This window comes from Tachypleus tridentatus, chromosome 7, assembly GCF_004210375.1.
Source record: "Tachypleus tridentatus isolate NWPU-2018 chromosome 7, ASM421037v1, whole genome shotgun sequence".
Lineage (NCBI taxonomy): Eukaryota > Metazoa > Arthropoda > Merostomata > Xiphosura > Limulidae > Tachypleus > Tachypleus tridentatus.
Genome location: NC_134831.1, coordinates 172,022,972 through 172,144,867, shown reverse-complemented (window position 1 = coordinate 172,144,867; position 121,896 = coordinate 172,022,972). Strand labels below are relative to the sequence as shown.

Sequence of the window (121,896 nt, the reverse complement as noted above, 5' to 3'; positions counted from 1 at the left end):
ATATATATGTAAATACGTACACATCAAGTGCAACATCACGAAATAAATTTAAAACATTATAATACAGTAATATTTTCAGACTTTATATCCTCGTGAATTACGCTACAACTTGGCTCTTTGTACATACCTTGACGTACGACTTGTTCATTCCTTATATTTTGCCAAATACAGTTTAACTAGAGATTCTATTCTAGACGAATCTACAGTAGGCTACTGTTAGTATTTATATGTAGATCCGCTAGATGCCGCGCGTTGATTACGTAGAAACCATTCTGCTGAAGAGAGGGGGGGGATTTCCCGGACGTGTCAAATTAATAGACAAGAGACGAAGCCGGAACCTGTAAATTTTATCAGTCAGACCCTTGTATGTGAGTCACCTTGTATGCCACATATACACTTGGAAACAAAGGCGCAGTTTTTTTGTTGTCTTTGTTCTTTGGTTGGGCGTGAACAACAGACCACAGGCCGCCCCTTCTCCACACAAGACAATATTTACTAATCCCATACTTTATAGATAGTTGATTCCTTTCGAATTTTGAAACTTGCGTTACAAATGAAACTCTTTAAAATTGTGCGTTATGAAGAAACAAACAGTTTGGTGTTGTATTACCTTTAACACCAAAGTCGATAGTGAATTATCTATTTACAACGTTTTGCTACTAAAAGTGCGACTCGTCCAATATATCTGTAGAGGGCGCTATTGTCGTTTGTTTATCGCAATTTGATTGCTTTTGAATTTTGCCCAAAGTTACACAAGGGCTATCTGCACTAGCCGTCCCTAATTTAGAAGTGTTAGACAAGAGGAGGCAGCTATTCATCACTACTCTCCGCCAACTCTTGGGATACGATTTTTATCAAAGAATAGTGGGATTGACCGTACATTATAAGGCCCCCTCAGCTGAAAGGGCGAACATATTCGGTGTGACGGAGATTCGATACCGCGACATTCAAATTACGAGTGGATCGTCCTAACCATCTGGCGATGCCAGGCCTCGTTTCTAAGACTAAACCTAGCCTGTAAACTTCCACGAAGACAGATTCTCTGCTTCCTACTACGAGTCCACAGGTGCGTATGTGCGCACGTGCGTGTATATTGATAAAACGCTTGGACAGGCCAACGCTATCTAGTGAAAGGAACAGAATGTACAATATTGTTAGGCTAACCTTCAGAACAATGACACAATTAACCACTGCAGTAACGTTTTGCTCAAACGCACTCTTTTCAGAATCAAGCGTAACAACGCGTTTTGTGGAAAAGCTTGGACTGAGACACTTACAATTACAGAGTGAAAGAACTTCATTGTTTATATATTTATTTTTATTTACTTCAGAGTATAGGATAATAGCTCCACTTTCAAGGAAAGTTACTTCGGTCAACATCCAACTTTACATATATTTATTTTCATACTTATTAGTTGTTTGTTTTTGAATTTCGCGCAAAGTTACACAAGGGCTATCTGCGTTAACCACCCCTAATTTATCAGTGTAAGACTACAGAGAAGGAAGCTAGTCATCACCACCTACCTAACGTAAAGTTAGATAACTACAAAACGTTAAAACCTGTACCAAATACAGGGAAAAACATTAGTTTTATTATTATTAAGTTTCAATTATACTTCACGAAAAACATTAAGAACCAACATTCTATAATTAGTAGTGAAAATTTTGTTCGATGTAGCTCATCGATAAGTGTGGATACGATAGAAGTCAGGGTTAGATACTTGTCAGATGTAAAGCATAGCCGAAGATTTATTTACACTGCAAAATAAACAAAAAGATCGTTCTACGTGGAATGTTACAAAATGTTAATACAAGTACAAGAAAGTTACAAAACCGTGCAAGATAAAATAAAATATAAATTGTGAAATCGGGGCGAAATGAAACAGTTTTAATTTGATTATAATTGATGTATGAAGTGTCCCAAACTAAAATAAAAGAAACTTTGCTAATTTAATATGGTAAAAATTGTTACAAGCTGGAATTAATTCTTAATAACAATATTATATAGTATTATATAATAGCTCTTAAAAGTACTTGAAATACTTGAGTATACTTAAATAAAAACAAAATAGTTGCATGAAGTTTGTTCGTTTTTAAATTTCGCGCAAAGCTACAAGAGGGCTATCTGCGCTAGTCATTCCTAATTTAGCAGAGTGAGATTAAAGGGAAGGCAAGTAGTCATCACCACCCACTACCAACTCTTGGGCTACTCTTTTTACCAAGAAATAGTGGAATTGACCGTTACATTATAACGCTCCTACAGCTGAAAGGGCGAGCATGTTTGTTGTGACGGAGATTCGAACCCGCAATCTTTACACTATTAGAAAATCATAGAAAGAAGCTACCTACTTAGTACAAACTTTCACTTCTTTCTCTTATCCTTTCAAGAATTTTTGTTTGTTTGTAGCTAAGCATAACGGGCTATCTGCGCTGTGTCCATAACGTGTATCAAAACCAGGTTTTTAGCTATACAAGTATTCAGGCGTACCGCTGAGCCATCAGGAGGCGCATTTTAAAGTATAAAAAATTACTGCTTAGAACACTACAAACAGGTTCCAATAAATCATCTGTAGGAAATATAAAAACTGTATAAACCCTGCGTCATAAAACTGGACGCCGAGACAGGTAGAGTCATTTATAAACTTGAAAGCCTACAACGCTAATAACACGAGTCAAATTCCGGCAGTAAACACAGTACGGATAGCGTAACAACAAACGTACTCTTCCTAAACTCACTAGTTGGCTTCTGTTAGTTGTGTTACTACATATGAAACTTTTCTTCTGTCTATCTCACATCTCATCATTCTTCTTGCTTCAGTGTTACTACATGAAACTTTTCTTCTGTCTATCTCATTTTACTTTGAGCCTATTTCATTTTATTTTGAATGGGCAATCACTTTGGACTTATTGCAAAGGTTTTCTGGACTGGTCGTGGCCCACTAGTTAATGTACCCAAATTGTGGATTCAAGAGTTCCCATTCGCGTCCCGCTGCTACAAATAAAATAAACAAAAAAATCGCGTGGATGCGTTATAAGAGTAACGATTAAATATCATTATCAGATTAGAACAGCCCAAGGATTGGCAGCGACTTAAGTCTAGTCTTATGTGTTCAATATTAAGGACGGCTCGCGCAGATGGCCTTTATACAAGTTTGTGAGAATACCCAAAAGAAAGCAAACCATATTTATAAGTTACATCATCTCTGGCAACTTGTGATTTTTGTGTTCACACTTGATATCGAAGTATAGTAAGACTGGCAACCTTAAAGATAATATCTTATACGTCAACCACCCTATATAAGCCTTATCAAGTGCCGACAAGGCCTGTCGCCTAATACCAGGGCTCGACAAGCTGATTATGACAAATACAGTAGTGGTCTATGGATTTATTTTTTGGATAAGAATCCATAACGCAACATGATTTATATTATTATACATTTTAAACACTAAATATGTTGTTTTCTTTTTGTTATCATTAGAATTATTCTGCTTGAATTAAGTTTATTATTTTTCAATAGAATTGGCAAATCAGAGACAGTATTAATCGTGTTACTGTATAATGGCTCAGTATGGGGTCTGTCCACCAGCTCAATTCCCAGTTCGGTGAGCGTAACCATTTCAGCTACATTTTTTTTTCTTCTTCTATTGGAAAAAGTCGCCAACAATTATCATGTTTTCGTCACAACTTTTATAAGTTAGCTAATCTTATTTCTAGGCGCTTCGACATTTTTCTTTTTACGCTTTTAGTCTTCAAAATATATTATTTTACTTCTATCTAGATGAAAGTAAGCAACTTAGATACACAAGGTGCATTACACGATCACAAACTGTTCAAACTTACACGCGGTATACATTTTTGCTTCAAAGAAAGTGAATTTTTATGACTACGAACAATGATAAAAAACAAACCTTGGTACCAGTTAGTTACGTCATTATAGTCTCTCAGTTACCATTTTAAATATGATGTTTTACATTGACAGTGCGACTACGTTTACACTTCAATATGTGATCAGTTGTCGTTGTTAATTGCAAATAAAGAGTTTAGAATTTCAACAATTAAAATATTAATAAATTAGAACAGTGAAATACAAGTGGTTATGAAGCAGGAGGGACAACAATAAGGCGTCTTTGTTCAGTCATAAACTAAGACAAAAACATCAACCAAAACCACAATACGGTATTCGGACTTTTAAATAAGAAAAACAAAAAAAAATCCAAGAGAGGGCGTTATAACTATTAATTTGTTTGTTTTTGAATTTCATGCAAAGCTACGCGAGGGCTACCTGCACTAGCCATCCCTAATTTAACAGTGTAAGACTAGAAGGAAGGCAGCTAGTCATCATCACCCACCGTCAACTCTTGGGCTACTTTATTACTGACTAATAGTGGGATTGATCGCACATTATAACGCGCCCACGGCTGAAAAGGCGAGCATGTTTGGTGTAACGGGGTATAAGTATTGAAAACAGCTTCTTGAGAACGTAAATTTTTCTGAGTTAGTAGAACAATAATAGCTCAAAAACTGGAACTTTACATGAAAATTTAGTGCTTGAAGGTTAAAATAGAGATTACACAAAACGAATAAAATTAAATAGAAAATACAGAAAGACTTCTTTTTATCGGGGCAAAGAAAGGAAAAACAAGAGTGCATGGAAAACAATAAAATTTTCGTACAATATCAGTGCACGGCCTTGTTCACCACCTGGCATTTCGATGCAGGGGGCAGCACCTGTTCAACAGGGTGTCCTCGGTCAATCGTATCCTTGACTTGGAGGTAATATATTGCACTTACGTCAGTTTAGCTTGTCTGATTGTTTTTATTATTATTATTGTCAGTTACCCTGAATAAGGCCAAATTCCAGAAAACATTCTATTGTAAGTAAACGCTCCAGAAGAAGGAAGACCTTAATCCATAAAATTTACAAAATTATCTCATCTATTTCCATGAGTTTTATTTTCAGTTACCCCACATCCGATGGTTCAACGTTAAATCCATGGGATTATAGCGCTAAAATTCGAGTTCTGATACTCGTGGAGTGCAGATAACCAAAAACGTTAGAACATAAATGGACATAGATAGGAGTTGTGAATTCACATAAATAAACATTTGTGAAAGCAATACCCTCTGTTTTGTTGTATTCAACATTCTTATTAAAGTTAACTTCGTTTAAACCATTTTTTTTTAATTACTGCTCGTTATTAATAATACCTAGTAAAACGAATACTCCGTTAGAAACTATGTCGCCTTAGTTAAATGGGTTAATAACATTGTTTTGGTTTTTGTGTTATAACAAAGAACGAGAAATATTCAAACATTTTGCTCCTACAGTCACAAACTTGTGACTCGGTGATTACCTTGATATTGTCATAAAAGGAAACACTGTTATATTATTGTTAAGTTCTAATGAGGAGATATTTGAAATACCATTTTGATAAAAAAAATCAGAACCATTCCTCCATAGGCAGTGCTGCCCTCTGCCTGATGTTACGCAGCAGAAGGCTGAAAATAATTTAAACATTGTTTGTTTCAAAGACCGACGTTAAAAATTAAAATAAATCTTTCCTCTTTTTCCCCTAGTTGAATTTTCCTTGCTATGTACAGGGTGTTCGGAAAGTCACTGTGCAGTTATATATTTATTAACAGACAAAACTGCACAGTGACTTTCCGAACACCCTGTAATTGCACAGGTCACCTCTCAAAATAAATTTGATAACAGTAGGAGGTAAAAACATAATGGCTTTTGAAACATATGTTCTAACAAGCGCTATATAACTTTTCAGATCATAAATATTATTAGCTGAACGTAGAATAACTACATTTTTATTGGCCAGTATCCAAAATATTAGTTTATGAGGCTTGTACAAGTTTATAAATGTTACTCCCTATTGGTCTAATATAGCTCATTTGGAGGTTATGGTGCGAATATCATAGTGACCATGAACCCTCAATAACCTCGGGGGAATGCAACTTGAGATAACCATGACCTTTGACCTCAAAAGCCACAGCTGCAAAAATATTTGTCTACAGTATTCCCTGCTATCACTAAGGTGGACAAAAACAGATTCCACAAAGACTCCAGTGACTCTTGGGCTACTCTTTAACAACGAATAGTGGGATAGATTGTAACATAATACTCCCTCAACTGAAAGGACAAGCAAGTTCGAATCCTGGCTTTTAGGGCAATCGACTCGCAAAACCCTGCCCCTAAACATATAGACTGTGGATACTTTACATTGGAGAAAAATTTCAATAAGCATTCTACAAAAATAAAACAATATTCAAAATCATTTCCCTTGTATGTGAGTTCATGGTTCAAAATAAACACCATTTCGTTTTTTCATATTTTAAAATCGTAAACAGAGAAGATTACATAAATAGAAAAAAAAATTCTATTTGTTAAAAAATAAAAACAATGTTAAACACTCTTCACCTGAGCAAACATATTCATTACAATTTTCTGTAACAGTTGTCTTCGATATAGTTTTATTTTATCCCAAACGATCTACAGGTGACCTAAGTCCCTTCCCATCCATATATCTTATGTATCTGTGTGCTGTCCCTCATTCTCGCTGCATAATATTATGCGTACTTGTCACAATACGCTCTTCAAGTGTAAATTGACTTACATCGGCCATATTTCTCTGAAAAAAAGAAACAAATTTATAATACATGCGTAATTGAATATAACATATGGATGGGTACGGACTTACGGGCCACCCTGTAGTATGCTGTGTAAAATCTTCGTTCCATTGTTCAATCGTATCTACCTGACAATGAGGGTAAACCTAACAAAATGCATTATTTTAAATAATATTTTTAATCTTAAAACCACATTACTGGTTTTACCCGTTACAAAATTTTAATTAAAAAAAAACGTATTTACACGAGACGTTACAGATAAAGCTGTATGCACTAACCGATTATTTCGTGAAAGATTATCCAAACCCAAGGCTTAGTAATTTGTAATAATCTATCAGATAACGCCACACAAATGACACTTTTCAAATTGCTAACTACGTAATCTTAGGGTCACGGGTTCAAATCCCCGTCACACCAGTAATATTTCTTTCTAATTTGGCCCGGCATGGCCAAGCATGTTAAGACGTGCGACTCATAATCTGAGGGTTGTGGGTTTGCATCCCCGTCGCGTCAAACATGCTCGCCCTTTCAGCCGTGAGGGCGTTATAAGTTACAAACTATCCCACTATTCTTTGGGAAAAGAGTAGCCCAAAAGTTGGCGGTGGGTGATGATGACTAGCTGCCTTTCCTCTAGTCTTACACTACTAAATTAGGGAAGGCTAGCGCAAACAGCCCTCGAGTAGCTTTGTGCGAAATTCAAAACAGAAAGAAAGAAATAAGTACAAGCGCGTCGATGGGGAGGGAGGAAGGGGGGAAGAGAAAGCTGCTCATCAACCACGAATAGTTTAAAAACACCAAAACAGTGGCGGAAACAAAACTGGAGATTTTGATTAGTTGTGTACTTCTACCGTAACACATACTATTTTTATAAGATTCTGACAGGTCAATGACCTTTATAAGACTGAGGGAAAACGTGGTTAACTTTTACCAATAGCAGGCTATACTGTTGATAATAGAGACAAACCATCCACGACTCTGTACAAATCCTGTGCATGGAATTGTAGGAAATTGCGATGTACAGAAGACTGAGCAGTGAAGTCAGGATTTATTATTTTCCCGGAAATTATTATTATTTTAGCAGAACTAGTGTCCATTTGAACTCGCTAGGACAACAGGTATTTAAAACGAAGGGTGGGGTCGAACATTTGGCTCCATTTTAAAGGTTGACGATTGAAATTTTTTTGTTCAGTAGAATTGTTGTTTTGTTATACATCCGAAATGCTTTTTCGTAAAACCAAGTTTAATAATGCAATAGAATATTCGAAACTTCACGAATTTTTAATTTTCATAATCTTTATTTGTTTGTTTTTGAGCACGAAGCGACACAAGGAGCTATTCTATGCTGTGCATAAAAACTGTTTTTGTCTTTTCGCTGAGGCACTGCTACAGTTTTAATTGTCTTGATAATAACGTGTGGATTTTGAGAGGTTGAATGTCATTATAAAGTGAATTTGGCACAAAGGAACACCTGAAGGGAAGGCCGGACTAAGGGTTTTATCGGCCTTAGGCTTTAGTTATAGAGGCCTCCTCAAGACAGAACCTCTACAAGCAATACATTTATAGTCATAGCTTGAGGCCTCCGTAATTAGTGTGAGGCCTTAGGCTTCAGCCCGGTACGTTGTGTCCAGTCAGAAGACATTGTAATACACAGTTCTAGTCGTTTCCAGTAATTTACCCTTCCGAAATCAGCAGCCAGATATTTTTCATCAATAAACCGTACTTTAATAGCGGACTGTTTATTTGTTATCTACTTGACGTTTTCAGGTACACAACTTTAAAACTTCCATAACTGACTTAATATAGGTCTGTTATTTCGATAGTTCATTGAAAATAGTTGTGGTGTTTGCCTGATACACTAAATATAGGTCTGGCGTTTCGATAGCTAGAAAAGGATGTGTGTTTACATAATTTCAAGATCACGAGGGATATTTTGTGATTAGATTATATACTTTACAACATCCAGGTTTACGACGTTTATTCTCTTATGCGGTCATGCCTTGCAAACGTCAACACTAAGAACAGACGGATAAGTCAACAAGGAATATACGATAATCACGTAGTCTTCCTGACTTGGAAAACCCTCTATCGTAATATCACAAAAGGTCCTCGTTTTCAGGTACTAAAACACGAGCTAAATCGTGTACACAATCAACATAGTCTCGCGATCAATCGAAACGTTCCCCCTCGTATTGATTCATCTGTGCGTGGGCACCTACCCATAAAGCATCAACAATAGCGTTGTTGAAAGATTACAATACTGTAGGCCAGTAAACAAGTGTATTACAATACATAATATTAATAATTAGTTACTGCCAAGACGTTTAAGGATGCTTGTAATACTTAATCAACAACATTAAAAAACCTTCAAAATAACCGTATAATTCCCAGGTTGTCCTTAAAGTCAGTGACATGCGACATGATGCTACGAAGGGAATTCCAATCACGTCATTAATATAGTGCTTAGTCATCGATTTATGTCTGCCAAAAGTGTTAATTTCAGAGCCACTAAAATGTCACTTACCTAAATGTTGCGAGACTTTCCTTTTACCGAATTTTCCTTCTTATCCAAATACTCGTCTGTTTCACGCAAACAGTGCTGTATTTTGACTAGTGAACCAAACCTTCCAGTCTGTTCTTTCTAACGGCTGTATGTATTTGTATTAAATATTCAACAAAGACACTTCGTTCATTTGCCTTCGTTTCTCATAACCCTACTTCATCAACTGCACCACGTTCTATTGTAAAAACGATTCGCCCCAGAAAAGGTACTTAAACTACTGGTAAGCACGAGACAATGTTAAACAATGTGACCCATAAACCCATTTTTAAGTCCCACAGACGTTAGCTTTCTTTCCCATTTACCTTGGTACTACTTTCTAGTCGATTTTGTATTGGCGCACGTGACGTAAATCTGGTTCATTCCGTCTTGCGCTATATCAATAGGATAACATTTGGCAATCAAAATGATAAGTGGAATAGAAGACCGCCTCATTTAAAGTTAACTTCTAAAGAACGGAAATGTCGGTCACTTTTGAAAATAAAATATTCTTAACACGGAGCAATTTGTTCACGTAACAGAATAGGTTCTGTTTTTCGTCGTAAATACACAGGTGAAAAAGTGCGACGTTGGGTCGAAATTTGTTTCATTCCATAACGTGACGCAAGATTGAAAAATCACTGCAGAGATTAGTTAGTACGCTACCTTAATACAACCAGTCATGCCATTCATGACTACGACGCCCGAATTAGGGCGCTCAACTCGCAATCTGAAGGTCGCATCAAACATGTTCACTCTTTCAGCCGCGGGGGCGTTATAATGTTCGACCAATCCCACCATTCGTTGGTAAAAGAATAAGTAGCCCAAGAGTTGGCGGTGGGTGGTGATGACTAGCTGCCTTTCCCCGATGGATTGTTTGTTGTTTGTTTTGGAATTTCGCACAAAGCTACTCGAGGGCTATCTGTGCTAGCCGTCCCTAATTTAGCAGTGCAAGACTAGAGGGAAGGCAGCTAGTCATCACCCCCCACCGCCAACTCTTGGGCTACTCTTTTACCAACGAATAGTTGGATTGACCGTTACATTATACGCCCCCACGGCTGGGAGGGCGAGCATGTTTAGCGCGACGCGGGCGCGAACCTGCGACCCTCGGATTACGAGTCGCACGCCTTACGCGCTTGGCCATGCCAGGCCTCCCTGATGGATTAAAGACGGTTAGTACAGACAGTTCTCGTGTAGCTTTACACGAAATTCAAACAAACAATACGATGACCACCTTATACACATGGATCTGGTTACGACAGACATTGTACTGCTAATCTGGTCACGATTACCATTACATTAACAATCTCCTTACGGCATAACCGAAACCTCGTGAACCTCAGCACGTGCTAGAATTAACCGAGTGCAGATTTCATTTATTACATACTTAAACAAAATGTTCTCGGGGTCTTTCTAATTACCAAAACGACAAAGTGGGCTTTTGGTGTGACCTTCATTGGCCCCAAAAGTATCCCGAGATAAAAGTCACTTTACGTGTGGAAACAAGGAAAACATAAAAAGAAACTTCCAAAAAGCCCAAATTTACTTCTGTCGTCCAGTACGACATCATTTTGACCACGCATTTCAATCCCCCTCGAACTTCTGTTTATTTTGATACGACGTGAAGTACTACATGAATATGGTTATTGATTAAGGTTTAGTGTGAACGCTGAAATCTATTGATTTGATAAAATCGTAAAGGATGAAATGATTCCAGTTTTTATCAACAGTATATTTTACTTTTTTATAAATAATACATTAGAAAGTTAAAATGTGATACACAAGATTATCAAAATTTACTTTTAAAATCGTTTTTAGCACGCAACAGTCAACCTATCATTTTCGGGATAAAATACAAACGTGTTTGGATTTTTTTTTTTATGGTGACACAACTGAATTGAAATTAGTGTAAAAAAAATCCGTCTTTGTCTACGTATTTTAATGTCCAGCCGATCATTGCACTGTCTCTTTGTCATTGGTATTTGTTTACAAAAATTAACTTGGGCTGTCAGAGACGAAACGACGTGATTTTATCGATTCTCTTGTAACAGAGTTTATCCCCACGGTATTTCAAAGCTTGGACGCACAAGACACGAGCTTCAATGGACACCGATCCATCATTTTTGGATATTTTGCGACACGCTGTATCGCCTCGTCTTTAAAACTCACCACGTGCGGTAAGCTTTCAAAACTTGTTTGATCAGTAGAGCAGGACACTCCTCTGTCACTGACCAATCAGGGTTCAGGTATCATTCAATAACGATGGCGACCATCACTGTTAACGCGTGAAGGAGCAGAGTTTGTTGAACTTTGGACACAATGGTCCATTCCTTTGGATGATGAAAATAAAATACTCAGACAAAGGCAAATGGAACCAAGCGTGGGTGTTGGTGACTGCACCACTTGAGACAAGAAACAAGTAGGATATGAATACTGGATTTTGTCAAGGTTCAAATATTCCATTATGTTTTCGATCATTTGTTTTATATTTTATGTCATATTTTGCCTACAACTCTTCCCTCGCCTCTCTTTCACCAATTAAATAAAACTGCAGTCACATGGAATGTTAAAAGTAGCCTGGAAACTTAGTTTTTATACCGATCTTTCGTTGGGGTTTGGGAAACGGGGATTCCTGAAACAAATTGGGGGTTTGCTGCACAGCCTATAATAGGTATTAGTACTATTAAAACGCTTCATAAGATCATATTGTACAAAAATGTTGGTCTACCATCTAACGTGTATTTCATTTATTAACAAAATTAGTGAACTAGAAATTCATATGATTACAAAATTACATGAACTGAAGACAGTTCACACAAGAAATGTCTTCTTTGTTTTAGAGCGAAGCCACATCGGACAAGTCCACCGCGGAGAATTGAACCCATGATCTTAGCGTTGGATGGTCGTACGCTTACTGCTGTTTGAACGAGGGGAAAAACAAATGTTAACGCAATTTAACCACAGGGTTATCGTTCATCCGGGCTACAAGTCGTTTATCAATAATTGTAAAATAGTCGGGAACGTGGAAAGTCAGGTTCTACCGAAGACCTCTTAACCTCATACGTCAGTCTGTCTCTAATCGTTCTTTCGATCACATGACCTAGAAGGGTCAAGTGTATCCTAAACCTCTCCACCTCCCTCCTTCACTGTTGGTTTAATTCTTGTATGTCGTAGGTGAGCCCCGCATTGAATCTCTGATACTGTTGGATCCGGTAGCTTGTAAAACCCGTTAATACGTCATGCAACCGCTTCCAGCGCGCTGCAATTGTTCATTCGCGAACGCGAGTGGCCAATTTAAGTCCATGCTCACGGATGTACAATTTACAACATAAATTTTGTTTTCGTCTCTAATGACATATTTCTCAGTGTCGTTCGTTTTCACTTATGTTCGTTCTTTTGCTTTAGTTTAGTTAAAGATAAATTTTACCGTACTTTGACACTGTCAGTAAATAAAATTATAATGTTATTCTACAACCTAACGTTAGTCCTTTTCAAAATGTTTGAGAAGCTTGTAACACGTTCTTTAAAATTTCTACTAAATTATATTTGTTGAAATCATAACAGAAGTTTGTAGTTTGAGTAAATATTTTCTAAAGTATCTTAACTTTTCTTTCTTTACTTTCTTTTTTCGATCTTTATGCACAAGTTTTTAAAATTCCCAATTTTTTATTTATCTTTTAATAATAGATTTAACGTTTCAATTATACTAATTGTTTCTATTACGAGTTGTAACGCAGCATGATGTGACGCATTACCAATACACGCTTCGGTGCGCTTTTGTATCATCTACACTATAGTCTTGTAATGAAATACAAGTAATATACACGTTGAATTAACACGGTTATAAGTTAAGATTCTAGAAATGAACAGAGTGACTGCAGACGTTAATTTATATATGGTGGTCAAAACTCAAAAAACGCCCAGTTTCTAGCAAGAATGCCCTTTTGGCTATCGACTTACGAAACGTCAGATGACACCGTATATATTGCCTATCACTTATGAAATGTGAAATGACACAAACGCACATACTTTAAATAACCTTATTAACTTAGGCAGGTTATTACTCGAAATGGCATTAAGTTTTCACTGAACCCTTAAGTAATGCTAGTTCTGTCATAGAACTACAGCTTCTATACAAGAGGATGAGGGTGGGAGAATATTATTTTGTTTGAACTATTTGTACGGTTTTTGTCTTTGTAAACGAAACGAAATTTTAATAACTTATAACAAGGATAATATAAATCTTCCTACATTGAAACGGTATTTTTCTTCCAGAAAAAACAATGTCTTTCAGTACGATAAGCCTAAAAGCGCTTTACATGAGATGAGAACATTCAGTGGTTTTACAAAATGCACAAATTTTCGTGTTTTCGATAAGAATAGTTAGTGTTATTTTATTTTTGTATGCGCTACCTTAATTTTGTCAATAATAAAAATACTAATTCACTAAGTTAAAGAATCGAACACGTTTCCTTTTTTGGTATAACATTTCTTTTTTTTAGCAAAAAACAAAATTCCAATTTCTGACTTAAGACGATCTTACTGCCCGGACTATTACTGGGGACTTTAATTTTCCCTTTTTAACTATGATAGTGGTTAGAAATATAACTTACCCTTGTTAGGATCTCTAGGCAACAGTGAATCGACGAAAGAGGAGAGAATTCTTGCAACAATGGCGTTTGATTTATCTTTAACCAAGAGCGCATTTAAAATCCTTTATGGTGTGTTCGACAATTTGAGATAAATTTTATTCAGGTTAATCTTGTAATCTCATGGTTTCTTCCTTAAGTGGGGAAAACTGTCAGTATAGGTGCCATGACTCATCAGTTTCTATATTTCACAAAATCAAAACTATGTATATGGATACGTGAAATAAAGGAGAAATTTCCCCCAAAGGGTTTCCCCGATTTTTCCCTTCAAATACAATGTTGATATTAAAGAATATGGGGGAGTAAGACATTTTTATATACATATTTTCAGAACAGCTGGAATTATTCCAATGAAACAGTAGAAACCCATATTATTTTTCATACAAACAGGAATGTTTTATTTCAAATAGATCCCCCAATTCGCAGTATCCCAATCCTACGTAAACGGCCTCCCGCTTGTACAGCGGTAAGTCTACAGATTTACAACGTTAAAATCAGGGGTTTGATTCCTTTCGGTGGGCTTAGCAGATTGCCCGATGTGGCTTTGCTATAAAAAAAAACACACACACACATACCCTACGTGAACGTGAGAATTTAGGTCCAGGTTTGGTGTGTCCAACTGCGTATCGAGAGGTCCAAGATTCGAATCGAGATGTGCCTTAAACCTACTCCACATCTTCAGTTCCAGGGACGCTATAACCGATTATTCGGTTTGAATGTAGGCTGTGGGGGCTTCTGACCAAGTAACAGTGATATATTAGGGAAGACCACGTCTGTGAGCATGTGTCACATAAGTTGACCTCGACAGCATTGTCCACTAAGATTGGTTAGATTGCAACATTATTTTGTTGTATGTTATTTAACTTTTCTTCTGTGTCAGACAAGATGTGAAAAGTGTGTAGAAAAACGAACGTTCGTTTCTAATCTAATTTTTAAAACGTTATTAATTTAGTTTTAAAACAGTTTCGTTTAAAACGCTTTTCGTAACGATATTGAGACAGTTTGTCAAACAGTAAAAAGAGCAGAAAATGTCTGCAACAGTACAATATTTTACAACACTGTGCGAGTGTTCGTCCGTCTCTCGTTTACAGCGGCAGCTTACTGCGCTGCGTTGAAAAGCTGTACACGCAGGTAAAGCTCAACATTCGCTTTCAAAGTGATGGTAGAACGTACATGAATAATACTGATGCCAAATCTTATTTCACGAGTAGAATATTCTACATTAAGCTGTTGGGTAATTAACCACACTCTTAGTCACATTTCAAAATGTGACGCAAATTATTTAATAAAATTACAGATTTGTCGTATGTTATTGGTTAGTGGCTCTTAGCATGACTTAAATATTCAACAATTACTTTTCTTGGTGGGTGGTATAAGTAATTCAGAGCTTTGGCTGTGAGTGAAACCAAGAATGTAACAGAATTGACTTTTAAAAGTCCATGAAATAATTTAAACTGATAGATTTAACTTTAACGTTTCCCGTCACTGGGAACGGGTACTTTTACTTGTTAATGTATAAAATAAAGCAGCCTCTATCTGTCCGTAACAAAAGTTACCCAACTTTATCACCTATGACTCGTCATAAAATTTGAGGGTTATTGGGAATGATCCAAGACATTCAAAACCATGAAGACAATAAAAGAAACGCTGTGCCTGGTGTTTTTACTAGTATGTGTAATAAGGTTTTGGGGAAATTTACAGTTTCTTACACAAAGAGCATTTCGAAAATAAATTACGATTTAAAATGATAAGGGAACCAGTTGCAAGTATTTTTTCTTTTTGATACAAACAGACATATAGATGCAAAACCCGTAATTTTTGTAGAAAATGGAACTTCTACCAAGAGAAGAGTGAAAAAAGATAAAAAAAAAACCTGTATGAAAATATTCTGCGTGAAAGCATCTGATTCCAGTGCTAAAGACTACACATCAATTAACAGAAAGTCCCTCTGGTGAATAAAAAAGTTACTTAAAAGTCTGGTAACTAAGATGGGCGTGTTACTAAAGTAACACTAAAGTAACTTCTAAAGGTATACAACATTACAACAAATAATCAAGATAACATGTTGGATATGAGACGACTCTACCAAAATCTAGACACCAATTTGGTTCTTAAGTTAGAAGACTACCAGTACCTAGGCACCAACTTGGTTCTCAGGTGAGACGACTCGATCAAAAAGAATTACAAGAGGATATGAACCACAGATTAGTAAAATATATCAAAAGCTTTTAGACCCACCTCTGAGTGAAAACACAGTTAGCTAGCATAATGTAGAAGTTATCAACATAACCCATATTAAAGTGGATAACCCATATTAAAAGCATTAAAATAGCTGAGTGAAGTCCTGATGATAGACCACAGTCACAACAAATCCGATACCTCGACTCAAAACCCTGGATAGTATTTATACAGGTATGTGTAGCGGATTAGCAGGATAAATTTTTAATTAATTAGTAATTAGACGTCTTGTGAAACAACCTGTAGAATACGTGGCAAAAACTCTGTCGTTTGAGCTTACCACACAATTCTATTGATTATCTTCAGAAGTTATAACACCAGTCTTGTATAAGTTAGGTCACAGACAGAAGCAAGCCTTGCGTAAAAACAACCAGTTTATTTATTCTACGACCTTTGTATTCAAGGTTCTAATTTTTCCTGAAGGCAAGAGAGACCCATATTTCCAAAATGTAGGCGAGCGCTGTTAACTGACAAGAAAAGGGGGTGGTTATATGGTTAGGTATACATTATGTAACTCACTCTTCAAATAATACTAATATACTTTCGAAAGTATCGTCTACCAAGTAATACGACGCAGATACTCTAGTTGCTTTGCGCCATAAAACGCCAAACTCACCCACCACGTAATACTTAAACGAGATAGTTACTGTTATTACATTTATATATATATATAAAATCTTTGGTGTAGCAGTATGCTTAACAATCGCTTCTGCTAGGACTAGTTAAATTTTGCACACGGATTTCTTCCACGAGGCTTGTCAAATACAAAACTCCCGATTTTCGCAATTATGAAAAACAAGCACAGACACTGTGTACAAACGTGATTTAGAGCGGTCCGCCTTGCTGTTGAAACTCACATAGTGCTTTCTCTACCCATACCAGCCGTTTTTAGATATATATTTTTCCCTACAAGTAGGTTTTCTCGTTATCGTGGATTAGGCTTAAAGTTACGTAGCCTGTTTGTTATACAGTTTCTAAGGTAACTTAGGCCTAAAGATGTGTGATGAAATATATCCACGTATAAACGTGCATCATATACTACACGATCTCAGAAGTTTAAAAAAAAAAGTAACTAAAGAACGAAATTACGTCATTATAAAATGTAAGAAGCAACGTAATTTAAAACTGTAAAATGTAAAAATATTCCAAGCTATCAAACGGGTTTAATAGCAATGATTTTCTTAAATATGTCAAAGATAAATAATATGTTAGAAAAAGGTTAGGACCCTTAAAACTTTCTGATGGCAAGAGTACTGTTGAAGGGTGTGAAATAGTCAAGTTTTTAAATGTTCTCATATGAATACTTAAAGAATAATTTTCAATCCCAATAACGAACAGTAATCGAAAAATGAAACCTCAAAAGTTAAAATGAAACGTTAATATTTTCAGCCTTTCGACTCGCCTATTTAATCTTCATTGGCAATGTAAATTATTCTAAATCACAAGTCTAAATAGTCTGGAATATCCTCGCCCCTCCAGTCACGTGATTAACAAAGCCTACGAGTTTTCATAGTGTATTAGATCGAATCTGTTTCACTTCGTTTTTCGGGAACATAAAATACCACGGTCACATATTGGAAGCGACATTAACTTTTGCTTTGATGTTGACCTAATTTCACAAAACCTAATCGAGCTGTCCCTGACCGAATTAACTTTAGGTTTAAAGTTTAACCCTAGCTTTAACCACGCATTTAATGACAAGATAAAATAATGAATATCAGTTGCTGTTTTTAACTTTCCCGACAATTAGTTCTCCAAACTGGATGTGAATTCACGGCTTTTGTAAAACAGTTTCTAATCATTAATGTACAACAATATGTAACCAAAACTTAATATTTCATATAATAATATTAATTGTGTATTTTCCATAGGAACCGGTTGACTTTACGCAACATTTTGGTCAGTTTTTTTTTTTACGCTAGGTGTTATGATGGAAACAGCACGCAAGTTTAATCAGATATCTGGCTCTGTTATTATTAACACTGTTACGTCTAAAGTCCTTTAACTGTTACATTGTTGTCTACAGTTGTAACTGTTGTCACAGCTTTCCGTGTTGTGTTAGTGCTGCTACATACAAAGCTAACAACTGCCACATTGTTGTTACAGAAGCTCCGTTACAAATACGTCTGTGCTCTAAACCTGTAATATTGTTATACAGCAAGATTTTTTATCACATTGTGTTTAAATAAACTAACTGCGTTATTTGATTACGCGGATCCCACTTTTGGATTAATAAAATTTAGAAACGAACGAGATGGGTGATGAAGAAAACTATTACACGTCATTAACTGTGATATTTATATGACACAACAGACATATCTTAACAATAGCTGACTAAAATGAATACAACCGAATCTTCACAATATGCTTTTTGCTGTACAAAATCAGGGCTAGTTTCCAAAATTTACAAATGATATTTTGAGGAATGGTCATAACAAAACTTTCTTGTATATAACTTTGGTTTATGATTGTTAACCTCAAAATATTCGTTATATCTTTCCCTCGCCAGTTTCCTATTAAAGGTTATAGCAGTTATAACCCGAAGTAGAGAAAACGACTCTCAGAAATGGGTAAAATAAACTACAAAATATTAAATTACTAAACATTCCCATAACTTCCCAAATCAGTAGAACTATGATCATACTTACAGTTCTAGTTGTATGGCGATTTTGTCCTTCTACACGTCCAAAGAATAGGTATGTAAATACTATTTATTTGGCACTAAAGACAAAATTTTTCGACACGTTTTGAACCAAGTTAACGAACCAATAAGTGCGATAAAACAAATATCAGTGTCAAGTTTTCCTCGTATGAATTATAAAGAAAAACATAGAACTTTGGCAGTGATTACCACACACTATAACATCTGCAGGCGCAAAAAATCACCAAACCATACCCCTCGTTTCTCCACGAAAGGTTTCTGCGCATGTCCGGAGGAGGATCTATGTGGCCAGCCGTGTCTTATTGGTGTAAATAATAATCACAATAGTTGCAGTGTGGTAGTGTTTGAAAATGAACGAAAATCGCTCTAACAAAGAGATAAAAAATATCAATTAAGATTTACTGATTTTCTGTTCTACTTTAAAAGCGATTTAAAAAAAAATTAGCGGGAAAAACTTGATGCGTTGTTTTCTGGTATTGACATCCACCTTAAAGATCAAAGGCAGGTGGACCCCTTAAGACCGGAAAGGGCTAGTCATTCAAACTCACATTAAATAAGTATGGCGTTGTTTGTATGCGGGGCCGACACTACTCAAGAAGAAAAGAAATTCTGAACAGCCAAGGTCTCTGTTTGTATGAGGCGCTGATATTATACTTGTTATCACAAATAAAAATCTTATTGTAAAACATGGCGTCTTACGCTGTACAGCTGTTGGACATTTGATCGTTTCATGATCCTTGCCTCTTTTGTGTTCATCTTGGCCATTAAGTTTTCTGATTCTTTATAGTACTTGGACGTTGCCTCTGATATCCGAAATGGCGCAGAGAATCCACCTATCATGATGCATCCTCGGGCCTTAGTTATCTTCCTTCTCGTCTATATGGCTATATTATTGTCATGGTCATGTTGTTCTGGCATTAGCTTCTTCTACGTGGTACGTCATGTCCTCTGATTAGCTTTTCGAATTTGTCTCACCGGAAGTTGTTACTTTTTACATAGTTGACCTGTGTCCATTTCTCCCACTTGTTTATTCAATCTCTTTTCTCCTACATTTTTCAGTTGACCTCTAAAGATTTTTAAGATCTGAATACTTTTGGCTGAAAAGAGAGTGCCACCATCTGCTGGCCAGCGAGTTACCTTACTGTATCTGTGATGTAATGACATAAAAATTGTTTTTCAAACTACTAGTGTCCACTAGTCGGATTTAGCACAGATACAACTGGAGTATGACAATTACCTACTCAGACATACACATCTTTCTAAGTCATAAGCCTAAGTTTAGTTTTCATGTCGTTTCATTGATGTAAAAAAGCAGTTTCCATCCCTTCCTAGCCTGAAACCACCCCTTAAACTTTACCATTTTCACTCATGTACATTTTTCGTTCAATTTCTAAGAACACAAACATGGCAACATATACGTATATCAATAATAAATCCAATTCTCTCACCCCCTTATCGACCACCTTAAAATTTTAGCCTCCCGCAGCTACCAGTTTATTTGAATTATATACCAAGTTACCCTCTCGGAAATACTAGACTGCCCCCTATAGAAGAATACTAGAAGAATGCGAACCAAAGGTTCGGATACACTCATCGACTGAAAATTGAGCTAGAAGCCAAAAATATCAACGATGAGTTGATGACAGAATATTCACATCCTTTGCATTTTTCAGAATGATGACTAGACTGTTACACTAAAAAAAAAAAAAAATGTGTATCACCAAGAGATTTAGTGATCAGTCGACCAGCGGGGAATCCCCCTCTTTACAATGAGAAGATGGGACCGTCAACAAAGTTTCTTAACGTTTGTCAGCATTCTAAGTTTAGTATTACCGCATACAGTAAATTTTTGTCTGTGTGTTTGTTAATAATAAAGCTAAGTAACAGACTATTTGTGCTATGCTCAACTAGGGGTTTTAACTCTGAGTTTTAGCGTTACAAGCTCTCAAGATTATCGTTAAGGGGTGCTACTGTTAATAACCTCATAAATGTGCAACGGTGGTATTTACCAGTTTATTTAACTGACTGTACAAGTTATTTGAATAATAGATAATAAAACTGTACAATTTATTCTGTTAATAGATAAATAGAATAAAAACCCATAAAAAAGTGTTAAATTAAAACAAATAATGTATTATTAAATAATATTAACATCTGTAAATTATTTAAGTGAAATAGATAATAGTTACGATTCACTTCCTTAATATCTTTCACACACGAACAATTGTTGTTTATTTAAGCTGCGATACACATAATGCCTAGACCACTAACTACCACGACTGTTGAATTCTGATGAATCGTCGAATTTCATGAAAGCCGTCGTCAGTGTAAGCACTGGATGTAGCAGATGTAGTGTGGTTCACACATCACAACATGTTATATTTTGCTTTCACGGTATATTTTCGTGATGTTATTAAATTCTCCAGAAATTGTATAGTTTTAGTTTTCAAGTTTGTAAACTTTTAAGTTTAAATCAAAAACCAATTGTCCCGTTACGCCCTTCGTTTTTGAATGAACTCTAAATTACTCGAGAACACTAAATACGTCCCTGTTCCGGTGAACATCTAACACTAAAACCCGAGGTTTCAATCCTCTCGATGGACGGCGAGAAGATAGCCAGTTGTGCACTAAGGAAGGACCAACAATAAGAGTTTGTTTGTTTGTTTTTTGAATTTCGCGCAAACCTACACAAGGGCTATCTGCGCTAGCCGTCCCTAATTTAGTAGTGTAAGACTAGAGGGAAGGCAGCTAGTCATCACCACCCACCGCTAACCCTTGAGCTACTCTTTTACCAACGAATAGTGGGATTATAATATTTATAACGCCCCCACGGCTGAAAGAGCGAGCATGTTTGATGCGACGGGGATTCGAACCCGCGACCCTCAGATTACAAGTCGAACGCCTTGACCTACGTGGTCAAACTACAAAATTTGACAATGGACACTAGCCGTCCCCTATAATACAGAGTGTCCGAAAGGTCTAGAACCTTGGGTGACTTGCAGTTTTTTTGTTTTTTTTTAATTTTAGATACCTGACTGATTATGGCATGGGAAAAGCAGCACGGGAAGGCCGAGTTAATCCAAACTTGTTTCGAACCACAAGGACAGCGCGTGTAACACATTCTGTGAAATTCTTTGAGGTGTCTTTGGTTCCGAACTTTTGGGACACCCTGCAGAAGACAAAACTTCATCTACTGATTTAATTCACAATCATTCTGATTTACGCATAAGATCTGTAGTACTTGACACAGTATCTGTATTTAATAAAAAAACCAAATTAAGACTCTAACTAGTGTACACAGTGCCAGCATGGCCAGGTGATTACGGCGTTCGACTTGCCGTGGAGGTGTTACAATGTTACGGTCAATCCCAATATTCGTTGGTAAGAGAGTAGCCCAAGAGTTGACGGTGGGTGGTGATGACTAGTTGCCTTCCCTATAATCTTACATTGCTAAATCAGGGACGGTTAGCCCCTTTAGGTCTCGTATAGTTTTGCGCGAAATAAAAACAAACTAGTGTACGCGCTTGAGTTTAATTAACGATAAGTTTTTAGCGTACTTAAAACTGCCAATAAATAAACTGATAATGCTATTCTACTACCTAACGTTAGAACCTTTGATAAGCTTTTAATGTGTCGTTGTGTAAAACGTCGACAAAAATATATTCTTATCCACCTTTTGTTTGCATCATATTGAAAGGAGCACGAGCGCATGCGCATGAAGACAGTAATGCATGCACACATTTTCAGGAGGGACAAACGCTAAATATTGTTATAATAGATAAGTGAGAGTAGGTTAATTTATATGTATTCAATGTGTGTACAATGGAAAACAATTCTTTTTAATGTCGGAAGAACTCTAGAAGAAAAGGTGTAATCCGTCTACGTGTGTGTTTATACTTATGATACTAATAAATCACACAAGATAATATATATATATACACAAAGTCTGATAAAAAAAAGTTCTGAGACTTCTGTTACAAGTGCCAGTACAGAGACAGCGAGCTTCACTGAGTTGTGTACAAAGTACAACTGGTGATGTACCCCACGAACACGTCATTTCTCCAGACCTTATACTGTGTTGTGAATAAAGTGTTCAAAGACAGACGTATCTCTTGCCCCTGTCATAATAGGAGGAACAGAAATACTCGAAATGACAAGAACTGCCTTTGGTGATGACTGCTTAAGTAAGGCTGTCGTTTATCAATTGATAAAACACTTTCAAGATGGCCGGGAATCTGCTAAAGATGACCCAAGTTCTGAGCGACCGTCGACATTGTCCACTGACATTTCCTTTGGATCGCGTCTGGTAATTTTAACTGAAAAACTCTGTGTGCGTCTTCATCGTGACAACACACCTTCACACACCGCTGTGTCTGTTCAAGAAATTTTGGCAAAGAAAAAACACTCCTGTGGTACCACACCCTCCGTATTCTCCCGATCTTGCCCCGTGTGATTTTTTTCTGTTCCTAAAAATCAAATTTAAGTTGAAAGGAAAGAGTTTTGATGACATTCCAACTATCCATAATAATGTGAAAGCAGAACTTAGTCGCATAACAGTTGAAGACTTCCAGCATTGTTTCCAAAAATGGCAGGAACGTTTAACAAGTGTGTATCAGCTGAAGGAGATTACTTGAACGGGATAACATATAATACTGATGTATGTACATTATTCTTTGGATAAAAGTGAAGTTTTAGCACTTTTTGATCACACCTCGTAAATTACAAAAGCAAACGTACAGACGGGGGAACAAATTTTAATTGGTTGGGGGGGGGGAGATTGTGACCATTAAATTCAAAATTGAGAGGACGAATTTCTCTTATGATTATATTTCGGTCTCCGTTTTCCATTCAAAGGAAGACTTCGCTACTGGTCGAAAGTTAGGAGCACGTGTCTCACTGGTGTTGATAAGTTGACTGCTTTTAAAACGTAGCCTAACGAGAACGCTCGGTTCGCTGAATTTTTTGTTTGGTGCTTTATTATCTAGCGATACTTGTGATCTTGAAATTCTGTTAGGTTTAGCATTTTTTGTTTGTTTGTTGTTTTATTTTATACCGATTATGTTATGACTGGTGTGGTCGCCATACTTACTAATTTTAAACTTTTGCTTATTTCAATACTCAATACCTGGCCCGGCATGGCCAGGTGGGTAAAGGCGTTCGACTCGTAATCCGAGGGTCGCAGATTCGAGTCCCGGTCCCACCAAACGTGCTCGTCCCTCCCAGCCGTGGAAACATTATAATGCGACGGTCAATCTCACTATTCGTTGGCAAAAGAGTAGCCCAAGAGTTAGCGGTAGGTGGTGATGACTGGCTGCCTTCCCTCTGGTATTACACAACTAGATTAGGGACGACTAGCTCAGATAGCCCTTGGGTAGCTTTGCGCGAAATTAAAACAAACTAACAAACAATTATTAATTACATGAATGGTGGTATTAAATTTTAAATTTTATTGTGTGATATGTGTGTTGTTAAAGCCCTCTAAACCACATAGTGGTAGAACCATAAGTACGTTTATGTTTAAAAAGTTATATTAAAAAATCTATTTCATAAGTCAGCGATATAATGTGTACCCACCCTACTGGGAGTGGAAGATACTAAAAAGTCTGTAATTTGAAGATATCTTATCTGAATAACCTCGTGGTTTAGAACTATTATAAATTTAAAATATTTGTGTGTATGATACTTCTTCATAAATGGTCGCAATTTAAGTGGCGTAGATTTTATTTTGCACTTCAGAGACATAGAAATCGAACAACATTTTGACACTTGCTAAAACTACTAGATTTATACTGCGCAGTTTTGTTCTGTGGAACGTATCTTTACATCCGCAAAAAATAGCACGTGACTTTGCACTTTGACATAGTCTGTGTTCCCAGCTTTTCAACCTCCATTCTTCTTTGTTATCTTAACACAGTAAAAACAAAACAAAAACACAAATATAATCGTTTAATAACCTCTTCATTTACGTTTGGAAGCAAACACAAAGACAAAGGAACATCCAAGTTTGTTTGTTTGTTTTTTGAATTTCGCACAAAGCTACTCGAGGGCTATCTGTGCTAGCCGTCCCTAATTTAGCAGTGTAAGACTAGAGGGAAGGCAGCTGGTCATCACCACCCACCGCCAACTCTTGAGCTACTCTTTTACCAACGAATAGTGGGATTGACCGTCACTTTATAACGCCCCCACGGCTGAAAAGGCGAGCATGTTTGGCGCGACGGGGATGCGAACCCGCGACCCTCAGATTACGAGTCGCACGCCTTAACACGCTTGGCCATGCCGGGCCATACTTATCCTTATAAAAGAGAGAGAGAGAGAGAGATGTTTTGTGTTAGTGTGGCAAGTTACATGATCAGAAGATGTAATTTAGGCTGAGCCCGGTTGTGGCCTAATGGGTAGCATCTCGGATGGTGAATCCAAGAATCCTTCGTTCGTATTCCTTTGTCGTTAAATTGTTCTTCAAAGTTTGGGGCTTTGGGTACGTTACAAGAGTGATCGTTTGATGAGAGTTGCCTAAAACATTAACAGTGGGCGTGGATAGCCTGATGTTTGAAGGCGTTGGTTAGACTTGGGAAGTAAATGTTACAGTAAAACGCCCACAACAACCGCCCTTGTGTAAGATCCTGCTACACGCGTTTAGTATGTAAGGAAGAAAGCCTAGGCTATCACATGGAAATAGACACAGAAATACACTATAAGTACACTCGTAAATACGTTTCAGGTGAACTTAAAACTAAACTGTAGGTATACACTGCACGTTTGCTCAGAAATACACTGGATTATTTACTTAGAAGCTTAATAAAGTTGTGTTAGAATACAGTTGTTGTATTTCTGGCTCATTCTTTTTTAATTTATTATTAAAAATCCAACATTCCTTTTCAGGTAGTTCAAATATTTATATTAATCTGGATTTTGTTCTCGAAGATTTTCATAATTATTTTGATCGATTCAACGCATGCTAATTAAAACACTTTTTTACTATACCTCGTTAAATACTGCTCTTACAAGAGTAGAAGCACACGTCCTTGGTTAACACATTTTTTGTTTCAGATTTCAGTAGTTGTATCACACTGCATAAGAACAACAACAAATGCTGTCGTTTGGATGTTCCTGGGCCCGGCATGGCCAAGCGTGTTAAGGCGTGCGACTCGTAATCTGAGGGTCGCGGGTTCGCATCCCTGTCGCGCCAAACATGCTCGCCTTTTCAGCCGTGGGGGCGTTATAAAGTGACGGTCAATCCCACTATTCGTTGGTAAAAGAGTAGCCCAAGAGTTGGCGGTGGGTGGTGATGACCAGCTGCCTTCCCTCTAGTCTTACACTGCTAAATTAGGGACGGCTAGCACAGATAGCCCTCGAGTAGTTTTGTGCCAAATTCAAAAACAAGGATAAGTATTTCCACTTTCTGAAGGGTCTGTTTCGGGGGTTTCCCCTTTTAAGTCGTGGAATTACAACTGAGGAAATTCCCCTTCCAACATCACCAGAAATACGAGTCCCAGACAAAGTAATTTCACAACAAAAGTTGAGAAGAGTATATAATTGTATGTCACCTATACTACATCTGCCAAGGACGTCAGAAACACTGATTCCAGACAAAGGAATTTTAAGAACTTGTGCGTTAAAGCTAAAAAAAACACAAAAAAACAAAAAGGTCAACACTCGCGGGGGAATGCATTATGTCTATCATTTGGTACAAACATGGCCAATTCTGACCTCAGAAAAAAAAGTAAGAAAAGCAGTTTATGTTACTCCTTAAGACTTGTAAGAAAGCATCTTTGTATCAAATTTCACATAATTTGTTCAAAATATGGCCGACTGATTGACCAAAACGAATCCAACTTTTTTTGCACGTCATCTTGTTTGGGCGTATGAACATTTATATTTGCGTAAATTTTCATCTTGATTGCTTCGAATACAACTGCAAAGAAGCCCCAAATCTACATTTTTGAGTTTGTTTGATCTGTGACCCAATAAAGTCCTTTTAAAGGCATAATTCAACAACACCAAAAGAGATATCCGTTTGTATTGGACCAAGGTACAATCCCACCAAACATTAAGTGAATCCACTGAGAAATACAAGAATGGTGATCAATTGAAAAGCGTTTGGAAGAAGAAATAATAGAAACCAATGGAGAATACGAGGGTTCATCAGGACTAGATACGAGTAGACTCGGCGATGTTTACATCATCAGTTTTGAACAACGACTATTATGTTGGAATTAGATTAAGTAAATGAATTAAAATAAACATATTTGAATGATCTACAACTGAAAATTAGGGCAAAAATTACTAAACATATTTATTTTACCATGAATGACTCAGACAGGCGTTACACGTCTCCCCACCAATGGCACAGCAGAATATCTGAGGACTAACGACGCTAAAAACAGGGTTTTGATACCTCTGGTGGGAAGAGCACAAATACTTCTTTCTGTAGCTTTGTTCCTAACTACAAAAAGACGTTACATCAATAAACAAGTTCATATAGCTCAATTCCAAATATGTCAGAGTTAAACAGTATGATTACCGAGTGTACACAGTTTCTACACATACTTTATACTATTTAACAATATAAATAGCCTGGTGCAGACTTTATGTTTACACATATAGTTTAACACTTAAAAACGCTCTAGACGGACTGACTTTGCAGATAAAATTTGCCCTCTCGTTTATTTCACGTTAAGTTTTATAATTTACAATACGAACAGATTAGCGCGTGTTTGGGAAATGATTTCAGCCAATAAGAAAGCCGGTTTAGAATACAGCAACTAAAGTACATTGTTCTACAATGTAATGCCACCCTACTTTATAAATTAATATTGTACAGAGATCCGTGAAATTCTTAGATCGAAACTAGCTGGTCATTGGTTAGAAATCGTTGGTTGAGACTATTTTAAATAAGTGCAAGGCAAAGCGTGACCTAGTTAGTGGCTACCATGCCGAATCGTGTTTTTTGAGGGTGCATGGCTCGTGTCCCGTTGATTAAAAATTGTTGCAAGTTAAGGCCATGAATTCACTGTGTGTGTGATGTACAAGTCCCACTGTTCGATTAGGCCCGGTGTGGCCAGCTGGTTAAGGCACTCAACTCGTAATCTCAGGGTCGCAAGTTCGAATCCCCGTCACGCCAAACACGCTCGCCCTTTTAGTCGTTGGGACATTATAATGTGACGGTCAATTTCACTATTCGTTAGTAAAAGAGTAGCTCAAGAGTTGGCGGTGGATGGTGATGACTAGCTGCCTTCTCTCTAGTCTTACACTGTTAAATTAAGGAAGGCTAGCGCAGATAGCCCTCGTGTAGCTTTGCGCGAATTTCAAAACAAACAAACCCTGTTCGATTAGAATAGCCCAAGATTTGGCGGTGAGTGTTGTTGACGAGCTGCCCTTGCTGTCTAGTCTATCACTTTTAGAAATGGCTAACGCAGATAGCCTTCGGGTATCTCTAGGCAAAATTCAATAAACAAAGAAATTATTAAAATCTGAGGTATAAATATTGGTTTATTAAGTTACTGATAGTAATTGTTCCTCGTGTTTCTTATACTTTTCCCACTTCATTTATTTTATTGATACAATTAAAGCAAAGTTTCTCAATGGTCAGAAACAAAACCTAAACCTAAGTTTGTAATTAAATATAGCATTGTGTGTTATTTAGAAATAGCTCAATCCAAACGTGTAGTTTTTGTCTTTTATTTAAGGTATTTAACGAAAGGTATGCTTGAACCATAATCTATAAACAAGAGGTTTCAGGTAATTTTCCTCAACATGTGGCTGGCTCTTCGAGTAAACAAAATAAACAATTAGATAAGTTATGTTGTCGGTATTTCAGTTGTTAAGCTTGTTGCTACGTTTTATAGAATGTTATAAAATTTCTTATCAGCTCCTGGAACAGAAAAAAAAAATTGATTATATGTATGTTATAAGGTGTGTATATAAAAGTATTGTTTTGGTAATGTTAAGACATATCCACTCATGCGTGCTAACGAAAACAAAAACAAACAAATGCACTATTTAACGTAGAGCGAAACTGTGTAGGAAGCACAAAGTGGTACTAACATTTCTAAATGTTTGTTTTTCTGCCGCTTCGCTGTTTGTAAACAAGTTTCAAATTACAAGTGATATGTTTGGCTTTTGATGAGAGACTTAATTAAGTCATTATTAGCAGCCATCATCAACGTTTAGAGTAATTATGTGATATTTTTTAAAGAGACAACAGTAAAATATTTTTACGTATAATTTTGATAAAAAAAAGTGTATACAAAGTCACCTCATGACTAAATGTATTATTCACTGGTTATTTTAGTTATTATTCATTTTATTTCGCAATATTCAGTTTGTTAAGTAACTGTTCCATTTTCAGTCACCGCTGGACAGCGATAAGTTTGCTTCTTCTTTATGGGTGTTTGGTTATGTTGGAAATTTTTATACCCAGGAGGGTCAGGTGCAAAAGACCTCTTCCTCCATCACTAACTTTCATTCTCAGCTACTTAGTATGTTATAGTTGTAGTGCTTGTGGGCCAGAGTAACCCACAGTACTCCGGCTCTTTTCGGTGCAATGTCCATATATTGTCTAGATTTTTTTGATTTATTTTTAAATTCTATTTATAGAAAGATATTTATAACCTATGAATATTATACTAATTCTAAACGTCTAGTGCATGGTGACCAGCTTGATTTATATTTCTTAAATATATATTTATAGGAGAGAGGTACTTGGGACTATGGTCATCATGTACGTGATCTGTCGAGATCACACAATAAATTATTCTGATGCTAATTTTTATTAAAATAATTTAGTGTATTATGCAAAAGTCTATATGTTTGGAATTTCACGCCGCAAAGCTCACGAGGACTGTCTGCACTAGTCGTCCCTAATTTAATAGTGTAACACTAGAGGAAAGGCAGCTAGTCATTACCACCAACGGCAAATTCTTGAACTACTCTTTTTCAACGAACAGTGGGACTGACCGTCAGTTTATACCGCATCCACGGCTGAAAGGGCGAGCATGTTTGGTGTGACGGAGATTCCAACCCACGACTCTCAGATTACGGCTTGAGGGCCCTAACCACTTGGCCATGCCAGGCGTATACGGATTTACAATGATAAAATTAGAGGTTTGATTCCCCTTGGTGAACACAGCAGATAGCCCGATGTGGCTCTGCTATAAGAACACACACACACACACACACACACACACACACACGCTTCATTTTAAAATTCAAACACCATTTTATTCCCATTTGTATATTTAGGGCATAAGAGTTAATTTGATTTAGTAAGGGTCCTATTCCCCTAGTATGTTTTCTTAATAGAGTATTTAAAATCTTGTGATATATATGTTTACCAAATTAGTTTTTCATTATTACGTAATCATTCCCCCCTTTCCGGTGATTCAGTGGTAAGCTAATGAATTTACAGCAATAAATTACGGGATTACGGGATTCGATTCCTGCGTTGAACAGAGCTGTAAAAATAAACTATTTTCTCTGCGCTATTATGTGTACAATATTGTTTTCACGAAAGCAATTTATAAAAAATAAAATAAAAATAGTCAATAATCTAGCGGCCCGTCATGGCCGGGATGGTTAAGGCACTCGATTCGTTATCCGATGGTAGCGGGTTCGAATCCCGGTCGCACCAAACATGCTCGCCCTTTCAGCTGTCGGGGCATTACAAAGTTACGGTCAATCCCACTATTCGTTGGTAAAAGAATAGCCCAAGGGTTGGCGGTGGGTGATGATGACTAGCTGCCTTCCCTCTAGTCTTTCACTGCTAAATTAATGACGACTAGCGCAGATAACCCTCGTGTAGGTTTGCACGAAATTCAAAACAAACGAACCAATAATCTAGTATTTGACGTTGACTGACATATTTCATTATTCTTCATTTTTATTTTGTCTAACACACATGTTAAGAGTTGCGTGAACACACAAAAACGCATCCAAATTTGAAAGTAGGCCTCGTTCATGGGTTATTAACCCTAACTGGCAATTCACGTTGAAATCTCAGTAGTTTGCACAGTTTATAGTCAAATAATGTATTTATGTACTAAGTTATTGCATAACATTCTCCTTTAAAGAATAAAAGCACTTTATTTCTTTTAACTTTATCTTGGTCGCCCCAACCCCTCTAAAAAAAACAACAACTGGATTATGGGTAAAATATCAGGTCATCCCATAAGTAATGTCCGAAAATTTAATACAGAAAGTGCATCATCATTTCTGTCTTTGTAGAAGGCTTTAATGACTAAAATATGTAGTAGGGCGTGTATAAAAATGTTCAGACAAATAAAAGAAACTAACCAAACTCCACTTTTTCAGATCATTAATCAAATAAACCATTATGAAGATGGATGTGTCTGAGGAGCACATTAGGCATATATTGCTTTACGAGTTTAAAAAAAGTAATAGTGCAGCAGAAACTACACGAAACATTCAAGGTGTTTATGGTGCAGAGTCTCTGAATGAAGGAAAATGTCGAAGGTGGTTTCAGAAGTTCAGATCAGGTAACTACAGCTTAAGTGATGTGCCACGTTCAGGTCATTCTGTTAAGTTTAATGATGACTTACTGCTGGCTGCACTTGATGAAGATTGTGCTGTAACAGTTAAAGAGCTAGCACCGAAGCTTAATTCAACCCATTCAACAGTTCACCGTCATCTGCAACAGCTTGGAAAAGTATCAAAACTTGGAAAATGGGTCCCCCATGATTTGACAGAAGCCAACCTTGGAGCAAGAGTGGACATTTGCACTTCTCTGCACTCTCGTAAACGTAATCCACCTTTTTTCGACAGGTTAGTGACAGGAGATGAATGGATATTATAAAAATGTTAAGTGTCACGGACAATGGCTCAGTGCAGGTAAACTGCTCCAAATGGACCTTCATCCTAGAAAAGTCTTGTTAAGTGTTTGGCGGGATACTGTTGGTGTGATCCACTTTGAGTTGCTGCCAATCAATGTAACGATTACATCACTTTTATTGTCAACAATTAGAGCGTTTGAATGTTGCGCTGAAAGAAAAGATGCCTGCTTTGATCAATCATAAAGGTGTTGTGTTACACCAGGATAATGCACGGCCCCATACAACAAGGGTCACATCTGCAAAGACTGAAGAGCTAGACTGGGGAAAACTTCTACATCTTCCTTATTCTCCAGATCTAGCCCCATCTGATTATCATCTATTCCGAAGTTTGCAAAGCTATGTTGATGGAATAGAGCTTGGAACACGTGCAGATGTCAAAACTACCCTCTCGACATTATTTTCCTCAAAACCCTAAGAATTTTATAGAAGTGACATTCAGAAGCTTGTGAATTGTTGGCAGGAAGCAATTAATAATAATAGAATATACACTATTGATTAAATAACATTAAAAGCGTTTGAAATCCTTTCTGTTTTTCTGAACCTGAATTCGGACATTACTTAAGGGATGACGTAATACTTCTAGAGTGTGTTCTGTGAGCTGAAGCATAGAGTAATTTTCCTGTTAACGGAAACAGCAATGAAACAAAAAATATTAAATGTCGCGTGGTGACCTTAAGCTGAGAGTTCAAGGTCATACCAATACAAACCGAAAATTAATGTTAGAATGGCTGTATTATTTGAGAAATAGCATTAATTTCCTCAGACTAAGATCACCATCCTCTTACAACAGTCGGAAAAGTGGTTGATGTAAGTAACATTGATGCTGACCCCAACCTGAGAGGTCGAGGTCATGACAGTATAATCGAAGAACTAATTGATTTGAGTGATGATGCAACTGTTAAGGCATCGAGTCCATAACAAAACAAAACACACAAAACGTTAAAAAACTTGGTTTACGAATATGGTTATCTTAAAACTATTCTGAGCGTTTCTCATTCAATTTTCCTGCAAAAGTACAGATTAGCTATCGCTCGTGAAAATTTCGAAAAAGCACGAAGTGGAAGACAAGTCAGGTTATCCTTCTAACACGTTTGGTCACTTCCTACACATGAAGGCAAAAAGAAATAACCTGTTGTATAAGAAAAACATCTCTGTCTGTGAACGCCATTTATAGGTAACCTCCCATGTTTTTACTGATAGCAGAGAGCATTCGGAGCATTTTCTCTATATTGAGGCCTAGCAAGAATTGTTAAGAAAATGCTCTCGATATATATATGTATATATACTGGATTTAAATAAAAAATGAAGACATTGATCGATATAACCCAGAGTTGTTTGTCTGATGTGTTGACGTTACAGGTTCTTGCGAGGTGCTGACTCAATAATTATCACCTACCGCCCCAAGGATCGAGTTTAACTACATAAGAAAACAAACGAGCAGTTCGAGTTTGGCAACCGTATGAATTTTTACCACGTGAAATCAACTTTAGACGAAAGTGACGCGAAAATCAGGGGTTCGATTCCCCTCGGTGGGCTGAGCAGATAGCCCGATGTGGCTTTGCTATAAGAAAAACACAAACACACAAACACACGAAAGTGACGTTCAAAGCCAAGCGTAGCAAGGGTAGAAACATGAGTGGATAAACAACTAAAACGAGGGGGTATTAAATGGTATAGCTCAGTCTAGTAAATAACATAACATAAATATCTTAAATATAAGCGATTACAATGCTATTAGTATAAAAGTGTATATGGGCCATCTTCAATCGCACAGCGGTACGTCTAAGAGTTTATATCGTTCGATACCCGTCGTGAGCACGACACAGATAAAGTCCCATAAGCAGGTTTGTGCTAACTAGTAAAACAAGGATGTTTGGGTTTCACTGATTGTGATACGTTATGAACTTCAAAACGTGGCTAAAAATCGCATGACAAAAAGTAAAATAGCTTCTTAACGTTTAAAAAAAATAGGTATTCATTCCTGGAGTTTTAGTTCCTGATAGAAAAAAAATCGACAGCGGATGAAAACAAAATACAGTGTTACTAAAATAGAAACAGAGCCTTGGATTGTTGATTCAAGATTAAGGTTATATTAAAGGCGACAACAAAAATCGCATTTGTGTCTTAAATATCAGTAAAAACGACATTAAAGACAATAAATACGACCTTTTTATTTTAAAGATTACAGAGAACCTGGCAGTGCCAAATGGTTAGGGCACTCGAATCGGAATCTGAAGGTTACGTGTTCGAATCTCCGTCACGCCAAATATGCTCGCTCTTTCAGACCGTGAGGGCGTTATAAGGTGAAGGTAAATCCCACTATTCGTTGGTAAAAGAGTAGCCCAATAGTTGGCGGTGGGTGGTGATGACTAGCTGCCTTTCCTCTAGTCTTTCACTGCTAAATTAGGGACGACTAGCTCAGATAGTCCTCGTGTAGCCACGAACCAAAAATACCAGAAACGCATCTGAGAGGCAGTGGTAAATGTTAAAATGTTCGGTAAACGCGGTTTTATTCTTTTAACAGCCACCGAGATATAAGAAACTCACCAGAAATCTGTTTCGGTGATCAGTGTTCGGTCAATAGGTAATGAAGAGCGAGTTGTTTTTTTATGTTTTAGACAGTTCTTGACCTTTAAACTTTAGTTATTCTTTGTTATAAAGTATTTATAAAATTAACAAACACTATAATTTGGAAAACGTCATAGCAAGTTGCAGGAGTAGATGAAATTCTATATAAATACACACACTAAGTAATATATATATAAACACTAACTTCTTAGATATGGCTTTATCAGGGCTCTCTTCTCACGTGCTGGTTTGGGAAATTAGAAAGCGACAGAAGCAATTTGTGTATAACTTACGGTTCAATCACTGTCAGTTGTTCGTGAGCTCTGTTTTCTTCTGTCTCTCCTTTTATACAGACACGAAGTGAAACTGCGAATTGCTTTGTTCTACTGGAGCTAGTTCTGGACTACTGGTGTCTTTACTCGTTTAGGTACCGTTTCACGAAACGTTTTGAATTAAAACAGCTATCATTAAAACTATCATGCTGTTAATAATATTCTGACTACAGCTCTCTCGTTAAATGCTTCGTAAAGAAAAATATAACACCTCTTTATCGTTTTTGAATTTGTACTAACGTTACCGACTGGAACCGCTAAGTTCGCTTTGTTACAGAATGTACACCTCAAGGTCCTAGATACCACTGTCTCAGCGTCTTAACAACGTTTGGTTTTTCTGAACTTCCCACACGCTTAAGACGACAGGAGACTAGTTTCTCTTGGCCAATCATAAGCATTGCTCTGCTGACGTAATTCAGTCGACGTTGAACATCAGCAAAAGTAAACTTTGTAAAGTTGTTTACTTTTTTTTTCTTGAGAGTTGTTAAAATAAAATAATGTTTTAACTTATAATCAACAGTGAGCACCGTGTTGTTAAACAAACAAAAAATAAATTTTAGGCCTGAGTAAAAGATATTTCAACTTCTTTTTTCGTTCCGAGGATGCTAATAAATAAAAATCGCACATGTTATATCGTCTCAGGCATTTTTGTTATTTAAAAGACGTATATATATATATCTTTAGATTTTAGTTTTGAAATCAAGGATTTAAGGGAAGATGGAAGTGTTACCTCAAGTCACACTGTTTGTTTTGCTATATTTTCAACGCTCTGCTGCTAAAATTAATTCTAAATTAATTGTTGGTGTAGATTAGCAAGTCGTGAACTTAAATCATCGAGATAATTTTCACATCGATAATCTATTGGATAATCACATGTTTAATGTACTGGATAATCGCGAAGATAAACTATTGGATCATCCAATGGACAATAATATGGATGATTGCATGGATAGTATAATGGATAATCAAATGGATAATAATATGGATGATTAAATGGATAATAATATAAATGGTTACATGGATAATCAAATGGATAATATTATAAATTGTTACATGGATAATATAATGGATAATAATATGGATGATTACATAGATACTATAATGGATAATTACAAAGATAAACTACTGGGTAATCAAATGGATAATAATATGAATGATTACATAGATAGTATAATGGATAATTACAAAGATAAACTACTGAATATCAAATGGGTAATAATATGGATGATTACGTGGATAATCTGATAGGTATAATATAACAGACCGTGTAGTTTTGTGTTGCAAAGCTCTCAGTGACAATAGCGTTACTACAGAACAAGGTATTTATGTACTAAACAAGTAATAATAATTTATTCCCTTAGTAAAAACCTCACCAACTTACTGTACGAAAGTGACGCAGGAAGTGCTTTTGAAATTTTTACGACCCTCATACATTGTACCGCATGTCGAAGAGTCTGGGGTTCGAGACCTTATGCCATTGAACTCATTCCACATATTTAGATGTAGGCACGTAATAAAGGTAACTGTTTAAACAGTAAAAAAACTAGAGAAAGCTTTGTAGCGGCAGGTGCTGTCGCATGTCTTTCTTCCCTTTAGTGACCTGGCCGATTAGCCCACATGTGTATAAGGTGCCGTTCAGGTCGAACACTTCCGTTCCTTTCCGAGACATTTATGGAAAAAGGTTAATAAACGTTAGTATGACTGATATCAATTAAATGTTTCTATCTAACACAGTTATTCAAGGGAATCCAGTTCTGCTGATATTTAGAAGTATGTATGTTTTACTTTGTTTTGCATTATTTCTCATTTTGTAGATGTCACAGCAACATACAGTATAGATTACAATGAACTTTTATACATAGCCAAACGGTAGAGTACGCTGTAAACATAAATACAATAATAATTGTTGTTGTTTTTTTAGTGCAAAACCACATCACAGACTATTTGAACTCTAGCTACTGCGGGAATCGAACCCCAGATTATTGCGTTATACGTTCCTAAACTTAGAGCTCACCAGGGGGACAGAAAATAATAACTCATAGTATATTATATTAAAAAAACCCAAAAAACTGTACCCTAATGTAAACTTATTGTAACGTACATAAAACTGATGGGTAATATAAGTAGCGTTTCTAACACCGAAGAGTATTGACATTGACGTGATAGGCCTCGTCGGCACTGAATATATCAGATATACGCTTTTCTTTACTTACTCAGAGTTTTTTTTTTTATAATTACGGAAGATGAACTCCACACCGTCGGAATTCATAGACAATTCAGAGTAAGTCTTGTATCTGCTCAGTTTAGTGCAACATTAACAGGACATTACAGGTTCGATCTCTACTTCTTAACGACAGTGGGGATATAGATAATTCAAGGAAATACATTATGGTAGCACTGACTCTGAAAGCTGAGCAACTTTACATGGTGAGGAAACACATCTTATAACCCACTAGTTGTTTTGTTGTTGTTGTTGTTTTTTGAATTTTGCGCAAAGCTACACGAGAGCTATCTGTGCTAGCCGTCCCTAATTTTGCAGTGTAAGACTAGATGGAAGGTACCTAGTCATCACCACCCACCGACAACTTTTGAGCTACTTTTTTACCAGCGAATAGTGGGTTGACCGTGGCATATAACGCCTCCACGGCTGAAATGGCGAGCATGTACAAGTTGAACACAAAACAAAAATACGATGTCACATCTCCGAAAGTACATTTTCTGTGATACATATTATATTCCTAAGGAATAAGTAATATAAACTGTTTTAACACATAACTTTACTTCTTACTGATAAAAACCTGTAAAAATTGATTCACATGTGAACATCCTCATAGCTTGAATTAAAAACTTTGCAAATATTCTGCAACGTTAACGTCTATGAGCAATTAATTTTAATTATTGCCTTTGCTAGTGGCAATTGGACTCATAACAAGATAATTGATAAAGATTTTTGAATTAAAAATTAGCCTATGAAATAGTATAATATTAATATGTGTGCTAAATTATATTCTGTTACTGGTTTTAACGGTGAAGGCCTGGCGTGGCCAAGTGGTTAAGACACTCGACTCGTAATCCAAGGGTTGCGGGTTTGAATCTCCGTCACACTAAGCATGCTTGCCCTTTCAGTCGTAAGGGCATTATAATGTGGCTATCAATCCCACTATTCGTTGGTAAAAGAGTAGCCCAAGAGTTGGCGGTGGGTGGTGATGACTAGCTGCCTTCCCTCTAGTCTTACACTGCTAAATTAGGGACGGCTAGCACAGATAGCCCTCGAGTAGCTTTGTGCGAAATTCCAAAAAAACAAACAAACAATTTAACGGTGAAGTGGAAACGGAATGAAAAGAAGCTAGTCTTTTATTTTTAATTACGTACTACGGGTTAATCGGTAGATATTTTAAACAAAAATTAATTATTCGTGTAGTAAAGAGGTTAAACTTTCGATTTAGGCAAAATTTGATAAATATGATTTTTCTAATATTGAGGACACACTTTAATGGTCGGTGGTACTTGAAATACTATTCACGCTTAATAACTATGATAAGTTATTTGTCGCTCGTGAAATTCGTAAACTTTATGCAACAAATGTTAGACCTAAGAACTTCAAATTTATATATAAGCCGATCGTGAATTCGTAAACTTTATGCTATATAAAAAGAAGTACATACACATGTTTGTTCAAATGGGGTCCCTTTCTATAGGACTAAAACAGAGATCAAAGTTCTAATAATATTTGACTACGAGAGTGAAAACGAAACAAAACAACTTTTAGAAGTATTTATGTAGGACTGCTCACAAAAGTGATATTGCACACCAGTGTCTCATACCCGAATTTTGACTTCGAGATTACAGGTTAGATGGAACAAAGAGAAAACAGAAAATGTGAACCAACAATTCCAGCTTCTTAACTGGCGAACATTGTGATTGCTAAGCCTTATCCTTACGTTTTATCTCTACCATCTCAATGTTTTCATCAAAGAAAACTAGGCCCAGCTAAGATGTAGAACCTGCAACTTGATAGATAGGAAAAAGCTACGAACCGTAAAATTATGCTTTATATATTAACTGATATAATCTGTACTACACGCTTGTCTTCTCCATTTAATATCTACCACGCCCTCTTGCGAGTGATAAACAGTACCTTTATATGTGTCAGTGGCTATCCTATACAAAAAGACCTTATTAACCACAGTTTCCTTTCATTTCTTACATCTGAATTTTTTCACCTCTACCTCCTCACCTCATGTACTATCGATCTATTCACTGTAGCACAGCATACCCGGAAGCGGGTGATACGAAGATCTAAATTTAAGAGTTATTAGTGGGATGTGTTGTGAATTTCAACTAACGAAACATGATAATAAAAGTTGAAACGTTTCTCATAGATTTGATGAGCACAGGGACAAAACAGAGTTATTCTCAGCTTTGAGAATATTCAAAGAAGACATAACATGTATCACAGTAATTCATATAGTTCGATTTGTGTGTATTATTATAGAATATGCAAGTTATAGGAACCAACTGAGTAGTAGATAGAACATAGTTATTCTAACTGCAAGCATAACGAATACAAACCTTCACAAAAACGTTTTTTTTTAATTTCGCGCAAAGCTACACGAGGGCTATCTGCGCTAGCCGTCCCTAATTCAGCAGTGTAAGACTAGAGGGAAAGCAGCTAGTCATCACCACCCACTTCCAACTTTTGGGCTACCATTTTACCAACGAATAGTGGGATTGGCCGTAACCTTATAGTGCCCCCACGGCTGAAAGGGCAAGCATGTTTGGTGCAACGGGGATTCGAACCCGCGAACCTCAAATTACGAGTCGAACACCTTAACCCATCTGGTTATGCCGGGCCCACAGAAACTAGAAGATATGTCCAAGTGCAAATATAACAAATTCGAAACTTGTCAAAAACCAAAAGATCTGCTCCAACAACAAATATAACAAACACAATTCTGTCCACAAACCAGAAATAAATCGGAAGAGCTATCTTAAGTGCAAACATAAAGAACAGAGATCTTCTCAGAAATCAGAGATAAATCTGAAACTTCCAGAGATTAAAATGTTTTCTTCATATCACTCCTGAAAATGGCGAAAATTAGAACAAGGAATAGATATACAGAAAATATAGAATTATCCCTGGTTTATACTGAAAAAAGAACTACTGGCTTAGTACGAACAGCATATAGTTATCCTTGACTTATCTTGTATAATCCAGAAAGGTTCCTGGTTTATCTTTAACAACCTATAATAAATCCCAAATTTATTCAAAACAGCTAGAAATCTCGCTGTTTTATCTTGAATAGCCTATAATAATATCTGATTTATTCTGAGCAGCCCAGAAGGATCATTGATTTATATTTAATAGCCCAAAAGTATCTCTGGTTTACCCTGAATAACCATACAGAATCCCTGGTTTATTCTAAACAGCTAGTCTGGTTCCACCCACTCTTATGAAAGAAAGACGACGCGAACCAGGACAATATGTATAAATATAACAGTGGTGTCTGCTTTATGTCCGTGTAACTGCTTCGCATGATATAGATGGATCTTTATCAAAATTGGTATGGAGGTTAATTAGGTTCATTAGGATATAAAGAAATTTTCCATTTGACTTTTACGTTTCTCAGTTTTTATGGAAGTTTTGCACCCACTACTTCGCCATCTTTGATCAATCTTCACTATATTTGACATTAATGTTTGTTGGGTCCGTGTGGAGATATATGGAAACTTGTGGTTTTACATTTTGTTTTGTTTTTGATGGGCCTTTTTGAGGTTTTTATACTCACATATAAGGGGAGCAACTTCTCATGTCCTAATATAACCTTTCGTTAATTGTGAATTAGGTTCCGTCCAGAGAACAGGTACTCCAACTAGTTCTCAATAGATTAAATATTTTTATTATGTTACAGATGTTTTAAACTATTCCATTCTTGTTAACGACAAGAAAAGAAGAAACAATAGATATATGTTTGTACATAGATATATAAGACCTCTATAGAAGGTACTACTTCAGTGTTTTGTAAATTTTGAAATGAACACACGAAAAAAAAAAAAACACTTTTAGTTTACCAGCTGCCTGTTTGCCCTCTGTTCCTCCAAGGAACAGCAGTATGTATACTGATTTGTAAGCGAAAATTAGGAGTTCGATTCTTCTCGGTGGACATAGCAGCTAGCTCAAGGTGAGTTTGTTATTAAAGATACACACACTCAGCCCTCTAGTGGCAAAATATTACTAAAATAGCAATCTGTCTGTAGAACTCCCTTTCTGTAGTAGTTGTGGTATAATTTTCTGAGTGGAAGTTTTAAAAATATTTAGTTTCTATCTTTGCAACTACTACATACTTTACCCACTTATATTTTCTGAACTTTCACCGTCAGATGGCGTCATCAGTCCGACCACGAGACAGTATTAGCAGTGCGAGATGCCTCTACTCTTAGAGGCGAGTTAATTCATTTTTTTCTTTAAAGTGTGATACGTGGAACTGGTAAGGTTTTTGTATGTGCTTTGTGTTGCATATATAAGGTAGATTCTCTCTTCCCCCAACGTACACATACGTCATGGAATATCCCTTTTAACGAAATGGTTATAGGTCAAGGTATACAAGTTACTTTGACAGTAATACGTTCTATTAACTAGATTCCGAATTACTGAGCACTTGGTGACAAAGTATAGATAAAAGAGGTATTGAAAAAAACAACAAAATATTAAGTAATTTATCTGTTATCATAATCACGTGACATCACATTCCCTTCCCTCTTTATGCACTTGGCAAAGCTAATTTACTTAACAACTTAATTATTAACAAATTTTCATTCATGAAGTAATAACCTTCGGAAGATGTTGAAGTGAGACCCTGTTTTACAAAACGCAAAACAGCACACTGTATTATGGCATAAACAGTGTACCTTCTCTCTTCCCTACGTAAATACAGTTTTTTTTTATTAATACACTTTTTAATGAGCTTCATAAAGGAAATCAGAGAATAAATTCCGTTACGTCTAGAACAGAACGTCCGTATAATATATATACCTCATTATTCATCAGTTGTGTTCTTCTATCGTTCAGAAATTGATTGTAAAATTGTTTTCATGTGTAAATTAATTCAAGTTGTATAGAAATATGAACTGTAGCTGTTACTCCTGTACAGTCAACTCCAAAATAAAACACCTGAATTATTTTTAAACATTCTACGATAATAGCAGAATATCAAACTTTGGTGGGTTTTCTCTTTTTATCGATTGGAACGTGTCCACTGGTCTGCTTGTCTGGCTAATAACTGAAAACTTTCTGACGTCGAAAACTGTCCATCATTTACTCCTATTATTTTGTGTCTGATTACAGAAACGATCGTTTAGTTCTGTTAATGCCTGACTGCAGAAACTACCGTTTGGTTCTGTTACTGTTTGACTACAGAAACTGTCGTTTGGTTCTGTTAATTTTTGTAGTCAAACACTATCATTTAGTATTGTTGGTGTATAGTTACCGAAACTACAGTTTGGTTCTCTTAGTGTCTGACTACAAAAACTGTCATTTGGTTCTGCTAGTGTCTGACTACAGAAACTATAGTTTGGTTCTGTTATTGTTTGACTACAGGAACTACCGTTTGGTGCTGTTAGCGACTGACTACAGGAACTATCGTTTGGTTCTGTTAGTGTATGACTGCATAACCTGTCATTTCGTTCTGTTAGTGTCTGACTACAGACACTATCATTTGATTTTAACAACGGACTCTGGCTAACTAATATTTTCTTGTGTTTTAGTTTAACAAGCTGCGATTGTTCTTTCTTTCTTTTTTTCCCTTGCATTTTTGGCTTTTCAAGTCAGTGTTCTTCTTTGGAATTTCCATGTATAATATATTTCACCATATAATGAAATATTGGATACCAGAAACCTTTTGTTTTTATTTGACAAGCGCAAGGTCACCATTATTTCATCACGATGACTCTGCAAATATGGAAAAATAACCACAGTCAGAAGAAATCTCACGATTCCTAAACACCATGTGACAGAGTCTACGAGTGGTTGTGTATGCTAGGTACTTGGTTCGGATTTGGAGTTAATATGTAAAGAAACATTCAACGAATACGAGATATTTCATCATCCATTTTAATAACGTTAATGAAGTGATGAAAAATTTACGAACTTGTACCTATTAAAAGCTATGCACGCAGGGAACCCTCAACATTCACTTTTGAAATGTCAAGAGAACAGACATGAATTGTGTTAATGCCAAATTTTATTTCACGAGCAGGATATTTTATTCTACATTAAACTTTTAGGAATTAGCGACACTGTCATTTACGTTTCAAAATGTGACGTAACTTAAATAATAAAGATATAGATTTGTTGTATGTAATTGTTAAACATTTCAGTCAAATTAAAAACTTTGATACTGATGGTTGTGGTGTTCCTGATGCTAGTGTTTGGTAAGTAGAAGATATATCTGAGTTACTGTTTGGTAGGTAGAACATATATCTGAATCTGCTAGTGGTGGTGAAAGCTGTATTAATCTCAGTTTTATGGTCAAGCAAATATAACATTATCTTAAGAATACTGAATAATGTAATTAATTATCTTCCTGTTGATGATTATGACGTTTTTAATGATAATAATAAAAACGTAGGCTCCTAACATTGTCAGTGCAAGTGATGATCGAATAACCTTTTCTTTGCTCAGAAGGCACGTTCGCCTTGGCATCATTTTGAAGGTTAGGTTACAGTTTCACTCGTATCTCTGTGGTCTCTAATAAAATGAAGTGTAACATTCGAAACAAATAAAGAAAAGTAAAACTATGTTTTGTGGGAAAACTCTCATATGTTTATTCTCACGACAACACTGAAAATAGGTTGAGAAATAAGTATAGAGAATCATTTGATATAATGTCACAAATATCACTTCATATCTGCATTCTTAGAATCTCTCTCGTGATCTCGTTTTAGAAATGTTTGTTTATTTGTAAACAAGAACAAAAGTACACAATGAGCCATCTGTGCTCTGTCCACCACGGGTATCGAACATCGTTCATAGCAGCATAAGACTGCAGACATACCGCTGTACCACTGGGTGTGTGTGTAAGGGAATGGTAACTTTTGTTTTGTCTTCTGTAACCTTTGGCGCTTCAGCAGTGTTTATTCCAGGGTTATTGAAAGCCCTTGAACACAATTCTGCATTTCCTTTGTATGTGAAGGAAATCATGCAACCAAACAGAGCCATACACATAAATTTAAATTTGAATGTTGCATAGGAATAATAAACATTACACTTACCAAAATGACTGAGCCCGTAGGAATAGGGATATTAGGAGATCCCAGGTTCCGGCTTTCCCCTCCCCTCCTTTGCGCACGAAATATGACGGTCATATCACTCATGCGTGTCAATAATAACTTCCTGACCCCACATCCCCACCTTTCTCGCCAGAATTAAATGTAGACTAATAAAGCCATACGTGTAATAAAACGACAACAACAAAGAAACAAACTAGAAACCAGTTATTCGAGTCAAACCTTAGGCAGGTGGCGATCCTATTCAACAAGTTACAAGATTTATCTTTGCAATCTTCTAATTTTGCCAGCACTTGAGCTACGTGGTTCAGAACCACTAGTTCCTGCATCCTCGTCTCGAAGCCAAGAAGTGAACGGTAAACGGTGGAAAACAAGAATAACGGTAGAATAGAGTTAAGCCTAACTTCTGCACTTTAGGCTAAACTTGCAACGGCTACAAACACACTTTACTCTCTTGTTGTAGGGAGATTATCATTGTGCTGAGCCTTTTCTTCAAACACACCTTACTCTCTTACTATAAGGAGATTATCATTGTGCTGAGCCTTTTCTTCAAACACACCTTACTCTCTTACTATAAGGAGATTATCATTGTGCTGAGCCTTTTCTTCAAACACACCTTACTCTCTTATTATAAGGAGATTATCATTGTGCTGAGCCTTTTCTTCAAACACACCTTACTCTCTTATTATAAGGAGATTATCATTGTGCTGAGCCTTTTCTTCAAACACACCTTACTCTCTTATTATAAGGAGATTATCATTGTGCTGAGCCTTTTCTTCAAACACACCTTACTCTCTTACTATAAGGAGATTATCATTGTGCTGAGCCTTTTCTTCAAACACACCTTACTCTCTTACTATAAGGAGATTATCATTGTGCTGAGCCTTTTCTTCAAACACACCTTACTCTCTTATTATAAGGAGATTGTCATTGTGCTGAGCCCTTTCTTCAAACACACCTTACTCTCTTATTATAAGGAGATTATCATTGTGCTGAGCCTTTTCTTCAAACACACCTTACTCTCTTACTATAAGGAGATTATCATTGTGCTGAGCCTTTTCTTCAAACACACCTTACTCTCTTACTATAAGGAGATTATCATTGTGCTGAGCCTTTTCTTCAAACACACCTTACTCTCTTATTATAAGGAGATTATCATTGTGCTGAGCCTTTTCTTCAAACACACCTTACTCTCTTACTATAAGGAGATTATCATTGTGCTGAGCCTTTTCTTCAAACACACCTTACTCTCTTACTATAAGGAGATTATCATTGTGCTGAGCCTTTTCTTCAAACACACCTTACTCTCTTATTATAAGGAGATTATCATTGTGCTGAGCCTTTTCTTCAAACACACCTTACTCTCTTATTATAAGGAGATTATCATTGTGCTGAGCCTTTTCTTCAAACACACCTTACTCTCTTATTATAAGGAGATTGTCATTGTGCTGAGCCCTTTCTTCAAACACACCTTACTCTCTTATTATAGAGGATGTTAACACTGTGCTAAGCCTTCTCTTCAGACATACCAGGATCGCTGAGAGCCGTTGTGGGCCGTGGGGAAATATTGGAATCTACCTCCTTCCGTATACACACTTTCTTAAAATTATCTGAAATGATGCAGTATAAAGCTCAAATAATGTCTGTTTAAATGTTGTTCAGACACTTTGGGGACACCTTCATTACCCTCTAGTGACAATAGTCCCTGTGAAACTTTTCTGTTCTCTTGGTGGATCAACATACACTCAGAAACGTTGTCCACTTCGAGATTCTAGGAATCGAAATAAGCATCCCAAACAATACATATGTACGTTGTTTTTTTTTGAAAAAGAAATATAAACCATAGACCTTCGGACGCGCAGCTTGGCATATTAACCTTTAGGCCACGCCCGGCCCCAAGAATCGAGTGAGGTAAAGATGGTTCTTCACAGAGATTTCTTATAAAATAATTTCCATACTTCATATTTCATATTGGAAAAGAAAATACGGAAAGTATGATTTAAATAGATCTGATATTAATTCAATGAGTCACAGTAACATCGAAAGACAGAATACATTGGGGACACAAATTAATTCTACTGACAATGGTGTGATGACGAATCAATCTCACAGACTATCACAAAACTACTAAGAGGACTATCTGCGCTATACCCACAGCGAGGAATCAAATTTAGGATTTAAGCATCGTATTGTTTAGTGTTGTTTTTCTGAATTGTTTGTTTTGTTTTTGAATTTCGCACAAAGCTACTCGAGGGCTATCTGTGCTAGCCGTTCCTAATTAGCAGTGTAATACTAGAGGGAAGGCAGCTAGTCATCACCACCCACCGCCAACTCTTGGGCTACTATTTTACCAACGAATAGTGGGATTGACCGTCACATTATAACGCCCCCACAGCTGAGAGGGCGAGCATGTTTGGCGCGACGTGGGCGCGAACCCGCGACTCTCGGATTACGAGTCGCACGCCTTACGCCCTTGGCCATGCCAGGCCTGTTTTTCTGAATTGCGCGCAAAGCTACTCGAGGGCTATCTGCCATAGCCATCCCTAATTTAGCAGCGTAAGACTAGAGGGAAGGCACCTAGTCATCACCACTCACCGCGAACTATTGGGCTATTCTTTTACCAACGAATAGTGAAATTGACCATAACATTATAATGCCCCTACGGCTGAAAGGGCGAGCATGTTTGATGTGACGGGGATTCGAATCCGTGACCCTCGGATTAGGAGTCGAGTACCTTAACCACCTAGCCATACCGGGTCCTTTAAGCATCGTAATTCCCGAAACTTACCGTGGGACAGCTGTCAATTGATATTCAAACACGTGTCTAAACCGCAGATATCGAAAACCCCAGAAGCGACGCTCACTCAGTAGAGGACGTTGTTGTTGCATTTTAAGAAAGTGTCTCAAAAATTAATATGGAATTTACGATAATCAAATTTAAAGAGAAAATACTTTGTGCAAACTCATAAAAACAATAATAGTAATGTAATATCATAAAACATAAAATAAAAATATAATAACTGTTAAATAATTAACAAAACATAAAACCCGCCCAGATTTGACAGGCCGAGCTTGTCATTCTCAAATGTTTTCAGACTTATAAAGCTAAAAGTCAAGTTTCGTTATCAACTGTGGGCAGAGCACAGATAGCCTGTCTGTTAGGTAGCTGTCTTATAAAGCTAAAAGTCAAGTTTCGTTATCAACTGTGGGCAGAGCACATGTAGCGATCTTATAAAGCTAAACAGTCAAGTTTCGTTATCAACTGTGGGCAGAGCACAGATAGCCTGTTCTGTAGCTGTCTTATAAAGCTAAAAGTCAAGTTTCGTTATCAACTGTGGGCAGAGCACAGATAGCCTGTCTGTTAGGTAGCTGTCTTATAAAGCTAAAAGTCAAGTTTCGTTATCAACTGTGGGCAGAGCACATGTAGCGATCTTATAAAGCTAAAAGTCAAGTTTCGTTATCAACTGTGGGCAGAGCACAGATAGCCTGTTCTGTAGCTGTCTTATAAAGCTAAAAGTCAAGTTTCGTTATCAACTGTGGGCAGAGCACAGATAGCCTGTCTGTTAGGTAGCTGTCTTATAAAGCTAAAGTCAAGTTTCGTTATCAACTGTGGGCAGAGCACATGTAGCGATCTTATAAAGCTAAAAGTCAAGTTTCGTTATCAACTGTGGGCAGAGCACAGATAGCCTGTTCTGTAGCTGTCTTATAAAGCTAAAGTCAGGTTTCGTTATCAACTGTGGGCAGAGCACAGATAGCCTGTCTTATAAAGCTAAAGTCAAGTAGGTAGCTGTCTTATAAAGCTAAAAGTCAAGTTTCGTTATCAACTGTGGGCAGAGCACAGATAGCCTGTTCTGTAGCTGTCTTATAAAGCTAAAAGTCAAGTTTCGTTATCAACTGTGGGCAGAGCACAGATAGCCTGTTATGTAGCTGTCTTATAAAGCTAAAAGTCAAGTATGGGCAGAGCACAGATAGCCTGTTATGTAGCTGTCTTATAAAGCTAAAAGTCAAGTATCGTTATCAACTGTGGGCAGAGCACAGATAGCCTGTTATGTAGCTGTCTTATAAAGCTAAAAGTCAAGTATCGTTATCAACTGTGGGCAGAGCACAGATAGCCTGTTATGTAGCTGTCTTATAAAGCTAAAAGTCAAGTATCGTTATCAACTGTGGGCAGAGCACATGTAGCGATCTTATAAAGCTAAAAGTCAGGTTTCGTTATCAACTGTGGGCAGAGCACAGATAGCCTGTTATGTAGCTATTATAAAGCTTATAAAGCTAGAACAGTCCTGTTATGTAGCTGTCTTATAAAGCTAAAAGTCAAGTATCGTTATCAACTGTGGGCAGAGCACAGATAGCCTGTCTGTTAGGTAGCTGTCTTATAAAGCTAAAAGTCAAGTTTCGTTATCAACTGTGGGCAGAGCACATGTAGCGATCTTATAAAGCTAAAAGTCAGGTTTCGTTATCAACTGTGGGCAGAGCGCAGATAGCCTGTTATGTAGCTGTCTTATAAAGCTAAAAGTCAAGTATGGGCAGAGCACAGATAGCCTGTTATGTAGCTGTCTTATAAAGCTAAAAGTCAAGTATCGTTATCAACTGTGGGCAGAGCACACGTAATGGTCTTATAAAGCTAAAAGTCAGGTTTCGTTATCAACTGTGGGCAGAGCACAGATAGCCTGTTATGTAGCTGTCTTATAAAGCTAAAAGTCAAGTATCGTTATCAACTGTGGGCAGAGCACAGATAGCCTGTTATTTAGCTGTCTTATGAAGCTAAAAGTCAAGTTTCGTTATCAACTGTGGGCAGAGCACAGATAGCCCGTTATGTAGTTCTATACTGAAAACAACCAAACAAATTTTATAATAGAGAAAAAATATTCTGAATCGTATACGGACATTTAAGCTCAACCCCATGAAGAACACCTTTTTCTGTGATAACTGACATATCTGAACTGATTTTAAATATATGGTTTATGACTTGGAAACAGTTTGGCTTCTCAAATCTTGTAGTTATTTTTAATGTTTTTTATTATTTAATATTTCCTTCATTATTATGCGAATGTAGATTGCCACTTTTATAGAAATATTTCAGCTTGTAAGTAACTAAACACTATATATCTAACGTTGCACTGCTCTGACTGTGACGACATATTACGAAATACCCTATTGGTGACTCAGATATGAAACACTTCACATAGGTACTCTTATATCTGTTTTGTTCATTAAATCTTGTCGTATTTGCTATCTCATTCTACTTCAAAGTTAAGCCTTATCTTCTATTTGTTAATATGAGAGGAAAATTAAAATTAAACACATTCACGGATTTTCGATATCATTAAACAGGCTAAAGATATTCACATGTTATGGTTTGTTTGTTTGCTTATATTAATAGTTAGGCACAAAGCTACACATTAGGCTATCTGTGCCAAGTCCACTACGGATAATCGATACCCGATTTTTAGCGTTATAATTCTCTATTTTCATTGCTGAGCCACTGGAGGGCGCATTTGTCAGTAAAGACAGATCGTCACGTGAACGAGTGGATGTTCCTCCTCCTCCTCTGTATCATGTTAGGAACATACAAAAACCAATAAATAAGTACGTAAAGGCAGGTTTCTCAAAATTGCTAATTTCAACCGCTAGGGTGAGGTTTCCACCATTTGTGCTTTTTTTTTTTTGTAGTTGCCCATCTCATTGTCAGTTTTCTTCATTCTCACAAAACAAACACACAGAAAAGTCGATTTAAAAAAAAAAATCTTATCAAAATCCCAGAGCTATATATCATTGTTATACATATTGGATACCTTTTACCTTTATCATACATAATGGATACCTTTTACCTTTATCATTGTGAAAGGGAAATTTCGCCGAGTACGTGACTTGAGAACAGATTTCAGGAGGCACTAATGTACTGGTACTTTTTGTTTGTCTCTATAGTTCAGAACAAAACACAGGTCACGTGAAGTGAAACGTCAACCTTCGTTTCTTGTTCTACATGCTCTCACTGGGACAGTCTTAGAGTGATGTTTTTCAAGTCTAATGAAACGTTTTTACGTTCAAAGTATGTAGTTTATCCGAATTCGATAAAGTATAATGAAAGTGAAAAAGTATGTAAGATACCGTACGTAAAAATACGGTAGTTCAAAAATTGCTACGGACTGCATGTACACATTGTTGTTTCACTGGCAGTTGGTTGGAAAATAAATGTAAAACCTTCAATACACTATTAGGCTTAACGAAAACTCATTACTTAGTATTAATGTCTCTGAAAGCTGACAGGTGGTGGGTGAGTTAGTACGAGTATTATTTACTTGTTGCTAACTACGACTTTGTACAACTTGCTGTGCCACTGCCAAGACCAAATTTACGAATTCTAGTGCTATAAACCCTCAAACTTACTGCCGAACTACCAGAGGGCGGTTCTTTGACGGGGAGGGAGTAAATTGAATGTAAGAAACAGGGAAATGAAATTGTAATTATATTATATTTAGTTTTTTTTTTAAATTTTATTTTCATTAATTGTACCACGACTATACAGAGGAATACACTGCGGGGAATAAGACTCCATTTCGAATATATTTTTAAAAACAGTATGTGTAGCGATCGCGTATTTTATATTAAAAAATATTTTAACGTAAAAAGTTAGTTATTAATTATATAGCTTTTTATTGGTTTTATAACAAAGTCATGGTAGGTTATCTGCTGTATTCACGGTGGGGAATCGAACTCCGGATTATAAAGGAACTTAAGAAGAACAAAATCGAGATTTGATAGGGTAGCCTTGTATTAGGCTCTGGAAGAGGGAGAAGCTACCTTTTCTCGTCATTATCATGGTAAAAGAATGTGTGTGTGTGTTTTTCGTAAAGGGCTATCTGCTCAGCCCACCGAGGGGAATCGAACCCCTGATTTTAGCGTTGTAAATTCGAACCCGCGACCCTCGGATTACGAGTCGAGTACCTTAACCACCTGGCCATGCCAAACCTACCTCTACAATTTTAAGGTGTATGGTTTTATAGTGGCTTCATATTAGAAAAAGGCCCGTAATTCGAGGTTCGCGGGTTCAAATCCCCGTCATACCAAACACGCTCGCCCTTTATGCCATGTGGGCGTTATACGTGACGGTCAATCCCACTATTTGTTAATAAAAGAGTAGCCCAAGAGTTAGCGGTGGGTGGTGATGACTAGCTGCCTTCCCTCTAGTCTTACACTGCTGAATTAGGGACAGCTAACGCAAAAAATCCTCGTGTAGCTTTGCGTGAAATTGAAACCAAATCTATTAGAAAATCAGCAATTATTACACAAAGCTATGATTCAGATTATGGAACAATCTAAATATTTTCAGTAATGGAGTTCAAGAATTGTGAAAAACGATTAACAAAAGTTTCCATGTACAATCAAAATGGTAATATGGTAAATAGTCAATATATCGCAGTAAAGATTTTGATGAATTAACACCTTTTTGGTGCGAGCAAGAAGTTATATTAGGTATAAAATTATACTTTTTAAATATAGTGTTTCTTAGATTAATATTTTCTGATTTCACATCAATCAAAGTGTTGAGGCTACTTGCTATTTTTATTTTATTAAAAACAAGTGACATGAGAGTGTTCATTCTTTTTAAAATAGGTCATCCTGAGTGTTTTAGTTGTTCCAAATTCACACCAATCGCAGTTGATACTGGTTTAGCAATCAAAACACGAAAGGCATTTTTCGCATTTGTAATTTAACATCATTTCTACATTTTGCACGAAAACTTTAGATTTTTGATTTGGTTTAGAATCATTTGTTACGTTTCTATAACAAATAGACGACAAACATTCATTACGTTTACATATAACAACAATTGCTTACTGTTATTCTTTTAAACCTTACCATATAACTAGTTTCTGTTTTTTTTTCACCTGTATATTGAAATAAAGAAAATAAAAATGATACGCTATCCAGCAAGACAATATAACAAAATAAAAAAACAAACAATAACACGAAATAGTTAGTTTTCTCGCTAATAGGTAGCAGTTGGATAAATTGGGTCTATCTATGGATGACATAGTGGTATCCACAGATCAGCTCATCCCACCATGGCTAATTACCATCCCCAAATGTGACCTTTCTTTAAGTCATCTGAAGAAGACATACTATTGATTGAAAGTATCACCTTCTATTTGCCTAACATCTTTGAAACTATCCTTCCATTCTCATTTATACAGATGATTCAGAATCAGATGACTCTTTAGGGTCTCCCATTGTTTCCCATGATTCGGTTGCTGCACACAAGATCAACTCTTCAATTTGTGTGTTCACTGCCGAATTGCATGCCATTTCTCTTGCCCTGGATCACATAGAAGCTAAGCAGTACACACTATGGACTATTTATACCGATTCTCTTAGCTCTCTGCTTTCCCTGCAATCACTTCACATCAGTTCTCACCCTATTCTCGCTGATATTCAAAACCGAGTAGCCCATTTCTCTTTAACATCTACTTCTATCTAGTTCTTCTGGATACCAGGCCATGTTGGTATTCATGGGAACAACCTCACTGACACTGCTGGCACTTTCACTGCTGTGCCTGTTCCATACATGGATTATGGTCCTGTATTCAAGGTTCTGATATGTGCCTGTTGGCAGTTGACTTGGAGTGAGCAACGTGAAAACAAGCTTTTCCAAATACAATCCTTTATTGGACTTTGAGCATCTTGTTTCCACAAGACTCGGAAAGAGGACGTTGTCCTCAGTAGACTATGCATTGGTCACAGTTTTTTAACTCAACATTTTCTTTTATCTGTAACTGTTGCACTCTTGTGTTGTCTGTGACACTCAGGTCACAATAAGTCACATTTTACTGTCTTGCCATCGTTACGATTCAATGATGGCATAATTTCAGACATGTTTTGTCTCAAGGTTTACCATTAATGTTAGACAATGTCATCGATGTCATCCTGAACTTCATTGACTAATATTTTTCTTAAAGTAGAGGACACAGCAATATGTTGAAACTAGTTTTCATCTCCAAATTTTTTAATAGTGTATAATTTATTTTAAATATTTTTTATTTGCATTAATTTCACAATGTTCTCAGTAATTCCAGTTGGTGAAAGAATTGATGTCCATGTATTAAGATCTTAGATTTCTGATATTATATATGTTATGACTGTAGCAAGGTATTAGTAACATCCTAAGAAGGCTGATTGGATGTAACAGTTGTTGACTTTCTTTTGTTTGAAGGTTTTAAAATAGTGTACTGTAATGGAAATTAAAAATAACAGAAATCACTGTGGTTATATTGTTTTCAGTGCATGTAGGTTAGTGATGACAAGAAATGTTGGTCCAGTCAGGACAAGAGATGGATACAATCAACATGGTAAATTAGTTTGTGTATCAGTACATGTAATCTAGTATAGCCAAAACTTGTTGCCTAGTATAGCCAAAATTTGTTATCTAGTATAGCCAAAACTTGTAATCTACAGGGTGTTTGGAAAGTCACTGTGAACTTATATATTTACTAACAGACATGTTTCAATATAGAATACAGGAGGTAAATATGAATGACAATTATAAACAATGTTGAAAGTGACCCCCGTTGGCATCAATACAGGCCTGGATCCTTCTTATTTTGTTTCTAAACACAGCTATCAGTTGCTGGCTTGAAATAGACTGATAAAATATGATTACAAAACTGCACAGTGACTTTCTGAACACCCTGTAGTATAGCCAAAACTTGTAAAGAAACATTAGCTTTTTCTCTTATGTTGTCAAAATAACAATGTAATTATCTGTTCAGATATTTGTGACAAACATTTCTATTATCCATTAAATTGAATATTTTTGCTGTTGTTATTAAAAAAACCAACTGTGAAGTGTTTCTTGCATTTTAATTAGATTTTTATGAGTTTTTACTTCTAGTCGTTTTACTTTTGCCAATGTTTCATATTAGGTAGACTACTTCTGACTTGTGTAAAACTTTAATGTTTTGTTTTTAGCATGAATTTCACATTTAAAGTTAGTTGTTTATGTTATACAGTTCACATTCTTTTCACACAGGTTGTTGCTGTGTCAGTTACTTCACTATCAGTTGTAAATGCAAACATTAACAGCTATGAACAAAGAGTTCCACCCTGTCTTCAACTACCACATAGACAAAATGATCCAACTCTTTATTTTATGTGTTAGATGTTGCTTGTGACAATTATATGAAAGTTTCATTTTGGGCCTTATGAAGTAATTTTAATGTCAGAATTTTATTAATAAGATTGAATAGTTTTTCAACTGATTTATCTTGGAACAGAGGTAAATTTTAATACAGAAGAGCTGTGAACAAAAATTATTTTTGTGGTAAGACTAAACCAGAAATTTTCTTTACTATCAAGAGCAGAATCCTTTGTCTCTCATTAGCAGTTAACGATGGAGCTGTTAACTAGTTAGTTTATCAGTAGACAACCTTTTGTGTGGCTTTGTGCTAAAATGTGAACCAAACAATTTTATATATTTGTCCATGTTATGATGTGAATCTTTAATGTCACTTCCATCTTAAAATTAAGGTTAACACTTGATTAAGTCCTTAAATTTTAACTCCAAAATTAATAGGTCCAGAAAATTATACACTGGCTCTTCACATATGGTGTGTTTGTTTTCATGATAAGAACTTATTGACTGTTTTTATAATTCTAAATACAACATGAGGTACAATAATTGATATGCTAATACATTTTTAACTAAACACACCAACTGCATGTGTACAAACACTAGTTCTTTTACTTGAGGTATAATAATTCCTATTCAGTGTTTCTTACTGGAACAGTGTAGGGGTAAGCACCAATTAGATCTTTATTTACAAAGTTCAAGTAATATTATACCAATTTTCATTGTAAAAGGCCTGGCATCTTCTTATACACTTACCGTAATAGGACTTAACATTTTTAAACAGGTGTTCCCATAAAAACTTCACAAAATATCTACTTTGTGTGATGTCACGTATGTTGGATCTGTAGTAAGCCAGGAATTTGCCCGAAGATCTTGGTGATTTTTTTTAATACTAAAGTTTCTGCACGTGCGTGTGTGTGTGTATATATTAAACAATACAATATGATGTATTTATAAGTTTTATTTGTTTTTGATAATATTGCTTGTATTTTTGTACAAATATAAAAAAAAACAATCTACTAACAGTTACATCTGTTAAGATAAAAAACATAATTAAAATTAAACTTCAAAACTATTCTTACTGTCTGTTAGCTAAAACATTGTAGAATTAACTTACATGTTTCTCACTTAACAGAAGAGCTTTAAAACAAAGAAACTACTATTTAAAACAAGTCATTTTTCACCTTCTAAGATCAAGTTTACTGTTTATACCATGAAACTTAGCAGAAGTAAAAACCAATTCTAATTGTTAAACTTTTCTACAAACATTATATATGTTGTGTAAAAGTTAATTAATGGAATAAATAGTCTTGTGTTATTGAAACTAAAATTTCTTTTTTTAACCTCATAACTACTGTGTACATTTTATGATTTTGTATCATAAATGTTCAAAGAAAGGTTTCAGTCATCTTTAACCAGATTTATTTTTAAAAAATGTAATTAAACTTAAAAAATAACCATTAAACATTATTTGAATAACTGAGTTTTAGTACATAGCCACAGTTAACAATGTACACCTAACAAACCTAACAAAAGGGCTTTTAAGTGATACAAGTTTTGTTAATATAGAGATAAGTATATATTTCCCATGTACTGGTTACGATATTCCATCTATTATTGTCATGAATTCTTGGTCATTCCAAGTCTGGAAATAAAAATAGATTTATTCATAAATTAATCATTTGTATTCAATTTCATCTTTAACAAATTCTTCCTTCCTAATCTACAGTATTTATCTTAATTAAGATGTCACCTTTAACAGCTATACACATTTATTGCACTTCAACATAATAGTTCAGGTCCAGTTTGATTAATGTTAGTACATCAACCTATTACAATGTTTAAACTGTGAACAACAGTTGCAGAGAGTTTGTAAAGACTGTATTACAGGTGTATCACTAAGAATTTTTCCACTTGTTACTTACCCTAGGAAAGACTTAATGTTATTATCTAACAAACTGAATAACCAATCATATCATTCAGTTACTACAGCTCACATTAAACTGTTTTATCTGGTAAACCCAACAAAATAAACTATAAGACTTTCCAACCATTTCTGTGTATGTAGAGATAATATAATAATGTAACATTAGAATTTTTATCAATGTTATGGTAACTGAAAAACTTTAAAATTTTTTATTAAATCTGCATCAGTTTACTAGCCTTTAATTATTATAAAATAGAAGGTAAATTGAAATTGAGAAATCTCTCACATTAAATTACATGTTAGATTATTTATACATACACAAAACATTGGACATCCTGAAGTAAAAGTGATAACACAAGGAGTTCTAATAAATACTGTTGGGATCAAATTGTTTAGAATATTACTATTAATTCAGGGTGGTACAAGAGCAACAGGTTTCTTATATGTATAAAAATAATGTTTAGACAGTAGTGTGTTCATCCATGTAACACAGTCAACGTAATGTTACCAGATAATTCAGACTTATTGAGAAATGCCTCTGATGCTGGTCTTTAAGGATTGTACAAAAAACAGATTTATTAAGTATTGTACTCCTATTATTTTTGAATCACAACTTCTCAGGCTATGTGAAATGGCAGATTTTCATATGGAAATATGAAACTATTTTTAATGGTAGAAGAGAAACATTACTGTAAATCTGTTAGAATAATGTTGCATATTGTGTGGTTCATTTCAGCCTCACTTTAATTTTATTATTTCAGAAACTAAGTCATATTTATATTGGTTTTGTAACCAAGGATAAAATTGATATCCGTGTAATTTTCTTTTACAAGTTCAAGCTTGGTCACAATGCAGTCATAGCAGCTCAGTATCAATCATGCATTTGGTGATGGCACAGCTAATGAGCACATAACACAGTGTTGGTTTAGGAAATTTCACTTTGGTGACACAAACCTTCAAAATGAGCCTCGAGGTTGCCCAGACAGTTATTAAGAAGGAAAAATTGAAAGCCTTAGTTGAATCAGATACCTGTTGAACTGAGAAAACTTGCTGACAAACTTAAAGTTAATTATTCAACAGTTTTCTGACATCTTGAAGTAATTGGTAAGGTGAAAAAGATGAGTACCTCGTGAAACAACTGAAAACCATCAAATGAGTTGAAATATGTTCCTCATTCCTTACTTGTAACACAAACAAACTCATTTTTCTATAAAATTGTCACCTGTGGTGAAAAATGGACTGTTTATGACAATGAATGATGATCCAGACAGTGGGTTGAATATAAAGGATTACCAAAACCAGATCTTCACCCTTAGAAGCTTATGGTCAGTGTTTGGTGGTCATCAGCAGGTTGTAGTCCATTATTCATTCTTAAACCCAAGAGAAATAATGACAGCAAAGAAATGTTGTTGTGAACTTGAAATTCTGCATCAAAAGTTGTCACGAAAACATCCAGCAATAGTCTTGCAGTGGATTCTTACCACTTCATGACAATGTTTGACCTTATGTCTTGTGCATGACTGTCCAAAAACTAAACAAATTTCAGTACGAAACTTTATCTTGTCCACGATATTCACCAGATCTTTCCCCTACAGATTATCACCTTTTTTAACATTTGGACATTTCTGAAAGGAATAAATGGTTGCAAACCAAAGGTCAATTGAAAGTGCCTTTAAAGATTTAATTGCACTAAAGGATATCCAGTTCTTTATAAAGATAGTATTTATTAACTTTCAACTAATTGGCAGAAGTTTGGGTTTAAAGGAGCTTATTTTGATTAAATAAATTAAAGAACAAAAAGATATACTTGTTTCACATCTTCATTTAAAAATCCAACATTTCATATGCAACAGCCTGATACAAGCTAAAAACTTAAGTAACTTATTTCCTAGACAAGGAGTCGACCTTACCTTATCTGATAATGTACAGATTTAGCTAATTAGAAAAATTATATGAAAGATGTAGTAAGGTATTTCAACACTTAAATATTTACTTTTTTACTATCATTGTACTAAAGATAAAATATTTCAGTAACTTAACTGACAATAAGACACAGTCTGTTGTGTTTGTGGTAAACTGTTTAAATACAGTTACCTTGACTATAACTTAACAGTGATTATTCAGTGTGTTTTTCACAGCTTTCAAAAATAAAATATAATATTCCTTTTGTAATAATATAAAGGATACTAAAGTTGTAGATAATCAGTTGATGTACATAATTTATTGTTATTGCCAAGATATGTTGACACAAAATAGGTTGGTTGTAACAGCTACAGCAAGTTACCACTAGAAAAATGTCTTTTTCAGTTGCAGTACCAGCTTAAAGCTGCTCTATTATAGGCTTAGTCCTTCCCTTCATAGAACATGTATACATTTTGTATATTTACTCTGTAGTTCATAACCCAGTCATTAAAACTTTTATCAAATATTTCACTCACATGAAATCATGAAAGGTAGTTGTTCCAAACTTCAATAAATCAGTGATAAACAACAGTGCTGGGGTTCCTCTACAGATGTTCAGGGGTCCTGTAGAATGCAAGAGTTCACATATTACAATTACTATGTGAATACATCATATTTCTTTGTTACTGTGGTGTGTTTCATAATGACACAACACTATATTGTTCTAAATTAGTAACTAGATTAGATATAAACTTTAAATATTTGAGACAGCACACTTCTCTTTATGTGTGCTCCAGTAATCATTCATGTATGTGTGTCTGCAGGTATATACCTGCATTAAACATATGTATTCTGTCTATAATTACTGATATCATATTGTAGTGATGTTTTTTTAATGAATGTTGTGTCAGAAGAGTTTTGTGGATACACAGAGGTTGAGGACCACCAGTTTACAGTATCATCTTAGTCATGGTATAGAAACTAGATCTACAACTTCTGAATCAAAATATATATATTCTAAGGACAAAGAAAACTGAAATTTTACTGTTTCAAACAAAAGTCCATTATGATACTTGTATAGGTATGAAGTAATGAAGAAACCAAGTACAGTATCATGATTAAAGTTTGAACAGTTTTCCAAATTCATGGTACATATATCAACCGATAGCTCATATTCAGAAGCTGTTACTAATGTTAAGATTGCATCTTTTAAACTAGTTAGTGTATTACCTAGTGTAGGTACATGTATTTAACAAAATCTTCACTAAGAAACATTAAAGCAACCAGGATGTAAAATGCCACTCCCTCTGCACATTTTTGTGTTAAAGAGGTTCAAGAGGTGTGTGTAAATAAAATATACATTGAAGACAAAAAAAAAAAACTTTAAAAGTAAACTTATCAAACGAACTTTAATTCTGTAACTTAAAATCAGGAAATCATGTCACATAAATATTCAAGATATCTTTCATTGTAAAACTTAAAGGCCTGTTGTTAAACAAAATGCCAATTAAAAGTATGTCCTTATGAAAATAACTGGTCAACATCTAAGACCATATGGTTTCCCCATTCATGTTATTGCCAACAACCATTTCTCTGTTGGTAACTTCAAAATCTAAGGATTAAAATATTACATTCACAAGGAATTTTACTTTGTAGTTGGCTTTTCTGATCCAGAAGGCATGGTCCATTCTCAAGTATTTCTTTAGTTATGACCAATGAAAGTACAAATATTGTATGGATTAAATAATTCATGAGGAACTTCACATGAGATAATCTAATCTTTCTGCCAACTTTTTTTCCTATCTGTGAAATTATCAGACTGTGAGCTACTGATGAGGCTGCAGTGTCTACACATTAAACACATTTTGTTTCAGCTTTCTTGTTGTCAGTTAGATTTTGTTTTCTACTTAACAACTCTATTACAAAAGTTAGAACACAGACACAGAAAAATGAGATTCTACACCTATTCCAGAGTTCTGAAAAACTTGATTGTAAATGCAAATTGGTTTCCATTGCCATGTTATTCTTAACCACCTGCAAACAATGGATAATTATTACCACAGTTGCATACATCAAAGCAAATGACTTATCAACAAAGTTTTTCTATACAATTCACCTCAGTTTTGGCTCCTGAATGAAGAATTGGAGATACAGTATCACCATAAAACACTAATTATACAGCTTATTTCTGTGAATGCCAGCCTTTAAAACCATTTCTCCTCGCTCGACTACAACTACCTTATTAATCTGATTGGTCACTTTAACATTAAATTACTGCCAAATTGAACAAGCCAAGTTGTAAAACTAAAACTCTTTGCTTAATACAACCTTGAATAATACACAAACAGGAATATTTTAAACTTTGGTGAAGTAAAACTAAAGGGTTGAACTCATAGTTATCTCATAAACTAAACCTCACAGTCTACATATTTCAGTTAGATTACTCACAAGTATTTTCTAATGTACAGAAGAAACCAATCAGTTCAAATGGAAATTACACAGATAGCCAATACCTATTGTCCTTCAGTGGCTCAGTGGTATGTCTGCAGACTTACAATGCTAAAATCCAGGTGCTGGGCAGAGCACAGATAGCCCATTCTGTAGCTCTGTGCTTAATTCAAAACAACACCTATTATGTGGTAACGTAAAATAGGAGAAAAAGAAAACTACAGTGGTTTGGGCATATAATAATAAAACCAGACATCTTTGTAAGTACCATCCAGTATGGGGGTCTGAAAAGAAAAAAACAAGACCAAAAACAAACTTTGTGACCAACAAAAAAGAAAAACCAAGACATTGGTGATAGAATGCATGGAAAGGTGACAGAGAATCGGAAAACCTGGATAGTTATAACAGCTAAATCAAAGGTGCTCCAAATATTGCAACAATTGTGGACTTGACTTGGATTACTTTGAATGTATCAATCACAACATCACTGCATGATGTCACATCCAGGACAAATCACAGCAAGAGTTATTCTTTCAAACCAATGCATTAATAGGTAATTAAATACTTAAAAACACAGAACAGTAATTAAAACTTGTGTTCACCTTTTCAGTAAAACCAAACAATATTCCATCCCTATATGGACCACAAGATATTAGGCACACTGTTTCATTTATCTACCACAATAAAAGAACATCTTTAAATAAACATTCTGTCTTCTTGATAAACACAGTAGTAGTACAATAACAACTTCTGAAAAAAATTTACGATACAAAATATGATATGTTTCCTTAACCCTAGCTTAGCTGATAGAACCATCATGAGGTGATTGTAAATACCACAGACTTTTGTGTGATGTTCACCTCTTCACAGTTTAATATTTACACATAAAATGTTACCAGGTATTAAAATAAAGTGTGTCAAATGTTCTTATGATGGTTGTTAATTATTTTCACTGTAAAGGCCAAACTGATCATATTTTACTGGCATGTGAAATGTACAGTTGTCTTGATTTTTGTTTTTCCTTTGCTTTTCTTCTATATAAATCAACTACCTTGAACCAGACTGCTTTTTATTACAATAACAAATATTTTAATATTAATGCTTTGTTATCCTGTGAAGAAACAATTTAATCAAACTCTAGAAAAATTACAACAAAATGTTAACCATTGTTACTAAGCAAAGCAAGACACAAAAAGTAAATTAATGTCTTGAAAAATCTAGAACATCTGTACAGGTGATAAAAAGTTTCAACTGAAGAAACTAAAGAAGGATATAAAAAGGGATATCACTATAAAAAGATATTCTCGAGTGAACTGATTTCCTCCAAGACAGAATAACTGAAAATATTAACACAAACTAAATTCTTTGACCCTGACAGAGTTTGATAAAGAATGAGGCTGATCAAAATAAAACTATATACATATATATAAAACTAACACAGACCCTAAGGTATTACTTATATAGATGCAAGATAGTGCCTTTACCAGAAACATCTATTATACTTTAACTTGAAGCAACTGTTCAACCTGATAAATATGACACTGTATGGAAAAAAACCCAATGCTATGTATTACAAAGAAGCTTGTACTACCAACATGGCTATCATTCCTACTGTAACATAAAGGAAACTTCAGCCTCAAGGTATCACCTGATCTGCCAGTGAAGGTCTTTTGCAATTTTCATTTACCAGGTATGACCTTGTAGAAATATTTCCCATAAGACAATGGTGGTATCTTGGGTAAATTACACAGAATAATTGGCAGTTAGAGTAAAATGAACCTTTTTGATCAATATTCTTTGTGAAAATTGTAAATAAATGAATAAATGAAAATTTTGAAGAAAAAATTCATATCTAATTAAGAGTATCAAACACAGTTTGTCTACATTCTACAAAATTTTTAAATTTCACAACAGAATCATAAAAGTATGTTCATAATCCATTACAGATAGTTCTAGATCTGACCTGATCTCACTTCAGACTTAAATGTCAAAACTCATTGTCTGTGAATTAACACACTCATCAACACATTCCAGCATCGGTATTATAAAAACGTGTGCCTTTAATCCATCATTTTAGTACCATCAGTAAAATTAGATATTGTACTGCTTACACAGTAGTACGTAACATACATAAAATCAAGACAAGGATGGCACTAAAAGTACATCAAAATACAAAAGGTGTTTATTTATCTGCTATAAACATTCAACAACAATTATAATAGCTCTAAGTGATTATTCCAATAAACAGTTAGATCTGCTGTAGTAATAAAACTTATTATTGACTTCACTTTGTGTTTTCTTGAATTTCTTTTCTTCAAAGATGTTTTTTTTTTGCCATTATTTAATTTTATCAAACTGAGATATTTTAATGTCTTGGAACTATGAGTTGTTATTCAAATATGTGTCTTCTTTCAGTTCCCAAAAAAATTTTTAGTATTGTATTTAACTATTTTTTTCCATAAGCAGGCCAATCCTATATACCCACCTTAAGTAAGAACACTACTCTTACAGCCATACCACACCTAACCATACTAGTAGCCTCCACTGTACTACTGCCAATTATGGTGAACTTGTTCAAATTTGTTAATAATCTACTTCTACCTAAAACAATGCTATAAATATTTGGTTATGGTTATAAGTAACACAGACTTATCTGTTAATTTTTAAATGTAGATCAAAAACACTTAAATCTTTGCTATACTCTAATCAAAAAACTATATTAATTTTAAAAGAATCCAATTAGAAAGTCTGATACATAATACTAACAGTATGACCATCTTTAAAAAAATGTTCAAAAGGTTAGTCCAGTGTATTGGAGAAGGAATGTTGACTATAATTCCAAACTTACTCTGTGCATTTGTTTCTACCTCTCTCGTTGTTGGATACTGAACCACTATAGAGCACATGTTAACTGTTCTACAAATAAATCAAAGAAAGTTCTTTAAACTACAGAATGAGAATTTTGATGTATTTACAGAAAATTATCTACAGTGTTCTCTATATAATACTGAAAATAGTCTGTGAATACAAGTAGTATCCCATAAATATCATGCAAAAAGCTTTAAAACTTTTTAGTTAGAAAATGGACAATCCAAACTTAACACAAACCATCATTATGTGGCTGCTTTAGGCAGAGCATTGTTATTTCAAAGATGTCCTGTCGAACATACTGTTAGATTGTGTCCGGGCCCCCTGCTAGTACAGTGGTAAGTCTACAGATTTACAACGCTAAAATCAGGGGTTCGATTCCCCTCGGTGGGCTCAGCAGATAACCTGATGTGGCTTTGCTATAAGAAAAATGCAAGATTGTGTCTGTAATACAGAGGTGTCAGTTAATCTTGAACAATGTCCATTTTATAGTGAGCAATAAGAATATAAGGCTTCAACTGACAGCAGAGTTTGTGGATACTTGTATGAAAAGTATCTGATAAAATTGACAGGCATTTATATACAAATGAAACATTACAGCACACTAAACACTTGTTGCCTGAAGAATAACATTCAGCACATCTGGTTAACATCATCCATACTGAGGAACCTATATGTAACTTTTGTATTTAGAATTAAAGCTTGGATAAGTAAACTAGTCCAAAAACTGTGACATTTTTCATGAGTTCAGTTATTTAAGAATTTCAACTCAGAAAAGGTGCATATTAAAAGAGAATTACTTTTAACAACAATGTATAAATCTTAATTTTACTTTTTTGACTCACTTTCATAAAACAATATTGATATGATGTGTCTGTGAAAGTCACAAAAAACAACAACTAATGTTTAATAACTGGAAATAAAAAAAGCACTTGAAATGCAACACTGCATTGTATAAAGATGACAATATTATTTTCACCTCTCTAAGTTAGTTATACCTATACACTGCACAGGCAGATATCATTGGTAAATAATGAGCTATCTGTATTCTCTAACTCTACATAAAACAAAGAACCATCAAGTTCTTCAAGACCATCTTTATACACCCGCCCTTTAAATATAACCTTTATTTTTCAGTAAATCATAGATTTCCATCTTAAGCTATCTATAAATGCCAATTTCTACTAGTGCCAATGGCAGCTTATTCCATAATCCAAATTACCATTTTAAAAACATTAACTGTGTTAACTGGAACCTAGCATGCCTTCTTTCCCAAATCTTAAATTGTGACACACTGAATAATTACCTTCAGAATATATCACATATACTGATTTCCAGTTCAGAAATTATTCAAATTAAGTTACTCAGATTATTTGCCAACACAAGTCAAATTTTATATGGTTAAATAATGTTTATTGTTATCTATAAGCAATTATTACACATTTGTAAGTATACCACATTTTTCTAGTTCAATCCATGCAAATAGTTAACACAAGTATTGACACAATCTGCTACTTTAGGTTTATTTTTTCACATTTAACAAAAAGACCAGTCAATATTGGATGGTTGCCAGTATTTACACCAAATCATTGAGATTTGTTGTAATCTCTTCCCCAGTTCCTTTGGAATTCTGTAAATGTCAAAACAAGAACATATCACCTGTTTATACACAGTATTTAATGACACAGGCTTACAATGGTTTGCCTTGAGATGTTTACATGGTTTACAGTAATACCTGTACATTGAATTTAAAAATGATATCCATTTTTCTCTATCATGTACAGATTTGTCACAAAGTGTCACATGTACTCCTACATCAATGAAACATTTTCATTGAAGTCAGGCCAAAATTGGTTAGGCTTCAAATATTAACATCCACTAGCTATAGATTTTTCTGAACTAATTTTGACGTGAGAGTCTCATTGTTTTAGAACCCACAAGAAACGCTACACTAGTATGTAAACGTCTAACAGACCACATGACATGTTATTCTAAACAGTATTCGTTTGTATGTAAATTTAACATTATTTTTTCTTTTCAACATTACTTGTTAACTGCTATGGCAACAAGAGGTTGTCAAATGACCCAAACATATTCAAAAGAAACTAAATTACTAAAAACAAAGAGACCATAAAGTACCATTAAAAGCTACAATTACTCTTAATATACCACATTATGTAACTTTTAAAATAGCACCAATATTTGCATTTTACCTATTGAAAGCGTAAACTTCGATTGAATAACCAGCTATTATAATGGCATTCATGTTTCTTCATCAAAAGTTCTCCAATTTATTTAACACATTGGTTCCCACACGACCTTGGGGATAACACAGTTTATATATTTTTGAACCATATTTATGTGCCTTCCCGGTTTATATTGACGAAACAAAAGGCGACCTCGTCATGCCACCATAGTTTTATCTACCGCAGTGCATTCACCTGGAATATTAGTTCGTGTCAACTTTTTTCAAGAATCTCAAGTAACCTTCTAATTTTTCCTAAACGATCTCTCCCAGTTGTTTGATTATCTGCAAAATGAACAAAACGCAGGAATGCTTGAAATCTATTTCTTGTTATTATTCGTGGTATGCAAGAATTCCTGTAGAAGAGATCTTTCTGCCAGCAGTATGCAATCTTTTGGTATCTCACAAGTTCCACGTACATAATAATTCCAATAAACTTTATTTCTTCACAATTAGTATCTTTCCACATGCTTATCTTCGTGTTACCAGCTGCCTTAATTTGGTGATAATTGAGATTTGTTTGCTGAACTATAAGATTATAAATTTGATCATTGACCATAAACTCAAACACGTCGAAAGGTGTTACTATAGCATTTGTAGATGATTCATAACTTGGAGAAATAAATGAAAAAGTTTTTTTAGATGGAACTGTTTCCTGGCGCCATCTATAAGATGGAGTGTGCTGCTAGGCATTACCATCAGTTTCAGTTTCAGACTCTGCATTTTCAAAACCCTCAGATGTGAGGACTTTTTCATCTTGTGAGTTGGAAGTTCTGCTCCTAGAAGGTTCATAATCTGAATCTTCATAATATTTATTTTCAGTTTCTGAATTTTCCTCAATTTGTGAAGAATCTAATCTTGATTTTCCTTTTTTTTTCAGAAGAATTAAAAAAAATTACTGGTACATCAGATTGGAGACCGGCATTGCCAGGTGGTTAAGGCGCTCTACTCGTAATCCGAGGGTCGCGGGTTTGAATCCCCGTCTCACCAAACATGCTCGCCCTCCCAGCCGTGGGGGGTGTATAATGTGACGGTCAATCCCACTATTCGTTGGTAAAAGAGTAGCACAAGAGTTGGCGGTGGGTGGTGATGACTAGCTGCCTTCCCTCTAGTCTTACACTGCTAAATTAGGGACGGCTAGCGCAGATAATCTTTGAGTAGATTTGCGCGAAATTCAAAACAAACAAACAAACATCAGATTGGTTGAAACTCATATTTCAATATGTCTTATAGAAAAAAATATCTGAAAAAAAAAAAATTGTTATATATAGATTCAGATGCCAAAAATTTTATGTTTCTGAAATTCTAGCACAACCCACGGATTAATCATGTGGGACAGTAAGAATGAATGCGTTCTTGAGCCCCAAGCCACCCATCCGAGGTTCATGGGTCAAAAACAACCTTTACGACGTCTTTGACTCATACCTAATACAATATAAAAATTTGACACTCTTCCTAAACAAATTAATTGTAAAATGACAAGTGGGACCGTGGAAAGTATCGGCAAAATGGGCTTGGGAACCAATGTATTAAACGACTGTTACAAAATGTTCTTTCAACAAAACAGCACACAGTGTTCTTTGTTTTTGACCAATACGTATGCTACAGCTTTCCTTATATAACACAGCTGAAATTTAATTCACAGTTGAAATTATGTAATTGTCACTTTTCGCCATCTTCTCAAGCACGTGTTTACATTTCAGTATTACAATTACTAAATGGAATATAATAGAAAAAAAAAGTTAATTTTCTCACGAATATTTTATAAAACACACACACGCACGCACATATAATTATATACATTCAATACCCTGTACTTTTCTAACTAAAAATATAAATTTAATGTGAAAGATTTAATTTACCTAAATATTATTATTTTAGAAAGAACTACAATTTTTCAACGATAACAATGAAGACAGTTAACAAACGTTTCAGGCACAAGTTTCGAACATTTCGGAAGACATCATTTCTTTTTATCCCACTATTCGTTGGTAAAAAAGCAGCCCAAGAGTTGGCGGTGGGTGGTGATGACTAGCTGCCTTTCCTCTAGTCTTACACTGCTAAATTAGGGATGGCTAGCGCAGATAGCCCTCGAGTAGCTTTGCGCAAAATTAAAAAACAACAACAAACAAACATTTCTTCTTTAGTGAAATCTAATAAATGTAGGTAATTAAGTTATAAATGACACTTTAATTGTATTTATTAAATATCTTTCTAGCATTACGTTCTTACAAATGCTTATTGAAGTTGACAAAAATAACATTGTTATCACTATTTTAAATTATAATAAACAATTAATAATATGATGTAGTGAGATTCACAATACTAGATGGCAGTAAATGGTCTTTGATTTTATTAAAATTATGATTTTCGTTAAGAGATGGCAATAGTGCTGTTTTGATTTAATATATAGTTATCTGTTTAATAGAGAATACTAAAAGTAAACCTTTTTATTTTTTTCTCTTGCAGATATTCTGTGGTTAAATAGTCACCAATACGGCAATTATTATGAACAATATTTATTTAAAATACCTTACGTAAATAATAATATGCAGATCTAACATTAACTTAATCGAATTATTTTGCATTTATTTTCAATAGATTTTAACATTTATATAAATACCAATAAACAGATATAGAGCCCCCGCTAGTACAGCGGTATGTCTTCGGATTTATAACGCTAAAATAAGCGGTTTGATTCCCCTCAGTGGGCCCAGCAGATAGCCCGATGTAGTTTTGCTGTAAAAAAAAACACAACGACAGACATAGTTTTAACTCCAGGGAGGTCCGGCATGGCCAGGTGGATAAAGGCGTTCGAGTCGTAATCCGAGGGTCTCGGCTTCGAATCTCTGTCACACCAAACATGCTCGCCCTTTCAGCTATGGAGGCCTTATAATGCGATGGTCAATCTCACTATTTTTCGGTAAAAGAGTAGCCCAAGAGTTGGTGGTGGGTGGTGACGACTACTTGCCTTCCCTTTAATTTCCCTGTTGTGGGAAATAACATAGAAGTGGCTGTTTTGTATTTACGGTACTTGTAAGAACATTATTATTATGACTTTGTTATTGTGTTCTTTCAGTGAAATTACTTTTTTTTTTAACTTTAGAACATAGTAATTCATCACTGTACAAAATCATCAACAGAAAACGTTCTGGACAAGCAAAAATTTTTATTCTCCAAAAAACAACAAACAAACAAAAACAGAACAATCCTGTAGATCTTTCTCCAAAGCAACAGTCGCTCTGTGGATTTTTGTGCACAAAACAACGACATTATTACTACTTCAATCTCTTACCTAATTCCAAACATCGACCATATCACTGTGGCTTGGTTTGTTTTAAATTTCACGCAAAGCTACACGAGGGCTATATGCGCTAGCCGTTCCTAATTTAGCAGTCTAAGACTAGAGGGACGGCAGCTAGTCATCACCAACCACCACAATTCTTGGACTACTCTTTTACCAATAGTGGGATTGACCGTCACATAATAATGTCCCCATGGCTGAAAGGGCGAGCATGTTTGGTGTGACGGGGAGTCACTGTGGCCAATTTTTATCTAGAATCAAACTAAGTCTATGGTTAGATATTATATGAGCAATATTGACCAGTAGGTCACTTACATTATTCTTTTAAACTAGTATTATACAGTAAAGACAAATTACTGAAAGTAAAATAGACAGACCTAGATTATAATATATACAGAAAAGAGCCAGTCTTTAAACCCAGTAAATTCTAGAAAAGTCTGGTCCAATTCAGTATGAATGGGTGTATACCTTTCCTTTCCATGAATCAACTCATCTACAATAAACAGAAATATATACACAAACCCGGATACGAAATTTTGTCAAATGAGATATCATTCAAAGAAAAACAGTTTGTGTACAGTATTGTGCAAAACTGTTAGAACAAAGTCAGAAACTAGATTTTAGTCTACTTTCAAGGAACAATGGAAGATAAGTCACAGATGAAACATCAAAATGTTATTAATATTTATATTTAGTACAATAGAAACTCAGTGGAAGTGCTTGAATTGAGCAAACAGTTAATATTTTGTGTGACCTACGTTTGCTTTAATAACTATAGACAGTCTTTCAGGCATTGTTGCAACATATTTAATCAAAGTGTGCTTTGGGATTTTACTTCAAGTGTCTCTAATGTGTTACTATAAAGTTTCTTTAGAAGTAAAGTTTGATTTCTCTAGTTTTGATTTATCAAATTCCAGATCTGCTGAACTGGGTTAAGGTCGGGGTTTTATTGTATCATTTGAATGACTCCAGTAGCTTCTTTCTTAACTACGTAATTTCTGTATAGATTAGACGAATGTTTGAGGTCATTATTTCCTTGGTAGTAGATTCCTTTACCAATAATACTCAAACCACTGGGTAAACCATGATGGATCAGTGTCTCATGGTACTTGTGCTGGCCCATTATTCCATCTATTTTACAAATATTTCCTGTTTCTTCAACAGTAAAACACCACCAAACCATCACACTGCCTCTTCCATGCTTCACTGTAGGTGCTATGCATTGAGGTAAGTATCTTTCACCTTTCTTTCACTGGATGCACTATAACGCTTTGAACAAAATATTTCAAACTTAGACTTACCAGTCCATAACACCCTCTTCCAAACATAAATAGTCTACTTTTATTACTTTTTACCAAAGTTAAGTCTCTTAACAATATTTGGAGATCGAAGTGAAGGTTTTTAATTGCTACACAACCAAATATTTCATTCTTGTTGAGAGTTCTTGATACTGTAGATCTGGACAGTTTTCTGTCTTTTGGTACACGGTTGTTTATCTCATGCTTGAGATCAGTAGCAGTCTCCGTTCTGTCCAGATAGTTCAATGAACGAAGATATTTAACATCAGTATCATTGAGTTTAGGTGTTCTGCCTCTTCCTTTTCTATTTTCAAATTTATCTGTCTTGGTCTCACGATCTATGTTGTACTTGACAGTGTTTAGGGAACATTTCAAGTTGGCAGAAATTTGTCAGAAAGTCCAACATGCATCATGTGAAGCTTTCATACGAGCTCTCTGCTCTACTGACAATTCTTTATATTTTGTTGTCCGTGGCGTCACTAGAAAACTTAAAATATTGTGATAAAGATTGTTTTTAATCAAACTTATTTGTGGAGTGCTATTAAACTGATTTCTTCTAGTATCTACATTTACCATATGTTCCTTGCTAGCTTCTTTGTATGTAGTTAAGACACTGGATAAGGTACCATGAAAGTTATTCCAGACCTTAAATTTCATTAGTATGTTCATTCAAGCAGAACCCTTATGACATATTCTTGGTACAAGTGTATAGGAATTCTGAATGATGATAAGTTTTCTCACTCTGTCTCATTCAGTTGTTAACACGGATCAGTGAACCATTACTATAATGTTGAAAATTACATTCTGTAATGGTATGGAAGAATTACCCACATTAAAATGATAATATATTCTGTTGTCCTAACAGTTTTACATAGTACTGAAAATATCTCACATTAATCACATAACGAAACTAAAACTTTAAAAGTTGTATTAATTTACAACTATAGTCCTTTTAGTATAAACATTTTATATTTTTACGAACTCACAATATATTCTTTATTCATTAAAGTTCACACATACAACTTTATATCACAAAATGTAATGTCAACATTACCTTAATTCTATTAACTCAGTGATACCATTAAACACCTAAAGCAGAAATGTTTACCACAAGAAAGAAAGGTTCGTTACCTGAAAAAGCTGAAAAAGGAAAAGTATATTTCTAGGAAAAATATAAAAGAAAAGGTCTTTCATGAAAAGATAAAAAGGAAAGACACCTTTTCAGCAAAATTAAAATGAAGATATATTTTTTGGAAAGCCTAAAAGCAGAAGTACGTCGCAGTTTGTGGAAAAGCTAAAGAACTTCAGGTACATTTCTGGAAAAAAAAATATGGTTATGTTTCATGGAAACATAGAAAACAGATGTACATTTCCTGGAAAAAAATCGAAGATCTCTGTCTTCTTCATTAAGTGTCAAACTGTATCGTGCTAATATTCCATTAAAAACCTAATTAAAAAACTCTACCACATTACTATATCTTCATTCTTATACACACCTTAACTCAACTCCTCACTATTCTTCATTAAGTGTTAAACTGTATCGTGCTAACATTCCATTAAAAACCTAATTAAAAAACTCTACCACATTACTATATCTTCATTCTTATACACACCATAACTCAACTTCTCACCCTTCTTCATTCAGTGTTAAACTGTATCGTGCTAACATTCCATTAAAAACCTAATTAAAAAACTCTACCACATTACTATATCTTCATTCTTATACACACCTTAACTCAACTCCTCACTATTCTTCATTAAGTGTTAAACTGTATCGTGCTAACATTCCATTAAAAACCTAATTAAAAAACTCTACCACATTACTATATCTTCATTCTTATACACACCATAACTCAACTTCTCACCCTTCTTCATTCAGTGTTAAACTGTATCGTGCTAACATTCCATTAAAAACCTAATTAAAAAACTCTACCACATTACTATATCTTCATTCTTATACACACCTTAACTCAACTCCTCACCCTTCTTCATTATGTGTTAAACGGTATCGTGCTAACATTCCATTTAAAACCTAATTAAAAAACTCTACCACATTACTATATCTTCATTCTTATACACACCATAACTCAACTCCTCACCCTTCTTCATTAAGTGTCAAACTGTATCGTGCTAACATTCCATTAAAAACCTAATTAAAAAACTCTACCACATTACTATATCTTCATTCTTATACACACCATAACTCAACTCCTCACCCTTCTTCATTATGTGTCAAACTGTATCGTGCTAACATTCCATTAAAAACCTAATTAAAAAACTCTACCACATTACTATATCTTCATTCTTATACACACCATAACTCAACTCCTCACCTTTCTTCATTAAGTGTTAAACAGTATTATGTTACCTGTCTTTTATAAACCTGTCAGTTCCAGAAGGTAAGATTCACCATTCTTTAAACACAAAATGTCACCTTACATTATTTTCTTGTCACAAATTATTCTGAACTTTCAGAAGGCTAGGTTACATTAAATTTGGCTGAATTAGCTTTCCTTATGTAACCTCAGGGTAATAAAATATACAATTAACAGTTAAAACAAAGTTCACACTTTGATAGGTGGCTTTTTTATATTTTTGATTTGTATATAATATTTATAGTACTTAAGTTGATTTTATCATTAATTAAACAGTAGAATGTCCTTCTAGCAAGGACTGAAGAACTTAATCTAAATGGAAGTAAAATGTTAGAAACTAGCAGAGAGATATAGTGCTCACTGAGGTCTTGAAATCTTGATTGGTTGGAACAATAAACTGTGAATATTCTATTCAGTTGGAAGACTGATGTGCAGTAAGAACGAATTATTTTATAATTATCGGGTTTTCAGAATAGACATAAGGGACCACAGATTTACGTTTTTACTTATATAATAGATAATAGACTATATATTTGCGTTTTTACTTATAAAACTTACAAAGCTAAGCATTAACAATTAAAGCATACATGATGTAGTTAGAGTCTGGGATGTTAGAACCAATAGCCGAAAATTTTGAAGTTGGAAAAAACTGGAGAGGCCGGAGAAAATCATTTTCAGTGAACAGGTATCTAATAAATATACCTGTCTTGTATCCTGACCTGATATATCTTGATGTATACATCACTATACATAAATATAACATCGACAGTAGTTAGAGTGGGCTGAGCTTGTGATGTTAGTAACCATGAAGTATAAACATATATATAACATAGACAGTAGGTAGAGTGGGCTGAGCTTGTAATGTTAGTAACCATGAAGTATATACATGTATATAACATCGACAGTAGGTAGAGTGGGCTGAGCTTGTAATGTTAGTAACCATGAAGTATAAACATATATATAACATAGACAGTAGGTAGAGTGGGCTGAGCTTGTGATGTTAGTAACCATGAAGTATATACATATATATAACATCGACAATAGGTAGAGTGGGCTGAGCTTGTAATGTTAGTAACCATGAAGTATATACATATATATAACATCGACAGTAGGTAGAGTGGGCTGGGCTTGTAATGTTAGTAACCATGAAGTATATACATGTATATAACATCGACAGTAGGTAGAGTGGGCTGAGCTTGTAATGTTAGTAACCATGAAGTATAAACATATATATAACATAGACAGTAGGTAGAGTGGGCTGAGCTTGTGATGTTAGTAACCATGAAGTATATACATATATATAACATCGACAATAGGTAGAGTGGGCTGAGCTTGTAATGTTAGTAACCATGAAGTATATACATATATATAACATCGACAGTAGGTAGAGTGGGCTGAGCTTGTAATGTTAGTAACCATGAAGTATATACATGTATATAACATCAACAGTAGGTAGAGTGGGCTGAGCTTGTGATGCTAGTAACCATGAAGTATATACATATATATAACATCGACAGTAGGTAGAGTGGGCTGAGCTTGTAATGTTAGTAACCATGAAGTATATACGTATATATAACATCGACAGTAAGTTGAGTGGGCTGAGCTTGTAATGTTAGTAACCATGAAGTACATACATATATATAACATCGACAGTAGGTAGAGTGGGCTGAGCTTGTAATGTTAGTAACCATGAAGTATATACATATATATAACATCGACAGTAGGTAGAGTGGGCTGAGCTTGTAATGTTAGTAACCATGAAGTATATACGTATATATAACATCGACAGTAGGTAGAGTGGGCTGAGCTTGTGATGCTAGTAACCATGAAGTATATACGTATATATAACATCGACAGTAGGTAGAGTGGGCTGAGCTTGTAATGTTAGTAACCATGAAGTATATACATATATATAACATCGACAGTAGGTAGAGTGGGCTGAGCTTGTGATGCTAGTAACCATGAAGTATATACATATATATAACATCGACAGTAGGTAGAGTGGGCTGAGCTTGTAATGTTAGTAACCATGAAGTATATACATATATATAACATCGACAGTAGGTAGAGTGGGCTGAGCTTGTAATGTTAGTAACCATGAAGTATATACGTATATATAACATCGACAGTAAGTTGAGTGGGCTGAGCTTGTAATGTTAGTAACCATGAAGTATATACATATATATAACATCAACAGTAGGTAGAGTGGGCTGGGCTTGTAATGTTAGTAACCATGAAGTATATACATATATATAACATCGACAGTAGGTAGAGTGGGCTGAGCTTGTAATGTTAGTAACCATGAAGTATATACGTATATATAACATCCACAGTAGGTAGAGTGGGCTGAGCTTGTAATGTTAGTAACCATGAAGTATATACGTATATATAACATCGACAGTAGGTAGAGTGGGCTGAGCTTGTGATGTTAGTAACCATGAAGTATATACGTATATATAACATCGACAGTAGGTAGAGTGGGCTGAGCTTGTGATGCTAGTAACCATGAAGTATATACGTATATATAACATCGACAGTAGGTAGAGTGGGCTGAGCTTGTAATGTTAGTAACCATGAAGTATATACATATATATAACATCGACAGTAGGTAGAGTGGGCTGAGCTTGTGATGCTAGTAACCATGAAGTATATACATATATATAACATCGACAGTAGGTAGAGTGGGCTGAGCTTGTAATGTTAGTAACCATGAAGTATATACATATATATAACATCGACAGTAGGTAGAGTGGGCTGAGCTTGTAATGTTAGTAACCATGAAGTATATACGTATATATAACATCGACAGTAGGTAGAGTGGGCTGAGCTTGTGATGTTAGTAACCATGAAGTATATACGTATATATAACATCGACAGTAGGTAGAGTGGGCTGAGCTTGTAATGTTAGTAACCATGAAGTATATACGTATATATAACATCGACAGTAAGTTGAGTGGGCTGAGCTTGTAATGTTAGTAACCATGAAGTATATACATATATATAACATCCACAGTAAGTAGAGTGGGCTGAGCTTGTGATGTTAGTAACCATAAAGTATATACATATATGTAAGATCAACAGTAGGTAGAGTAAGCTGAGCTTGTAATGTTAGTAACCATGAAGTATATACATGTATATAACATCAACAGTAGGTAGAGTAGGCTGAACTTGTAAAGTTTATAACAATGAATTAAGTATGACCTATAATGTAGATGTATGTCTGAGCATTCTTAGTTTTTGTGTTTTTGTGAGTGCTATTTAAGGTTTGAGGGGTGGAAGGGTTTTTTCGACAGTAAGTATCGGTTTTCCGGATTAGTGTAATTGGTCAGTCTCTGTTCTAGTTTTGTCGCTCTATTGTGAAGGTGCTGTGGACTTTTCTATTAATAACTTGACCTGTAGCAGGGTACATCATTGTCCTTTCTGAAGTTGGGTCTGACATGAGATAGTTAATTCTGCTACTGGACTTCTTTGTAATTTCACTGAAATGTTTGGGCCAGAATAAACTGAAAGTAAAGGTTAGGCCCAGGAATTTCACAGGGATAGTTAAGTTTAACGAAGTGTGACTTAATTGTAATTTAAGGTTTAGACTAATTTTTAGACTAATTAACTTGTTTACGGAATGTAGTTGCTTGAGATTTGGCGGGACTGAGGACAAAGTCCCATTTATTGCAATACTTAGAGAATGTGTTATTGTGGATCCTGGAAGTGGTGGTGTGTGGGTTACTTAAAGGGATTCATATGGTAGTGTTGTATACATACTGGGAGGTGGGTATGTACGTTGGAGGGGAGCAGCATGTAGTTCACAAAGATATTGTAGAGTGTTAAGGGTAATACCGATCCTTGAGGGACGGTTAAAGTGAAACGGTGAGTCAGTGGTTCGTTGATTTTGGCTTTGGCTGTGGGGAAGTAGTATATCGATACAGAACTTAAAATTAATTAATTAATGTAAAAAATTATCACATAGCATGGTAGGACCTTTAACTTTATCTATAATGTTACAAAATCATTCTTTAAAATGTTTGCATGTAACTCACCAGATTACTGCTATCTATGATAAATAGAACATTTTAACTTGAGTAAACCTCAAAAAGGTTTCGTATGTTGTTAGGACATTCGTGCTGCCATCTAATGTTAACTTCAGTATCGTGGACACAAGCAACCCAAAACAAAACACCTTTCACCAAGTTTAATAATTTATAGTTCCATCCTGTTTCAAGTTCTGTAAATGAACTAGTCTAATGTGTCTTTGGTAACATATATATTGTGAAACATAAAATGACTTATTATTTTCCTCTACGGCTACGATGTATAAAGTTTTAGCTTCTCTCGTCATAGATTGTTATTGATTTCTGAGAGAAATGATAACATTATTGAGTAAACTTTAATTTAAATATTTTACCAGAAAAAAGTGAATAATAATATTGTCGCCACTGTTATTTGGATGATCTATTATTTCCATCACTTTTAAAGAAATAAGTTTATGATCTTCAGTAATATTCTAGAACAGAGTGTGATATTCACGTTGTGGCCACAGTTGGAATCTGGCTGAAGTGTTGTTCTTTTAAATTAACCAATCAACTAGATTGTTTGATAAAGAAACTGTGAGAAAATTAAGTACACGAAAAAGTGAAAACAAAAGAAACACTCGTCTGTGTTAGGGAGCTAAACTCAGAATCTGCTGGTGTGGGTTCAGAACTCCGTCTCTGAACATGCTCGCCCTTTCATAGGGTCATTATAGTGTGACGGTCAATTCCTCTATTCGATAGTAAAAGAGGAGTGGCAATGACTGTGGTTGGTCAGCTGCTTTCCGTCTGGCATCATTGTAAAATCAGGAAACTCTTATGCACGTAGATCTCTTGTAGATTTTTGTATAATTTGGAAACGAAATGGACAAACATCATTATGAATTAATTTAACAATAATATCAACATTTTCTTCATATAAATAGTACTTTGATATAATTATATAAATTAACTTTAGCAAAGATTTATATGATTAGGGTTTCTGCAGCTAATAGCATTCCTGTGCGATAAGCAGGGGCGTAGATCCTGGGGGGATGGGGTATACACCCCCTTCATTTTAGGTGGAAGGTATGGTGTATACAATCATCCCCCTTACAGTTTGGTCTGTTGAATTGTTTTATTGCATCACAGGCCTACAAATTGTGTGTTTGTTCTTGTGATTCTCGTGTTCTTACCAATCGAATTACATAATTAGGCCATAATTAATTTTTCAGTAGCCGAAACGTACATCTTTAATATAGGCGTGCTTCTAAGCTCTTCAGGCCTGGCATGGCCAAGCGCGTAAGGCGTGCGACTCGTAATCCGAGGGTCGCGGGTTCGCGCCCGCGTCGCGCTAAACATGCTCGCCCTCCCAGCCGTGGGGGTGTATAATGTGACGGTCAATCCCACTATTCGTTGGTAAAAGAGTAGCCCAAGAGTTGGCGGTGGGTGGTGATGACTAGCTGCCTTCCCTCTAGTCTTACACTGCTAAATTAGGGACGGCTAGCACAGATAGCCCTCGAGTAGCTTTGTGCGAAATTCCAAAAACAAACAAAAAAACTAAGCTCTTCGATCTAAGCGATAGTTCGTAACTATCAGTCAGTAAGCCTAAGTATACATGCAAGTATCGTGGCAAGAAGATTACTCTGTGACTGCATGTTTACAGCTTTCAGGTTCACGTAATCAGAGATTACCAATTTGCAAATCGAACAGTCCATATAAGTGGTGGTAAAAATCATCCCCTCCCAATCGGGTGTAAAAAATCTACGCCCCTGGCGATAAGGAAAGGATGAATAATAAAACACGATCTTACATAAGAGAAAACGTCAGAAAGTACTCAGCACCATCTATTGCATTAAAAATAACTAATATTGATTAATCTAATTACTCGTTCTGAAATAAAGTAAAGCAGAAATGGTATTAACATAATAAAAATAATTAAGAATTGTTCAAACGTTTAAGTTCTAATATGAAAGAATGTAACAACATTTTCACTAAATCTTTCATAGCTAACAGATGGCGCCATAATAATGATCAAAAGTAAAATTATATACATTTGCTCTTCAAAATAACTTCGTCAGGCACGTGGTTTATGATCAAAATACCGAAAAGAAATATAAAGTATATTTTTATCCTGTGTACTAAGAAGTTAATAGCAAGTTCTATAAGTTACACTGCATTTTGTGTTTTATTTGTATATGTATTTATTTTCATCTCCTAGGTGATTGACTACACTGTCGCCATCTGCAGGACTGTATGTCTGAATTACAAGCTCGTTTACTGCACTGTGGAAAAAGGTTAACTGTTGCAATATGTACTGATTACATCAAATAGTTTCAATGTTAGACTTCACTGTTATAATATGTGTTGATTACATCAAATAGTTTCAATGTTAGACTTCACTGTTATAATATGTGTTGATTACACTAACTAGTGTCGATGTTAGAGTTTAATATTACAATATGCACTGATTACACCAAGTAGTGTCGATATTAGAGTCTACTCTTACAATATGCACTGATTACATCAAATAGTGTCCATGTTAGTATTTAAGTGTTACAATATCTACTGATTACACTAAGTATGTGTTTTCTTATAGCAAAGCCACATCGGGCTATCTGCTGAGCCCACCGAGGGGAATCGAACCCTCATTTTAACGTTGTAAATCCGTAGACATACCGCTGTAATAGCGGGGGGCAATTACATTAAGTAGTGTCAGTGTTAGAGATCACTGGAACAATCTAATACAACAGTATAATGTGGATTTTGTTTACTTACTGGTGATTGGTGCATTCGTTTATCATTTGTAATTAATAAAAATCAGTAGCTTCTAGTGATTGGGTATATTACGAGTCGAGAGGAGGAGACTGCGTTTATCAGCACTGCTGAACTACTAAGGCACAAAAATAACAAATTGTGAAGAATGTTAGGTTATGGCACCATTCTTCATAAATTCTGATAATGTCCTCATATACCTCAGCCGGAAAGCCACACCCACCCCTACAAAACACTTCAATTCAATGGAAACCTTAACAAAGAAACGCAGACTTAGAAGCAAGACCAATGTAGTCATATTTAATGAAGGTATAAAATTATTGTAAAGAATGATAACAGTGTGCAGAGACGTCTAGTGAGTGTTTAATGTACTTACAAAGGATGATGAGTAATAGATAAAGACGTCTAGTGAGTGTTTAACGTATTTACAGAGAACAACTGGCAGTAAACACAGACTTCTAGTAAGCTTATTATGTACTTAGGACTAACAAAAAAAAAAAAAAAAACGGTTAGCAGTTGACAGAGATGTCCAGTATGTATATTATATACTTATAAAGGACGATTAAATTGTTAGTTTTTAATAAGGTTTGGAAATCAGAAATGTAGAAAAATAATAGGTTTTACATTCTCAAAAGCTATGTGATCGTAATAAGGTATAGGATTATTGAATAGATGTTATCTATAGTACTTCATATAGTGGGACAGCAATAAGTCTATGAACTTACAACGCTAAAATCTAAGGTTCGATTTCCTGAGGTGGACACTGCAGATAGCTCAATGTGGCTTTCCTATCAAAAACAAACAAAAGAATGGTGTGTATGACTGAAACATACGGAAATATGTTATATTATTAACTATATAAAATCATTTAATATATATAATTAGCATAATAGAGTAATCCACACAATAAAAATATAATAAATACTACTAATGTATGGGATTCAAATAATTTTAACAAACACTCGAAATTATATTATTATCATTGTACTGTGTTTTCGTTACTGTTTTACAAGTGTACTAATTTTATGCATTAATTACGCAAATTTGACATAAACTATTTAATGAATTTCGTTTGAGGTTTAACATTTCGTAATGTTTTGTTCTTTTTTGTTAGACAAGAAAATTTTGTGCGACTTATGTTCGATAATGTGTGATTATGGCATTTATTTTAGCGCAAAGATATCTCCTCTGTACACACGGGGAGTCGAACTAAGGATTTTAAATATAGGTTGAAAACATATGAAATACCCAAGTATGCAAAATATTAAATTAGCCCATTAAATAGGCGAAAAAGTGAACTTGTATCTTGCAAAATGTAAAAAAAGAAGACAATAATACTTTGAGAAAAGTTTGATATTACAAAAAGCATATGACGTAAGAAATCTTTCATTGTCTAATATTATAAACATAGGCCTCGCTGGACAACTAGAGGGATATATTTTATATTTGAAGGACAACCCGATACGCATGGTAATCCGCTCGGTCAACCATGACATAAAGAATCTAGTCAAGATGAAGGGGAAAGTGTGAAATGTAGCCACTGTCTTCTTGAAGCTGAACAACGTGCTAGCAGAGTTGAACACTTCTGTCCTAAAAGTAACTACTAAGAGGATCATCGGCCCTGCTAACAATGAGCCCCAAAGTGGTGAGTACAATAAGAGCTAACAGCGTTCCAAGACCGAACAATTTTAACACTAAAAATAACTGTGATGTGGATTATTAGTGAAAGATACAAGTTGTTTCTACGTGTGTAAGTGTTTACTTTACGACATCTGTCTTTTTCGAATTGTTGCATCTCGTATATACTTATTTTTATAAGTTGTGTAACTATAACAATAGATACAGACTTTATATCGTTAACAAACAATCCTTTGACCTGTTTGTTGTTGTGTATATATATAATCGATACAGAATCTATATTGTTAGCACACAATTTTTTGACCTGATTATTACTGTGTATATATCAATATATACAAAATATATGTTGTTAACACATAATCATTTGACCAGATGTTTATCTGTGAAACAGCTTTAACAACGACTGCCATCATCCAGAACTTACATAAGAGATGCAAGATAAAATGAGCATCTGAAATGAGATTCAAGCTAAGCGATAGTTAGTACGTAGTTATAATTGGTAATTAGGCTTAGGTGATTGTTTAGGTTGCTAACAATCGTGAAGCAGACCTACAGGACAATAATGGAGTAATGTTTTGGTACTGGAACATTACAGTACTGAGTAATGTCGTAGTATAGTAATAATATGTCAACAGGAGATAATGCCCCTATATTGCAATATAATAATGAATATTGTCAATGTATAGTAACACAACAATAATAAGAATATTCCCGAATTGTAATATAATGATAACAATGACTGTTTCCCCAAGATTTTTATATAATAATAGCAAGACATGATTCGGTAATGTAATTTAAAAATGTAATTAATACGGGTAATAACATTCCCATTTTCTAATATAACAATTTAGTAACACTATAGCAACGCAAATGAATTTTTTATACAGAGTAAGTCCTTTTGTTGAAACTTTCATTATTTGTAAGTAACTCTTGCGTTTGTCAACCGTACAAAGACTTGGAAGGACTGGATCCATCCTGGAATGTACAAAACATTTCATTCTCAGGTGTTTGTTAGGCCAATCAAATGCCGTCATTGAATCGGACGAAGGCATTGAACCTTAGATTGTTTTAGGTTTCGTGTAAGCTTAAAACTTCCACTGTCACACAGATAAAGTCGTAACCCTTATCAGTTACCAGGGTCTTGAAAAACGAACACGTGTTGAACATCTTGTGGACAATGTGCAGGTAGACTTTTAACCCTAGCATTATTCATTACATAAACTATTCATTGTCAATGAATCAAGTTGTATTCTTCTAAACTTTTCTTATATTAATCACTATATTTTATATGAAATATATTTTCTGCACTTAATTTCTTTCAAAACTTAAGCCTTTTTCGTGTAATTATAGTTGATTTACTGTCGTCTAATAGAAGGGGCTTGCTTATCTCTGGTTGTATGGTATTTCCATAGCGAAGGTGAAATGTCTGAATAAAAATGGGTTAGTAGCACGCAAAAAGAGTTTCTAATTCTTAAGCCAGTCACTATGGAAATCTAGGTCAAAAAACATCAGTATAGTCAAAGATTTTTTTATAATCGGGTATTTACTGTTTTATCCAAGCAGACACGCATCACAGTTTACGATAATCGGGGTTGTTTCTTTTAATAGTAAGTTCAGTTCTTATCACAAAAGCCCACCACAATTATAGTTGGCAACTCCCGTTAACTTAATAGAGAACTGTATTTATACAATAATTATCTGAAAATGAGGCTTAGCACTGACGCCCATAATTTTTCCATACTTTTTTGAATTATGAACTGCTCGTCAATTTGAAATGGAATACTTTGATGTTTTTTGAGGTCGATACACTGGCTGGAATTATTGCCTGTACAAATATTGTAGTTTTCGCTGTTTAGACCGTTCATGCTTGTATGATTTAAAAAACAAATGGAATTTGAATTGCTTTTTGTACGTGTGCGTGGCTTAAGAAATACATTAAGACAAAACTGTTTTACTGGTGGATTAGCAATAAGATTAAGGACTTGTATTATCAAAATCAAAGCCAATTTTGTAACTTTCCGCTTAAACAAATAATGCTTCCACCCTCCCAGTGGCAAAGCAGTGTCGTTGAAGGCTTATGACACTACAATTAGAGGTTCGATCTCTGCAGTAGGCATAACACAGGTAGCTCAACATGCAGTTTTGTGCTAAACAAACAAACTGACAATGCCCACAGTCCCCGATGGCTCAGCAGTAACGCTGAGGGTTATAATGGTAATATGTTAGGGCTCGATTCCTGCAGTAGAAACAACAAAACCAGTTAAATGTGCAGTTCAGTGCATAACAAACGAACGAATGATGCGTTTAAAATGGGACTTTCTGATTGGTCGATGAAACATTAAAACACCTTTGTCGCAACCTTGAAATCTTCTACGTTTCGGAGTTTAAAATTTGCATGCATGTGAAGTACATATTTTCTTCTTTCTTATGTTTATTTTTATTCAGAAAATCTTCCGTAAAACTCTGTAGCGACTAAATTTAAAGAATCGAAGGAAGATATATATTGAAATACAGTATAGAGTTAGTATGGTCGGCCATGGAAGTTTTGTTTCTTTTTTATTATTCTTTAAGAAATGAGGGATCATAATGTGTTGTAAGAAAGTTCTACCATCATAATGTGTTGTAAGAAATTTCTACCATCATAATGTGTTGTAAGAAAGTTCTACCATCATAATGCGTTGTAAGAAAGTTCTACCATCATAATGCGTTGTAAGAAAGTTCTACCATCATAATGCGTTGCAAGAAAGTTCTACCATCATAATGCGTTGTAAGAAAGTTCTACCACCATAATGCGTTGTAAGAAAGTTCTACCATCATAATGTGTTGTAAGAAAGTTCTACCATTATAATGCGTTGTAAGAAATCATGTGAAAATCTGAAGAAACACCACAAAATAATTCCCTCAAATTTGTAATGGTTCGTATTCTTAATTAACTTCAACTTTACACATCTTTCTGTAATAATTACTGTTTTTTAATGCATTTGAACATTACTTGTTAGCTGATAATCATTCGATTAACATACAGTTAATATACCATAACATACCCTGACTCCAGGAGTTGGACGAAACTGAAACCCACTAGTGTTTGTCTACAGATACCAGACGACATTGACTACATAATTAAATAGATAGTAACGCGTTGTGTCATTTATACAATATTTGTCTCCTTATCCCAAAAAACAACAAACACCATCTCAGTAATTTTGAACTTCATACAATAATGAACCTTAAATGATTAGGTGAGAAAACTATAGTTTTGAACTATTTACGACTATATTTTGAACACTAGCACCTCTACATGAAACTACAGTTTTGAACGGTAGCATCTCTACTTAGAACTATAGTTTAAACATGATCACCCCTATTTAAAACTATAGTTTTAAACATTAGCGCCCCTTCGTACAACTAGTTTTGAATACTAGCACCCCTATTTAAAACTATACATTTGAACATTAGCATCCCTTCTTAAAATTGTGCTTTTGAACTTTAGCACCCCTGCTTAAGTTGGTTATATACTGAACCAAACAGTCTCTGGCAATATTTTCAGTGGGGTGGAAGAGCACCAGGGAAGTCCTATTTTTCATTTTTATACTATTAGGTCATAATACTTACGTTAATAAATAAATAAATATTCGTAACCACAGACCCCTTCTGTGGATCAGCTGTAATTCTAAATGCTTGTAACGCTAAAAACAGGGGTTAAATACTTGTTGCACGTACAACACAGAGAGCCAGACCGTTGTGGAGCTTTGTGCTTGACCATAAACATAGAAGAAACATAATTCCAACAATGAATAGGTGGCGCTATATTTCATAACTTATAATATAAGCAATTCCTGTTTAAATAGGCCTAACTTTCCGAGCTTGAAGGACTTAAATCTTGCAGTTCAAAAGAACGAGATGAATCAGGAAATAACCCACCTCAAAGTTTCTTGTGTGAAATAAATTTAGGTTTACGAAGTGTACATTTATATTAGTTAAATTTTTTTTTTTTCCTGAGAAGGAACATTATTAACTGTAGTTTCTTATGGCACACGCGAGATTTCGGAATAGGATGCCAGTCCATCGCAGGATGACCTACAAAAGACTTCTGGTATGGGATGTTAGCTGGCTGGACTGAAGCACGTTTTGGATTAAGAGTTCTGCTTAAAGACACAACTATTAGAAGTGTGCAAGGTTTCGAATCTGCAACTTTTTGTTTAGAGCTTCAAAGTGATGACCCTTCAGCTGTGCTGCCTCAAAAATATTATTGAAATAAATGCACTAATATTTAAATTTTCATTTTTGAAACGTTACATTGGAAGATCATACGTATAAAAACGATTATTTCTGCGTGTATATACAGACATACATACAAATAAATAAATTGTAAGCTTGCAAAAAAGTGTAATAATACGTCCTACTTCTATCAGATTTAATGTGCCTTTAGAAATTCAGAGAACATTAAAGTTTGAATGACTATAGATGCGGGTGTTATAGGCTATGTTTTGTCTTACAGATACTTCTCTGTGTGGTTGGGTGCCTAACTACTGTGATCTGTCAGCAACACACCGCTGACCATTCCTCTCCTGTAAAGGACACACATGACTCTAAAGAGGAAGAAGTACCAGTCGCCAGAGCCTTACAATTATCGCATGACATTGGTGAGGGTAAAGATAGTTCGTTTCGGCATGAGGAACGGCTGCCCAATGGAGGAGTAAAGGGGTCCTTTGGCTATCGCGATGAAAATGGAGATCTTATTGTACGTTTTTATTTGGCGGATGATAATGGTTACCGGATAGTGAAGGACGAACGCTATCCGTCATCACCTATAGCTGGGGACGGATACTATGACAAAGAAAACGGAAAAGGCTTTTACGATAGAAACCAAGCATCTCAGATACCAGATTCAAGAAATTCAGATAATACCAGACCAGATTACAGAAATTATCCCAAAGACTTCTATGACCAAAATGCAAGACCAGATTCTAGAAATTATCCCAAAGACTTCTTTGACCAAAATGCAAGACCAGATTCCAGAAATTATCCAAAAGAGATCTTTGACCAAAATGTCAGACCATATTCCAGAAATTATCCAAAATATTTCTTTGGTCGAAACGTCAGACCACATTCTAAAGGCTATCCAGAAAACGTCTTTGACCAAAATGGCAGACCAAATTCCAGAAATTATCCCGAAAACTTGTTTAACCGAAACGCCAGACCAGATTATAGAAATTACCCAGATAACAACGGAGTGAATTCGAGCTTGATTGGCTTTTATCCTCTCCAGGTTAAATCCAGGCTTAGTGATAATTTACAGTATCCACATCCAGTGGATCGACAAAGGATTGGTGATAGACCATTTTCAATCTCAGGGATCACCCGATATGGAAATGGATTCTTCTACGATCCGTATAATTCCTTCTCACCAGTGAAAACCCTTCTACCTAATATTCAACAGCCGCACGATGGATATGGTGGATTTGAAAATAACTACCATCCTTTTGATGCCAATTATAACAGAGTTGTACCGTTTCGAGGTATTCAAAGGCAACCTGATCCTATTGACTACAGCAGAAATTATTTTGGAAATTTTAGGAGAGGTAACCCAGCTAGCTATACTATTGATGATACACAAAATGACAACGTTGACGCTATTAAACGGCATAACCAGGTCTTCAACAGAGATTTTAGTGGAGTGGACCAGCACTTCCCAAATCAGCGTTTTCTGACAAGAGACAACCCATTAACACTTACAGATGAAGGTCCAAATCCGCCACAACGTATCCATACAGCCGAAATAACGGGAGTTAGATTAGTTCCTGGTGGTATAGTTCCCCTGTATAATATACCTATAGAACCAAAACCTAAACCTTATCAACCCTTTACAACTTATCCTTCTTCCCAAGAAGATGGAAAGTTAAATCAACATCCACAAATTTTTTTGACGTCTTTTTCTCGCCCTTATCCACAATCTGAAACAGACAAGGCTTTGTTATTGACTAATCAGCAACCAAGTGACGAATCTGTTTTTTCAGAGCAATTTGTGGTAAACAGTGATAATGGTTATAAAATAAACCAGGAAGACCCAGATTTTCAGACTAGAAGTGAAGTTTTACAGTCCAGTTTGAAACCATTCTATTCTAAGGACTTCTCTCAGTTCCAGACACATAATAACGTTATTCAAAAATATACAATTCCTGGTTTCCATACCGCCCAGTATTTTGTTCGCCCTCGTTTTGGGTTTAGTAACATCTACGGAACCACCCTCTAATATAGCTTTGGCAATCAGTAATGTGGTTACGGTTGCTGACTATTGCACATATTTAACAGTTACACGTGCTCTGAACCTTCTTCTTAAATTTAAAAACGTTTTGTTATCCTTCAAAACATTTTAAATCTTCTATTCACTAAAGAATAAATCGGAATAAAAACAACAGCTTTTGATAACATGTTGTACTGAAATTGTTGGTTAAAATTTCCTTATTTATTAGCTAAAAGTTAGTTTAATTCTTCTTTGTTTAATTAATTTAAAGATATATTTTAATTTGTTGTAATTAATTTTCACGGATAAGAAATATTTGCTTATCTGAAATCAATTCTTTTGTGAAAGACTTTGATCTACATTTTCAAATACAACAACAAATCAATTGGGTAAGATTTCAGGTCCCTCAGTGGGTCAGCGGTAAGTCTACAGGCTTTCAACGGTAAAATCTGGGTTCTAATACCTCAGATTTGGTGAATGTTTGCCTACAGTAAGTCAGTAATAAACTTAGAGATTTAAAACGATAAAATCCGGATTCTGATTCTTCAATTTGAATTAATGCAGGTTAAACCAATATTTAATGTTTAACATAAGAACACCACTCAACGAAACGGTTTATTATGCTTATTTCACTGTCTTAGTATTGTATACAAATCGAAGAACAAAACCTGCATAGTAGTTTTAATACTATGTTGAAACAACATAATGAACCAGCAGAAACAGTAAACCTAACTGTGAGAATTATTTTATCGGTTTGTTGTTAAGCGCGGCGATTGAACTCTGAATTTTTTACCTTATTAGCTCCTATGAGAGCACTCAGAAGCTACTATTTGAAATTTGCTTTGACCTCAGATTGGAGGTTAATGTTAGAAAAAAACATCGTTGATCTACATTTAACAGACTGGTGGATTTCCAGGGCATTAATATCTTTACATGTTACTTTTAAACATTTTCATGTATTTTATGAAAATGGGCAAATTATTCGACTTTTTAGACTTTAATTTCTTTACGTGTTTCCTTTTTTCCCCTAATTTTCGATTTGTGTAACAGACGCACGCAGCATTCGATTATTACTTGTAATTTTGCTTAATTATATAATAAAGACTTGTTTATAGGAAATATAACCGACATTGTGTATTTATTTGTTGAACAAACAGTAAGGCTGGAATGAGGATTGGAAGGTCTAAGGCTCGAGCCACTAAATACGCTCTATAGTTTCAGTAATAAATGTTTTGTTTTTGAATTTCGCACAAAGCTACTGGAGGGCTATCTGTGCTAGCCGTTCCTAATTTTGCAGTGTAAGACTAGAGGTAAGGCAGCTAGTCATCACCACCCACCGCCAACTCTTGGGCTACTCTTTTACCAACGAATAGTGGGATTGACCGTACCGTTATAACGTCCCCATGGTTGAAAGGGCAAGCATGTTTGGTGCGACGTGGATTCGAGCCCACGGCTCTTGGATTACGAGGTTATAAATATACAATAGCTGTTTATTCATTAAGCTAACCCGCCATTGGCTAAGACTAGTTACATGATAGGTGGCGCTGCTTAAGACTAGTTAGCCTTCTTTCGATCAGCATCTTTAAACGTATTCTAACTGTTGCTTAAGATGTCTTTTACATTGTAACTACTAAAATAAGAAAATCTGTGGTTTATTTGTTAAATGTTAATCACATTAAAAATATTTTACACATGCGAGAGTTGATAATGAAAACTCTCTATGCGTTTCTAACAGTTCTTTAAAAGTTCATGTCCGTCTCTATGATCCCAAATTTTATCAACGTCCGCAAACTGCATAATTTATCAGTTCTGCCTGAAGAAGAGAACCGTTGTTTCTCGAAGCGCGAGATACAGTTATATTTATATTTGTAGCTAGTTAATTAATTAGTCTAAAAAAATCGCAATGTTTGTTATTTGATTCACAGATGTCACGTGACCAGCGGAACTTACCCCAACAGTTGATGGTTACTGTGCAAAGATTCACTTAAGTTTTCATAATTTATCTGGGTTACGTCTGTAGACATCCAACCTGTCTACGTATAACCAGTTTGTACAAGTTTGCGTCCGCACGCGAAGCTTGTGGTACCACCCTCTATTGATACCATTGGTTTTAAATTACAGTGGTCATCGGGCTAAACTTACACTGAGATACAAAGGTCATAAACAGATTCGAAGTGCAATGTTTGAACAAAAAATAATGTAGATTAGATTTAGATTGTAAAGGGGAACCGAATGGAATGTTGCTTCTCTTGTTGAAAGAAAAAACAAAAATATATCTCTGATTGTGAGTTAATTTCATGAGTTTTTTATTTTTTAAAGCTCAAACACTGGGTATGATAGTCAATAATTTAACAGCTTAAAATGTGTTATATATAGATTCTAAATACATTTTTAACATTGATCTATTTTTTTCCTAAAATATGATTATGAATATAAACACAACTTTGCGACTTATTATATAGAAATGTTCACCAAACATTTTCATTCTCATTCAATCTTTCATATTTCCACTTTTATTACTCAAATTACGCAATGAAAGCTTTGACTTTAAAATAAAGAATCACCACTAGGTGTCTAATTTGAAGATAAAATATTTATTTCAAAAAATAATATTTTCATAAGATTAAAGTCGCTAAACATGCAGTCCTAAAATTCGGGGCTCGATCATCCGTAGTGGACACAACAGATAGCTCAATGTGGCTTTGCTCTGAAACAAACAAAGCTAAACTTATAACAGCGAGTAATTTTAAAGTTAATAAAATATCCAACAATAAACTAAAAATATAATATCAATTATTAATAAGTAGAAAATTAAAATGGGAACTATGATTTAATCAAATTAATGAATATTTACGTAGCTTTTAAAATCCGACTTATGCGCTAATATATTGTTAACAATATTCTATTCTTTATTCACATAACATTGTAAGGTATTTCTTTGTTTTCATGCTAAATGAGTATATAAAAGATCACCAGATGTCGCACACCTAAACATTCAAATATAGGATTTTCTTTTTTACTCTTTAGTTTTTCAAAATTTCGCACAAAGCTACACGAGGGCTATCTACGCTGGCTGTCCCTAATTGAACAGGGTATGGCTAGAAGGAAGGTAGCTGTCATCACTATACACCACCAACTCTTGAGCTACTCTTTTATAAACTAATAGTGGAAATGACCTTCACATTATATTAATCCCACAAGCATGTTTGCTTACTAGCTGTTTTTTTTAATTATAATATACACGAGTTATTGATTTCAATCATATCTACTTAACAATGATACACTGCATTTGGATGCATATAAGACAGGTTTGCTGTTTTCAGGTTTCTAAACAAGTGTTCTCGTACAACTGTATTAGAAACAATACCGTTACAGAATCAAAACAAAAACTTTAAGTAAAGCGTTGTATAATGTGTTTTGAGTAAGATAGAAGAACTAGTTTAAGTGAAAGTCCTTTAAAACAGGTTGAAGTCTGAATTCGAGGGACGACGAAATAGTGTTCATGTACCCCAGTATTGCAAAAAAGGTAGATAACTATGTACTCCAGTATTGTGAAAAGGTAGATAACTATGTACTCCAGTATTGTGAAAAGGTAGATAACTATGTACTGCAGTATTGTGAAAAGGTAGATAACTATGTACTCCAGTATTGTGAAATAGGTAGGTAACTATGTACTCCAGTATTGTGAAAAGGTAGATAACTATGTACTCCAGTATTGTGAAAAGGTAGATAACTATGTACTGCAGTATTGTGAAAAGGTAGATAACTATGTACTCCAGTATTGTGAAATAGGTAGATAACTATGTACTCCAGTATTGTGAAAAGGTAGATAACTATGTACTCCAGTATTGTGAAAAGGTAGATAACTATGTACTCCAGTATTGTGAAATAGGTAGGTAACTATGTACTCCAGTATTGTGAAAAGGTAGATAACTATGTACCCCAATATTGTGAAATAGGTAGGTAACTATGTACCTCAATTTTTGAAACGGTAAGTAACTATGTGCCTCAATATCGTGAAATATGTAGGTAACTATGTACCTCAATATCGTGAAATATGTAGGTAACTACGTACTCCAATATTCTGAAATAGGCAGGTAACTACGTACTTCAATGTTGTGAAAAAGGTAGATAACTATGTACCTCAATATTGCGGAAAGGTAGGAACTACATACCTCAGTATTGTGAAAAAGGTAGGTAAGTAGCACTACATAAACTGTTTTTCTAGGATGTTCAAGTAATTTGCACAAGAAGAATGTGTATTTACATCTAACTTGAACAACAACAAAAACAGTTTGAAAAATCGTACATCATTAGGAAGAGAAAGGTAAAAAAATGTTTGTTTTTGAATTTCGCGCAAACTTACATGAGGACTGTCTGCGCTAGCCGTCCCTAATTTAGCAGTGTAAAACTAGAGGGAAGGCAGATAGTCATCACCACCCACCGCCAAATCTTGGGCTACTCTTTTACCAACGAATAATGGGATTGACTGCCACCTAATAACGCCCCCACGGCTGAAAGGGTGAGCATGTTTGGTGCTACCAGGACTCGAACCAGCGATCCCCAGATTACGAGTCGAGTGCCTTAACCATGTGGCCATGTCTGAAAAACCAACAACCTCTAATAGTTGTATATAATTAGTTGATTTTTACAAACAAATGTTTTGTTACTTCTTGTCAGTTGCGGTCTTGGAGGACAGATCCCCAGACATCTACGCAAATATTGTGTGCATATGTTTAGATGTAGATGTAACCTTAAAGAAACGAATATAATTGAATAACTGTTTGGTTTACGATACGAAGTTATTTTATTTGAACTGATAACGTTATAAAATGACGTCATTATCTGGTTTTGGGTTTTAATTTATTAACTCACTTGTGAAGAGTGAATAGCGAAAAGCTTAGTGAAAGATACGATTGTAGCACCACTATGCGTTTAACAGCAGGAACAAGACGACGAGAAGTCTTAGTAACGAAAATCACTGTTCCTTCCTGAAGATTAACCTTGAAGTCTTCTCAACTTACAATTACTACAATTTATTTTTGTATTAAAGAAAAATCGTCTGGTTAGGAAACATAATATCACCACTAGCAAAAAGTACCTTGGCCTCCTACAGGAAAAACTTGTCATAACTACGCGTTTCTTTTGTATTTTCAAGGATTTTTGCAGCGCCCTCGTTGCCTAATAACGAGAATAGAAGTGTAACTTCGTTAGGATTGATTTTTTATACTATTATTATTTATAATAACCGATCGAAGTTGAAAAGTGTTAGTAATCGTATAAGAACATTTTGTTCTCTCTACTTTGATCTTCTGGCTGAATAAGTCAGGGAATCTTTGATTTCATCCAGCAACTTGAAGGACGAGTGCGCTTCTTATAAAATCACGTGAGCACGTGGACTGATACCATAAAAATAATCCAAAAACAGCCGAACCTGTTGTAAAAATATTCACGTAAAAAGAAAAATAAATACCACGTTGGTATACAATTTGTGTGTGTGTCTTACTTATAGCAAAGCCACATAGAGCTATCTGCTCAGCCCACCGAGGGGAATCGAACCCCTGATTTTAGTGTTGGAAATCCGGAGACATACCGTTGTACGAGCGGGGGTTACAATTTTTGTTTTGTAATAATTTGTGTATGTGTTTTCTTATAGCAAGGCCACATCAGGCTACCTGCTGTATATTAATTTGAACGTGTGCTTTAAATATCTATCTGCCTAACTATGTGTAAAATATATATATATATATATTCTACAGCAAAACATTTACATTAAACTACCCTACAATATTTATTTTAAATATAAGTATGTTCCCCGATGGGTCAGCAACAAGTTGAAGGACGTACAACGCTAAAATTCGGGGTTTAGCACCCTGCGGTGTATGGAGCAAAGATAGCCCGTTGTGCAGCTTTCCGCTAAAACAACAATAATTTAGTCTCTAACGCTCTTGCCTGCTCGCGTGCTGACCTTTGACTTTACAACACACCTTATTCTAAACACAAGATTCAACTTCCGCTGTCCTTGTTCATCGTGACTGACGGATGATATCATAAAACCTATTTAACTATTAATCTTTGACAGATGAACTTGAACTCACAATTAGATAACGTAAACAAAACCAAAATGCACACTTAGAGTTTGTAAACATACATATGTGTATATTCTTATTTTCATGGCTGCTTCTTTATTTCTATTTTTAAAGGTAAGTTATTTGTCCCTTGCTTACAGTATTTGTAATTAAAATAGGAAATAAAACTTGTTTTGTCTCTTTTTGAATTTCGCGCCAAGCTATTCAAGCGCCATCTGCGCTAGGCGTCCTCAATTTAGCAGTGTAAGACTAGAGGGAAGACAGCTAGTCATCACCACCCACCGCCAACTCTTGGGCTACTCTTTTTACCAACGAATAGTGGGATTGACCGTAACATTATAACACCCCCACGGCTGTGAGGGCGAGCATGTTTTGGTGCGACCGGGATTCGAACTCGCAACTCTCAGATTACGAGTCAAGCGCCTTAACCCACCTCACCATGCAGGGTCAGAAAAAAAGCAAAAACGTCTACATTAGCTATATTAGCGCACCCTGGCGAGCCTAGTCTTTTCTGTTATACTATTTGACAACAGTATATTTATATATTTTAATATAATTTAAGAAGTATATCTTTTAAATATTAGGGCTAATTCTTATTTGAAAAACTGGTGTCTGTGAATTTATATTTATTTTTAAAATTTATTGTAATGTACTCCAGTAGTGTTTGTTAGTGAACAACACCCGCCGCCAGCTCTCCATCTGCTCTGGTCTTACGGCCATCATTCTTAAAATTCATCAAAGGCAAGGTTTTGAGGCTACGGATCGTGAACCTTGAATCATCAAATTCACAGTCCGAACACGTTAACTACTCGGTCACTAGCGGCACATGTCTCTATAGTCTGCCAGGGTTGTTTGTCTTAATTGACAAAAGTCAATTACTGAGTTATTTTCGTTTGATGGAATACTGGGATTTCTAATGTACCTGTAACCTTTAAGAGCAGAGAGTGCTTTTTTTTCTGGCAACAGGTCGTGAACCAAAAATTCTCAAATTCAACTTGAGCAGGTTAACCCTAGGTCATGTCTCACCACCAGGAAGCAACTTCATGGAAGGTGAAGACGTTAATTTATTCAAAAGATAAATGTGGTGCAATACAAGACTAGGCTTAAGTGTGTGTCAGTCTAAATTCATGTAAAGTTTATTACTATTCTATATTCGGGTTAACTTGGTTTCATTGTTGTTAACCACAAAGATAAACAATGAACTTTCATTGCTTTGCCCACAAGAGGTATCAAAACCTGCCTTTTTAGCGTCGTGAACCACTAGGGTCAGGTGAAGTTGAAAGAATGTACGAATCTTGAATCAAGGGAGACGTGGCTGTATAAATAAGTTAATATTATTTTACTTCATTAGATGACGCCACCAGTACTGATTTATGCCAGCACCACACAATGCTTAATTATTCTTTACACGATGCAAAAAACAACACTTCTATCAGTTGTGCAACAGAACTAACCGCGAATTAGTTTAAGTTTAACATTACTAAAATTACCTTACAATATAAGTTTTCACTTACTTATGTACTTTGTGGTCCTCACAGGGATCGAACCCATAATTTAAGTATTGAATTAATTTACTGTTGTACACTGCTGGCCAAAATCTTAAGGCCAATGAACATAAAGAAAAAATATGCATTTTGCGTTGATAGACTCAACCACTTATTTGAGTAGAACTTCGAAAGATTAAAATAAGAAAAGGGGGAAAAAAAAAAACGTTTTTAGCATTTAATATAGAAAGTGTAAACACTATGAAGTTAGCTATAATACTAGCTGGTCAACAGTTTAAGACCCTACCAAAAATAAGTCCCAAACAGGGTAGGAAATGCCCAACAAGAGGTCTCAGTAGTGAGTTGCACGGCCGTCATTGCGAATAACTTCAAACATTCGCTTTGGCATGGTCGATAAAAGCGTTTGCAAAAGGCTGGCTGGAATGTTATTCTAAATGTTGAAGATGGCTTCACGAAGATCATGCACTGTTTGGAATTAACGTCCATTTCTATAGACTTCCCTTGCCATCCACCCCCAAACATTTTCAATGGGGTTCAGTTCTGGCGAACATGCTGGATAGTCCAAACGAATCACGTTATTCGCCATGAAAAAGTCCTTTGTACTGCGGGCATTGTAGATTATAGCGTTGTCCTGCTGAAATATCCAGTCATTTCCACACAAGCGAAAACCTTCAATCGATATGGATGCTCTTTCCAATGTGTTAATGTAGCCAGCTGCTGTTTGACGCCCCTGTATAACCTTAAGCTCCATTGTTCCATGGAAGGAGAAAGCACCCCAGATCATGATGGAACCTCCTCCACTGTGTAGTGTAGAAAATGTCTCCGGTGTGGTATCCTTATCGTGCCAGTAACGTTGGAAGCCATCTGGACCATCCAGGTTAATTTTTTTCTCATCAGAGAACAAAACCTTTGTCCGCTTTTCTACGTCCCATGTTTGGTGCTTCTCAACGAAGTGTAACCGAGCTGTTTCGTGATGTGGAAGGAGGCGTGGCCTTGAAGACGTTTACGGTTTTAAAGCCTTTCTCTCGTAGATGCCGTCTTATTATTCTTGAGCTGCATTCTGCATCCGTAAGAATGCTTAATCTGGTTCGACGGTCGGCTGGTGTCTTGCCGGACAACCCGTCGAATCCTCCTGCTAAACGCCGGCGAAATTTTCTTGGGCCGACCACTTGAAATTCTCGTTCTGTATCCCTCAGAGTCTTTCAAAACATTCACAACAGCAGTTTTACTACTCCCAATCTCACCAGCGATGGCACGTTGAGAGAGATCTTACTTTTGCAGCTCGACAATTCTGCCACATTCAAACTCTGTCAACTTTTTAGCCATTGCCATGTTTGTTACCCAATGTAACACAGGAGATGTCATTTGGAGATATTGAGAACGCTTATGCTTGAACACAAATGACGAAATTTCGTTACGTGTTTACCGATTAACGCTTCGTTTCATCATGGTCTTAAACTTTTGACCAGCTAGTATTTAGGCTAATTTCATAGTGTTCACATTTTCCCTATTAAATGCAGAAAAGGTTTTATTTTTATTTTCTCTTTTTTCATCTTTCGAAGCTCTACTCAAATAAGTGGTTGAGTCTAACAACGCAACGCAAAATTCCTATTTTTCTTTATGTTCATTGGCCTTAAGATTTTGGCCAGCAGTGTGAAAAACTACTTGTGAAAAAACATATTCTGTGTGGAGGCTCTGTCTAGCATTAATCTATAGTTGTAACATCAATGTTAAAAGTGTTTAGGTATATTTTAATAAACACATGTTGAATAATGAAGAAAACAACGCAATGTTATAATGGTGCCTGAGCATAGTCTAGAGCAGGGAAAGGCAACTTATTTTTCATAATGGCTACAATTGTGGCTAATGAAAACAACATTGGTCACACCATTCAAAAAAGAAATTGAAAGATGTTAGTTTAATCAAAATAACTGCATTTCAACTGACCTTCAATGAGCATCTTAGTTTTACCTCTAAATTTATGTCAGTAAGCGGAGACCTGTATTTAGACTTAAGAAAATCTAGCGTAAAAAATGTTGACTCACACACCTATGTGGATCCAAACAAGGAAAATAAATTTTAAATTGCTATCTTTAAATTTAGAAAACTCTCATTAATCAGAATAGTGAGCCACATATCTCTGATAGAACATTTTTGTTTACTTTCTGTAGGGTAAGCATCTCGTCTTCAAATCCTCACTTTTCCAAAGACAAAAAAGATATAACTTCCTTACTGAAGTTTTCTAAGACAAACTGAAATGAGTCATACAAAAATTCAAATATCAATTTCAAATTTTTGAGATAGATTTTTGATCCAGTTTACATAGAGATCATCTTTAGCATCAGAGAAATCACAGTCCTTATCATTTTCTAAAAAAACTATTCAACTTTGCAAAATGTGTCAAATTATACTTTTGTAATTGTTTCACAAGGAGGTTTAGCTTTAATTGAAATTCATAAATAGACTGTGATAGCTCACTTACCATTTTACCTCTTCTCTGAAGCTTCGCATTTAAATTATTCAAGTGAGCCATCATGTCGCACAGAAAGTTCAAATCACACCACCATGACAAAGTTTCAGTTCTAGGGAAATGTTCAATCTTACTTTTTTGAGGAAATAAGGAAGTTAATCGTTCCAAGACTTTTCCTCTACTTAACCATTTTACATTTACAAAATCAATAAGAAAATCAAAAGTACAGTCACTGCTTTTCTTCGAAGACTTAACAAACTGTCGATGGATGAGAGAGCTTCCACTTCTAATATAATTCACAACTTTTACAGAATGTCCATCAAAATTTTCAATTAATCACTTTTAGACATCTGAGCACATAAATTTTCCTGATGCAAAATGCAATGGAAAGATGGCAGCGTGGACTTCACATTATTTTCAATTAAATGTTACTTCAAAAGAAAAACAAATCTTAATTTCTCCCCAGTAATGACAGGAGCACCGTCTGTTGTGACAGAAACCAGTTTTTTTAAAATTCAGATTGAATTTTTGACATTTCATGAATTTTTTAAAGATGTTTTTTCCACATGTTCAATCTCGTAATCCACAAAGACCAAATATTTCTTCCCTCACTTGAAGATCTGAAGTATCGAACCCAAAATATCAACTGCACAGTGTCACTAACATCTGTTGACTCATCAAATGCTAAAGAAAAATACAAACAGTCTTTTAGTTGTTCAAGCAACTGATTTTCTATGTCTTTACTAACTCTAACATTCTGTGGACAATTGTTCTTTGACTTAATTGCAAAGTATTTATCTTTTGAAGAATATAATCTTTTATTTTTGAATCATAATTCTCCAAAAGAGTTTCAATGACTACAATTAACATTTCTTTTACTAATTCAGCATCAAAAAATAATTTCTTTTTTTTGACCTAGAATCCAAGCTACTTTATAGCTAGCTTACATAACTAGTTCTATCTATGATAAAAACCTTTTTGGGCCTCCATTTTGTTCATGAATTTGTGCTTTGAGATGGTTAATTTCATTCATACGATTTTTGTTATCAATTGGATATTTTACATGAAATTCGTTGTGAAAACTGTTAAAGTGTTGCTTAAGGTTGTATATTTTACTATTCCTAAAAACTTTCTTACACAAAAGACACACTGGTTTATTATTTACTTCAATCACTGTAAGTTTCAACTTCCAACTTTCATTAAATTCTTGTTTCACGTTTTTCCAGTCACATGACATTCTGTTTTCAGCAGTAATGCCAGAATCAATTACTTTGTCTTTATTTTCTGAGTGTTCACCATCATATGGATTTTTTCGCTTTCGAATTATCCACTTATCCATATTATGGGATTAAAACAAAATATATTTAAACACTTGAACGTTCCACAATAGAAATATGTTTGCAAGCGCATGCAAAACAACGCACACTTGATAACAAACATCAAAACCAGACTGACGTTACAAAATGGGCGGAGTCTGTGGCCGTGTTGAAGCACGCGACATTAGCAATGACGTGAGGCAGTGCAGTTTCTGATTACCAAATTTGTGATTAAAAAAATAAATGATGGAAATTTGATTCCTAAACTCGAGCTGGTCACAACTGTTCTATTCTTGTCACATGTGGCCAGTGAACATAGAGTTGCCCACTCCTGGTTTAGAGGTTAGAGTATCAAACGGGAGGGGTTAGGGAGGGGGCGAGAATCTTGGGTCCGAAGCGTGGAGCTATCAAAGATCCACTTTCACTAATTAGCATTGATCACCGTTATTAAATTAAGGTTAGCCGCGTCACGTGTAGCTGTTTCCGATTGGTTGCTTTCCCTTTGTTCTGCAGCAATCAATTACAGACGGCTAAGCCTATACTCTAAAGGTTTACCACCTGACCTCTGTAAAAAATAAAAAAATAAATAAAAAAAAATTACATTTAAAGTGACGAGTGTCCTTTTACGAATGTGACCTTCTATGACTACTACTATAGTATCTACTGTAACATTTTTTTCCACAAATTCATTTTTCTATTAAGTCCAAAACAAGCTTCTCTTGTTTGTTTGTTATTGAGCACAAAGTTACATACACAGTGCTGTATCTAACACGGGTATCAAAACCCGTTTTTTGCATTATAAACCTTCAGACTTATCATTGAGTCACTTGGGAAGAGGAGGGCAGCGGGTCTTCCTGTGTTAAAATTCATAGAGTAGTCACCGATGGAAATGACATTACGTGTTTATTAGACATTCGGCTGTTGGATATAACCCTGCCTCAAGCTTAGCCGTTCGTTGTGGATTTATGACGTCATCTGACACTAAGTTCTTCAGATAAATATTCTCATTCATAACTCTAAACAGCCCAAACTCGCCCATTTTCTTGTTTTCGCGGTCAGTTTAGGTTGATATATGTATTTCTTAAGTCAGCACCTAACGCCATGTTAAACATTTATAACCACTTTTTTATACAGACGATGATGGAGGAAAATTTAAGAGATTATAAATGTCCCTATTACTAAAAGAAGTGTTGGAAAGCTGTAAAATAATTATTTCACCGGGGATCAAATCCAAATCTGGGATCTGATTTTCAGACATATTCTTATAGCACTAAATACTCTCCATATTGGCCAGGATTCAGATCGAAGGAACTGAGGTACGAGACATTATTCTTTTGAAAGAGTGTATTATGAAAGTGATAGTTAATCTCACTATTCGTTTCAAAGAAATGGACAAAACCTTTGTGGTGGCGGGTGCTGTTGTCCTGGTTTCTTTACTCTAATCATAGATAAGTAACTGAATTTCAGAAGGCATTTATTGCACGTGCGCGTAAATACAGTTCAGATCAAATATTCAAGTTCAAATTCTATAACATTCTGTGCAAGTTCTATCAATTGTTAAAAGTAGAAAGGACACGACTTATTACTTATCAGAATCGTATTTTTTGAAATATTTTATATAAGCCTAAATCAGTGAGTGAGTGTGTTGTTTTCTCCGATGAAGCCTTAATAACATAACGCTGTCTTAAATTAAACCAATTACGTTTCCTGTTATATATTGCTCTATTCTAAATGCAAAGGTGTTTAAAATAAATTACTTAACAATTTTCAACTAGTCTAGATGCGAATACATTTATATTTACACAGGTGGCACATTATATTTCACGTAAATTTATCGAAACTCTCTTTCTCTGACAGTTAGCCTGCAGTAGTTGTTGTTGTTGAATTCAGCACAAAGCTACACAATGGGCTATCTGTACTCTGCCCACCACGGGTATCGAAACTCGGTTTTTAGGGTTGTAAGTCCGCAGACACACCGCTGAGCCACTGAGGGGCAGCCTGAAGTACCTGTAACCATTTTCAGCAAAATGTTATCATTGTTTTATTTGGTTTTGTTGGGTGGAGTGGGGTGACTGACATTTAATAGCTTCCAAATCATCACAGCATTGCTAAACTTGACGAACTGAACCGTTGATAATAAAATAAGCTTGAATTTCCCTTGTGTTATTCAGTAAATACCCATAGATATCTGGCAATCGGGTTCATTTATTATATTCTCTTATAATAAAAAACATAGAATCATTTATGGGTTCACGCTTCAATTTAAACAGTTTATGAGCAGGCAAGACACACTCATCCAATCTCCATTTTGTTCAGTGAGTAAGAACACTTCTTTGTGCTTCTTCTGTAGAGTAAAGCCGTTTCGCTGTGTTTGTTCACCGTAAGCGCGTAATATTTAACTGAGCATCGATTTTAAATTCTGTCTTCATTAACAAGCGTTAAATGAAAATCGCGATATGTGATGATTTGCTCATAATAATAGTTCCAGATCTGGCTACCAGAAATATTAGTTAACACCGTAGTAGGTAATTCATATTGAATCTAACATGTATGGACAAAATAAACATGGTTTATCGCAAAGGAAAAAAGAAGAGATTTAAAATATGCCAAATACGTATTGATGAGATATACAAGGACATTCTACATAGCTATATAAGCAAGACATGCTAGTATATTGTTGTATTTACCGTTCAAATGTTGGTTAGTAAACGTCCTATTACTGCTAACATGAACGTCACCTATGCGCGGCTGTTTATGCTAGTAATTATTAATCGTGTGTGTTTGTGTGTGTGCGCGTGTGTTTTCTTTATAGCAAAGCCACATCGGGCTATCTGTTATGTCTACCGAGGGGAATCGAACCCCTGATTTTAGCATTGTAAATCCGAAGACTTACCGTAGTCCCAGCAGGGGACAATTATTAATCGTATTATTAAATAGCCCCTCAGTGACATAATGGTATGTCCACAGACTTACAACGCTAGAATCCAGGTTCCGATACCCGTGGTGGGTGGCAGAACACTGATAGTCCATCGTGTAGCTTTGCGCTTAACTCAAACAAAAAATTAAAGTGTGATGTTTTTATATATTAAAATTATTAGTATTTATTGAAAAATATATAATTTTTAAGGAGTTCTGTTCCTCAGTAGTACCTAACGTACATCCTAGAGAAACTCGTGTTGATGTTGTGAATATTTTTATTTATAATTGTGTTCTGTGATAAAGAAATGGTTGTTGTACATAACACGGTTATTTTTCTAATTGTCTTAATCTTAAATAACCAAATGTGTGAACATTTTTACTGCTGTTATTCAATAGATGACGCAGGAATTTTGGTTAGATACATAGATACTGACATACACGCTACATCCATTAAACTTTGTCGTTTCCTTATGCCATCTGAGGACCAGCTGCTGAGTCCTTTTTAATCTATCTACCTCTTATATACCACCCACAGAGCGGTTTTCCCAGAGAAAAGGACCTATTATGAGCTAAGTGATTGTGTTGCGTGCCTTGTTAGGCCTTCTTTGTTGTCACGATTTCGCCCACATGCGTGTAGTATTACATATTCCGTGTGGGATAGAAAAAGTAACTCTACAAAGAACATATGAATGTATTGCAATACCTTGTATCACGTAGAGAGTCCGGGAAAAAACGATTACTTATGTTAATTCTTAGGCTATTAATAATATAAATCAAAAGAAGCACTCGCGTGTTGTGAAGTAATTTGAAACTTACTCGTGCGATAATAAACTGTTCAGTCAAACTAAAGTTCTGTTTTTCAGTAAGTAAACATTAAGGAAATGATAAAATAATGTATGTAAAAATAATTTCGTTTTTTCTTGTATAAGATGAGTGTATAGAGAAGATGGACAAACAAATAAACAGTAGACTGATACAACTAATTTTGTTTTTCTTATAGATATTTTACATTGTTTTGATTGTTTGTTGTTAAGCGCAAAATTACACAATGAGATACCTGTGCTTTGCTCACCACAGGTATCTAAACACTGTTTTTACTGTTATAAGCCCTTAGACGTACTGTTACGTCAGTGTGAGGCCCCCTGCCCTTTGGGAATCATAATGTAAGAACTGCGCAAGTTCTAAAATATCAAAACCTAAACCAATATAAAACTGGTTTTTGTTTGTTTTGAATTTCGCGCAAAGATACTCGATGACTATCTGCGCTAGCCGTCCCTAATTTAGCAGTGTAAGACTAGGGAAGGCAGCTAGTCATTACCACCCACCGCCAACTCTTGGGCTACTCTTTTACTAACGAATAGTGGGATTGATTGTAAGATTATAACGCCTCCATGGCTGAAAGGGTGAGCATTTTTAGTTTAACGGGGATTCGAACCCGCGACACTCAGATTACGAGTCGAATGCCTTAACTACCTGGCCATGCCGGGCCTATAAAACCGGAAGAAGATGACAGTTTAGATACACTTCGCTTGTTACAATGGTTCAATTTGAAGTATATATCCTTCCAACTTCTGTGACAAATAAATTTACACAAAATGTTCCGTTTTTACATTTTTTAGCAAGTAAAGTTTTATCAGTTGTGTAATATTTTCGGGATGCTGTGGTATAAGTTTATACAGATAAAAAATTGTGAAAAGCGACATTTTCTGTTTTACTCACTTTAAACCCGGCATAGCCAGGTGGGTTAAAGCGTTCGATTCGTAATTCGAGAGTCGCGGGTCCGTATCCCAGTCGCACCAAACATACTCGCTCTTTCAGCCGTGAGAGCGTTATAATGTGACGGTAAATCTCACTATTCGTTGGTAAAAGAGTAGCCCAAGAGTTGGCGGTGGGTGGTGATGACTAACTGCCTTTCCTCTAGTCTTACATTGCAAAATTAGGGACGGCTAGCGCAGATAGCCCTCGAGTAGCTTTGTGCGATATTCAATAAAAACAAAACAAACAAAAGCTACCATTTGTTGAGGAGTGTCATATCATTGTTTGTCCATGGCTGATAATAACCTCTTAGTTTGATGCACGTCATTACCTGTCACGTGTTAAAATTTAAGACGTATTAAAATATTACGCACCAGGTGTTAATAAATGTTGGAGCTTTCGTATCCGTTTTCTCAACACTGGCTACAGTGATATTAACCCTCGTATTATACTAAAATACGCCGCCACTGAACACTGGAGGTCTGTGATAGGTTTATGTATTCAACGCAGTACGAGGTCTGTTCAAAAAATACGCGGACTGACGTCATAAAACAAAATGTACTTTTTTAGAAGTTACAGGTCTGGGACCCTTTCAAAGTACTCTCCTCCCCAACGCACACACTTATCCCAACGGTGTTTCCACTTGTTGAAACAGTCCTGGTACGCTTCTTTTGTAATGTCCTCCAGCTCCTTCGTCGCATTTGCCTTAATCTTGGGAATCGTCTCAAATCTTCTTCCTTTCAAGGGTCTTTTGAGTTTGGGGAACAAGAAAAAATTGCAAGGAGCAAGGTCAGGTGAGTAGGGGGGGTGGGGGGTGGGGAAGAACAGTAATCGAGTGTTTGGCCAAAAACTCACGAGTTCTGAGGCGCAAATTTCGCAGCAACGCGGTGCATCTTCAATTTTTCGGTCAAAATATCGTAACAAGATCCAACTGATATCCCACACTCTTCAGCAAGCTCCCTGACACTCAGACGTCGATTTGCCCGCACCAGGGTGTTGATTTAGTCGACGTGTGGGTCGTCAGTTGACGTGGAAGGACGTCCAGGACGCTCATCATCTTCAATGGACTGTCGACCATCCTTAAAACGTTCATGCCCCTTGAAACATGCCGTACGCTTCATAGCAACATCACCGTAAGCCGTGTTAAGCATAGCAAAAGTTTCAGTCGCAGATTTTCCAAGTTTAATACAAAATTTCACAGCAAATCTTTGCTCCTTCAGGTCATTCATTCTGAAATCCGCCAAACGAAAAAATCGCACTTCACTTAAAACCGCGTAGCTAATACAAATGAAGATATCTGCAATCGGGAAATGGCGTCGTAATCAGCTGATCTGTGCAAACCTAGCGACACCAAGCGGATTCCCCTGGAACCAATTGGAGCCGCGCAATTCAATTCAGTCCGCGTATTTTTTTAACAGCCCTCGTACATTCGATTTTTCACACTAATACCAGTGGCCACAGAACAGCGACAACACCGCAACACGGTGGTCCAGAAACAATGTCTATAATTCCAGATATCTCCAGAAAGAAAAACTCCAGAAATAGAGATTGAGATTTTATTATCGTTACGGTCAATGCGGAGTAACAAAATCCAATACGGATATAACTTGGTATAAACATCTGCGGACATATTTTTGGTATAACTATTCTTTGTTACATGGCTTTGTTTTCAGTTCTGGTTGTGTTTTTACTATTTTATGGTAAGAAATCTTTATCTAGTTTACCTGCTTTAGAGCAAAGCCACATTGGGCTATTGGCTGCCTACTACAACCACTGTAACTGAATCTAAGTTCTATAAGACCACTGGAATATCTCCGAGGAACTTAGTAGCCAGGAAAGTGAAAACTACAAATAACAACACTCGAAAGGTACCTAAACCTGGAAAGTAGAGACATGGGTTTGAATCTCGGTCCTTTTTCAATTTTGTAAGGAACTTTGGAACTGAAATGGACATTATATTTATCTAATGGTGTTGATACACACCGCTTTTTTTATTATTATAAAGTGCTTATTTGTGCAAATAACCTGTTACTCATGTTAAACAGATAACTATATATATATTGTATACTAATATTACCACACATAGCTAATTTTTTAAATGTTTGTAAACTGTTTATTTCTTCAGATAACATGTTAAACAGATAACTAAATTCACACACACATACATCGCTAATTTTGTAAATGTGTTTGTAAACTGTTTGTTTCTTCAGATAACATATTAAACAGATAATTAAATACACACACATATATCGCTATTTTTTTTTACCATATTAGTGAGTAAACTTTTTATTTCTTCAGATAACATGTTAGTCGATGTTCAACAGATAACTAAAACATTGAACTTGCACATTTGTTGTAAAAACCGGACCTTTTTCCGGCCATTATCGCTCACGTTGTTTGGTGCGACCAACGAAATGTGCAACGTTTATCCGATTAATGTGTAAGTGACAATCGTCGTTTCATTTGTCTTCAACAGGTGGCGACCTTGGGACAAATGGAGGTAGCGGTCCGATGAAAGGAGTGGAAGGGTTAGACACAGGTCGGGGTGGTTTAATACGGGTTTCTGTCACTGAAAGAACGTGACGAGCGACGATATGAAATCCCGAGTCGTCAGCACGATACTCGGTGACCCTTAACACTCGGAAGGGGTCAACATAGCCCCATTTTCCTAGTACTGTTCCATCTGGGGTTCTTTCTTCTTCTCTGAAAGACTGGCCCACACTGAGTCCTGTATTATATCCAAACTTATATGATCCAACTCCTTTATGGTCGCGTTGACGTCTTGTGAAATATCCCATTCTAGGAGCTACTATGGAATAACTTTGACCAAACTCTTCAGATGTCGCTGACATCGTTATGTGGATCGATTCCAGAATTAATCTCAGTACGAGTAAGATCTGAAACAGGAACAAATGTATTAGGCAGCCTGACATTTAAAATTCTATAATAAAATAAAACATAAAATGGTATACCAGACAATAAATTTCTAACGTGTATAAAACGTTTCTGTATAAATGAATTAGTTGTATTAGTCATCCAACCAAAATTCATCATATGACGTCATTTAACCACCGACATTCCTAAAAAATTACTCACATATTTATTATGTCATGATATTTGAAGTTTATTATTTTACTATAGAAACGTTCAATATATTCATGATACTTAAAATATTATTAAAATGGGTGTGGTTTTCACTTGTAAGCTGTTATTCTATTTTAATATAACAGAGTTTCACGAGGATAATTGATACTGTCGAGATAGGCGTGGTTTTACACAAGTAAAATGTTATTTTATTGGACAATAGTGTTTCTTGTGGATAACGGATATATCCAAGATGGGCGTGGTTTTACTCCAATTAACTGTTCTTCTATTGGACGGTAGTGCTTCATGAGGATAATTAATGTTTCTTTTATTGCTTTGTTTGTTCAATGTCTCGCAAAGCCACTCAAAGGCTAACCGTTCCTAACTTTGAAGTGATAGTTAGAAGGAAGGCAGTTAGGCAACACCACCCACCGCCAACATTTGAATTACTCTTTAATTACCAATAGTGGGATTTAACGTCACATTATAAAGACTCCCCAACTGAAAAAGCGAGCATGTTTCGTGACAAGATTCGAACCCGCAGGTTGCGAACGAGTGTCCAAACCACCAGGCTACGCCACTTGTTATGTTAGGACTAAAATTAAATTGATTTAACGTTTTTTGTTACAATATTTAAGAATATTTTGTTTAGAAAACTTTACAACTTGCAGTTTTCTGTTGGATCTTACTCCATGGAAGATGAAAAATCATACAACATTTCAGAGTAATAAAATGGAAGATAAATAAATCAAACGTTTTTAAGACCATCGAAAAGTGACACAAAACTATGATACGGAACATTCTAGCACAGCCTTTTGAAAACTTTATAACAGTTGCAATAATTTGGTTGTAGTGTAATCACAAAGCTGCACAATGGGTAACTTGTTTCCTACCCACCATGGGTGTTGAAACTCAGACATTCTGCTGTGCCACTGGAGACGGGGGAGTTAGTTGCAATAATGGAATTTGAAGATAGGTGTTATTTGAGACAAATTTGAAATCCACATTTTACGCTTCCAGACGTGTTTTGATTTAAAATGACCAGAATATACCGGAACTACAAAAATCCGGTTTTTATTTTAGTAGGATGAAACAACTAAACATTTGATTGTTGTGTTGCAAAAGCATATTTCCACACATAGAACAGACGTCGGTTCAGAAACCGTAATTATTCTAAGTTACTGATCAGAAAGGGTTAGCCCCTTCCCCACAACATCAACTTTTTTTTTTCATTTGGAATCGAATAAATGGATTGACTGTCAGTATTATAATGTACCTTCAGACACAAATAGTCAATGGCATCACTACTCAAACACGGGTCCTTCGATCATGGACCATTAATTAAAACTGATGTACACGAGAAAAGTGATGAGACATCTCAGTGCGAGTGATAATAAATTTCAGCACTGGTAGTGAATAACTAACAATGAAAATTGTCTCATCAGAAAAGCTGAAGGCATATAACTCTAAAAACCGGGTTTCGTTCTCCTTAGTGGGTAAAGTACAGATAGCCTATTTTACAGCTTGGTGGTTAAATTTTTTTTTTTCAAACATGTAATGATATTAAAAAATACAATAGTTTCAGATAGAAAAATATTGTCAACTGGCATTAAAACAGAAATAAGAAAAAAAAACGTGTTTCCTTACCCATGTGGGTGGAACCATTCTGATTGTTGACGCGTACACTGATTGTACTTCAATCTTTTGGTTTGGCTGAATTTATGTCAACGAAACTATACGCGTTTATTTCCCATTTCAGTCGGCGTCAGTGCGTTAGAAACTCGCTTGACGTCATAACATTTACATTAATACAAATCAAAAGGATCTCAGTGTGAAATTTCGTCTACCTCATAATATAACAGAAAAGCTGTTATGTTGATTTCTTTCACCCCTCTTCCGAATCTCTTTCTCTCTCTGCACCTGCGCCATCTTTCGCCTATATTTATATTCAGGGGTCACGGCATGAACCTTCTCTCAGATGACGTCACTAGTGAATAGATAATTGACTCGCTCTTATGACGTCCCGTGACCATCAGATAGTCACATCCGATGCATTTGTTGCACTCGATATTTTCTTCTCTCCTTTAATCCCCCCCTCTAACCCCAAAGTCACAGTCCATAGAGAGTGGAGGGATGTACTACGTATTAATATACTGTCTCTAAATCATTGTTGGTTTACGTCATCGTCATAGGAGGGCGCTCATTACAGGACCAGTGTACCTTAAAAAAACAACAAAAACGCACTGAGATATAATGGCACGTAACACGACTCTGTGAACTGTACAAAGTAAATCATATTTTAACGTTGTAGTAAGCCTAACCTACATTTATCTCACAGTTTCACTTAACCATTTAGTAAAATAAAAATTAAAAGCCGAGAATTCAACCAAATATAATTAAGATACAATGTCTGAACATCACTCACACAACACATAAGCTGTGCAGCAAAGACCTGGAAAGAGCTATTTATGATTAACAAAAATATTGACTAAATGGAAGGCAATTAACCAAACTGTGACGCCACTATAGAAAGCGAATCTAGTTATCACAATTATAAAGATCCCAAAACTACGGATCGTATCTTGAAATGTCTGATCCGCCATTCGACACGATAGCAATGCTACAGATAGTTCATAAAATGATTTTGCAAGAACGTTAAGTAAAACTGAAAAAAAACGAATATAAAACAGACTAAAGAGTTGGACAGGATGAAGTTGTTGAAGTAGTAGTGGCTAAGTTCTATAGACAATCTGGTTGTACAAAAATTACTATGTTATTTTGTGTTGGTTGAATTTAGCGCAGAACTACTCGAGAGTTATCGGAGCTAGTCGCCCTTAATTCTTAAGTGACAGATTAAATGGAAAAGCAAGTAGTCAACACCAACTACCGCCAACTCTTCAGCTACCCTGTTACCAACGAATAGTGGGATTGACTGTATTTTATAACCATGGGTATAATCTAAAATTATCTATGTTTAAAGCCAATTTAACCAAGGATATAATTTTAGACTCGTTATTTTAAAGCCATCTTAACCCAGGTTATGATCTAAAACACATTATTTCTAAGGCCGTTTTAACCCTGAATATATTTTACCCTATTAATGTATCCTAAAATTACAAGCTTGCGCGATTTATTGTCATTAAACAGATTAATGCTTTGTAAGCAGAAATGGGCTGGGCAAAATATGGCCGCCACATATTACGTATTGTTTATTACAGTTTTAGATCTTTCTCATAACAAACTAACTTAGGTTTTCGAAGTTTTCAAAAGCTAATAAGGCCTAGTTGTTGGGTTTTACTAAAATAACAAAAAAAAAACAACATTTACTCTAGCCCTAATTTTTAACGGATATTAGTTTTAAGGAAAATTACTAAATGATTAATTGGCTGTTTACTTTTATGATATACTCTCAGTAAGGCATTATTTGACTATACATATACACTAATACAACGGTACTGAAATACGTTACCAGTCTTTGATAAATGAACTTTCGTTTTCGGAATTAATTAATCAGATTCAAGATTACAATACACATCCGGATTCGTACAATAACATCCGTGTAACAGCATATCTTAGAATAACACAGGATGTTAAGGTCGTGTCTTATCAAGTGAGAATAAATCGAATTATAATGTAGCCATTCAGTACAGCTATACGTCTGTGACGGATTAAGACAGGTTTGATTCAAAGATCCTGTAAAACCACGACATCTACAGCAGATATTCTCAACTATGAATACTTTATTTCTCGGTAATTAAAATGGAAATAGGATGAAAATTAAGATAATGACGTTAATAAGTACAATTATCTGCTTAGTTTGTGGAGTGGATCAGGGGAAGTTTTGAACAGTGGTGACTTTTCCAAGTTCTAGATCTATAAGTTTATAATGGTGTCGTAAAACATTAGTGTAAGGAACTTGGTAACTATAACGTTAGTGTAAAAAACTTGGTTAATAAACCAAATAGATCCGGGTTTCTTTTCGATCACGCGAGTGATCTTCTTTGGATTATCCAATTCTAGAGACGACATTTTTATAGGCAGATGGTTTGGGATTCAGGAGCGCTAAACATTGTGTTTCCAATAAAAATCGAGAATGAAAGGAAAACTTGCATAATTATTACTATTCCTCATGCTGGTGCATAAGACAGATAACATCTGATTAAAATTGGAGATTAGGCACAAGAGATGAAAGTTCTATGGTATACTAATGTTGCGTGAAGAAAAGGAATTCTGATAGACACAATAAAAATACAATAAACATAATATTAATTAATGTCAAAATTGTATGATTTTTATGGACAGTAATAATTTCACAATAGCATGATATTTAGAGTACAATAAAAACCAAACCCTGCTTTTGAAAGAAACAAATACAATTCCCATATGTGTTTTTGTGTTTTAGAAGGAAGGGGAGCGAACATTTAGAATGACTGTTGCTATTATGCCGGATTGTGTATCTGAAAGTTTGTGGTTCGCGTCTTGTTACAAAAAACAAACAAACAACAAAATCTTTCACATTTTGGAGACGTGGGTTAGTTATAAGGATGACAGTCAACTTCCATTGTTTGCTTAGAATAACTCAAACGGTGTGTGCTGTTGACTGCATATCTTCCCTCTTTTATATTGGTTCTAAAGTAGGGGTAAGACTAGCACTAATTTTCACAACAAACAAACAAATTATGCCGAGACACGTTTTCCTTTACGCAAATAAAAAAAATTGACACCAAAACCAAACATACCCCCTTAATCCTAAAATTACTGACTTCTTCTTATAGCGCTCCATACTGGCCGGTCCACATCTTGTATTATAGTGGATAATTTATTTTGTCTTTGCCTGTGTGGATGCAGTCTAAAGAAAGGACTAAAAAACTCAGAGAAACAACTGTTTAAAATACACACACAAACATGATCAAATTCATTTAAAAGTATACTTACGTCCCGATTGTATTGTTGCTCATTTTGTGCGACTTATTTCTCCGAAAGGGGTGTACTATATAGTTGTGTGTCACGTCTGTCAGTCGGTCAGTAGATATTAAAATTACGTCACATAAGGGACGGTTAACGTTGTAGTTTGTGCTGTCGTGACATTGGAAAAACGTGTCATGAATCACTAGAAGAATTATGCATTCTGTAGCGTGACATATGATCTTTAAAAGCAAGAAATAAAATATTTGTTACTCTTAATTTTGGTTTTATTTGCTCATGAAAACAACGCCTTCGGGGACCTTGTGGAAGTACATCTATTATCTAATATAGAATCCGTGTAATTACGAGTAATTTGGAGCGTAAGTATTTGAGAAAAGATGCTACTTATTTACAGTTCTGTGATTAAAAGACTTTATCGATTATTTTAAACACTGATTTTAGAATTTCGAGCAACACTTCACGGCGACACGCTATGGTCAACATAGTATAGCCAGTCAACAGCATACATCGCCAATAACTGGGTTCCTTTTGATTAATAGTATATCTCTGTCCTCAAAGGGAGGAACACATTTCTACGACAGATAAAGCGTCAGATTCACAACTTGAGAATGCAAACGACTTGACAATACTCGAGCCTGACTGGTCCAATGTCTTGTAAACGAGATAAGGTATACTTATAAATCAAATGGATTGAGCTGTTCAATAATGTGAAAATTAGACCCTAAGTAAGGAATTTTTTCACAAAGAGGTTAGTTTCACTAAAAGAAGAAGTAATTTTCATTTTAATGCTTCTAGTAATAATTTGGTGTTGTGTTTGTTTGTTCTCCAAATACAAACAAAATATTTACGAGGGGACCCTACACTTTCATTTTATGATAAACTTATTTTCGCTCAAGTTTGTTTAAAACTTTTCGCGCGAAGTTACATAAAGAATTGTCTTAATTTGAATCGGTAGATTAGAGGGACGGCGGTCTTACTATATGACTTCGTTATAACAGAAAAGTAATATCATTGGTTGTTTGACATTTAATAACTTAATATATGATGTGTTATACGTTCCAGACTAAAAAAAATATTTAAGTTACATTAGATTCCATTGTACGGTTGTCATGTCCAAAGTACACTCCTCTTCCATGCCAACTTTCCATAAGTCATCTAGAGTACGAGGCAACGATTTTCCTTCTGCGATGTAGCTGTTTGAAATGTCAAAGATAAGACTATGTTTGTGACTTTGTTAGAATGTATATTTACTTTAACAACACTGTTATTTATCACATACTTTATATTTATTTGAAAAACTCAAAAACCCAAAAAACACTTAACATGTCTATCTTTTGTTTTAACCAAAGAAAATAACGATAATTTGTAATATAACTATTTGATAAACCTTACGCAACTCAATTATTTGGTTATTCTAGCACCTTCTCCATCAAGGCTCAGCGACAAGTCTGAATGTTTATAATGCTGAAAACCGGGTTTACATACCTGTGGTTGGCACAGCATAGATAGGCTGTTGTGTAGCTCTGTGCTTAATTACAGACGACAAGCAATTCAATATAACAACACCAATAAAAGGACTAGGACATAGATTGTAAATTAATCATTTATTTAGATTAATAAAGTGTTCCACTGTTACGAATATACAAGAGATTAATTTTCGAATTTGACGAACTCGTGATTTTTTATTACTATAAATAAATAGAGTATAATCAAAGTTGATTAGCTCTGTGGCGTCGTCTTTTCCGTCTTTTTGCTATCATTTTGACTGGTTGTATTTAGGTTTACTGTCTGGTAAAGCCACGTTAGACTATCTACTATGTCCAACTCAAGGAATCGAACCCTGGATATTTGCGTTTAAGCCCGCAAAATTACCATTGACTGACCAGTGGACCATTCTAACAGACACGTAGTAATGTAAAAACAAATAACAGACATTTAAGAAAATACAAGAATTATTACTTACTGTAAGTTTAGGGGCATGCAACATTAAAATCCGAGGTTTTATTCACCGTGGTGGACACAACAGGAAACACTATAAACTCTATTGAGAGCGTTGTTTATTAAATGGCTCACTATCAACAGATATAAAATTGTTTATCTATTGTTGTTTAATATTTTCACGAGCTTTCAGTCCACAGAAATCACGAGCGGGAACTACTTTTCATAAAGTATAAATATCAGGTATTTTTTCAATATCATTTAAGACTGTTTTAAATCGAACCATGAAATAATATAACACCAGAGATTACTGAATGAATAATAACAACAATCAGTGATGTCGAGAAACCCACTTGTTGAGAAATTTATATAGCAAAACGGCTCGTTTGGGTTGAGAAAATATTTTACATAGAAGGTCGAAACGTTGTTCGCTCTCCTATGTAAAATATTTTCTCAACCCAAACGAGCCGTTTTTGCATATAAATAATAACAACAGTTTTCATTCGAAGTTATAACGTAAACATTTTCTTACATGCACGTCCGCAAGGGGAGAGAGCAAGAAAGGGTATTGAACTCCCCCTAGAAAATGAGAAACATAATTCTTTATTCATCACACACACATATATATATAAATGTTTTTGCTCAGTTCACAATTTCATTTTAGCCTCACTGGAAAAATTTCTGCAGACGCCCATGTTTCCTCGAACGTTACATTTCACGATTCATAATTCGAAAGGATATCAAAAGATGGCGCTACAAGTGCATACTTTGAAAAGCGTCATTTTGGTTAAATAGGTTTTTATGATCAACAGAAACGCATGGTGTTACGTTATGAATTTGTACGATCATACAGGATGGAACAAATCAGTGAATAAAAGCTCATATGTTAATGCTGCACTAGGTAATTAATGTTTTAATTATCCAATTGAAACATTTGTTAGATGGAAGGCAGCTAGTCATCACCACCCACCGCTAACTCTTGGGTTACTCTCTTACCAACGAACAGTGGGATTGACCATCACAATATAAACCTACCACGGGTGAAAGGGCGAGTATATTTGGTGTGAAGGGGATTCGAACCTGCGACCTTCAGATTACGAGTCGAACGCCTTAACCCATCTGGCCATGTCGATCCTAATCGAAGAGTGGGACTTTAGGGCATGTTATAATACCTCACTTAACTGTAATATTATCTATAGTTTCAATGATGTGTCAATAAATTTATAAAAATTTCAAAGCTAACATAAAAAATATAACTTCACATAAGGTGTTGTATGACATTAAATGCGTATTATTTTTTCAATTATTTTACTGTGTATTATTTAATTATATCAATTAAAAGCAAGACCTGGTGGTTAAAGCAATAGAATCGCAACCTGTGGGTCAGGGAGTTCGAATCGTCGTCACCGAACATGTTAAGTCTTTCAGCAATTGGGGCTTATAATGTTACAGTAAATCATTATAATGTTACAGTAAATCCTACTAGTTGCTGGTAAAAGAGTGGGTTGTGTTGATTAGTTGTCTTCCTCTAGTTAAATTAGGAAAGGCTAATTCAGATAGCTTTGGGCGAGATTCAAATAAAATAAATGAATAAAAAAACGTTTACGGTTGGAACATCAGTAAGTTTTATTTTTAACCATAACCTGCCTTTGTCGAGCTATCTGCTGTTTTCACCGAGAGAAATCGAACCCATAATTTTAGCGTCGTAAATCTGTAGACTTTCTACCTTCCCAGCGTGGGACGTAAAAGAAGTATGTTTAGTATTTGTTTTAAGTATCTTTTGTTTGTTTAGCATAAAGTTACAGACTGGGCCATCAAAGCTATGCCCACCACCTGTATGAAAATCCGGTGTTTTTGCGCTATGAGGTACGGAACGTCCTTTTAGGGTGAAAAGAATGTCACAACATCTTACAATTTTATTCTTTTCACTCAATATCAAAAATGCATAATACGCAACTGATTTTTGATATTTTTAGAATGATTATTTAGAATGCTTATTTGTCACTAGATGAAGCTTTCCATTACACTACGTTTAATGAAGTGTCTGTAAAAAGGATAAATCAAAAGAAGGTTACGACTATTTAGGTATTGTACTGTAGCTAATAAATTATAGCTATATTCAAGCCCATTTTATAAAGCATAATTATTTCTTGATAATTATCATTACTGTTACAAATGATAAATAACAAGTTCCACTACCTTCTTTCCGTATTTAGACGAAATTTATAATTACATGAGAACTGATTAATAAACGAAAATGACAAATGTAAATGATAGTTTTGCATTTCTCTCACTTTTAGCCCGAGGGTGCGTTATGAGAATGACAGTCAATAACTTAGTGTGGATGGTGAGTGATGGGATGCTGCTAACTGATCAATAACTCAAAAATTATAAACAGATAACCTTAGTAGCTTTGCCAAAAGTACAAAACACAAATACAGTTAAATACATATGTATTTATTTGTTGAATTACGCTTTTAAATCATTACTAATCCTAGTCATATTTGGGTTATATTATTCTAAGTTTTTATATTTACATTATAAAACTAAACTCAGTTGTATTTTTGTCTTTAGTTATACAAAATTATGATGTTAGGCTCAGTTACAGGACTATTATATTGTTAAGCTAAAACATCGGGCATGTTTGGCGCGATCAGAATTCGAACCCGCGACCCTCGGATTATAAATCGAACGCCTTAACACACTTAGCCATACCGTGAAAAAAATTTTAAAGTTTAATAAAACTATTTGAACACTAAGTTTTAAAAAATTCATATTGTTAAGTTTAGCCATACTGTAAAAATATTTTTGTCTGTTTTGTTGAAATTTCACGCAAAACTATTTAAGGGCTAACTATTTTCTAGCAATAGTCTAGAACTGTGGATTAACTGACACATTATAACTTTCCTACGTTTTAGTATATTTGGCAACGAGTTCACATTATAGCCCGTACTATCAGCCCATTTTAACTATAACACTTGTTCTAATTTTCGCACAAAACTACATTAGGACTATCTACGCTAGTTGCCACTAATTTAGCGACCAGAGGGAAGGCAATTACTCACCACCATCATCTGACAACTCTTCTACCAACGAATAGTGGAATTGACCGCCAGGTTATAAAGCTCCCACCGCTGAAAAGACGAGCACGTTTGGTGTGACGGAGATAACCCTCAGATTGTGAGTCCAGTGCCTTAAACATCTGACCATTGCGAGCTGAATTATATATATATTTTTTTAATTTCACGCAAAGCTACTCGAGGGCTATCTGCGCCAGCAGTCCCTAATTTAGCAGTGTAAGATAAGGGGGAAGGCAGCTAGTCATCACCACCCACCGCCAACTCTTAGGCTACTCTTTTACCAACGAATAGTGGGATTGACCGTCACATTATAACACCCCCACGGCTAAAGGAGCGGGCATGTTTGGCGTGACCGGGATTCGAACCCGCGACCCTCGAATTACGAGTTGAACGCCTTATCACGCTTGGCCATGCCGGGCCTACAATTTTAGAAGAAGTAAAACAATTCGAGCACTAAGTTTTAAATATTTCATACTAATTACGTGTGGGAAAATAACGGTTATGATGTTATATTTTTAAATTACTAAATTTATTTTAAGTACTTATAATTAAGGCGCTCGACCCTCAATCTCAAAGTCACGGATTCGAATCCCCGTCACAAAACATTTTCGCTCTTTCACGGCTGTGGGTGCTGTTACAAGATAACTAATCACGCTATTCATTTATAAAAAAAGTACCCCAAGAGAAGGTGAGTAGGGTTAGTACCTGCCTTTACTGTAGTCTGTTGCTGCTAAATTAGGGACGGCTAGCGCAGATAACCATTGTATAGCCTTGCGTAAGATTTACTCAAATCAAACCAAACTAAAATTTATAATCAAATTTTTAAACGACTGCTATAAAATGGGTAAATTGTAGATTTTATATTTTAGCTGGTAAATAAAAACCATAAAATATCAAGTAAAAAAACAAAAAGACATAAAAACAAGGCGAAAAGTGAAAGCGGAGATTGTAAATATATAAAAAATTGAATTATATAATGCATATATTATAAAAGATTACACTATGAACATCTAAATAGCAAAATGTAAAAAAAAAAATCAAAATAGTTATCTTGAATTATTTGACTGTAATTATTTTAGTCTGTCATATTTTTGTAAATCCTTGAAGCAAACGAACCTGTACTACCTGACGTAATATCATCACTGGGCGTGTTCTAAGTATTAAGACCTTGTTCTAAATTTACTGTACTGCTTTCTCGTGCAAAGTTTCACGACATGCGCCGTTAACATAACTGTAAAAATTGGAAACAGAAATCAAAATAATTACCGAGAAGTAGCATTTTTAGGATTTGTTTTGTGGGGGCCTGTCCCCCATGCAATTCCGGTAAACATGCCTCTGTTACTAAGAGCATAAATTGATAGTTTGTTTTTTTTTAGAAATGAAAACATCATATTTTATTTATTACAGATCTAGAGGGGAATTACGAGACAAAACAGTAAGAAACAAGAAAGAGAGAGAGAAATAGATAGATGAGCAAGACTGAGAAACATGCCTGGTCGACCATGAGAGCGTTCTCTTCGCACCAGTCATCAGGAGTACGTGCGTCAATGGAACATCTTTAGAATATATAAAATAAGAAACATTTATAAAAAATTAGATCCTATCGACATGCGACGGATTTATCAACCCAAACATAACTGTTTATCGTCTAAAGCATTTTATATTGCATTCTGATGCACGACCACGAACCTGAAGAATTACTTCACATAGATACTGAATAGCCAATCACAATGTTAGATTCACGTGCTCTCCACGTGGAATTTCATCAACCTGACATTTGCTTCGCGAGATGTCCCTGCACGAATGACCATGAGCACAGAATAATGATTTACAAGCCGTTAGTCACTAAGATATTGATCAAGAAAGTTAAGAAAAAAATTAAAATGTGTAAAAGAAAATTACAACTGTATTTAGTATTCTTCCAAGCAAAGTGTGTAACATTCAATATATTACAATTCAAGTATACCGCTGAGTTATACTATAGCGTTAAAAGTTGTAATGGGTTTCTATTGCTTTATTTGTTGATTCAGTTGGTATTAGTTCTCATTCTGTGGTATTCCTTTTTCGTGATGCACAACATGACTATAAATAATGACTATAATATATGTAACTTAAAAGGAAAAGCGCCATCTATAAACATACATCTGAAGCGCCATCTATGAGCATAATATGAAGCGCCATCTATGAGCATAATCTGAATACATATTTACAATACTAGAAGTAAAGAATATATCAAATCTCTTTACATTTTGAGTACTGAGTGTCGAAGTGACGATCGATTTACTTTTACCACATGCATTTCTTTGAGTAATCATATGATATATAAAAGTGTTTATACGCCATCTAGTGGTTTCCACGTAGTTTATTTTTTTCTTATGAAATTTAACATACGAACTCGTCAATGTCTGATTAGCTCATGTGGATCTGTATGTATTAGCGACGGCCTCATAAACACCACACAGCGACCACGAGACTTTTGGAAAGCTGCTTTATTTATTTAACGTTTCGCTTTAAAGTTTCGCTGTTAAACCAGACTACGGCAGATAGTGTCAGTTAAACTCGAGAACTGGTATAGTACATGTCCGTGAACTGCTGAAACGTAAACATGCAACTTAATTATTAATGCAAAAATCACATAAAATTATTTTTAGAACTGACTGTATCTGAGTTATTTATTTAGTTTATACGTCAAACAGCGTTAAATCATTAGCAGCAAATGTCTGTAATGTTAAACTCTGTATTTTATTAATGTTATAAGTGTTGCCCCATCCCCAGTGGCACAGCGGTAGGTGTGAAGACATACAACCCTAGAAACCTGGTTTCGATACCCGTTACAGGCAGAGCACAGATTGCCTATTGTGTAGCTTTGTACTTTACTTCAAATAAACAAACAACTTATAAGTGCCTTTCCCGGTGGCTCAGAGGTACGTCAGAGGATTTATAACTTTAAAATCGAGTTTCGATAATTAATTGTTTAACTCTTTGACCTTACGGTTAACAGCGAACGATTTTAGTTTCGTTGAAACAATTTAGAATCCTAATGCTTACGAATTTAGTTTCTATAACGAGAGAGGTTAAATTAGACAAAAAAATGTTATAATAAAAACTATTGAGGAAAATCAGTTAACAATAAACTTTACTTATTTATAAAATGTAAACATGTCTGTTTAAAACCATGAACACCAAAAAAACTTGTTAACAAAACTCATACCTAATAAAAAATGAAAATAACAAAAACAGTTTCTATAACATATCAAAAATACAAATCATTTAAAACAAAAACTTTAAGACTCTTGTCCGTGATACCTGAGAACGTGTGCCAACCTTGGACTTTTAGATCATGAGTAGGGACATGAACACATATAAATTAGCCCTCCACTGAAGTTCGCCTGCCAAATTTAGTCATGCTAATTCTTGAAATGGAAGAGAAGTTAATTGAACACATACATAGATAGAAACAAAGCTGCAACTTGAACTAACATAGAAGGAATTAAACGAGAATTTGGCGAATAACGCGACTACTGTTCTTCTATCGCTTAGCTCCTAGTAGTAAGCTTAAGGGCTTAGAAAGCTAAAATTTGAGTTTTAATCAATGCGGTACCCAAACAACAACAACAAATGATGGATATGTGAGCTTGGAATTGAACAAGGAAAGTTGGTGTTATTCTTGTTAGTATGAAATCTCCAGCCATTTAACATATATGGTGGCTTACGACGATAAAAATCAGGTTTTGATACTCGTGTTGGGCACAACACAAATAATCTAATGTGTAGCTTTGCCAAAACTAAATGTGAAAAATATTTTTAAAATAATCAAAAATTAATGGACTAATACTGGACAACAAAATATTTGTTACTGAACAAAACTCAAATAATTCAGAGTAATTAGACGGCGTTGATTTCACAAATGTTATCAGAATTTGCCTATCACCTCTAGCGCTTGAGTTATTGTAGCATCTCAATATGTTATCAGTGCTGTGTGAAACACCATACAATCAACTCAGTACAATAAATTTATGCTGTAAAATTAAGTTTGCTTGGAGAGTTTAATGGGTGCAATGCATATATTTTGATAACTTCAAGCACTAAATGTTTTGTATTGATGCAAAATTATTACTATATTGTTAGTATATGCTATTTATTTTCAATATAATTGTAGTGAATTTTACCACGTTTTTTTTCATTTCAGTAGATATTGACATTTATTTGTTAGAGAAAGTTTTCACTTTTATCCACCTCAGGTACAATGAGTTGATTATAGTTTGAGATGCTGTGACGTAGTTAGTTGATTTTCTTCATTCCTACGCTCACCTGCTATACACGGGAATCACTAAACTTCACGTGTTCAGTTTGTTAGAATGTTCAGTTGCCTCTTACTCACTCAGTTAGTCACTTTGCCCCTTCCACGCAAATCAAAACAAATTCCGATATTCTTCTTCGTATTATACCTGCGTTATAATTATGAAAAATTCGTATTTTAAAATCATTTAAACTCTAGTTCTATAAATATAAACTATTTTATATTTATTATCAAATCGTTTGAAATGCTTGTTGCCTTCAGTTTATGTGAAGGCCGAAAGTGCAAAAATCGCCCAAACAGTTTCTGCCACATTTGTGGAATTTACAAAGAAAAACGTTACACATAAAGTAAAAGTAGCACTATTTTGGGTGTAAAAGTGGTAACCAATAAAAACACTGAGCTCACATGTGTGTTTTACTGTTTAAACAGTTGACTGGACTCAATAGCTGAGTAAGTAGAGAACAAGTATGACATACACAGTTAACATGATATAAAGTGAGTCCAGAGATAATCTAACTGACTGTTTTTTTTGTATGACTAATGTTTCTGAATATTCAAACAAAACTAAGCAATGCATTAAATTTTCAGATATTCCATCCGCAATGAAACCGATATGGTCTTCCAGTGCATCACAACCAGCATATTGGGAAACAGAAGAGTTATCCTGTGAAGAGACAATGAACCATTTTTATCCTCTTCATCTCGTAATGATATTACTGTAGCACCTCAAACTACCTCATCTGATCACACAAGAAAAACTAAATGTCTGGTTCGTGACTTGTCTCTCTCCAAGCAACATGAGCAACTTCTTGTTTTGTTTACAGCAGAGGAACTTATTATCAAGTTATCCCTTAAATAATGTTCAATTTTAGGTTCAGAAAAAGAGAAAGGATTTTAACCGCTTTTAAAGTTATTTAATGAATAATGTGAGTTCCGTCATTATTAATTACTTCCTGCCAACGATTCTCAAGTTTTTGAATGCCACTTCTATAAAATTCTTAAGGTTTGGAGGAAAAGAATGTAGAGAGGATAGTTTTGACATCTTCATGTGTTCTAAGCTCTTTTACACCAAGATAGTTTTGCAAACTTTGGAAAAGATGATAATCAGAAGAGAGCAAAGTTTGGAGAATAAGGAGGATGTGGAAGTTTTCCCCACTGTAGCTCTTCAACTTTGCAGATGTGATCATTGTTGTATGGGACCGTGCATTATCCTGGTGTAACACAACACTTTTACGATTGATCAAAGCAGGCCTCTTTTCTTTCAGTGCAACATTCAAGCGCTCTAACTGTTGACAACAGAAGTCTGATGTCATCATTACCTTGAGTGGCAGAAACGCAAAGTAGATCACACCAAACGCTTTACATGAGTTTCCTAGGGTGGAGGTCCATTTTGGGCTGTGCTTTAGTCACTTTACCTGCACTGAGCTATTGTCTGCAGCACTTAACATTTTTATAAGATATCTATTTTTCATCTCCAGTCACTAACCTGTCCAAAAAAGGTGAGTTACTTTCAAATGTTCGCTCTTTCTCTAAGGTTGGCTTCTGTCAAATCATGGGTGACTCATTTTTCAAGTTTCGACACCTTTCCAAGCAGTTGCAGAT

The 121,896-nt window shown here is 35.3% G+C and overlaps 2 protein-coding genes, 1 long non-coding RNA gene and 1 pseudogene across 15 annotated transcripts; 2 read left to right on the top strand and 2 right to left on the bottom strand.

Annotated features, from left to right (window-relative positions):
- The first annotated feature begins 407 nt into the window (after positions 1 to 407).
- On the top strand, positions 408 to 55,156 carry LOC143257250 (histone-lysine N-methyltransferase SETMAR pseudogene; annotated as a pseudogene). 4 transcript variants are annotated; one of them, XR_013031743.1, is made up of 3 exons: positions 408 to 1,066; positions 53,041 to 53,108; positions 54,672 to 55,156. The product of XR_013031743.1 is annotated as a histone-lysine N-methyltransferase SETMAR pseudogene, transcript variant X3 (transcript). The 4 variants fall into 4 exon arrangements; XR_013031742.1 differs by having other exon boundaries at positions 53,789 to 55,156; XR_013031744.1 differs by lacking the exon at positions 53,041 to 53,108 and having other exon boundaries at positions 53,789 to 55,156.
- A 136-nt stretch (positions 55,157 to 55,292) lies between these two features.
- Positions 55,293 to 65,873, bottom strand: LOC143257251 (uncharacterized). Of its 8 annotated transcripts, none has more exons than XR_013031748.1 (4): positions 65,246 to 65,873; positions 63,273 to 63,451; positions 58,253 to 58,340; positions 55,293 to 55,532 (listed from the first exon to the last, which is right to left on the bottom strand). It is a non-coding gene; the product is annotated as an uncharacterized LOC143257251 (long non-coding RNA). The 8 variants fall into 8 exon arrangements; XR_013031749.1 differs by lacking the exons at positions 63,273 to 63,451; positions 65,246 to 65,873 and adding exons at positions 60,767 to 60,838; positions 61,649 to 61,776; XR_013031746.1 differs by lacking the exon at positions 63,273 to 63,451 and having other exon boundaries at positions 65,246 to 65,815.
- Positions 65,874 to 80,522: 14,649 nt separating this feature from the next.
- LOC143257249 (uncharacterized) lies at positions 80,523 to 88,018 on the top strand. The gene is made up of 2 exons (XM_076515670.1): positions 80,523 to 80,675; positions 85,167 to 88,018. The coding sequence occupies exons 1-2, from the start codon at positions 80,661 to 80,663 to the stop codon at positions 86,919 to 86,921; spliced, it is 1,770 nt and encodes a 589-aa protein (XP_076371785.1). The 5' UTR covers positions 80,523 to 80,660; the 3' UTR covers positions 86,922 to 88,018.
- Positions 88,019 to 105,063: 17,045 nt separating this feature from the next.
- LOC143257248 (uncharacterized) lies at positions 105,064 to 109,669 on the bottom strand. 2 transcript variants are annotated; one of them, XM_076515668.1, is made up of 3 exons: positions 109,520 to 109,667; positions 107,698 to 108,270; positions 105,067 to 105,863 (listed from the first exon to the last, which is right to left on the bottom strand). In XM_076515668.1, exons 2-3 carry the CDS (start codon positions 107,713 to 107,715, stop codon positions 105,426 to 105,428), a joined length of 456 nt encoding a protein of 151 aa, XP_076371783.1. In that variant the 5' UTR covers positions 107,716 to 108,270; positions 109,520 to 109,667; the 3' UTR covers positions 105,067 to 105,425. The 2 variants fall into 2 exon arrangements, with proteins under 2 accessions (XP_076371784.1, XP_076371783.1); XM_076515669.1 differs by lacking the exon at positions 107,698 to 108,270 and having other exon boundaries at positions 105,064 to 105,863; positions 109,520 to 109,669.
- Positions 109,670 to 121,896: the final 12,227 nt, after the last annotated feature.